The 144,179-nt window shown below is 44.5% G+C and overlaps 4 long non-coding RNA genes across 7 annotated transcripts; 2 read left to right on the top strand and 2 right to left on the bottom strand.

Annotated features, from left to right (window-relative positions):
- Positions 1 to 35,284: 35,284 nt before the first annotated feature.
- On the bottom strand, positions 35,285 to 40,757 carry LOC309533649. Its single transcript, XR_014220381.1, has 3 exons — positions 40,639 to 40,757; positions 38,685 to 38,945; positions 35,285 to 35,443 (listed from the first exon to the last, which is right to left on the bottom strand). It is a non-coding gene; the product is annotated as an uncharacterized lncRNA (long non-coding RNA).
- Positions 40,758 to 62,704: 21,947 nt separating this feature from the next.
- Positions 62,705 to 74,302, bottom strand: LOC309533629. Its single transcript, XR_014220349.1, has 2 exons — positions 73,987 to 74,302; positions 62,705 to 63,192 (listed from the first exon to the last, which is right to left on the bottom strand). It is a non-coding gene; the product is annotated as an uncharacterized lncRNA (long non-coding RNA).
- A 9-nt stretch (positions 74,303 to 74,311) lies between these two features.
- On the top strand, positions 74,312 to 89,396 carry LOC309533628. Of its 4 annotated transcripts, none has more exons than XR_014220346.1 (4): positions 74,312 to 74,609; positions 75,773 to 75,879; positions 85,589 to 85,941; positions 87,284 to 87,985. It is a non-coding gene; the product is annotated as an uncharacterized lncRNA (long non-coding RNA). The 4 variants fall into 4 exon arrangements; XR_014220345.1 differs by lacking the exons at positions 74,312 to 74,609; positions 75,773 to 75,879 and adding exons at positions 81,192 to 81,261; positions 89,185 to 89,396 and having other exon boundaries at positions 87,284 to 87,597; XR_014220347.1 differs by lacking the exons at positions 74,312 to 74,609; positions 75,773 to 75,879 and adding an exon at positions 81,191 to 81,261 and having other exon boundaries at positions 85,589 to 86,652.
- Positions 89,397 to 92,390: 2,994 nt separating this feature from the next.
- Positions 92,391 to 134,161, top strand: LOC309533660. The gene is made up of 4 exons (XR_014220391.1): positions 92,391 to 92,470; positions 95,245 to 95,368; positions 125,335 to 125,439; positions 133,852 to 134,161. It is a non-coding gene; the product is annotated as an uncharacterized lncRNA (long non-coding RNA).
- The last annotated feature ends 10,018 nt before the right edge of the window (positions 134,162 to 144,179 follow it).

Genomic DNA, 144,179 nt, shown 5'->3' with positions numbered 1-144,179 from the left:
TTGCTAGTTGGGAAATGCTTGAAAATGTGTGGTCAATTCTAAGTGCATAAAGTTTCCTATTGTTGCTGGTGGGGAATTTCCTCAGGGTTGTGACTACGGTAGTCTATTTGTAGAGAACAGTCCTCTATTTGAGATGCTGGCCAGTCCAAGTCCCGCTTAAAGATTAAGAACCACAAGTTAGCATATGTAAATATTATATTAGTCTGTGTCCTGCATTGTCTCTTTTTTGGAGATGCATAGAAGTGGCTACCGTAATTGCAGCAGGGAAACAAAGTCTTATATCCCTGCTTCTCCATGCCTGGTGCAATGCCAATAATCAGCAGCTACCTGCCTCTTTCCTCTGCACATATCTGCATTTTTAAAAACATGCATGTTAAATGCAAAGACACATGTCATGTCATGTCTAGTTTGGTCCTTAGTCAGAATATTCCCTGGATTGGCAACTGGGGCTGTGTATTTAATAAAAGGCCAACAAACTTCAGAGAGCTAGGGGATTAAAAACCATGACCATCAAACTTGTTTTCCATGTAAAGACTTAGCTTTCAAGGTTATCCCCCCCTCTTGCTTTTTACCCATCTGCTTTGAGGTGAACCTTGAATGGGAAGCCTCATGGCGTGTGCTGCCTTATTACACAAAGAAACTACTCCGGCATCTCACAGATCTTGAATTATTGAAAATACAGATGACAAAAAAGGGAAGGATTAAGAAGATCTGATACACTCTCCAGACTGAAATATCAATTATACACACTTACACTTTTAAAAACTTGTTTGTGAGATTAAGAATTTACTATTGAGCTAAAACATTAATTACAAGATTCCTCCTGCTTCCCTCCACAAAACTTGCAAGTCCTGATTATATAATCTACCCATCCTAGTCCATGTTGCTGAAAGGTTGACAATAGGTGTGCTTCAGAAAGGCGAGGGCAGAAAGGCAATATTTAACTGGCAAACTAAATTTCCTCTGTGTTGAGGAACTGTTTTAGTACAACGGCAACAATTCCTTTCAGTAATTTTTACAGAAAATGTTGTTATGGGTTGGGGTTGGTTGATCAAGATGCTGGAAGGAGGTTTGCCAGGCACCGGATCTAGGCCTCTCCATTGATAGGTCCACAGATAGTCTGATGGGCCTTCATGACAGGCAGAAATTAGAAGGGGAAGCCCTCTTCCCCACCTCTCCCAAATATCTATCTATCTATCTATCTATCTATCTATCTATCTATCTATCTATCTATCTATCTATCATCTATCTATATCTATCATCTATCTATCTATCTATCTATCTATCTATCTATCTATCTATCTATCTATCTATCTATATCTACCTACCTATCTATCTATCTATCTATCTATCTATCTACCTACTGTTGCTGTTGTTTTTTTAAAATGAAATACAGAATTTTGATGCCCTTTGCCCACAAATTAGTTTTGAACTGAATTGAGAGAAAAAAACAACATAGTTGCATTTTAAGCTGGAAATGCCCACACAGCTGGTCACTCCAGTTTGTCTTTCTGTATGGAATGTAGGATGGCAGCACAATCTTGCCCCTTGCCTCAGGTAGCAAAAAGTTTTGGGCTAACTCTGCCCAAGTCTGAAGAAGATTATATCTACAACAGAAGAAGATTACACTCTTGATCTGCTGAACCCTGACTTCTAATTACTTGAAAGTTGTCTTTGCCTGTCAAAGAGGCTTCCATTTTTGCACCTCATCTTCAAAGCACTTTTTGAAGTTCAGATGTGGAACTCTACTGTTTTGCTGCATCAACAGCTACCCATGGTCTGAAAAAGGCCCATGGGTGTAGCTGCCTCATGACAGGTTCACTGGGGTTTTAACTGATGTGTGAGAAGCTAAGCACCAGAGATTAATGTGCCTGCTTATTTTGTTTTTAAGGGAAGCCTTTTGCAGACCACCATCTGATAGAGATGATTTGTAGAGTGAAAGAAAAGGACACTCACAAATAGCCTTTGGCCTCCCTGAAATTAAGCTAAGCACAACTAAAACCCTATACCTCTCTCATAAAAAGTTCACTGATTTTTTTCTCCTGCTTGATCATTTTTGGATGTAGTCCCCCCCCCCAATGGTTGATGAAGAATGGTTTAAAAATGAGAAATTTTAGCACACCTCTGTATTATGTAGGCATCATTCACCATGAGTGGTACAAGGAGAAGAAATGAGGCTTGCAGGGAAAGTGTTTAGGAGCCAACATGCTTTTGTATCTACTTCCTTTCAAGGGGGGTACAAAATGTAAGGCTTCAATGTAGACTTGCTGTTTCTTTCTTAATATTGCTTTTCTTATTGGCTTTGTTTCTCCCCTCAGACCAGGGAGATGCTATTGCCTCATTTAACAGCAACTGGACACAAAAACTAGCAGTTTGTATGGGGTGTTAGAAGAGAGGTAGTACCTTTGGTGGGGGACATGTCATGTTGCTTCTGGGATAGATTGTCCAACTTTGGTTCCCACCCTGCACTCAGCTCTCACCTGTGGCTCCTAGAAGCTGTCAATGTGTGACAGCAGCCACACCCCAGGAAATGGCTTCAACCAGCTGGCTAAACCTGGTGGAGGTAGCCTGATGGACAAGAAGGTGGTTCCTGCATGTGCTTTAGAGGGAAATGATGGGTAACTGGGGCTCGTCAACCTGGGAAGGTAGCCCATCTAGGAGAAGGAGAACCCTGTTCCAAAACTTCTGTTGCCTTGTGGGATATCTTTGGGAGAAGAAAAGTCTAAGAACTGAATCTTACACAAATCTGGAGTGGAGTCCCTAAGAGAGCACCTTCCAGCAACTCCTGGAACCAAACTTATTGCTCTGCTTTCCTTTGGACTACATTAGTGAGGCCGGGGTGGTGGTCTTGTTATCTGGGCAGCCCAGGATCCCCATACACATTGTCCAGGTCTGCACCCCAAAGATATCACTTCAGGTGTTGTGATTCTCCAGTGTTTTGACTTCACCCCTGAAAGTGCATTCCATTGTCTCCTGAGACAAACAGATGTCAGCATTCCATGAAAAGCTGCTCCACCACAACTTCTACCAAGTACAGTGGTACCTCGGGTTACAGACACTTCAGGTTACATACGCTTCAGGTTACAGACTCTGCTAACCCAGAAATAGTACCTCGGGTTAAGAACTTTGCTTCAGGATGAGAACAGAAATCATGTGGCAGCGGCGTGGCAGCAGCAGGAGGCCCCATTAGCTAAAGTGGTGCCTCAGGTTAAGAACAGTTTCAGGTTAAGAACGGACCTCCGGAACGAATTAAGTACATAACCAGAGGTACCACTGTATAAGAGCAAAGTCAGAAAATGATGCAATTGTATGCACAATGCTATCACTTTCCATATGTGTTTCGAGAAATAATTTTGACTTTGCTGGGATGTGGCATTCAATATGAACAGTTTTGCTTATGGACTAAAAATAAGGAGGAGGAACTGAACTCAAAGGCTGTGGAGCTGCCGCTGAGCAAATAAGGCCCCTGCTCCCTAATGTTGATCTCTCTCTTCCTCTTTTGAAGACTATAGTGGCCTTTTCATAATTTTATTCCACAGCAGTGTTTTGTTCATTGGGTAGAAACTGTTGACCTATTAAGTTTCCAATTATTCTCTCTGGGACCGGGAAAAAGAACCCAAGCATGAAAGGAGTATAAATAGAGACTCAGTGTTTAGAATTTTAAATTGAACATCAGGACGCCAGCTAGAAAAAAGGCTAAGTAAAACTTTCCCCAAACAACGCTGGTGTGGAGACAAATTTCAAGCATTCTTTTAAAGCAGGGTTTGGGAACCTGCGGCCCTCCAGCTCTTGCTGGACTGCAGTTCCCATCATCCCTGGTCATTGGCTCTGCTGGCTGGGGCTGATGGGTGTTGGAGTTCAATGACATCTGGCAGGCCACAGGTTCCCGGCCTCCGCTTTAAAGATTGGCTGACAGGACAGTCCTGGGAGTAAACCTCTTGAACTCAATATGATTTACATATGAATGGACACATATAGATTGCTATCCCACATTTCTGGAGGGTATAGCCTCTCATCAACACACTGAAGAGTGGGAGATTCAGCGGGGATAGAAGGAGATCTTCAAATAGCAGGTAAAGGTAAAGGACCCCTGAATGGTTAAGTCCAGTCAAAGGCGACTATGGGGTTGCGGCGCTCGTTTCGCTTTCAAGATGAGGGAGCCGGTGTTTGTCCACAGACAGCTTTTCAGGCCATGTGGTCAGTGTGACTAAACCACTTTTGGTGCAACAGGACACTGCGACAGAAGCCAGAGCGCACAGAAATGCCATTTACCTTCCCGCCACTGCGGTACCTATTTATCTACTTGCACTGGCGTGCTTTCGAACTGCGAGGTTGGCAGGAGCTGGGAAAGAGCAACGGGGACTCACCCTGTCGCAGGGATTCGAACCACCGACCTTCTGATTGGCAAGCCCAAGAGGCTCAGTGGTTTAGACCACAGTGCCACCTGCGTCCCTTACCTTACCTTCAGATAGCAGCACATCGTTAAACAGTGGAGTTCACTTCTAAAAGTGGCAATAATGATCACCAGCTTGTACAGCTTTCAAAGGAGATGAGACAAGTTAATGGAAGAAATGGCTACCACTGGCTACCAGGATCATAGGCAACGTGCCTCTGAGTACCCATTTGTCGTGGCAGTCCCTCAGATACTTCTGGGTGTGCACCCAATGAAACAGCTCCTGCAACAAAGAGGCCCTTTCCCTGACCTTGGCTCATCTAGCTCCCCTATCTGAGCTGCATGCAAAGACTCCACCTGTGTGTCACTTGCTTTTGATCCAGCTGCCAGCTCATCCTCCTCCCCGAGGGAAGAGAAAATGGGCCATTCTGGGATCCAGCCAGAAGCACCGATGGCCTCTGTAATTCTGGGATGTCCCAGGAAAATCGGGATGGTTGCAGGGTATGCCTACGGCATGTTGGACATGCCTGTGGGGCTGCAAGATAAGGTAGTCACCTCTTCATGTAGGACGTCAACTCTCATGCGGCAAAATATGTTCATTTAAATGTGAGAGGGTGCATGTAGAATGCTTATATGGGGTAAGGGTCCATGCGCATCCTGTATAAATTGGTTACATTTAGTGAAATCTAATCTCTTCCCCCTCCCTCTGCTCACTGGCTGCCATGTAGGTAAGGAGGTTGACTTTGACAACGTCTGAGAGGGAGAGGCCCTCTAAATGCGGATACATTTTGCAAGCATTATTTTCAGAAAGAAAACACAATCATCTTTCAATAATGACTGCGCTTTAATTGTATTCATACGGCTCCACCTCTACCCCTCACATCACCAGGAATGCTGCAAAACATAATGAAAGCAAATTACGGTACAAGAAACAATTATGCTTTTGCTTCTTTAAAAACACAGTCAAAAGTTGTTACCCTGTTTATTCCTTTGTTGGCTAATCACAGTGGCCAGAGCAGCCATGCTAATATGGCACTTAGTGTGTCTGCAAATGAGTTATAGCATCATAAATAATGTGAGGTTATCCAAGGCGTGTAAAGCAGAAACAAGATTATCATAATCAGTAATTTGCATCATCGTAAGGAGAAAGTTTTCAGGGGACAGATAGATACTGGTATTTAATTACTTAAAGGCCATGAGAGTAAAGGTGTCCCAGACATTTGCATAGTCCCATGTGTTTTGAGAGACTGTGCTCCTTCTTGATGGGTCTAATCCTACTCTTGTCTGATTGAGGCCAATGAATGGAAGCTCTGTGTGTGGAAGGCAGAAGTAGGCTAGACTAAATTAGGATTTTCTTTTTACTGTATTTTCCCGTTCTTCTCTATGGGGATAACCCCAAACCCCTCTCTCTGATGCTTTCTCTCCCCTCCTCCCAATGGTGGCAAGTAGCAGTCAAGGAGGGACTCCACTGCTAGCAGAAGTTGGTTCTTTTGCTGCAACTTTTAAATGCCTGCTGAAAACTTCTCTAGTCTGCCAGGCCTATGTAGGCAATTAAGATTGCATCCTCTACAGTAGTTCACTGATCTTTGTTTTAACTTTTTATGCTCTTATTCTATGGTTGTTGTTTTTTTTAAAAAAAAAATTACTGTTGCAAACCACTTTGATATGTCTTTTTGATATAGTGGTATATAAATATGTTTAATAATAAAAAACTGAGAAACCAGTTTCTTTCAAATTAAATGTAGCTTTAAAAAAAGTGTGATTGGTATGACATGCATCTTGGCTCTCTCATGCATTGGAGGACAGCAAGGCCTGCATTTGAGAGGATGGAAAAGTAAAGAAATATGGTTATGAAAAAACCTGCCTAGAACAGGGTGCAAAATGCATCCTACCTCAAGAGAATGGTCAGCAATGTGTAGACTAATCGGTGTGTCCTCTTTCCTTTGTTGGTCTTTCCTATAGTGTATAGGAAATATTTTCTTCGCCCAGCACACTGTATGTGGATTGAGTTTGCTGCCCCATTTGCAAAAGATGACCTACATTTGTATATGCTTTGTGTCATTTGCATCCCCTTTTGCTGGTGGGTGGAGGACTGAAAAATAAATCAGGGGTCACAAGCAAGTAATAAGACATCTGACAGACTTAATGGCAGTAGGTACAGCTTTCCCCATAATTATATTGCGTGGACAGGCGGAGTCCCCCAGATCCCGAGCGGCCCCTCCGTCATGTGGAATAACGACTCAAGACAATGTGCTATGGGATTAAATTGGCCACAATTTTATTAAATTTCAAATGTGGGTAGACCTTGGCTCAGGCATTGGGCGTTCTCCCTCCCCAGTCCCCAGCCGGGGACCTAGGGAGCATCAGGGTTATCCAGTGTGTGTGGGGGGGGATGGGCCGGCTCTGGAGAACATATGTTCAAGCAGAGATAGCTGCCCCCGTTATGCCGCCGCCGCAGGGGAGAGCAATGATGACCTTTCGGTGTACGGTCAAAGCCTCCCTTCAGAAACCCCTTTAACGGGGAACCCTGGTATCGCCACTGCAAAGAGGAAGATAGACTAAAGGATTCCGCCCAAGGCCTGATACCGCCAAAGTTGTGACGTTTTGCTACGGGAAAGGCGAAACCTGCCAATGCAGGGAAATTCCTTTCCAGCCCTTTAACAGTGACCTTGACGTAGCAGCGCCCACATACCTGTGAAGAAAAGTTAACCTGCAAAACCTGTGAAGAAAAGTTAACCTGCAAAACAAGATATTAACTGAGGGTGGGTAGGGTGGGAGAAGCTCTGGAGCCAAGTGAGGATTCCCAGGTAAGATCCTCCCTCTATTGTGTGGGCAGGTAATCCCTCCCATCCCTGGCCTGGTCTCCTTGGCAACGCTTCCCCCAGGTGGGATTGGACAGCTGACTGAGGTAGGCGGAGACCTCCAGGTATCCCACCTGAGGAAAGGCGGAGCCAAGCCTATGCTGATGGAGCCGCTCCAGATCCAGGGGCTGCGCGCATCCACGCTAAGGTCGCCCCCCATTTTTATGTGGGGAGCGGTCATTAGCATATTAGAAAAGGCTTGACCTGTTGAATTTCTGCTTGCCCCACAGCTTCATGAGCTGGAAGCTTGTTATTCTACTGTATGTCTTTCATCAGTTGATCTGAAGCTGGCAAATACAAGTATGGTAGATCATATGGCGTGGTATGCTTAAGGTTGAAAGAGATTCAACTTATACCCAAGGTTCAGGTCTCCATGCTTTGAAAAATTCAAGATTAAATAGTCAACATGCAAGTATTCTAAGAGTACTTGTTGTTATTTATTATTTAGACCCTATTAAAACTACAGCAATGTTACCAGCACAGGCCAATGAACCACCCTTTTCATCCTTTTTCTTTTGAGCAAAGGATTGAACCTTTGACATAAATATACCCACTTAAGTGTTCGTACCAGCAGAAACAACCCACTTTCCAAATTTTTTTTATTTTCCCTGTGTTTGTGGGAAAGCAATTAACCCCCCCCACTGTTGCTAATGATGGATTTTATTTGCATTAGCAGGTTTTTTATTATAATGTTTACATATTCAACAAAACCCACTTGTTTTTGCATAAAATTCAACCTTGAGTTAGAAAGAGCACGAACTCTTGTCTTTGCACCCACCTTTTCCTTTTCGTGGGCCTGCTAATGCCCAGACACCGCTATGCTAAAAAAAACCTGGATTCCTCCATTATTTTCTCTAGGCAACAAACAGGGGAGACCCAAACCTGACTTCAAATTGAACCAGGCAGCCCTCCATTGCCTTGAATCTAGAGAGAAAGTGTTAAAAGTGATGCACGCACCAAGGAAGACCCAAACCCAACTTCACAACGAAGCAGCAAATGGAGAAAGACTTTATGAGTAATTCTGAGACCACCTTTTGACACTTCTTTAATTAGTGAGTTGCCCTACATTTCTCTATAGCACCCGTCAGTTTCAGCCGTTAATGTACTCATTGGCTTAAACACAGAAATGTGGGAGCAGACACATATCTAGCAAAGCAATTTCTTTGAAGGAAGGCTGCCTGCTGGTTTTGCTTTGGAACCTTAGTTTTACAGATGCTAGAAACTTACTTTTTTTAAAAAAAATGAAAGCCCAGAGTCTGGCCCCCTGCTAGTTCAGGGCCTGTTACAGCAGTGACCCCCCTATTCCCTGTGGGTCAGCTCATCAGTCTTCTAGCAGGCGACACCAGCACAAGGTCACAAGGACTGGTCTCTCTCCTTCAGGCATGTTGAATCAGCATGAAGTCACAACAGCAGGTCCCTTACCTGGAGGCAGTCTGGATCTGCATGAGATCACAATGGCCAGCAGGCCACACCAGCGTGGGGACAAAATGGCAAGCCTTTCTCCTTTAAGCATGTTGAATCAGCATGAAGTCACAATGGCCAGTAACTCTCCTTTAGGTGGGCCACATCAGTGTGAAGTCACAATGGCACGTCCCTTACCTTCAGGCAGGTTGTGTATGGTAACAATGACCAGTTTTTCATATTGAAGCAGCATAGGGGTGGGCGTGGGGATTTCTCTCTCTCATATTGATGGTGGGCACATGTATGAGCAGGTAGGGATTGCCTGACATTGAGATGAGTGGGCCCAGTGGCTGCCAGCATATATCTTGCTGACATGGACCAGAGGTTGTGAGCAGAGGAGCATCGGGCATGCAGAGGTGGAGAGTTGGCAGGCAGCCACTTCAGCTATTACAGGCCTTCTGCTCACACTGAGTATTTCCGTAGTGGCCCGGCACCAAAAGAGGCAGAAATAATGGAAGCGGATGCAGAAACTTTGGAAGTTCCCCAGAAATAACAAGGTAGCAGCCTGTAGAATCTGCCAGGTTGGCAGGTGCGGTTTAAAGACTAGAAGGCTTGGAGTTCTGGCATCAATTCACTGGCTCAGGCGTACAGATGTGGTGCACAGAATTCATTTCCTCCTGTTTGAGGGGGAACTGCAATATTCAGAGCATTGAATGGATGTCCGTCTGCATGTTCACGTTGGATCATGGAGGAAGGGGGACTGGCTGGCTGGTTGCTTACTGGCCAGCTGCCATTTCTTGAAACTATTACCGAATTGTGCATTTCAGAACTACAGTGCCTCTTTCTGAGAGTCTCTCACCTAGAAATAGGCTCCAACCCCCTCACATGCCTCCATGTGGATGGGAACAGAGGTGGGCTGGTTTGGGCTGTATTATTAACATGGGCAAGATAAGGAAAAAGGGATTTTTTCTTCCTTTCAGGGATGGAGTGGGAAGGAGAGAAGCAGAGCGAGGAATTCACCGGGGTGTGTGTGTGGAGAGCTCTGGATTGTAGAATAATTTTGTGGAGGAATCAACAGAAGGAGTGTGGATTTGAGACATAATTTTTGTAACTTGATCTGAGGGAGATTGGTTGAAGGGGAATTGATCTGTGTCAGAATCTGAAAGCAACATTAATGGGTATGTTCTTTCTTTGCAGCAATTTTTTTTTAATGGTTTGGTGATTTGGGGCTGAGATCCCACTTCTGTTTGTGGCTTTGGGCCACTTCATCTAGTCCAACAGTGGTCAACCAAATACCTCTGAGGAGCCCATAAGCAGAATATGAAGGCAACTGTCTTCCCTTGTGTGTTGTCCCACATGAGCTGTGCCATATTTTTAAGCAAGATAAATATTTTATAAAAAGTGCTCCACACATTTAATTCCTTCATCTATAATGTACAGCATATGTGGTATGGTTCACTTTCTTGAGGCGTTGTCTCTACATGCTTTCTGACTATAGTGCAGTTGTAGCTTGGATTACGTTGATCTGTAATAACCCAATGCCATACCCTGCAAGTGTCCTGGAAAAAACGGGGCATTCCGTTTTCTTGTGCGAGAGCATGGCAGCCATTTTGGGTGCTGTGATCTCATGAGCTTTCGTGCTGAGATCTCGCCCTGAAAAAAAGGCGCACTTTCAGGGCTGTGATTTTGCGTGGTGCCCCAAAACATGAGAAAAGGGCATCTTGGGGGCTCTGTGATCTTGCATGGGTGGGAAGATACATTTCCCAGTTTTAGGACCCAGGTTGTTGGGGGGTATACAATGCTATGTGTGGATGGCGTCCACTGAGCCTCTTGGGCTTGCCGATCAGAGGTTCAGCGGTTCAATCCCCACAATGGAGTGAGCTCCTGCCGCTCTGTCGCGGCTTCTGCCAACCTAGCAGTTCGAAAGCACACCAGGTCAAGTAGATTAATAGGTACTGCTGTGGCGGGAAGGTAAATGGCGTTTCCATGCTCTTTGGTGTCCATCATGGTGTTCCGTGGCACCAGAAGCGGTTTAGTCATGCTGGCCACATACGATACGATACAATACAATACAATACAATACAATACGATAATCTTTATTGCCATTGTCCCATACAGAACAACAAAATTGAAAAAATCTACATCAGACATTCAAAACCAACAAGCCTGCTATCCCAGCTATCCTAGCCTGTTTAGCCCCCTAAAAACTCTGATACCCCATAATTAAATACAATATGCTCCCATAGAGACTACCTTACACTGCATTTAAAAAAATCGCATTTGGATAGAAACTTTCTCAGGCGGCTCATGACTCGGAAAGCTGTCTGTGGACAAACGCCGGCTCCCTTGGCCTGAAAGCGAGATGAGTGCCACAACCCTATAGTCGCCTTTGACTGGACTAAACGGTCCAGGGGTCCTTTACCTTTTTACTTTACATTGCAGGGGATTTGTGAGCATATGCAATACCTGTACACCTTGTGACCGGAGTGGTTTTTAAAAAATGCTCTTTGACATGTGCGGTGTTCTTCACCTGCCAGGCTTAGTTTACTCCCCCTCCCCCCTTGCCAGGCATCATTCCTTCTTGAGTAGTCAGGTTCTGTGAGGCTCTACCCCCTTGAACTTTAACCTTTCATACCAGGTTCTACTGGTTGGAGTAGCTTGGCAGGCTGGGAAGGTTTTGTAGCACCCCAACTTTTTTGGGGGGGATGGGATGGAACCAGCTATTACTTCCACATACATTGTGATGTGCAGTTCTGCCTAAACCACGATGTTTTTGGGTGGTTTTCTCCTTATAATCATGTATTTTGCAAGCTGTAGCAGAGGGAAAAAATGTATTTTGTCCAATATTTGGTATTCTAATTGGGTTGAGAAAAGCATTTCCACAGTTTGGTTGCCAAGGCAACCATGTCCTTCATCTCTATGTGTTCCACATATGTGTATCACTTTATCTTGCATCTCTCAGAGGCAATATCATGGCATTGCATTTTAGATTTTTTTTTAAAAAAAAAGAAGGGGAAAAGGCTCATAAAACCTTTTAACATCTAGAAGACTCATTAAACGATTTTGCTCAAGAGCAGCTTAACTTATTCTTTTCCCCCCAGCTGTATTATGAAGGGGCTGTAAATGCAACTGGGCTCTTCTCAATATCTCTTTGTACCAAAGAGAGCTTGTTGTTGTTTAGAAACGAACAAATCAGTGGTGATACCGTTGTGTGCTTAAGCGGAAAGTTATGTAGAATATGTTGATCCATCAATATCTGTACGTGTGTGTCTCAGATTGCCATATATAATGGGAATGGTATATATGTGTGTGTATGTAAATTAAATTTTGCTTCTAAATATGTACTTGTAGGTGGTGAGTGAGAATCAAAAAAGAGGGATAGAAACTTCTTAAAAGTTACTCCCTTAAAAAACCAAACCAAAACAAAAGCTCCCACAGTCAGGACTAGAATAGAGCTTGATGAAAAATGCTTTCCCAAAAACTTTAAAATGATTCAACTTATTTGATACTCCACTCCCCGAGTTATGTCTTTGGGAGTGTGTCAGGGTCCAGTTCTCCCCCAACCCTCCTGGTTAGCCTTCATAACCTGTGTCCTTTCTACTTAATTACCTTTTCTGCTGGTCTGGTGGTGGTGAAATGAAGGGTGGTGGTTGTCTCTGATGCCTACCACAGCTGTGTGCCTGGAGCGCTTGGGAAATACTGTTGCTAGGGAAATAGCTGTTTTTCCTTGTAAAATTTGTCATTTGAGGCCCCTAGTGTGTTACACAGATCACACCAAACTGGGATGAGTAGCCAGTGCTTCAAAAAGACAGAATTGGGATTCAAGGTGACCCAGGAGAACTGAGCCCAAACTAACAAAATGAATGTCAGTAAGGACAAATGTAAGGTTCTACACTTGAAATGGAAGACCCTATATCGGGGGCCCCAAACTTTTTTCAAAGAGGGCCAGATTTGATGAAGTTGTTGAGCTTTCCTTAGGATTTTATGGGGGGTGGATTAAATCGACCAGCGGGCCAGGCTAGGCCCCCAAAGTGGACTTTGGACATGTCTGCCCTATGTAAAGAAGGGGGGCACCTGGCTTGCCAGTAGTACAGATGAAAAAGATCTAGAGGCCTTACTAGACCACAAGCTTAACATGAATAAAAAAAAAGAAAAAGAAAAGAAAAGCTAATGCTATTCTAGCCTCTATCTGTTACGGAAAATGAGCAATGCGGCAGCGAGCTGCAGCTGGCTGGAAAGCAAAACATGATGGGAATGTTTGAGACTGTACCGTGGGAACAAAGGGACAGTCTATTCACTGTGCTGAGCACCGGAATTAGCTCAGAGCGTAATTTGACCTGTACAGGAAGTACAGGAGGTGGAGTTTGTCTCTCTGCTGTTGGAGTTTGGAGAGAGCAGACACGTTTCTCTGTAATGCTGCAAAGACAGAAATAAAGGCATGTAAATACATTTCTGTCTATCTCTTTCCCCTCCCTGGGGGGGGGAGCAGGGAGCAGGGAAGAATGGTGTGTTCTTCTCACGCTTGAGGAGGATCGCCGATTGTGACCTAGCCTGTATCTTGCCAGGAAACGCAGACAGGGAGGTCAACAAGGAGATCAAGCCGGGTGCCTGGAGAGTGGCCAGTTTCTCCTGATAAGGCTTAATTTCCTGACACTATCAACAAAAGTATACTGTCCAGATCAAAGGAAATAATAGTCCCACTCTAGTCTGCCTTGGTCAGAACACATCTGGAGTAAGATGTCCAATTCTGGGCACCACAATTTAAGAAGGATATCGAACCTACACGGAGGAGGGCAACCAAGATGATCAAGAGTCTGGAAACCAAGCCTTAGGAGTGAGTTGAGTATGTTTAGCCTGGTAAAGAGGAGACTGGGAAGAGGAATGATAGCCATCTTCAAATATCTCAAGGGCTGCCACATAGAGGATGGAGCAAGCTTATTTTCTCCTGCTCTGGAGGCTAGGACCTGAACCAATGGATTCGACTTACAAGAATAGAGATTCCAACTAACCTTCAGGAAGAACTTTCTAATGGTAAGAGGTGTTTGACAGTGGAATGGTCTCCCTTGGGAGCTTGTGGAGTCTCCTTCATTGGAGCTTTTTTTTTTTTTTAATAGCAGCAGTTGTATGGCCATCTATCCTGGATGCTTTAGCTGAGATTCCTGGATTGGTGGGGGTTGGACTTAGATGACTCCTTGGGCCCCTCCCAACTCTACAATTCTATTATCTCTTTCTATTTTCTTCCCTATCATTTTTGTTGTCCTAGTGCACTTATTCAGTTAATGGCAGCGGTACGTTCTGAGACGCATTGCTCATTTAATCCATAATTCAGAATGTTTCTTCCACTTGAACTTCTGACATGTGTTAATATCTAAAGTTATACGGTGCAGAGGCAGCTGAGGTTGGTAAATCTTGAGCGTGTTGTTCTTGTTCCTATTTCTCATTCCTTCAAGTGACCTCGTTAATTTGCAATGTGGTTTAATGTGATTTTCTCTCCCCATCCTGTACTGCCTTGTTAAAGGGGTGCATGGCCAAGGCAGGGGAATAAACCTAGCATTTGCCCCTTGAAATATTTAACTGCTTTTGAAATTTCCTCTAATCAACCACGACTCAAACTGCCGACCGTTATTATATTTAGTTGCTTATGGGATGACAGAAACCCATCAATGAGCATCACCTTTAAATGTGCAGTGTCAGCCTCTTCTCTGACTTTGAAAATCCTCCCCCCCTCCCACTGTACTAATTTGGTTACTATGCCCCAGCATTAATTAGCAATGAGTGGGATCTGGCTTAGAGTCGAAGGGCCAAGCAATTTCAGAAGCATCAGTTTCCTGCAGTGAAGCAATTAGTTTCTGGAGTTTTGTTCGGTCCTTTTTTTTCCTGCCATGAATTCAGTTTCAGTCATATTGTTGCTCAGACATCAATGGCTTAGATGCAGAACTGTGAACGAGAATATTTTCTCTCTCCATCAGAAGAATTTATTATTGTAGCAGCAATCTTGTACCACTGAGTTTATTATTTACTCTGTAAATTATGCCCGTAACTCTCACTGAGGCCATCTCCGGTCCTTGGACTCTGGTAACCAGACCCAAGAACTTTCCTCACTACTTTTCCATTTCTGTGCTCCACTATCTCAGTCTTGTCCCAAAGTTTCAAATTCTTCCAAAGAGAAGCAGAAAGCTTATGCGAATTAGGGCAAACCATGTGAAATATACTAGGAGTCGTGAGTGGATTTCATGCTCTTTATTCATAGTGGTGAGGAGGAATGAAAGTTCCCCCAAAGTATTTGCTTTATATACATTATTTACACAATGGGCTGCAAGTGATTGGCTAATTCCGGAATTCTCCTGTAGGCCAATCAGGTTGTGGATTCACTTCCATCTGGAGTTGGGTTGGGTGGCTCTTGCAAACCAATCATACTGCTGCATTGTTCTAGGACCAATCAGACTGCTGCATTCTGAATCATATTGTTTTAGGACCAATCAGACTGCTGCATTTTGGATCCTATTCAACTCAGTACATAACACCATGATTTTTCTTTGGGGAGAGGAATGTGGTTTCGTTTAAAGCAAAACGTCATTTCCTCCAGGGTGTGCATGCGGTAGGATTATAGCAGGGGTTGGCAAATTTTTTAAGCCAGTCCACTGTCCCTCAGACCTTGTGGTGAGCCAGAGAAGCGACACCGGGGGGGGGGGGGGAGCTGGAGAAGAGGTGAGGGGGGCAAGTAGTCCTCCTCCTCACCCCCACCCCCCTTCTCGTGGGTAGGTGGAGCGAGCTCATCCGCTCTGCCCTCTGGCCCACAGGAGCACCAGGGTGGCGGTGGCAGCAGAGGGAAGATGAGCAGTGCGAAAGGGCTGGCTCCGGAGGGGGCTACTTAAAATAGCGCTCAGGCAGCTTAGCCCAGCCCCCTTCCTCCTCTAGGCAGGGCAGGGAGAAGCCAGGAGGAGGGAGGGAGGAAGTGCCACCGCGGTGTGTATGCGTGTGTGGGGAAATGGAAAGGCGCAGGAAAAAAATGGCACAGCCCAAATGAACAGAATCCCCATTCCGATCCATGGACAGTCCATGGGCAGGATCCTGAAGGCAATTGGGCCTGATCCAGCCCACAGACCTTAGTTTGCTGACCCCTGGATTATAGGGACCTAATAATAGATGTGGTACAACTGCTAGCCAAGGGCTCTTGGGCACATTAAGAGTTTCTCTGCTATTACCAGCCTACTTCATAAACAGCTGTGACTAATTAATGTAGTAGCGCTATTAAGGGACATAATGTGGGTTGAGTAGAATAACTTTGCATTTCTGGTCCTTAAGCACACTCTACGTTTGCACATTAAAGCATTTATGCTGTAGTTGGGTACCATGAATTCCCACTGTGGACGTCTCATAGGGCATAAAGCAGCCAGCCGTATGTTTTGGGCTACAACCTTCGCCATCCCTGACTGTTGGCTATGCTAGCTGGAGGTGATGAGAGTGGTAGTGCCTCCCAGAGAAGAATGGCAGATCAAGTTGATGGATTATGCTGAAATGGCTAAAACGATGGGAAGAATCAGAAATCAGGAAAATCAAAATTTTTAATAAGGAATAGGGAAAATTTATAACTTATCTTAAAAACCATTTGTCAGGGGTTCAGGAGCAGAGGCGAGGGCAAGGGAGGAAACAGAGAGTGAGGGGGAGGAGGCAGAAGAAAGGATGAGTGATGACGACGACCCGAGATCTCCGAGTCTTTCCAGTGAATCAGAAGATTCACAAAAAGGAGCACCAGTGGCCAGGGCAAGGGGGGAGACTAGGGGGACACCCCAGGAAGAAAGAGCCAGAGGGGACTCAGAGGGGAGCAGTTGGAGATCGGGACCAACGTCACCGCCAGAGAGTAGGAAAGAGGAAGAGCGCCAGGGAGCAAGCGCTGGCAGCTCGCAACAGGAGGGAGGGCACGAGTCAGGAGTGGCCACACCTTCATCGGGGAGCGAAGTGACGGTTAGACGGAAAGTGGAAGGTTGGGCGCGCACGCCAAGTTCAAATGCACAGGAAGGTGGCGCAGTAGGCAGCCCGGAAAGGGAGCCAGGTCCTAAAGCCCGGCGCAAGGAGACAGGAGAGTCAGGGGGGTCAGCGTCAGAAGAATCCCGGAAGGAAGAGACCCAGGGGGGCAGAGGGACCCAGAGGAGAACTGTCAGGCGGAAAAGGTGGAGCAGGGCTAGGATATTAAGTTGGTGCGCAAGGGGCGGAGACTCAGACGGAGCTTCGCCGATCTAAGCATAAGACGTAGGGTTGCACGCAGCAGCTCGAGAATGGAGACTGTAACTCAATAAAGACTTTTATTTAACGATCGCTGGCTAGCGTGATCCTCTGTGAGCTAGGATCTGGAAGTAACCCTGACACCATTGTAAGCAGTTAAAATCGTTAGTAGGATTGGAATAACACTTGTAGTTGAATGGTGAATTTTGGATACAATGTTGTGGTAAAAAATTTGGATTATTATAAGAGATGAAGGAGGGAATGATTAATAATAGGACCCACAAAAGGGAGGAGGGAAGTCCAGGAGAATCTCTGGAATCTTGTTTCTATGTTGTATGTTGGATATGTGACTGTAACATTTTAACCTGAAAACCAAATAAATAAATATATATGGATATATATATAAGAGTGGTAGTCCCCAAAATTTGGAAGGCACTAAGTCGGGGGAGGCTGGTGTAGAGCATCAGTTTCACCACTGATAGAAGCTGCAGAGGATGATGACGTTGCTAAGGTTTTCCTCAGAATTACATGCTAAATGGAGGGGCGGGATCCTGGAATGTACCACTTCAGCTGCTGCTTTAATTTAAAGAGATGCTGACTGGAGTAGGTGTATTACCAACTGCAATTCCTCCACTCCCACAACACCACACCTGCGTCCAGCTAGTAACAATCTGATGGATAGATCTGTTTGCAGTTCAGTTCAGTTACTGATCCCTCTATACCATTCTTCTCACGATAGATTTTAGCCCAGCCCAGTGAGGCAACCAGGAGCTCTGGCAGTGTGTTTATTTACAGCCGCTGCAGCTGATCTTATTTATTTATTTATTGCATTTATATCTTGCCTTTCTTGGAAGGACCTCAGGGTGGCATGCATCTTTTTCTCTCGCTTCATTTATCCTCACAGCAACCCTGTGAAGGTGGGTTAGGCTGAGAAATAGTGGTTGACGCAAGGTCACCCAGTGAACTTCATGGCGAGGGGAAACTGAACTTGGGTCTTTCCAAGTCCACTCCACAGTGGCTCTCTTATTCTTTGGATCACTGTTAGAGTAATATAGGGCACGGGTCATCATCTAGGTACCCATGAAGGCTTCCAGTGGCATCCCTGGGCAGATGCCTCAGCATTTCAGCTTCCTTCCTTCCTTCCTTCCTTCCTTCCTTCCTTCCTTCCTTCCTTTTTAAAGGTAGTCTCTAGCCCTTCTAGAAAGAAAGTTATATACAAATATACAAATATCTTAAGAACTACAGAGCCTATTTTAAAATGAAATAAAACATAGTGAAGCAGGAAATAGAGAACTATTCAATCTTTATAAATTTAACATCCATGCTGAAGTAAACCACAATACATGCATGATAAACTAAGGAAGAGGAAGAAGACACAAGGGTTGTAACTTCTGGCTAAGGTTACAAGAATTTAAGAGAAGGAAAACAATGGCTGAAAAAAATCACTTGAGTCAGTAATTGAACTTAAGCAAACTCCTCAGACCAGAACTGCTCTAATAAGAACAAGCAAGTAGCACAAGACTCCAAAACAACAAGAAGATTAAATCAAAAGAGATAAATGAAAAGGAACTGTGGCGTTTGAAAGAAAGGGACTGGGTTAGACTTCAGTAAAAGAAAAACCTTGTGTAACTTTTTAAAGAATATTCTTACTCCACAGAGACAGAATATGCAAAAGAGCACAAGGCATGCAAGCTTTGAATAACCCTTTCCTAAAGCACTGGGGTTGGAAAGCCCTAATGCAATAATTCTCTCTGATTACAAACTTGGCCTATTAAGTTACAACACAGCTAACCCTCCTTCCTCTCCCCAATCCAGCATTAGGTGTCAGGGTCCCTGTACCTTTACCTTTAACCCCACCCTGGCATGTTCTGAGTACAGCTCACTTAGAAAGATTAGTTTCACCTATAACAGTCAAGTTGTCTGCAGCTCTCTTTTGACATCTAAGTAGTCAAAGCAACACAAGGCACTCTAGATTGGGGCACCTCATACAGATAATGCTTTTCCTTGGACAAGCCCAGAATCTCTCTGAAGCACCCCGCTTTGGATTGAGATTCAGCTGAATCCACTGCACACCACTAACAGAGCTGTCATAACTTTTTCTGTCATCATACTTCAGCCTAAGTAGTCTGAGGCTATTTTATCAGTGGAAATGACTGGTCTCTTTTATCTGTTTTTAATATTGTATTTTAAATTGCTGTAAATTGCCCTAAGTTGGCATCTTTCAGGGAGGGTAAGAAATCTAATAAACAATAACACTAATACTGCTACTAATGATGATGAAAATTATAGTATAATTTTATTGTATACTAATGTTTTAGTATCTGTGAAGTGCCTGGCAATTTTGAAATGTTAAGGAGTATATAAATGATAATAAATAACAGCTGCTCAGATGTTACTAGCCCGGAGATGGAAAGAAGATTAAGTCCTACCAGAGAAGAATGGCAAACTAAGCTGTTGGAGTATGCTGAAATGGCAAAACTGACCAGAAAGCTCAGGAACCAAGAAGACTAAAACTTTAATAAAGAATGGAGAAAATTTAGAATTTACTTGGGAGACCACTGCAAGCAGATGAAAACATTAGCAGGATTGCAATAACACTTGTAATGTACCAAATCTTATGGACAAAATGGAGAGATATAAAATATGGATTACTGAATAATATGAAGTTGAAAAGGTTGACAATAAAACCCATGGAGAGGAAGGTGGAAAGTCCAGAGATTTGAAGAAATCTTTAAATATGGATATGTATTTTGTATTGTTATAATTCTATACATTTAAATCAAATAAAAAACATTTCTAAATAAATAAATAAATAAATAAATGTATGCATTCAATTACAGAAATACCCACAGTTCATAGAAATTCACCAAAAATATTGGTTAATAATAATAATTTTATTATTTATACCGCACCCATCTGGCTTGGTTTCCCCAGCCACTCTGGATGGCTTACATATGTACAGTATATAGTTCCATATATTCTGTGTATTTGGGAAATATGTTCAGTTAGCATCCAGGCAATGCTATTCAAAGTCTTGGGAACATCACCTGCCTCTTAAGGAACATGACTCTCTCCCTCTTTCTTTCTCAATCTCTATATTAAACCTATGGCACTGGCTAAATTAATAAATTTGATCTGCTTCTCTTTTGACTCTTGCTGTTTTGTACTTTACAGGACTTCTGGTGTTCTGCTGTCATTGCTATTATTAGAGGGTTTTATTCATTAACAACACAGTGACTTTACTTCAGGGGAAGTACCTAGAATTAAATGGTGTTTTGTTTTTTGTTTTTGAAAAGTGGCTAATAAATTGGAGAACAGACAAAATAAATAAAAATGACAGACTACCAGACAAGCAGTTCTTTTCTCTTTTTGCATGCTCCTCTCTTTGGCAGGGAGTGTCATGCGGAGATAACAGCAGCTCAAATGTGCTTGTGAGAGTCATTCTAAGGCAGGGATGGGGAATCTCTTCATCCCAGCAGGCCAGAATTTTATCTCCCCAACCCTGGTGGGCCACATTTGACACCCACAAATCACCTGGCATCACTGTGACACCAGGTGATTGACAGGTAGGGAAGATAAAGATCTGCTGCATGTCAGGAATTCAAAGCACTGTGCTGGGCTTACAGGTAGCCCTGCTTGGTGCTTTGAAGTACCACTGAGGCTGAGTATAACTCCAAGGCTAATTTCTGCAGGGATTGGGGAGCTCACTGGATTGGCATAGTGCCAATCCAGTGGGTTTTGAGTTACTGCCTATCAGGTGAGAGGCAGCAGCTCAAAACCTGCTGTTCCAAGGAAAGAAAAAATGCTCCTTTTTAAAACTGGGCATTTTTTTTTTCTTTACAAAGAAACCCCCTTGGGAAGTGCTGTGCAAGGAGACTTCCAAACTCTTGTGCTTTGCACCAACTGATTGGTGTTTAGGAAGCACTGCAGAAGCAGCTTTGCAGGCACTGCCAGCTGAGAGTGCAAAGCCCCATTCAGCTCAGTCCCACCTTTTCCTGCCCCTCATTTGGTGTCATCTATGGCATCAGGTGTAGGGCAGGTGGGTTTGGCTTGCCCCAAATGACCTTGTGGGCTAAAGAAGGCTGGAGGTTCCCCACACCACTGTTCAAAGGCATAGCATTGCTGCCTCTTTGTATAACAAAAAAGAAGAATCTAAAATCAATTAAAACAATATACTTAATTTCCTCACTGGCTTGGTGCCTTAATACAATATCACCATAAAGCATTAAATGGACAATGTATTTTTATTGGTTTTCAGCAATGATTTACATAAGCCACAGGTTTCCCCTTACCTGTGCTCCAACTTTTCTGGTACTGAATAATGCTGCTTGTTGTTATTAGACAGCAATGGTGTGTGAGAGTGAGTGAGAGAAAGAAAGAGGAAGCAAGGAAAGAAGGAAAGAAGGAAAGAAGGAAGGAAGGAAGGAAGGAAGGAAGGAAGGAAGGAAGGGAGAGAGATCTTCATAATCAGGATCAACAAGAGCTACCTTACTTGCCATGGTAAATATAAGGCTCTCTCTCTAATTTTGTGTTATGCCATGCCTCCTCCATGGCAGCCATTTTGCGACTGGTGCCCTCAAAACACTCTCAAAATTCAAAATGGTGTCCAATAGTCCCCAAAGGCTGATGTCCTCTGATATAGGGAGAGATGTTTAAGGTAGAGGCAGACAACTGCTGGAAATGGTTTGAGAGAGGCTTCGCTTTCATTTGTCACCTTGGCTCAAACAGGTTTTGCCATTTTTGAAGTAATGCAAAAATCTTTCAAATCTGTTTACTCGGAGTAGGGTGTGTGTACATCATAAGCAGCAATCCCTCTTTCAAAGTCCCCTTCCCATTGCTCTCACAGATAAGGAGACCCCATCAGATGTTTGTGCTGTGTGGCGTCTGCCTTGTGTGGTCCTGCTTCCCACTCACACATTTCCCTTAACAGAGAGCAGAACACTCAAACAGGTTCTCTGAATAAACTCTTCTGTTTCCAAAACTTAATTTTCTCTTGTAAATATAATGCAGCTCCTCTTTGAGTGGAAGGGTCAAAAAGGACCAGCTGGTGTAAACAACTGCAAGTACTGAAAATAATGTGTTACAATAAAGAATTTCATATCCTTTTTTATATCTGGTCGAGATCATCAGAAAGTTCAGTCTGTGGAGATTTGATCTAGCTAAATCAATCTACCAGCTTCTGGAGGCAACCATTTTATTTCGGGTCCGTGATGGGTTTTCTTTGATCTTTTTTCTCATTCATTTGATTAGACACTTGACACCTTTTATCATGAACATATTCCCTATTTTCTATCTGTATTTCAGATGTTGCAGATCAAAGACTGGCAAAATGACAAGAGTGTTTTGATATTCTGAAAACAATTCTGATCTGAAAGAAGGGCTGTATAAGACATTGTAGACAAAGACAGAACGTCTCTTGCAAAACATTTTTACAATGATACTAGAAATAATGGACGTGGAAGGGTTTGAAATTTGAGGTGAAACTGAATATGAAGAGATACACGACATCAGAAAATAACAGAGCAGTTTGAATTCCTAAGTATGTTTACTTGGAAACCAATCCAATTGAACTTATTTCCAGATAACTGCACTTAGGACTGAAGAACAATGGATGCTCATCCAGCTTCTGCCAACTGTTGTAAACAAAATTGTCCTTTTCCCTTATGGGGTATCCAGGAGCCCATATAGAGTCCTTACATAGGTTCCCTATTGGTAGGAGAAAATAAGAGAGGCCAACCAGAGAATATTGAGAAGCAAAGCAGCTGGTAAGCTTGATCCTTATTGATCTGTTGCAACAGGGTGCTCCCCTCACCCGCAGGAGAGAGGAGAGACCCAGAAAAATGGCGTGCAAGGCCTTGTAAAGGCTCTTGAAATTCCAATCCTGTAGATCAAGACCACCCCCAGAAACATCATACATACATCACAGATGGGGTGTAACCTAAGACCACCCCTCAGATACATCACACCTACATCACAGAAAAGGCGGTCTAAAACAGAAATCTGAATATTGTTTTTCTCCTGTTGTTGTTTATCTCCTTTCTGGCAGGTTACTTGATTGGATTGCCTGGGGAGCCTGGCCATTCTTTAGTAGTGATAAATACTTATTTCCTGGGCCAGGTCACAGGCTCACACCCTATTCAAACACAGACATACCCTTAAGACAGGATTTGTGAAGGAAAAGACAACGGGGAGGCTTTCCCACTTTGACCTTGCAGAGAAAACATTTGCTCAGGTTAGGAATCAAAATGGTTCCAGGTTGGCCTTCCTGTGCTGATCTATGTATGTGTTTGGTTGGTACACTTACGAACATTACCATATATCTAAGACCATAAAATTCCTATCACACACCCAAGCAGTTCGAAAGCACACCAGCGCAAGCAAATAAAGAAGTACCGCTGCAGTGGGAAAGTAAACGATGTTTCCGTGTGCTCTGGTTTCTGTCACAGTGTCCCATTGCACCAGAAATGGTTTAGTCATGCTGGCCACATGACCCAGAAAGCTATCTGTGGACAAACACCGGCTCCCTCAGCCTGAAAGCGTAGATGAGTGTCGCACCCCATAGTTGCCTTTGATTGGACTTAACAGTCTAGGGGTACTTTCCTTTTCCCTTTTCTCCCTTTTCCGTTTACTTAGGACTGCAGCCCTACGTTATGTGGTGTGTTTTTATGTGGGCCAAATTTGGTCCAACAATGAGTCACTTGATATAGATCAGATTTTATTCTTTTTTAAAGCACGGGTAGTCTGTGATGGTACTTGCTGGCCAAGCCATGCTTCCAACTTACATGTATTGGTAGGCACACCTGCTGTGTCCTACTTGCTTACAGCATGATCCTAACCATGTCTTCTCAGAAGTAAGTCCTAGTTAATTCCTAGTTAAACGGAGTTAGGACTGCTGCCTTGGGCTCCAACTGCACAATCCATACATTCAATTCTGGTGCACAGATTGTGCAGCTGGAAAGAGATCTTCCAGGTCGATGTGTCGTCAAACTGACATGGCCTTCAGAACATGGAGGTGAGGTGTGATGATAGGCTGGGGAATGCCATTGCAATCACAATCCCCGCCACCAACACAGATGTGCGCACGCTTCTTGTGCTTCAAAAAAGAACGAATTAACTCGGATTACTCTTTTTTATATATAAAGTTGATTAAATTTAAAATAGTGTATCATGAAACAGCACTATGAAAAAGCTGTCTTCGACCCTCAATGAAACACAACGGCTGGTGACAAATGAAGATGAGTTATTTCAGAGCTACACCTTTCATTCTACATACCATTTTGTGTTTCACTTTTTTTGGTGATAGCGACCAGCACAGACTTTCCTTATCTCCTTCCTGAAGGAGATGCAAGGTGTAATGTTTCTATACATACACATACACATACACAGACAGCCTTCACTAAAATGTCCCATCTCCCCCCTCACCCCCCTGCACTGCCAATATCTTCCCTCTCACAAAAAGAAGGTCCTGGAGCTTTTCTGAACTGGAGCAGAGTCTAATTAACTTGGTAGATAAGAGTGAGGTAATCCTCCACATTAGGTCACTTTTCCTATTAGGCATTGAAAGCAGACTATGCCTTCCTTCGTCTTAACTGGGGGGAGGGAACAGGGGCAGTGAGAGATAAGGAGATGGAATACTGTTTCTCATCCTGCCAGCTATGGTTTTGTCTGTATTGAGTACACCAATCTTCAGTCAATCCGAAGCAAGAAGTCAGCAGCAGTTTGAGATGGTGAGATTTTGGGTTTATCTTCTGTTTCTGCATCTGAGGTATTTTCCTACCAGTGATAGTTAGAGGTGGCCCAAGACATTTTGGTTCCAGAGGCAGGAAATGAAATTCTGTAGTGCTAGTATTATCCTATAGAAACAAACAGAATAATTGAACATTTCCTGCATAGAAACAATACCCTACAATCTACCTAACTGTGTTCTTCCTTCTGCTCCTCGCCTTGACTTTTCTACTGCTTTCCCAGCCCAAATAATCTGGTCTCAGACATCATTGTTAGGAGGCTGAACTTCCTCGCTTCCAGGAAACTCGCAAATGCACATGTTCATTATGACTGCCTTCTGCTCTCAGGCCCATTCTTACTGAGGCAATGCTTCCATGGCTGAGTTGTACCACTTCAGACTTTAGGTAGGGGCTTGTATGAGAAAATGCTCCTCAAACATGAACACCCCTTTACATATCTGATCCTGCATTGTGGCCAAAAGTACCGCATCCACGCAGTGGGTTCGAATTGGCTGAGTGAAATCGAGGATGTGGCTATCCCAAAGTTTCTTGAAAACTTCGGCTGAAAGGGTTTTAGACAATGGTGAGAAGCTGAAAAGGTTTGGCTGTTCTAAGAGTTCCAACAAGGCTTTTTGCGTTGGCTGCAAAATGCATCTAAGTGGAGGCCCTCTGTCGGTGTCAGTTCTTTCCTTGGGAATCCAGGACCTACAACTAGAAATACCTGAGTAACATTCTGAAACGGCATGAGAAGTGGATAGAAGCAGAACCTGAGTTTCATCTGTTTGTAACAGAACCCAAAACAGAACTCGAGTTTCATCTGTTTGTAACAGAACCCAAAACAGAACCCGAGTTTCATCTGTTTGTACCCTGTGTTTGTCATTCTCTCAGCCCATGTTCTGGACCAATACACTTGTCTGGAAGAGCATTCGGACCTTTAAATTATACATAGCAGGGATTGAGCTTGGCACCTTCTGAATGCAAAATATTTGCTCTTCCACTGAGCTACACCCCTCAACACAGAGAGTGTACTAGAGGCATGCATGGAGAGGGAATGGGATCCATGCTGGATGAAGAAATGACAGACGCGACATCAATTCCTTAGATTCCTGAGCAGTTGCTGAGGACCGCTTCCCCCAGCAAGGTACATTGGCACCAGCATGAAGAGCTCCCATACCTGCTCCCTGCACCACTACAGCCATTCAGATCTCTTAGCACTGCTGATTGATTGTGGTGGCATTGCCACTGATGGGGTGTCCCCGCCTAGCTTTTCCTGGGGTTGACACTGGCTGTTTACTGCACTGCATGTTAAGAAACTGACAATTGTGTGAACCTGTTGTTGATCATAGGAAGCCTATCACGCCACCAATTCAGACAGGAGTGGGGAGTCAGTGCTGGCAGGGACTGATTGGCAGTGGTGCCATGGCAGCAGCTGCAGGGGCACCGAGAGCTCATTTTATGGCCTACTGTGAAACATGGCATTTGCCAGAAAGTACAGAAAGAATGGAAAATCTTTAAGGAATATCTGGAAAACTATTGTAACAATAAACATCTCCTGGCAGAACTAGAATTATTCTTGCAAAATAAGAAATATAATGTTTTTGGTGTCTGATGAAAACAAAGAAAGTAATACAGTACAGTAATCTGGAACTGTGTGAGACAAATAATAGAAATAATAATACAATGAGTCTACTTGGAAGTCAAATGTCTTTATTTATTTTCCTTTCTTCTAATTCTGTATTTAAATCTCTCCCCCCCTTCTTCTTTTTCTTTCTACCTTTTTTGTCCTTTTCTTTTTGATCTTCTAAGAAAGAGATAAAAGTTAAATATGAAAATTTGAGCAAGTTAAAGTGATGTTCTGTAATTTTTCAACTACGGTTAAAGATGGTCAATAGTAAGGAACTGATGTAGCAGTTATTGTGGATTTTTTGTTATTGTTGAATCTTAAATAAAGTACTAAAAAAGAAAAGAAAAGAAACATGGCATTTGCACAACCAAACATTGCAGGGGGCCATTTGCAGGTGTTTGGCACCACTTTCGAGTGAATCAGACAATGTTGGGTTTTTGGCGAAATTGTGATCCCACGGGTTAGGGCGCTAAGGGATCATTTTATGGCCTATCATGAAACATTGCACTTTCATCGCCAAACGTTGCAGGAGCAAATTTGCAAGGGTTTGGCACCACTTTCAAGTGAATCGGACGACGTCAGGTTTTGGGGTGAACCTGTGACCGCTCAGTGATCATTTGTGATGGAGGAGCACAGAGAGAAGAAATGCTGTGGGGCATATGCAGCAGTACAACTGGACACCTTCAATTGCCCCACCTGCAGCAAAACATGTCTCTCCTGTTGCATTGCCAAAAAAAACTTGAAATGACCTTGAAGCACATCCCTGAGGCACATCTAAAACATCTGCTTAGCAATGAGAATTCTCCCCAGCACCATGTGTCTTTATCAGGGCATGTGGTGGAGCGTTTGGTAGTCAGAGTTGATTGGTGTGGCTGCCAGAATATCTGAAAATCTGTGAGCCTGTCTCTCTGGCTGGATGGCTGAAGGGAACAGAGACCTGTATATAGTTCTGTTTCTTATTTTATACGTAGACCAGGAGTGTTATGAAGCTTGTAGGGTAAACAATGAAGACTATAAGGGAAGAACTGGATGGGTGAGGTGGTGATTCCTGTCACGGGAATGCTACAAAAAGGTGCTGGGCTGCTGCTGCTTGTAGGAAGATGTAGGAAGACTTTCTGAGTACCAACTCTGCTGAAGTCAAGAAAAGGAACCCTGAGAGTTGGTTGCTCATGCACTAACATCTCCTGTATTGGTCTCTACAGCCAAAGCTGGCGCTGTAACTGTTGAGATTTCCATTCCAACTTAAGGAACAGGTGTGTGGAATTGTTGCATGTCACATGTCTGTTTACATTCCAGCACAGTATGCTGGGAACTTCCGTTGTGTGTATAGCTTTTGCTTTTAGCTGTTCTCTCTGAGACGACATGAGAGAGAGATGACATGTTTTTTTGTCCTGATTTATGATTAATAAATCTGTAGTTGTAGTATGCTTCCACAAGCCTCATGCCTATTTTGTGTGAGCAGTTCAATCTGCTGATAGTGTGCCCTGGCTGAGGAAGCCCGGGTCGCTGATTTACGTCGGAGCAGAGGTGATGGTCTTCGCATGGGCCGGTGGATGGAAATGGCCCAGCCGGGGCTTGCCAACTGGCCTCCCGGCCCTCTGAATGCTGACAGTAACTCTCCAGTGGTTTGACTTCACCCGCAAAGGTGCACTCCTCCATTGTCTCCCGAGACAGACAGATGCCAGTCATTCTCTACTCAAGTCTAGTGCCAGCTCTGGGCAGCTCCCTTAAGGGCCGCAAATGCAGCTTCAGGGAAGATTCAAACCATGGACTCAACACAACTCTGCCAAAACTGCAGCCCAACAGTAAAGCATAGCTTATCTTGCCCTCTGTCTCCACTGCCCTGGGTACTATTTTCTATTACTTCTGTCACCACTGTGCTGCCGCCCCTCGTTCAGAAGCTTGTATATTCATTTCTGAAGGCTGAAAACAACAAAACCTAAGCTGAAAGCAGCACCTGCTCCTACCAGATGGCAAGTTAGTAGGGGCTTTATCAGATGCGGATGGTGCGCTGGTGTTCTGTACAGGCAGGGTGAAGGGATTATTGTCTCCGCTCCCAACCTCCTCCTTTCAGCTCAAGTGTCACACAGAGGTTCAGCTGCTTGCTAAGTGGACACAAAGCTCATCAAAGTGTCAGGTGTTTTTCCCTTGCGGAGCGAAAACCAGCGCAAAGGCCACCTCCTCTGTCTGGTTTTTTCAAGCTGCATGCAGATGAAATGTTAATGGTACAGACACTGTGCTCAACAGTATACAAACCAGTGCAGGAAATCTGTGCTGGGACATTTTCTCCTTTAGCCTGAGATTTTTATTCCTTTGTGTTCCCATATGGTTTGGAATGGCTTGAACCTTTTTAGGAGCTTAGCAGAGGCCACCGTTTTCAGAAAACTTTGCATGAACAGAAATATTTCCGCATTTTCCTGTGTATGAGTTTTTTTATTTTTTAAAAAAATTCTTAAAAAATGGGGGTCGTCTTATACACGGATATTTCAGGGGGGGGGCATTGGTGGCAGCTGTGAGTTTGATTGTCACCGGTGATTGGGCTGGTGATTGATGACTGCGGCAAGGCTTGCTGTTGATTGGCTGCTGCGGCAATTGGGTGGGCAATTGGCGGCTGCGGCAAGGCTTGCTGTTGATTGGCTGCTGCGGCAATTGGGCGGGCAATTGGCGGCGACTGGCAGTGGAGATTGCAGAAGTTGCTTTGTTGTATACAGTGGTACCTCGGGTTACATACGCTTCAGGTTACATACGCTTCAGGTTACAGATTCCGCTAACCCAGAAATATTACCTCGGGTTAAGAACTTTGCTTCAGGATGAGAACAGAAATCGTACAGTGGCAGTGGCAGAAGGCCCCATTAGCTAAAGTGGTGCTTCAGGTTAAGAATAGTTTCAGGTTAAGAACAGACCTCCAGAACAAATTAAGTATGTAACCAGAGGTACCACTGTACACGAAAAATACCCTGCTCTTTCCTTCTTATGCCACGATGCACACAAACTCTTACACAGTAGTACATACCTTTGACTTGTAGTCTTCAGCCTTTTCAAACCTTTTAACCCCAATCTGCAACATCTAATATGCTTTATTTGTTTGTTTTGCTGCACACACATCTTTTATTTCTCTTTTTTTCCTTTCCAGTGTAATCTGGGAGAAAAACTTCAGAGCTGGTGGGTTCTGGTAGTCCTTTGTAATATATAGTGCCTTGTGCAAGGCCAATATTTGGTGCCCCTAAATGGCATACCCTTCAATATTTCTCCAATGAAATTAGGGATGTCCTACTCCATTTTTATTTTTATTCCCCATCTGACTGGGTTGCCCCCCCATCACTCCAGGTGGGATTCAACATATATAAAAACATAATAAAACATCAGACATTAAAAAAACTTCCCTATACCCTCCAACATTTCTCTGATGAAAACAGGGATGTCCTAAGGAAAAGTGGGACATTCCAGGATCAAATCAGAAACCAGAATGGCTTCTGTAAATCCTGGACTGTCCCAGGAAAATAGGGACGCCTGGAAGGTCTGAAATGGACCTTCTCAATTATGGTTCTTCTCAATTTTGCACCCCCTTAGCTTGGTACCCTTTGTGGGATAGCCACCCATTCAACCCTATATCTGGTGCTGCTCAGCATCTCCTTCAGGGTATTCCATACCTGGAAGTTGCAGGGGGAAACATTGCAGTGGCTTGGAGTGAACCACGATGGCTTCCCACCATTCGAAGCTCTTTTTTTAAAAGAACTTTTCACCAGCAACTTCATTTAAAGGTAAGCTAATCTTTCTCTTTAGAGTGTCTAATTCCATTTGCAGCAAGGAGCAATGGCAAATCATGGCTCAGGTAAGGATATGTTTATATTTACAAACATCTAAAATCTGTAAGGTGTGAGGTGTCCCATACTTAGAATGGGGGGGGCACATACTTATGAGGTACAGTGTATGAAAAAGCAAATAATTGGAGAAAGGGGTAGAGAGAGGGTAAACACATTTGAAGGTCACTGCTATGAAGAGGAATAACATAATTCCTCTTCAGACACACTTCAGAATGAAAAGAGTACTGTAACTTTTAAAATGAAATAAAATAAAGATTATGTTGCTGGTTTCATAGCAGTTAAAATACATATATTCTATTCATTCCCTTGCCACCCTCGGGGAATTCTATAAACTTACAAAACTCAGAGTGAAATGACCTCATGGTGATCTCATTTTTCTCCCTCTCTGCATGAGGTTATGAAGTTTCTAATCCAGCCTTTTATCTCGTATCCACAATTAGAATGTCAAGACTGAGCACCCTTTATCTCCAGGGTGACAGAGACGGAGAAACTTCAAAAGGGGACAGTTTTGCCAGCATCTAAAGACTCTTCTTAATTATTATATCCTTCCGGAAGAAAAGTGAAATAAAAGGGGAAGGAAAATGATATTTCCTTTTGACAACCCTGTAAAAATATCAATGACCAACTTGCACATTCTAAACTACTTGAGGAATGCATTTAACAGAGATCAAGACCCTTTCCCTCCTAGTATCAGTTAACATAATAGTAATGTTTAAGTAAAAAGTATCTTATTGCGATATTGGTCTCCTGGGCTGGTTAAATTGCTGAAAGGAATTAAAACCAGAAAACAAAGTGTTTTGCAAGATCTATGTTCTTGTAACTCAAATTTTGCTTACCTAAATGATAGTTTATTTGTACCAGTCAAACAGTCAACCAGGCTAATCAATAAGAATAAAGGTCTGGTATAGAGATGCAGCAAAACTGTGAGGTAGAATCCTGAGTTGGTAAGAATGGACTGGAGAGCTTCACGCTGCAAATGGGTGACCACGTTTATGAATGCTCCCCCATGTAAAAAGAAGAAGAAGCTCATTGCAAGTTAACAAGATTAGTCAAATGGAGAAAAATATTGTAGTCCAACATGATCTCTATTGTTCTACATAAGAGGACTTGCAAAAGGTAAAAGGTAAAGGCAAAGGACCCCTGGATGGTTAAGTCCAGTCAAAGGCGCTTATGGGGTTGTGGTGCTCATCTCGCTTTCTGGCCGAGGGAGCTGGCATTTGTCCACAGACAGCTTTCCGGGTTATGTGGTCAGCCTGACTCAACCACTTCCAGCGCAACGGAGCACCGTGACAGAAACCAGAGCGCACGGAAACGCAATTTACCTTCCCGCCGCAGTGGTACCTATTTATCTGTTTGCACTGGTATGCTTTTGAACTGCTAGGTAGGCAGGAGCTGGGACAGAGGAACAGGAGCTTGCTCCATTTCGGGGATTCGAACCGCTGACCTTCTGATCGGCAAGCCCAAGAGGCTCAGTATTTAGACCACAAGGATTTGTACACATAGGTGAACATATAAAAATGTGACACACCCTTGTACTTTGAAGTGATACAAGCCATACTTGCACCCAGTTTCTTGCTCATTCTCCTACATCTGCATAGGCTGGGCTGAAGTTTCTACCCTGGAGGGTAAGGAATAGAATAGCATCCAGTGTTCTCTTAGGCTAGATGGATATATTTGGTTAATTGGATATATTGGGTTAACTATGTTTTTACATAAAGGTAAAGGGACCCCTGACCATTAGGTCCAGTCGTGACCGACTCTGGGGTCGCGGAGCTCATCTCGCTTTATTGGCCGAGGGAGCCAACGTACAGCTTCTGGGTCATGTGGCCAGCATGACTAAGCCGTTTCTGGCAAACCAGAGCAGCGCACAGACACGCCGTTTACCTTCCTGCCGGAGCAGTACCTATTTATCTACTTGCACTTTGATGTGCTTTCGAACTGTTAGGTTGGCAGGAGCAGGGACCGAGTAACGGGAGCTCACCCTGTTGCGGGGATTTGAACCACCGACCTTCTGATTGGCAAGTCCTAGACTCTGTGGTTTAACCCACAGCGCCACCCACATCCCTTATGTTTTTATATAAACAGGCGCAAATTATGCCAGCCTGCATGTGCAGTTCTGCACACACCATGGGAAGAGATTTTCTTTGTGAATTTTAGTTGGAGGCTCCCTTGTACACACTGCTGGAGGCACTGCATTGCCTCACGGAAGATGGAATCCATCCCATCCATCCTACAGTTCCTATAATGTATAAAGTATGGCAGCCTTGTTGTCTCTAAAGCCTTGGCAAGCAAGCTCCTCTTACCAATAGATCAAGCAGGCTGTGTGGTGGCCGCCTAGGGAGGAATGGGCTACACATGCCTCTCTAGAACTGCATGTGTAGTTGAGAATTGCAGATTCACTCCTCTCTCTTTCTTGTCAACCCTCAAGAGTCTCAGACTAAGCCCTTACGGTAGGGTGTGCCTGGTGGTCTCCGGTTCCCCTGTAAGTCATCACAGAGCTCTGTAGAGCATGTGAGATTAGCTGGAAGGTGGTGAAACACAGCAAGGTAGCCTTCAAGCATCACTTAGTCTTAAGTATTCTTTACCTAAGTGGTGCTTGAAGACTAACCTGCTCGATTCCACCACCTTCCAGCTTCTCTCGCACGCTCTCTCGCCATGCTCTGATCTCAGGGCCCCCCCTCCAGCCTCCTTTCCCTTGTGCTCTGAGCCACTCTAATCCCAAGGACTCGATGGCTGCCTCTTATACAGCCCCCACAGGCTGCATTTCCTGCCCCATCATGTTGAACTTTGGGCCCATCCATTTTTGCAGCAGTACACAGTTGCCGTTCAGATCTCTTGCGTTCTGCACTTTTGAATGGAAAATGTGTGATGTGCAGTTGTGCGTGTTACGCATGCAGTGTATACAAATAATTCAGACTGGCCTTGTTACGATCCTGTCTGCTTTTGTTGATAAATGCCTGAAACGTGATGCCAGCGGAAAAGAAAAGGTTTTGTGCATCAGTAGCAGACCACATTCTGCAAGAGTGGGCCATGCGTGGTATTGAACTGTGGTTGAGAGTTAACGCTGGACCCACAGTGCACAAGCCACTCCACCACTTATTACATAGTTGCCTGTGTTGTTAGAAGTTGGGTGCTGGCCTTTAGAAAGTTCAGACAAAGCCTTGTGTTGTTTCTACATTAATCATGAAAAGAACAGTTCCAAGAGCAATGTTAGTTTGGCATTGCACATTCCGGCGATAGTCTCTTCCTCCTTTTTCTGGATTGAATTATTTGTCATAAACTGGAAACAATAAAACCTGCAGACTCTTCCACTTGGCTCCAGCAACATTGTTCTTGGCTTCTTGAACTTTCCCTTCCTTTGTCTCTGTCTTTTCTTTGATAGGAGAAATTTGTAGTGCACCTTTTGCATCTACACCAGTTTGAAATATATGGCAAAGTATGATTGACGTTTGTAAGGAGGCCCGTTTAATGCATGCATGAATTATTTTCATTTAAAAAATAATGTCCTACATTTAGGGACCATGGAGCAAAGTGAAGTCAAGTGTAGCTTTCCCATATTCTCAACACAGATGACTCCTCTCCCAAAACTCCCACATCCCTGAAGATCCCACTTTCTCTAACATACCAGTCCCAGAGGCAGCAGAAGACATTGCAGTCCTGGCAGAGCATCCACAGGGCCTTGAACAAACACCTCCCTGCTGGACTGATTCAGAACTCAGTAGGATCTGGAGTGGGCTATTGCTGGAGTAATGTTTGAGGTTACTGGCTTGGTGACAATCACTCCTCCTTTTGGTAGCAAATTCCATAATTAAACTTAGAGGAAAATTGTAGATCATATGTAGCGTCAGGATAAAATCTCGTAGGCCAGAGACAGAACCACAGTGGGCTACAGAGTGTCAGAGTGACGCCTGGGCAGTGTCTACTAGATTATGAGTGAAAACTGATGGACTATGGTTTATAAACTGGTTGGGCCATGGAGTCTTGGGATAACTTTTTCCAGGAGTCATTTTGAAACTGAAAAGGGCACTCAGAGAACCAAAGCACACAATCCAATATTGTCACAATCAGTATCACTGGTATAAAAATACAGATAGAAGCAGGAGTGCCAAGATAAGATGTACTCTAGATGAATCAGTTCTCAAAATGTGTTTGATTATGCAGCATGGTTGCAGGGAAGAACACAGCAGAACAGTGGTCAACTCACCTGCTACATATGCAAACTTATTCTTGTTTAAGTAATTAAAAGGATTTCTACCCCAACTTCCTTTGAAAGTTCAGGGTGACCTGTTCAAATACCACACCACACAATGTTACATGTTACCATAATGTCTCCTTACATTTGTGATGAATCCAATCCATTGTTTGATGGATGACATTTGCTGGAGGCAAATGGTTAGACATAGATAATGGTTGATAGAAAATGTTTGATGACGGTGAACTCCTCCTTGGCTTTCCATTCATTTTTTTGTGTTTACACAATATCAGATATGAAAATATGCGAGCATTCTGAATGAACCTCGCGTCTTTCTGAGTGTTTGCAAGGGATTAAAAAAAAAGAATTAAAAAAACAAGTAATACCTCATTTACTTGTGATCCCTGATTAGGTGAGAATGGGAACACCCATGCAACTAAAGGAGAAACAAAATGGGGGGGGGAATGCACAAAATCAGCAGCATCCAAATGAAAAACGGCACTGAACATGATGTATATGTGAACATTTTGCTTGAAGTTTTTGCACCACTGAATCCCAGATCCAAACTGGAGAACATTTGACACATCTCTAGGGAGAAAAAACCCCCATCCATCTCCAGCCTTTCTTGTCTTTCCCCACAGTGCTCTAGGTCATGATCAGTGCTGCAAATATGGTTTCCTCAGCCACTCTGGGCAGCTCCTAACAGAATATTAAAAACAAGATAAAATATCAAACATGAAAAACTTCCCTAAACAGGACTGCCTTCAGAATGGCCCTTACCCCATTAAGTTAACTGTACAGTGGTACCTCTGGATGTGAACAGGATCCGTTCCGGAGCCCCGTTCGCATCCTGAAGCGAACGCAACCCGCATCTGCACGTGTGTGGGTCGTGATTCGCCGCTTCCACGCATGTGCGTGATGTCATTTTGAGCTTCTGCACATGCGCAAGCGGCGAAACCCGGAAGTAATGTGCTCTGTTACTTCCAGGTCACCGCGAAGCGCAACCCGAAAATATTCATCCCGAAGCATATTTAACCCGAGGTATGACTGTACAAGAGGAGAGGTTCCTCACCAGAAATCTTGTTCTTGCTGACTTTGAGAAGACTGTTTCTTGCTGTATAATTTGAGCCCAGAATCTTGCAAAAAAACAACAACTTGCCTTCTTCTGTGTTCTTTGGCTGAAGATTGTAACACTTTCTGGCTTTATCAACAAAACTGATAATGGTAGCCATTTTTAAAAGAAAAGAAAAAGAAAAGAAGCACGTTAGAATATTAAACTCATCTGCTTCATCTCCTTGGCACAGAAAAGTGAGGGCTGCAACCTCGCATTCTATTACAATAACCTTGTACTGTAAGATAGAAAATCTCTGGCCCAACCTTGGCACCACAAAAGCACTTGCCTTGGAATGGAATAGAATGGCAAATGTTTAAGCACACTCCCCAACAGTAATTACTCTTACCTAGCAGAAGAGATTGACAACATCATTCTTTAAATGTGTCACCCTAGAAGCCTTTTATTCTATGAACCATTGGGGAAGGGAGGGAAGGAGGCCATGGTTTAATTGCAGGCATTTTCACTGTTGCACACAAAATCCTTGGATGTGGATGGATATGAATAATGCCATGGATGACAACCGAACGTTGTGGTTCGAGGACCCGACCCCCGTGTAGTGAAATAAAAACACCAAGAGACTCGATATATGGTTAATGGGCAAGAAAAGGCCACAACTTTTATTGGTTACAGCAATGTAAAAGGTATTGGCTTAGGCATTGGATCGAAGCAAGTGGGTTATTCACCAGTAGATGGAGCCTGTCGATGCTAATCCGACTATAGGCTCACCCCTGTTGTCACCGAGGGTCGTGCCAAGGCCTCCCGCCAAGCAGGCATCGGACGGAATACACGACCCCCAGATTCCTTTAACGGAATACCCCTAAAGAATTGAAGGCATAGGCGATGGCCAGACCTAGCACTTCGACACACCACAACACATTATTCCAATGCCTAACCTACCCACCAATACCACAAAAGTTGTGACGATTGCTACGAGGTAGGCGAAAAAACCAATTAGCCTAGTGCCAAATGGAAAAACTCCTACCAGGCCCCCCAGTCAACCGGGGCGACCAACCTAAAGTCCATAGCAAGGCCAAGAACCTAAGCCCTAACTAAAGGGAGTGGAGGGTGGGTGACTTCACGAAGAGGCGACGACGGGGAAATGAGGCCGGGGAAAGGCTGGCGCTGCAGCAAAAGGCTGCTGAACACGCCCCCTAAGCGGCACCTGGTTGGGTGCCCACCGAGGGGGCGTGAGCGACAGCCAGGTGAGCTGGAGGCAGGGGGCTACGCCCCCTGCTAGGCGGAGCTCGGGCTCCTGACCACAACCCCTCCCCTCTCTTTCAGGGAGGAGAGTCTCTATAGGAAGGGGAATGAAACTCTAATCAGAATCTTTATTAAGGCATATTCACACATGGGTGTGCACCTTTAAACTTGAATAACTTCCTCAGGCCAGTGGTCTGTCTAGCTGAGTATTATCTACCCTGCCTGGTAGCAGTTCTATTGGGCTTTAGGATCCTATCCTGCCACCTGAGATCCTCTTACAGGGTGACACCATAATAAAAAATTCCTTCCAGGAGCACCTTAAAGACCAACTAAGTTAGTTCTTGGTATGAGCTTTCGTGTGCATGCACACTTCTTCAGACACGAAAGCTCATACCAAGAACTAACTTAGTTGGTCTTTAAGGTGCTACTGGAAGGAATTTTTTATTTTGACTATGGCAGACCAACACGGCTACCTATCTGTAACAGGGTGACACCATGTTGGTGCAAGGAAAAGTGGGTACATGAAAATGATAATTCCCTGGATGCCAAGATCCAAGTTTTGGGCAAGTACAGTGGTACCTCGGGTTACAGACGCTTCAGGTTACAGACGCTTCAGGTTACAGATGCTTCAGGTTACAGACGCCGTTAACCCAGAAATAGTACCTCAGGTTAAGAAATTTGCTTCAGGATGAGAACAGAAATCGCACGTGGCGGCACGGCAGCAGCAGGAGGCCCCATTAGCTAAAGTGGTACCTCAGGTTAAGAACAGTTTCAGGTTAAGAACGGACCTCCAGAACGAATTAAGTTCTTAACCTGAGGTACCAGTGTACTCATTGGTGAGAGAACCCCAGCAGCAGTTTGAAATCGCAGAGTAAAGCATGGAAATATAGGTTGTTTGTTTGCAACTATTTTTTAAATAAAATATTTCTCAGAATATTATGACCAACATTATGAAATACGATCTCCATCAAAGCATGACCTAGAAAACCTAGAAAACCTAGAAAACCTAGAAAACAAGAAGAGTTTAGATTTGATATCCTGCTTTATCACTACCCTAAGGAGTCTCAAAGCGGCTAACAATATCCTTTCCCTTCCTCTCCCACAACAAACACTCTGTGAGGTGAATAAGGCTGAGACTTCAGAGAAGTGTGACTGGCCCAAGGTCACCCAGCAGCTGCATGTGGAGGAGCAGAGATGCGAACCCGGTTCCCCAGATTACGAAACTACCGCTCTGAACCACTACACCACACTGGCTCACAAAGAAACAATGGAAGCAAACAATGTCACAAATGTGTTTTCTGCAGTCATAATGACTGCAAGTTGTTCGTGTCCGAAAGTTCTCAGAGAAGAACCTTCAAAGCATCAAAATAGATAAATGAGCATAAATCCAAAGAATATTGCCAAATTTGCTGTGCTTCAGCTGTCTGGAGAATGAAGCGTGTGCTGTAAAAGTAATAACAGGATTGGCGGCTCCCATTTTGAGCCCTCCTAGTTAAATACTTGTAGTAAATACATCTGTAGTCAAAATTGTTCAAGAAGAGATAAAAATTTCACCTCAGCCAAACACACAGGTAATATTTAACCACCTTATTTTCTACTCCTGAACAAATATGATGGAATCTAAGCTTCAGCAGAATTAGGCAATGCAAGTATTGTTGACCTAACAATCTGTAGATATGGCGTAAGAGCTAACTGCCATGTTGCAAGCTTGGATGTTGCATTAAGGTGTCTGAATTAAGGGTACAATAGTGAGATTTTCACCATGTACTTATTAAGCCACCTTTCAGGTGTCACGAGCCAAAGCCACTTCCACTATGGGTGGCCCTGTCAGGATGCTTACAGGAAAGAGGATTTTGGTAAAACACAAAATGTGAAACATCCTTTGTCCACCTGTAGCAGTGAGCTGAAATTCTTCTCTGCAAAGAAATAAAAAATAAAAGCCTTGGAGCAATTTTGTCATTTAGTTCTGACCTTTTCAGATACACAGCTAAGCAGTAAGGAAATTGGGTTTCCTGTCAGCTCCCACTATCTACTGTTTCTCTCTGTTTCTTGTGGTCAATACTTGGCTCTTCTTTACAGCTTTTTTCTGGGGATATTGTTGTTTCAGTTAGACCATAAAGACCCTCACCTGTCACTGCCAACGTGTTTCCTAGCAGAAATAGATTAGCTCCAAATGACAGGAAGTTCAGCTTTAATGTCTGGATCCTTACAGAAAAGTAGCACTGTGTGATCTGTGGTTTAGCTTCCCTGTGCTGTCGATATGCCCTTCTTTCGGGCTCTGTTCTTCTCAAGCCACTTTAAATGTGGAGACAGGGCAGAAAGTCTCCATTTTGGAGGGACCTCGTTTCTGCTTTCCTGTAAAATAACTGTGGATAGGCGAGGGCAGGCGCTGTGCAAAAGAGAACGACAGAGAAAATATTAGAAGTGAAAAAGATCAATTAAGCACATCAGCCCAATTTGCAAAATTGATTAAATTAGAAAGAGGGTGGGGAGAAATCTTGAGGCCCAGAGGGGATACCATTTATCAGGGTTGTTTTACAGGATGTCGAACAACGGTGGGACTGGTCCCTTTTGTTAATTGGCAAAGTTCTAAGGTGGAGGGATGCTGCCCTGCGATTTTCTGCACATTCGCTGGAGGGGATATGCTTCAAAGCGAGTTATTTGTCTTATTCCAAGGAAGACTGACACTGCTGTAAGGTTTAAACAGGATCCTTTGCTTAGCATGACCAGCCATTCCATGTTACAACAGAACAAGCAAGGCAGGGGAAATTGATACTTAAACACACAACCAGGATGGCCTCAGGTGGAGCCCTGTACCCTGCCGTGGTGGATTCTGGTGAGATCTCATGAGATCTTATCGGAGCTTGGACACTGACTCTGCCACTTCTCCTTGCTTCTCTGGTGGCAGTGGTGCCTACAGTATTGCCCCTTGGATTCTGCTGCCTGAGGCGGCTGCTTCAGTTTGCCTCATGGATCAGCCGGCCCTGCTCACATCCCAGGAAGGCCACTTCCTGAGTGTGGTCTCCCCCTACCACACTCCCAGATACATCAACCCTTTAGTAGACTTTTCTTCTCAATGCAGTGGGCATTAATTAAATACTGTTGCCTATTCCAGCGTCCCTTCTCAACAGACATATGAATTAACCCTCTAGGCTAATTTTACTTAATAGTTTATTATTATTTTTTGTATATATATATATATTTAACATTTTCTGTTTTACAGTTGGTATTGATTGGAATAAAAACAGTAACCTGGGCAGTAGGTTCATTTTGATAACTGAGATTCTGCCAAGTAGGGAGAGCTTGTAACTTTTTACTTAATAGTTTATGATGATGATGTTCGTCTGCCGGACCCAACAAGAATCCCTTCTACTGCTTTGTTCTGTAGTTTGCTGTATTCTCTTCCGGAACATATACATATGCTTTTCAGCCAAATACTGGGTTTTTTCCATGCTGTAATTCTTATGGAGTTTAGTTGACTGTTCTGGAATGCAGCAGCTGTGGCTATTGCCTCTCCCCAACATTTTTTCTGATAAATTGGAGTTTGTTAACATCACAATCCCATTAAGGTTCTGGGGTCCACCACCCCCCCAGCAACACCACTTTGCTCAAGTCCCTGACATTCTTATTTATGAACTCTCTTCCATTTCCATTTCCAGTTCAAAGTGTGTGTGACTTACATTGAAATCGGTTGCCACATAGTGCTGTAATTTTTTAAACATTTCACCCTTACTTTTCATGGCATATTTGACTATGTACCTTGAGTAGTCATCAGTAAAAGTTACCATTTATTTATTTCACACACACTCCCAGTGTACATAGTGGTTTTGTGGCTGAACTTTATGCTTGGCAAAGAAAATAATGCCAAGGGCTGACCTGAAAAGGATAATTTTCTTGAGCGCTGGCCTTTTTGGTGCTGGCTCAAATAACAGTCCACAAAAAGCTACAGGTTAATTGCCTTCCTCTGCTCATATTGCTTACTGTAGTTTTGATTACAGTGCAGGATGTGGCATTGTGGGTAATTAATAATATGCATACACTATATAGCCATGTTTCTAATCTGTTTTGCTGAAGTCACACACCTCCTTTGGCTACAGGACCTTTCCTCAGTGGCAAATGACATGCAGAACATCTTCTCATTTCTTCCTTGCTTTCAGAAGTTGCCTGTCATAGCAGGCAAAAAACCCATTACCTCCTGCGAAAGAGAGGAAAGAATGAATCTTCTAAACTGGTGCCTCCACCAATGATATTTATAAGTTCGTGTATTTAAAAACAATTATTAAAATATTTTAAATTAGTTGTTATTAAGAATCTTTTTGGTGATACAAACAAATAAAGAAGAGTACATATAACACTATATAGCTCAGTCGGTACAGCACGAAACTCTTAATCTCAGGATTGTGGGTTCGAGACCCATGTTGGGCATAAGATTCCTGCACTGCAGGGGGTTGGACTAGATGACCCTCGTGGTCCCTTCCAACTCTATGATTTCTATGTACTACTGCTAGCTTAATTTGTTGGTTAATTTTCTAGTAAAGTGTTTTCCCATCCATTTTGGTACCAGTGGTCTATGTTCACTCCTGATAGGTCTTTCTAGTGTCTAGTTACAATATTTTTAGCTCTTGAGATTAAGTGACTTGTGAGTTCCTTGCCATGTGCACCTGTGTTGTTACCCTGGGAGATATTAAAAGACTGTCGTCCGACTAGTTATAGCAAGAATCTGGAAATCAGATAAACCAACTGACATCTTGCAATGGTATTAAAATGTATGGATTTATAGCACTGTTGACAAACCTTACATGTTTTAAAACATAGGGTCTGATGTGCATCAATAAATTTACTGAAAAATTGAGTCCGTTAATTATTGGAAAGTAAAATGCCAAGACTATGTTCAACCTTATATATTATTTACACACATGTAATCTGATGTTCTGTTTAAAATATAATAGTAACCAAGAACACCTAATAGGTGTATACAACACTCTTTAAACCATATTTAACCTCTTGTATCTGGATATACAATATTAATAAATTATATTTATATTTCATATTCACATACATAGATGAAGTATTTCATTTCTTTTCAAATGACCTTATTTTTGCATTATTTTTTTTTTTAAAGACTGCTGCTGAATTTAATGAGTGTTGCCCTTCTAACAGACGAAAAGGTTTTGGGTTGATTAACCAATTCATTGGCTAAATATTGCAAATGTGTTGCTCGAATCTGGAAGAGCTTCAAGGCAGATGATGAGCAAAAGGAAAAAGAAAGGAACAGGACCTGTTGTTTGTGTGGAAAATCCTATTGTTAGATAATATTATTTAATGCAGGTTTAAAAACAAATATAATGTTTCCAAAGCCCTAATTAAAACTCGTCTACGGACAACAATAAAAAATATGAATAAGTGTGCGCATCCAAGTATAGGGACCAGCTCGTTCGAAATGCTAATTGTTACTGTGCCTTTTGTGATCTGCAACAGTTCCTCCTCTCCTTCAGTGATGCTGTAATTAATTGAAGGGAATTAATTATCATGTTGTGATGTTATTGCAGTAAATGCCAGTAATGGGAGCTATGCGGATAATGAATCACACCTAAATAGGATCTTCTGCTTTATCTGCCGCTCGCCCTCCCGTTCCTCAGCAGCCCGCTGGAAGAAAGCTGTATGAGAAAAGAGATTGCAAGGGATGCTGCCAGTTAAATAAAGTCCCACAAAGCCCCCCACGCCCGCATTTTCCTGCTAGCATTACCTTGCTTCTGATGCCGTTTTAGCCATAGCATTCTAAAAGACAAACATAATAGCTCCACCTGCTGGCATTTAAAGAAGTAACCACATTGTGTACTTCAGTGTACTTTAGTGCATTCATGTGCATTCATGTGCTTTTCAATGTACTTTAGTACATCTTGAACAGTGCCATAGCATGAGTTGCCAGCACCCGGGGCAAGGCGCTAAAGGGTGTGTGTGGCGTCTCCCAGGGGAGGGGGCTAGCACATTGCCATGCATCTCCCCCCCCCCATTTTAAGCGCAACCCCGGAGGTGTCTTATTTACATTATAAGGTTAGAAGCCATAATGAAAAGTGGTGGCCTCAACTTTATGGAAGAAAGCCTTTCAACACCCATCTGTTTTGTGTGACATTTGTTACGTGGAGGGAGTGCGCTGCTTTTATATTGGTAGTGCGGCTGCTGTTTTTGCTTTTAACGCTAACAACAGAGATAGTTGTTTTCAGTTTAATGATTGGATGAAATTGTTTTAAATTGAGGCTGTGAACCTACATAAGCAGCTGTAGAAAGGATTATTGGCAAAACCTGTTGGCGTTTCGCAACTTTCTGACTTGTTGCAGGACCTTAGCCAGACCTAGCAGAGTATATGCAGAGTCCACAGAAGCAATTGGCAACTTGGCTGCAGACAGGATGGACGAAGCAGGAACCAGGAACTTGTAGTTATAGGTGTTTATTATATACAGTGGACTATTTACAGGAACAGAACACGGATCTTTAACTTGCTGTCTCATACACGACTCACAACTCCTGAACTCAACCTCGTACACTTACACATTCCAGTTAGTAGGCCATTAATCATTACTCCCGTGAGAGAGCTTGACCAATCATGGAGCTGTCTCCATGCCTCTGTATCACCAGGCAGACTTACTCCTTCACACTGCCTTGGCTGTCTGCCAAACCCTAATTGACTCTGTGTGAGAAGCTGCACCTATACAGATTCCCAACGAGGATGCAGGGGTGCCAGGTATAGGGGGCAGAGGGGCTTCAGCTCCCTCAATATTTTGGGGCAGGGGCAAAGACACCCTCAAAATTAAGGGGGCTGCCACCACCACACCCCGCTGCTGGGACCCTCCGCATGCCCCAGCCTCCACCCAGCAGCCTGGGAGCTGGGCGGTGGCTGTACCAGCGAAGGCGATTTTTGCCTTTGCTCATCCCAGCCTCCACCCAGCAGCCCAGGAACCCTGGAGCTGGGCAGCTGAGATGACTAATCATGAAGATCACCCTCTGCATGTCCTGCCCCTGCTTGGCACATGGTGGGTGGCGTCAATGACGTGTCACATGGCTGTGCCTCCTCAATGCGGGGTGGGGGGGGGAGCAAGTCATCACCCTTGAAAGGATGTGATATAAACCTTTTAAATAAATGGGAAGGGTTATTGAGCCATCTTAAGGACGGACACATTTATTATGGCATAAACTCTGAAGGACCCAAGTTCAATTCATAAAGGACTTTGAGTCCATCAAAACGTATGCCACAATGGAGTTAAGGCGCCACAAGTCTTAAAGAAGTCACTGTTTTTCCTGCAAGAAACTGACAAGGTTAACTCTCTGGGAAATTTTAAATGATTAGTTGGAGGTGACAGTATGGAACTGGATGGAGCAAAGGTCTAGTCCAGGCATAGGCAAACTTGGCTCTCCAGATGTTTGGGGACTACAACTCCCATCACCCCTAGCTAACAGGACCAGTGGTCAGGGATGATGGGAGTTGTAGTCCCAAAACATCTGGAGGGCTGAGTTTGCCTATGCCTGGTCTAGTCTGTTAAAAGGTAGCTTCATGTGGTCACCTCTCCAGATGTTGGGGGATCTTGCCAGAATCAGCCTTGGTTGGTTGAAAGAGTCAAGTCAATGTTTCAAGCCCAAATCTTTAAAATTATGACATTCCATGAATGAAAGCAGTCCAGCCCACAACCCTGTTGAAACTGTAGATGTTTTAACCCCTTCTGCAAGGAGGTAACAATGGAATGAGAGTAAGGAAAGCTGACCTTATATGTCCTCAGAGGCAGGTGGCATCGGCAAGTTCAGCATGGATATATTGATGAAGCAAGCTGAGGAAATGTTGACTACTGCCTATGGTTGTGTGCACACCTAGGGTAGAGACAAGGGTACTGCCTATGGTTGCGTGCACACCTAGGGTAGAGACAAGGGTACATGCACAGCCTTTGTGCTCACGCACAAGCCATTAACTCTCAACTCACAGGAGAAAACGCAAAAACTGGAAAGACAGATGGTATGGCCTGCAGCAAAGGAGAACTGTAGCTTCAGAGGTGGGGGAAAATAACCTAGAGAGATCTGCAGTGCTATCTTTTGTTGATTTTGTAGAGGACTTTGGTAAAGAGGAACAGAGGGCGCTGTGACATCTCTTATGCTGTTTTTCTTTGTTAGGTGTGGGTTGACTGTCATATTCCGGCGCAGCAGCCCCTTCGCCTTTCCCCTCCCCTTTGTGTTTTTCATTACATCGCCTTACTCATTAGTCACTGACAACATCCAGCGAGATTCAGGGGATCTGCAAGAGACCAGGTCAAGATGTGAAGAGCTAGACAGTTCTCTGCAGAAAAAAGATGGGGCAAAGCAGTTGAAAGACCCAAAGCGTCAGAGCATGCAACGATGCTACAAAATAAGACGGTGGCAGCAGCTGTCGGGTACCACAGCTGTCGGGTACCACATCCAGCCCAAATATGTCTTCACACATGTGAATTTTCTAGAATACATTACTTGGTTGAATTTCTGTTTTTAGCAAATTCCAAAAGGGTAGCTGTTTAAGAAAGGAAAAACCAATATGGAGTCTTAAGGCATAGACGGATGGAAAGTCATAGCAAGCATTTCAGAGGTAAAGGTAAAGGTAAAGGACCCCTGACAGTTAAGTCCAGTCGCGAATGACTCTGGGGTTGTGGCGCTCATCTCACTTTACTGGCTAAGGGAGCTGGCATACAGCTTCCGGGTCAGGTGGCCAGCATGACTAAGCTACTTCTGGCGAAACCAGAGCAGTGCACAGAAACGCAATTTACCTTCCCGCCGGAGTTGTGCCTATTTATTTACTTGCACTTTGACGTGCTTTTGAACTGCTAGGTTGGCAGGAGCTGGGACTGAACCGCCGACCTTCTGATTGGCAAGCCCTAGGCTCAGTGGTTTAGACCACAGCACCACTTGCGTCGCTTTTCAGAGGTAGACTGCCTCTAGTTAGAGAAGTTTGATTAAGCAGGGCTACACAATTTGTAATTTACCAAGCTGAACAGAATGCACCAGTCACATATGATAGTTCAGTAGAAGCTGAAACTTTCTGTTTCACTTTTTGCTACATTGGAACTGATTGCAGAAACCAGGAGGCTATTATGGATTTGGGAGGATGCGAAATTTGGTTGAGCTGTGCTTTGCATGGTGGTTCACAAGTTAGCTATCATGTCTAACAGCCACTGGCTGATTCTATGAGCTTGCTTAATCCTTTTTTTTTTTTAAAAGAAAAAGCTAGAGGACATCACCAAGTTTCAGTAAATCCACACGTTAACAAACAGAGATATTGTGGGGAACCTCTATTGGTGATCCCCCAAGGCTCAGAGGCATGGTTTGTAACTACTAAAAGCTATGCAAGTCCAGAAAACTCCCTCCCACCTGAGTTTAGATACAGGCGAAACTCGGAAAATTAGAATATTGTGGAAAAGTTCATTTATTTCAGTAATTCAACTTAAAAGGTGAAACTAATATATGAGATAGACTCATGACATGCAAACCGAGATATGTCAAGCCTTTATATGTTATAATTGTGATGTTTATGGCGTACAGCTGATGAAAACCCCAAATTAACAATCTCAGAAAATTAGAATATTAAATGAAATCAGCAAAACAAGGACTGCAAATAGAGCAATATTGGACCTCTGAGAAGTAGAAGCATGCACATGTACTCATTACTTGGTTTGGGCCCCTTTTGCATCAATTACTGCCTCGATGCGGCGTGGCATGGATGCTTTCAGCCTGTGGCACTGCTGAGGTGTTATGGAAGACCAGGAAGCTTCAATAGCAGCCTTCAGCTCTTCTGCATTGCTCGGTCTCATGTCTCTTATCTTTCTCTTGGCAATGCCAAGAACTTCAAATGCTTGACTTGAGACTTTCCTGTTCCAGAGGGCATTTTAAGGTAGCATTTGGTTTTATGATAATTTTAGCTGTTTTATTGCCTCATTTTCTGTGAGCTGCTTTTATGGGACACCTCTTAGAAGTGCACAAGATTAAGTTGTATATAAATGTCTTTAAAAAACCCCAAATAAGAATAATCCCATACAATGGGACAACTCAGTTAATGTAGCCTAACCAAAGGCATGCAGACAGCATGGGGAGGGAATATAATTTGCAAGTTAAGAGGAGCATAATTAATTTCCAGAATTCGCTACCACAAAATGTAGTGAGAGCCAGTAGCTTAAATGTCTTTTTAAAAATGATCCAAGAATTCATATGTCTATTTGTCACTTTTAGCCAAGAAAACTTGAATCAAAGGACCAGGAAAACAACCTGTGAACAAATACATTTTGATTGATGACAACCTTCCTCAGGGACACAAGACTAAACTTCCCTTGTAAAGACAACATCTCTCTCTTTTCTTTTCTTTTTTGTACTGGATCCTTTTCTTCTTTCTGTGTTGTATGGAAGTCCCACAATGATGACCATATAAGACTCTTTCTCCAGGCCACAGAAGGCACTCAAGCTGAAATATCTCATCTATTCAGAGATCATATTTACTGTACAAATGTTTGGGTTCTTGTTTGAAGGCAACTTGTTCGCTCCTAGTTTGTTTATTGGCCTTAGGACTCAATGTTCCAGCATGTCTGTGAAATATTAACATTTCCCCTGAATTACATCACTGTGAGCTAAAAATGTATGTTTGTGGTACCTGTACCACCAGCCTGACAAAGCCCAACATCCTTGGGCCCAGACACTGCCAGCACTCCACACATCAGCATTGGTGACCACATGCTTGAGGTGGTAGACAATTTTGTCTACCTGGACTCCACTTCTCCATCGACAATGAGCTAGACAAGCGCCTTGGCAAGGCAGCTATGGCAATGGCTCACTTCTCCAAAACAGGGTGGAAGAATGTGATGCTAATGACCGTTATAAAAATGAAGGTCTACCAGGCTTGTGTGTTGAGCATGCTTCTTTACGGAAGCGAGCTGTGGGCAACTTACAACTGCCAGGAGCAATGCCTCAACGCCTTCTACATGAGCTGTGTCTGGAAGATTTGTGAAATCACATGGCAAGACAGAGCCTCAAACAAAGATGTCCTCTCCGATGTCAGAAAATAACTGTCAAAGATCAAGGCCTTTTGCTGCTACTATGATGCAGACTTGATTGGCAATAACTATTTGGTGACAAGGGGTGCGTGTGCGTGTGTTGCTTTTAGTATTTATAGACAGGGCTTGGATTGGGTAAATTCATTTTGATTGGTCTGGGAAACTACAGAGTGATTGACTGGAGGTTCCAGCCTGTGAAGAAAGGGCAGTTAGCTGTCAGAAGAAACGTAGGTTGAGGAAGTCAGTTGACCAGATAAAGCTGAGGTGAAAGAACAGCTGAGATCTGAATATTAAGCTATTATTCCCCAGTGTGATAACTATACTTTGCTGGTGGAGATCAAAGAAGGGCCAAGAGAGGATGACCCGTGCAAAGGCCTTACCAGAAGAAGGTGACACAAGTGAGTTTTTTAAATCGGCTAAACTGTCCAAACAGCCAGATGTACAGCTGAAGAAGCTCTGGGGTCAGAAGTACATTGTCCCCAGTTGTTGGGCAACGATATGATGAGTGAATTTGGCCTGAGGTAAAAGCCTTTTACTCTGACACCAGTGTGCTCCCACCACTGGATTTCGAATCTGTGTACGCATACTGTTAGCTACTATCCTGTAGTTTCTTGTTAGCTGCTTGAGATCAGCCCAACTTGAGATCAGTAGCCATATCCAATTTGTACCTAAGCCCAGGTGTGTGCATTTGAAATGGCTGGTGGAGCATCCTCATTTGCCTTCCTACCATCCTTGCTTGCACCCCTGCTGCGGTGAGGGGAGGGAGCCAATCAGGCTGGCTTTGCCTGCTGGTGATGTGACCCCATTGGCCGCTGCTGGGAGTCAGTCTCAGCTCCTGCTGTCTTTTGGGTTGTTACTGGCACGGCACAGTTGCACTTGGCAGTCTAAACCCATCTAACTCTCCTTCCTCTGGTGAATCCTCTTTCCTTGAACTAAGGTTACCAGATTTTTTTCAATGAATCCGGCGACACTTATTGTTCGCTACATACATGTGAATGCTGAGAAAGCTGTAAATCTGGGGACTGTCCCCAGGTAATGGGGACATCTGGTAACCTTCCCTTGAACCTCCTCCTCATTTTTATTTTTTGAGCTTTTATACTCTCACCCCCTTCCTTCCTTCCTTCCTTCCTTCCTTCCTTTCTTTCTTTCTTTCTTTCTTTCTTTCTTTCTTTCTTTCTTTCTTTCTTTCCCTGTCAGTAAAACATACTTTTCAATTAAATACAGACCATCCAGGTGATCAGCATTCTCAGACTACCTTGTGGTATAGACAACAATCAGTTCTTCAAAAACTAACAGCACATTCCTAACCATATCTAATCAGATGTAAGCCCCAGGGCCAACCCACCTATGAGGCAAGGTGAGGCAAACGCCTCAGGCATCAGGGTCCACCGGGGCAGTAGATCTCAATGTCAATCTTTCTTCCTTCCCTGTTCCTGATGTACGGTACATCTTCCCTGACCCCTTATTCCCTGGCAGGGAGGGGGGTACCTCAGGTGCTAAAATGTATTGGGCGGCCCTGGTAATTCAATTGGCTTGGCACATGTGCCAAGTGGGGTTAGGATCACTGCCTTAAGCTGTGGTCCTACTAACCCCCTTACTTGAGAGTAAGACCTATTGACGGCTCCTTTTAAGTGGTCATGTTCATGGCTCCCCTGTCAGGTTCATATCTTGTGCTTTCTCACTTGGAAGGGAGATGACTACCTCATAAAAATTATCTCAGGGAGGAAAGTGTTATGAATACAGGTTGGGGTGGGTGAAAGGGTGGGGCAACCAGGTAAGTCACATCAGACAATGACATCCTCACCTGCTCTTGAGGAGACACAGCGGAGGAGGTGGAAACACATCAAAGAGTAGTGATGCTTACAATGATGAGGAAATTCGAAATGAAAGCAGCTAGAAAAGCCCAACATTGCCTCATTTTAAGCTGGCAATGTGTACACAGCCAGCGTCTCTGGAGTCCTTAGAAACTGTCACTAAGCATATGTAAGACCTCAGTGTAAACACCAGTACTCCCTTATGTACATAATAACCCTTTGATAAACAGTTAATAGCTGGCTCTGTCTCTAGTGTTGGTGGCAATCTCACACCAAAGCCAACCATACCAGGCTCTCAGGAGTTTTAAAATGCATTCTAAGGGAATAGGTGACGGCAGAAAAAGGTCAGATCGAGTAAATCCAAATTTTGGAGGCAGGAGAATTCCATGGGCCCTGGAACATAAAAATTAAAGAAGCAGAAATATTTAAATTTGTGTAGGAACTAGAGAACTGTTTCCCTGCAGAGGCTATGCTGGAGAAAGGCAGTTCTTTGCTGCCAACATGGCTGCATAGGTATTCATAGCATGCCCTTTGATACAGGAGAACTCCCAAGCTATGAACCTGAAGCCCTAGTCGCAGGTTTCATTATATGTATGGCACTCATGTGTGGCTTTAGGAGTGAGGATGGGCTTCTAGCCCCATGACTGATGTTTGCACCCCCCCTTGCTGCGCTGCCCCAACCTTTGCATGTTGAGATGTTGCAGGCCAGGCATAGGGAATCTGTGGCCCTCCAGATGTGCCTGGACTACAACTCCCATCATCTAGGATGGCAGTTTGTGCCCAATAATATCTGAATGGTTACAGGTTGGCATGGTGGGCTACAAATTTGACAAAGCCTCTCAATCATCTGAGGCCTACCATTTTCCTGTATAGTAATTTTTTGGGCAGAAGCAGATTCCCAGAATTTGAAACCCATTCTGCAATGTGCTGCCTGAAGTCATTCATTCATTCATTCATTCATTCATTCATTCATTCTTTTCAAGTTTATACATTTCCACTAATTTTACAATCATTTTGACATTTCAAAACTTGACTTCCTTCCCCCTCTTTCTGCGGTTCCTTAAATTTGTTTTTCATATTGTCAGAGTTGCTCCCCGATCCTAGCTCACAGAGGATAACGCTAGCCAGCGATCATTAAGTAAAAGTCTTTATTGAGTTACAGTTCCCATTCTCAAGCTGCTGCGTGCAACTCTACGTCTTATGGTTAGATCGGCGAAGCTCTGTCTGGGTCCCCGCCTCCTGTACACCAACTTAATATCCTAGCCCTGCTCCACCTTTTCCGCCTGACTGTTCTCCTCTGGGTCCCTCTGCCCCCCGGGGTCTCCTCCCTCCGGGACTCCTCCGACGCCGACCCCCCGGACCCTTCTGTCTCCTTGCGCCGGGCTTTAGGACCTGGCTCCCTCTCCGGGCTGCCTACTGCGTCACTTCCCTGTGCATTTGAACTTGGCGCGCGCGCCCAACCTTCCACTTTCCGTCTGACCGTTTCTTCGCTCCCTGATGGAGGTGTGGCCACTCCTGACTCGTGCCCTCCCTCCTGTTGTGAGCTGCCAGTGCTTGATCCCTGGCCCCCTTCCTCTTCCCTGCTCTCTGGCGGTGACGTTGGTCCCGATCTCCAACTGCTCCCCTCTGAGTCCCCTCTGGCTCTATCTTCCTGGGGTGTCCCCCTAGGCTCCCCCCTTGCCCTGGCCACTGGTGCTCCTTTCTGTGAATCTTCTGATTCACTGGAAAGACTCGGAGATCTCGGGTCGTCGTCATCACTCATCTTTTCTTCTGCCTCCTCCTCCTCGCTCTCTGTTTCCTCCCTTGCCCTTGCCTCTGCTCCTGAACCCCTGACATCCATCCCCCCCTCGAAGCCCCCTCTTCCCCCCTCCCCTCCTTCCGGTGCGGGAGCTGGGTGCTGCTGTGTCAGGGGGACGAATGTCGGGTACAGGTCGCTTCCCGTGGCAGGCCTCCATCTGAAGTCTTCCGGTTCTTCCTCCCTGCTCTTGTCGACGACGGTCACCTCCGCTTCCATCTCTGTGCCGCCGTGCTCGAAACCTGGGTCGTCCCCGAAAACGTCCATGTCCGTCTCTCCCTCGCTTCCTCCTGGGGGCGTCGCTCGTCCTGGACCCTCCAGCCACTTTCTGCGCCACTGCTCCTCTGGTCTATCGTCCCACCAATACGAGGGTTCTGAGGCAGATCCCGAGGGTGACCCCTCCGGGGAACGTGCGTCGCGTGTCGGTTCCTCGTCCGAGTCGAACCCCCGGAACGTGCTGGCTGAAAGCGTGGGTGTGAAAAGCCAGTCGTCGAAAAAATCAGCTGGCATGGGCCTGTGTGGGAAGAGGGCATGAAACTCTTCTTTGAGCAGAGGTTCGTCTAGAGCGTAGCCTGGCACCCAGCTGTTGGCACTGGCCGGGGTGCCCTCCTTGGCGAGAAAGTATTCTACCCCCTCTTCCCCCCATCTAGAGTCCAAAATCTCTGTGACTTCGTTGATGCGCTCCTCCTGTGCCACTCCCCCTTGCTCGGTTCTCTCTCGGAGTGGACTTGGTGCCGTGCCTGGTTCCTGAAATCTGTGAGGTGCCTTGTAGGGAGTGAGCACCGATCTGTGGAACACCGGATGCATCCTGGAACCCTCCGGAAGCGCCAGCCTGAAAGCCACCGGGTTGACCTGCTCTTCGACTTGGTAGGGCCCCAGTTGCTTATGCCCTAGTTTCTTCTTCGCCAACGACCTGGCCGGCACTGCGTGGGCTGCTAACCAGACCCAGTCTCCCACATGGATCTCTTCGCCAACCCTTCTGTGTTTGTCCGCTTGTACCTTGTATGCGTGTTTGGCCAGCTCCAGGTGCCGCCGCAGCTGATCGTGGACCTCCTGCAACTCTGACGCGAACACATCTGCTGTCTGCGGCTCCCCCTCCCCCATTCTTTCCAGTCCCGGGAAGGTTCTGGGGTGCCTCCCGTTGTTGGCGAAGAACGGCGTGACCCCCGTGGACACGTGCTTCGTGTTGTTGTAGGCGAACTCGGCGAGAGGCAGGTAATCCACCCACGTCGCAGGCTGTTGATTCGCATAACATCTCAGGTACTGCTGCATGATGGCATTGACCCGCTCCGCTTGCCCGTTGGTCTGCGGGTGTCTAGCCGACGCCAGGTTGATCTTGACGTTCAGGAAGCCCATCAGCTTCTGCCAGAAATTCGAGATGAACTGTCGCCCTCGGTCGGACAGAATAGACCGCGGCAGACCGTGAACCTTGAACACGTGGTCTATGAACAGTTTGGCGGTTTGTTCCGCCGTGGCCACCTTCGCACACGGAATGAAATGCGCCATCTTGGAGAACAAGTCCACCACCACCAGCACGGCCGTCTTGCCCCTCGAGCTGGGCAGATCCGTGACAAAGTCCAGGGCCACTCTCTCCCATGGTTCGAACGGAGTTTGCAGCGGTTCCAACAGTCCGGCCGGCGGTCTGTGCACTGGTTTGGCCCTCTGGCAGGTGTCACACCTCGCCACGTAGTCCGCGACTTCCCCTCTCATTCCGGGCCACCAGAAGTCTCTGGCGACTAATTCCACCGTCTTCTCCTTGCCAAAGTGCCCGGCAGTGGGCGCGTCGTGCAGCTGCTGCAGTACCTTGGCGCGAAGTTCGTCTCCTGGCACGTAGACGGCCCCTTTACGGAGGAGCAATCCATCTCGCAGCTGGAACTCGTCGGTCGCTGCCGTGCCCCTGTGCACCTCTGCCATCTTTGCTTGCGTGAAGGAGTCATCCTGCAACGCTCATCGCACCGCCTCCAGGTCAACTGTTGCCGCAGCGCACGCCCACACTGTTGGTGCGAAGATGTGCATGGCGGCCGCTGGCGTTGCCTCCTCCAGATACTGCGGCTTACGGGAGAGAGCATCCGCCATGATGTTGGTGTCCCCCGGGACATACTCTATTCGGAAGTCGAAGTTCGCAAAGAACTCAGCCCAACGTATCTGCCTCTGGTTCAGGAACTGCGCCGTGCGCCAGTGCTCCAGATTTTTGTGGTCCGTGCAGACCTGCACCGTGTGCTTGGCGCCGATCAGGAAGTGCCGCCACGCTTTGAACGCTGCATGAATGGCCAGCAACTCCCTGTCCCAGATGGTGTAATTCTGTTCGGACTTGCTGAGCTTCCTGGAGTAAAACGCTCCCGGCCTCCAAACCCCCTGCGGGTCTTTCTGCAGCAGGACTGCTCCCACGGCTCTGTCCGAGGCGTCTGTCTCCACCCTCATCGGCCTGCTGGGGTTGACATGTAGCAGCTGCTCTTCCGACGCGAAGAGCCGCTTGAGTGCCTGAAAGGACTGCTCCGCCTGCTCCGTCCAGATGAACCTCTTTTTCTTGGAGCTGAGCGTGTCCGTGATGGCCGCCGTCTGCATAGCAAAGCCTTTGATAAATTTGCGATAGAAGTTCGCGAAGCCGACAAACCGTTGGACCTCCTTCTGGTTGCATGGGCTTTTCCAATCCAACACTGCTCGAACCTTGGTGCTGTCCATGGCGAGCCCCTTGTCAGACAACTTGTAGCCCAGGAAATCCACCTCTGTCACGTCGAACTGGCACTTCTCCAGCTTGGCGTAAAGTCTATGCTGCTGTAGCCTGCTCAGCACTTCCTTGACGTTTCTGTCGTGCTCCTGCTGTGATTCCGAAAAGATCAGGATGTCATCCAAGAAACAGACGCACGTTTTGTAGAGGAGCCCCGCCAACACGTGATGCATGAACGCTTGAAACACGTGGGAGCCATTTTGCAATCCAAAAGGCATAACTCTATATTCGTAGGTGCCCAGGGGCGTGAACATGGCTGTCTTCCACTCATCTCCTTCCCGCATGCGAATGAGGTTGTATGCCCCTCGCAGGTCCAACTTGGTGAACACGCTGCCCTTCCGTACCTTTGCGAGGAGGTCGTCGATTCGGGGCATGGGGAAGTCCGATGGCTTGGTCACACTGTTTAAGATGCGATAGTCCACCACAAGCCTCTTTTGGGGCGTGTCCCACTTCTTAACAAAGAAAACAGGACTGCCCCCCGCTGCCTTGGACTCTCGGATGAAACCGCGCTCCAAATTATGATCTATGAACTCTTTGAGTTCCTGCAGTTCGTCCTCAGACATGGAATACAGCTTCCCTTTGGGCAGCGCCGCCCCCGGCAGCAGGTCAATTTTGCAGTCATATGGTCTGTGGGGGGGTAGCCTGTCTGCCTCCTTCTCGCAGAAAACCTCCAAAAATTCTGCGTACTTGTGGGGAACCGCTTGCAGCGTGCCTAGCTGCAGCTGTGACTCCTCTTCCTCTCCTTCCTGCCAGGGCACAATGCAGTGTTCAGCACAAAAGGAAGAGCCGAAGGTCAGCTGCCTCTGGTACCAAGCCAGCGTCGGGCTGTGCTTGTCCAGCCAACTCATGCCCAATACAATGGGCGTGTCCGATAGTTGAGTGACGTTGAAGCTGATGATTTCCCTGTGATTTCCAAGCCGCAGCACCATAGGTGGTGTCTGCTTCACCACTTGCCCCCCTAGCAGCTCCCTGCCATCCACCGTGACAACCTGCAGGGGCAGCGTGGCAGGCAGCAACTGTATGGCGTGCCGGTCGACAAAGTCCTGCCCTATAAAGTCCGCATTGCTGCCGGAGTCGATGGTAATTGGCACGTCCATGGTGATTCCATTGGGCAGCTGGAGCGATGCGGTGAGCCTCACTACTGGCTTGGGAGGGAGGGGGTCCATGGGCTGTAAAATCTGTGGGGACTGCTTCACTGACACGTCTGGCTGGGCCCCAGTGCCTCTTCCTCCAGCCAGACAGCGTCATTTCCCTGCTGTGGTTCTCCTTGCTGCGTTGCTGCAGTTACCATTGCTGAGGCTGCAGTGTGCTTGTGGAGCCTCCGGGGACACTCTTTCGCCATATGCTGTGGATCATCGCAGATATAACACTTCCTGTTCCCTCTAGGAGGCTTCGCTTTCACTGTTGCCGGTGCTAGGGCTCTGGCTGCTGACTGAGCCCTTGCACTTCCAACCTCCATAGGTTCCGCCCCTCCTCCTGGCGGAGGCGTGGATTGCGCACGCGCTGCTTCTCTGGGAAGGAAGGAGCAGCCCCTGGCTGGTTCGCGCCCTCCACGCCCTTCGTCCCTGCTCCACGGACGTTCTTCCAGCCGCACCCCCACCGCCAGCGCCCTCTGAACGATCTCCTGCGTGGTCCGGGGTCTCTCCCCCCTCGCAATTTCATCTTTAACCGAGCCGTGCAAGCCCTCCCAAAACAGGTCTCTTACAGGGGCCGAATCTCTGTCCCATTCCAGGGCACTGACCAAAGCGAAAAAGCGGGCATGGTACTGCCTTACGCTGGCCCTCCCTTGCTTCAGTCCATGTATCTGCTGCCGAGCAAGATCCACGTCAATGCTTGATAAAAAGCACCCATCCATCGCTTTAATAAAGGCATCCGCATTTTGGAGCGCCGGATCCTTATCCCTCCACAAATTGCGCAGCCATGCTTTAGCATCTCCATGCAAATGGGACATGATGAATCCCACTTTCTCTTGCTCATCTCTAAAGTCTTTGTTCAGCAGTTGCAGTGCACACATTACATCTGCTCTAAAGTTGGGGTACTGTTGCAGATTCCCATCGAAGTGAGAGACCAGACCGCCTGTTCGTCTCCCCAACCCAATCCCCTCCGGTTTGGGTGTCAGTTGCCCTTGCTTAGTAAGCACTTCCAACCTGACCTGGAGATCCCTGTAGGCGGCAGCTGCGTCCTCCTCTCTCTTCCTGGATGCAAGTGCCTCGGCATTCAGTCGTGTCACTGCTTCTCTGAGTTCCGCTATCTGCTGTTCAGCCGTCATGTTGTCTGCCGTTCGTGAGCTCGCTAGTAGGCACCCGCTTTCTCTCCTCTCCGTGAGGCCATAGATGCCCACAATTTATGGAGACAGAGCTTACTGTCAGAGTTGCTCCCCGATCCTAGCTCACAGAGGATCACGCTAGCCAGCGATCATTAAGTAAAAGTCTTTATTGAGTTACAGTTCCCATTCTCAAGCTGCTGCGTGCAACTCTACGTCTTATGGTTAGATCGGCGAAGCTCTGTCTGGGTCCCCGTCTCCTGTACACCAACTTAATATCCTAGCCCTGCTCCACCTTTTCCGCCTGACTGTTCTCCTCTGGGTCCCTCTGCCCCCCGGGGTCTCCTCCGTCCGGGACTCCTCCGACGCGACCCCCCGGACCCTTCTGTCTCCTTGCGCCGGGCTTTAGGACCTGGCTCCCTCTCCGGGCTGCCTACTGTGTCACTTCCCTGTGCATTTGAACTTGGCGCGCGCGCCCAACCTTCCACTTTCCGTCTGACCGTTTCTTCGCTCCCTGATGGAGGTGTGGCCACTCCTGACTCGTGCCCTCCCTCCTGTTGTGAGCTGCCAGCGCTTGATCCCTGGCGCCCTTCCTCTTCCCTGCTCTCTGGCGGTGACGCTGGTCCCGATCTCCAACTGCTCCCCTCTGAGTCCCCTCTGGCTCTATCTTCCTGGGGTGTCCCCCTAGGCTCCCCCCTTGCCCTGGCCACTGGTGCTCCTTTCTGTGAATCTTCTGATTCACTGGAAAGACTCGGAGATCTCGGGTCGTCGTCATCACTCATCTTTTCTTCTGCCTCCTCCTCCTCGCTCTCTGTTTCCTCCCTTGCCCTTGCCTCTGCTCCTGAACCCCTGACACATATCTTCTGCACATCCAAATTAACTTAATTTGCTCCTTTATTCATCTTCTTTCAATATATACTCTTATAAAACTGCAGGTTGTTACAATAATCCTGCCAATGTTTTTACCTGTTTAAATTTATCTGTAAATATTCAATAAACCATTTCCATTCTCATGCATATATATATATACAGAGAGAGAGAGAAAGAGAGAGAGAGAGTTATCTTGATTTCTTATTCTTCTGGTAGGTTTCACCATTTCTGCATGTTCCATAAGTTTTCATATCCATTCTTCCTTTGCTGGGACTTCTGCTTCTTTCCATTTCGGGGCAAGTAACATTCTTGCCACTGTAGTATCATACATGGATAAATTTCTACACATTTTAGGTAGTTCTGTCCCTATAATTCCCAAAATCCTAATGAAAAGCTCATTCTGCCAAACTGCCTCCAGTGCAGAAGTCGGTAGCTTTGCTTTTTCTTGTCTGGTGGCTTCTGAGGCAGCGTGCAGTCTCTCCTCTCACCTGTGGCTGGGGGGTGGGGATGCAAAGCTTCTTCACCACCCCACTCGTCCCCTGCAGTGGCTTTGGCCCACAGTATGAAGACCCAGAGACTGAAAGACAGGGGCATGAAGAGCTACTCCATTGTGGAAGGGAGAAAAAGCTTCCCTCACCTGTCCTGCCCCTCATAACCACAGAGATATGAGCAACTCATATGAAGGAATTCTGCAAACATAGATTTGCTAACTTACTCGACCAAAGGAATTCTTCAGTGGTTATTTAGTCTAGGCAGAATTAATTAAACCCATATAATCCCTGCCAGATGTTTATCCACTGCCCACTATATGACTCCTGACAGGTTTTAATTTAATACATTTCCAGTTATGGGTTTTCTCCACCTCCCTAATACATCTGCAGATACAAACCTGTGTGTGTGTGTGTGTGTGTGTGTGTGTGTGTGTGTGTTGGCGGCAGGAGGACCTTTTCATTCTGGTTAACCTAAATCTTCCTTTCTGTAAATTCAGCAACTTGCTTCTGGCCTTACTTCCGTTGCCATGGTGAACAATTGATCACTAACCCCCTTTTATAACAACCTTTTACATAGCAGAATATGGCTATGTCTCCCCTTTCATACCCCCCACCAAGAAATAGCATGGCAAGTTCTTTCGACTCTCCCCCTAAAAAGACTCCTTCCTAAACAATGCATTTCATTGCATTCTTCTGAAACTAGGCTAGGCTACTTAAAAAGAGTTAAGTGTATGCCAAAACCAAAAATTATACTTGGGATGGGGCCCAATATTTACTAAGTAAGGGTTGGTTCTCAAATTTCACATTAAGGTGATTGTACAGATGGAAGAATATTATTTTGCAGGACTTATTTAACAGCCTTCCTAAATACCATTATTATTCCAATTTATTAGTCACTTGACACATAAGGAGCCTCCAAGTGAATTACAAAATTACAGAATTAAACAGTACCGTATATATGATATACTTCCAGGGAACCCTAACTGCTATCTGGTGCCTCAGCTTTTGCAAATCAGAGAGCACAATTCGAATACCCGTAATCCTTTGTGGTCATAGTGAGCAAAATAAATCCTGCATATTACATGCTTAAGCAACTGTGGTTTGATTGTGTAATGAATTAATCAAGTTTGATTTATTAGTCACAGTTTCCATTCAACATCATAAAATGTGGTAAAAGGTTATTCAAAGCAATGCCAACCAATACTTATTAGGTACTCTGCACTGTTTGCAGCATCGTGCAGTGATATAGCAGAAAGGGGAAGACACGGGCTGAATCTAGACCAGGGCTTTCCAAACTGTGTGTCACGACACGTTAGTGTGTCGGCTGCAGTGTGTACGTGTGTTGCGTGAATGCTCCCCGTGCTCCCTCTAGGGCTGAAAAGGGGTTAGTTTAACCTCCGGTTTGCTAGTAAAACTGAATTATTGTGGAATGATGTATGTCTAAAAAGTGTGTTACCAACATGAAAATTCTGGAAAGCTCTGATCTAGGCACATAAAAACAAACAAACCATGTTTCAGGAAAACATTACCTCATAATAGGAAATCATGTTGTCGAAAGATAGAACTCTACAGCGCCATCTGGTGTCACAGTGTTATAACACAACTAAAACACTTTTAAAAACAACTAATGTTCCTGAGAGGGACGCGGGTGGCGCTGTGGGTAAAACCTCAGCGCCTAGGACTTGTCGATCGCATGGTCGGTGGTTTGAATCCCCGCGGCGGGGTGAGCTCCCGTCGTTCGGTCCCAGCTCCTGCCCACCTAGCAGTTCAAAAGCACCCCTAAGTGCAAGTAGATAAATAGGTACCGCTTTATAGCGGGAAGGTAAACGGCGTTTTCATGTGCTGCACTGGTGCAGGATCACCAGAGCAGCTCCGTCACGCTGTCCGCGTGACCCGGAAGTGTCTCCGGACAGCTCTGGCCCCCGGCCTCTTAAGCAAGATGGGCGCGCAACCCCAGAGTCGGACACAACTGGCCCGTACGGACAGGGGTACCTTTACCATTAATGTTCCTGAGTCCTAGGACTAGAAGTGGGGGTCAGGGGAGGCAAAAGTAGACATGGATCTTGGCATGCATTGGCTGGGGTAAGTGTTTGTTGGGTTTTGGAGGGTGAATATCTCATCCCATCTAATAAGAAACTTAGGTAGTGACAGACACCAACTTGAGTCACTTGACACATAAACTTAGGTAGTGACAGACGCCAACTTGAATAAAACATTGGTGGGGCCTAGGTAAGCCCTGCCCCACATAATCGATCACAAGACATGGCACAAACGTACCCTTTGAACGGCAATGTCCATCAACTTGGGGGGGGGCGTCCCCTCAAATATTTAATGGGGTGGTAAAGGGATCTCGGGACGCAGGTGGCGCTGTGGGTTAAACCACGGAGCCTAGGACTTGCCGATCAGAAGGTTGCGGTTCGAATCCCTGTGACGGGGTGAGCTCCCGTTGCTCGGTCCCTGCTTCTGCCAACCTAGCAGTTCGAAAGCACAAAGTGCAAGTAGATAAATAGGTACCACTCCGGCGGGAAGGTAAACGGCGTTTCCGTGCGCTGCTCTGGTTCGCCAGAAGTGGCTTAGTCATGCTGGCCACATGACCCGGAAGCTGTACGCCGGCTCCCTCGGCCAATAAAGTGAGATGAGCACCGCAACCCCAGAGTCGGTCACGACTGGACCTAATGGTCAGGGGTCCCTTTACCTTTACCTTAAAGGGATCTCAACCCCTAAGTGTTGACTCCTGTGCCAGGGATGTAGTCAAAACAGGGTCACCAATCACAAAGAGGAATATACGTTTGAAGGAATCAAACCCAAGATTTGCAGAAGTACAAATAAATTTCTAAAAATAAAAATAAAAATGGGGCAAAGTAGCTCAGTGAGAACGGAGCATGCTCAGTAGCTACAGAATGTAGAGTCACAGCTGATAAAGAAAAAGGGGAGGAGGCGGATGTTTTGCTTGGAGGGAGTGGCTGCTTGGGACTCTGAGTAAGAGCTCCCCTATAAGGGACTAAGATACAGTGCAACATTTTGTTGTTGGTCGTTCTGGTGTCGCTTTATTTGCTGTAAGATTCAAGAAGATTAATTCTAGCTGGCGGAATTTCCCTGTCTTCAAGTACAAACACCAGGGGTGAGCAACCTACCAGCAGAGAAGACAAAGAAGAAGGAATTAAGGCCATTAAAGGTGGGGCGGGGGGAGAAAGAGAAGATATAAATCAGAGGAGCAAAGAAACAGAGGGAGGGAGACAAAGACAGCCCCCTATAACCGCAGAACCTGCTCCCCACACATTACAGTAGCAACAACAAAACTATAACTACACCCCATCTTGTCCTTACAAAGCGAACTGTATTCTTTTTAAAAAGTAAGGAAGAAGACAAAACTGTCTTCCTTGGTAGGTTACAGGGGGCGTGTTGGGAGGGGGAATCCAGCTATAGCTGCAGTGCAGCTCCCTTCTCCCCTCCTATAATCTCTGCCTTGTAAAGAGGACTGTGCAGGCATGAAAGAATTGGAAATCTTTTCCCTCGCTGGGATACCTGCTGCTTCCCATGTCCTTCTGGTCTTTGGAGTCTGCAGAACTCTCCTCTTTTGCTGCTGAGTAGTTCTCTTGCACAATAGCACACTACACTCCAGCCTGAGGAGACTGAGTCAGAAGCAGCTGGCAGGAGTGCACCACACAGCCACTGGGGGGAAGCTGGAACTTTACGGGAGGTGGGTGCTGGTTAGGAACACCCTATTTCATGCTGTTCAACTGTTCTGAGTGCTCCTGATGGACCAGGTATTGCCAGCCACAAGGAAACATGGCTTAATGTAGGATTCTTGAGCCTCATCACCTACCAGGCTACTTTCAATGGGAATTGCTAAATGCTGTCTCTACAAGGGAAGGGATTGTTTTAAAAAAGATCCCCAAGACAGGAGTGGGATGTAGCAACATGCAGAATGTGTACAGACTTGCAGCTTGTGGCTGACAGAGACTGGAAATAGACTGCAGAGAGATTGAGCAAATGATCGGATTGTGATGACTGATTATTATGTTTGTATGTGTGGATAGAAAACAGGCTCTGGTTCTGAGGGAAGGCACAGTTCCAGAGGCTGAAGCTGAAAATCCCTGTAAGGGTGCTGGCTCTACCATTTGGACAGGCCTGGATAAATGGTATGAGGGAAAGAAGACAAATATGAGAGTAGGACCTAAGTAGTATGTCTTACTATATAATAAAATTGTAAGGCTATCACCACATGGCAGTTTGTGCGGCTACCAACAGGTGGCCTTAGCAACTCTACCATGACCACACACCAGTAAGCAGGTGAGCAAGCAGGCAGGCAGCCCAGGCGAACTTTAAAAGGGGGTTTGGGTAGAGTATGAGGGGAAGTTTGGGGGAAGGTGGTGGGATGAGCTGGGAGCATAGGCTTTGGGTGACCTGTGAGAGGATAAGTGAGGGTTGAGCTCCTGTAAGAAAGATTACAAGTAACATAAGACTATGAGAAACTGCCTGCCCCTTACAGGAATTTTCAGCTTCCACAGCTAGGAAATTGGCTTAAAATATGAGTGTCTAAGGTTGTACCCTTATTAGCCTAACAGTTAATCTGGCTCTCTCTGGGAAGGCAATCTGGAGAAAAGAATAACAGAGAAGTAAGTAAATCAGAAACAGCATCCCTCACAATAACTCTCTCTGTGGGGCAGTGGCTGGGACCCAGAGGTCAACAGAGGGCTCACGGAGAAGAACTGGACCAAACTTTCAGAAAAAGTTACCAACATGGCCTTTGCTTTCCCCTTAGTTTTAACTGGGACTGCTATTGCCTTCCATTGAAAGAAACCATTACTGGGGGTCCCCCCCCTCCGTAACTGCTGGGAAGGGGTATATTCAATTCTTTGACATGTGATTTGGTTTCCTTGCACAATTCATGTCAGCAGAGGTCTCTGGGATCATCCATCAGTTTGCCTACTTCAGCCCCCTGCCTTCCTTAAGGTAAATGGGAACCCTGATGGTTTATTTTTGAGGCATCCCCTATTCCTGAAGCTGACTTTATGCTTACAGTTGTTTTAGTATCTGAATCGGGGGTGTGTACACACACACATACATGCAGAGTGAGGCAGTGTGTTGTTGTTTCAAATGAAATAATGTATTCTAGCATCCAAACAAGTCATGTTTTGTTTGGCTCTAAGTCACCTTTTTAATAACCCTGTTTGATGCTTCTGCACAGCAGAAGCGAATGAAATGCAATGAATGCAAAAAGTCAATCAAAAGTCTATTTCCTCTAGCAAATCCACTCAATTAATCTTTCCGGATTTCTCTCCCCCACCTTCTTTCTTCTTTAAATAAACGTGAAAGCAACAGCTCACAAAGCTGGTCTTGAAAATCCTCCGCTGCTGCCTGTGTTTCCTCTCAGAGCTGTAGGTGTCAGTATAAACATGGCTTTGAGGTCAGGTGCTTCTGGGATGTCATTCGAACCCATTGAGCTGTCCACATTATTGAAGGAGTCGGCATTCAGATGTTCAGCATGCATGGGACATTGTCTGCTCGGCTGTTTGAAGCCCTGGCAGCAGCAGATGACATCTGGTGACTAATGGGCTCAGATGTGAAAGCCGTTCCCACAATGCTTTGGGCTGCAGCTGCTCCAAAACCACAGCAAGAAGCTGGAAGCAGAGAGGAGAGGATCAGTCGAGGGAAAAAAACAAATCAATACCTCCTGATTTCAGAGGAAGTCAAACATGGCCCTGACTACAAATACATTTTCCCAACCTGGCCTTTCTGGGCAAATGAAAAAGAACCACACAGCTTACTGCATTGTGGTTTAGTTTATGCCACTCGAAAGCACACCCCTTTATTAAAATGACACACATTATGCGCTGCATGATAGTGAAATGAAGCCAGATTGTGTTTTCCACAAGGAAAATATTTTCCACAAGAAGAAGATGCCTCTGAATTTCTCTTGGTGGAAAGAGGGGGGGAAAAGGGGGGTCGGGCAGGACCTGCTGCCGGTTTAGAATAATGTTTGAAGTGGACACATTTTGCTAAATGTTTAGAGGCCAGTTGATTACTGTTGAGGGGAATAGCAGAAGAGAATCTCCCCCTTGATCCGGCTGGCAAACTGGATGCTCATTTTATAGTGTCTCTTAATTAATAGCAAATAACTGGGACAAATTACTAGCAAATTACTAACTGGGACAGGTTTTTCAGAACATCCCTTGGCAGTTTTGAAATGAACTATATGGGCTTCTGGTCTGCTTCCAGGATGAACGGAAAATACTGGTTCTGAACTTTAAAACAGGGGCGAAACTAGGCTTTATTTCACCTGGGTCAAAGACCCAGTTTGGCACACACACCCATTTGAATTTGTGTATACACACACACACACACACACACACACACACACACACACACAGGCTAGGAGCCCTCATCATGGAGCACCTCTGCAGGCTTCACCTGGGGCAAAAAAACCCTGGCTAGTCCCCTCCCCTCCCCATAGCTACGGCTCTGTTTCAAAGCCCAGATTGGCCTTCTTGCACATAAACCTTCCCAGACCCTCCCCCCACTCACACAAATATTTTATTAATTTTTTTCACGGTGCAATAAAATAATATTAACACCAATAGTAATCATAATAAAACACAAAATTATATGCACGATACAATAATTTTTATTGTCATTGTCCCATACAGAACAACAAAATTGAAAATCTACATAAGACATTCAAAACCCAACAAGCCTGCTATCCCAGCTATCCCAACCTGGTTAGCCCCCTAAAAACTCTGATACCCCATTTTTAAATACAATGTACTCCCATACAGACTCCTTACAATGCATTTAAAACCAAAATCGCATTTGGGTAGAAACTGTTTCTTAGGCGTGTATATAGCTCACTACCATAATTATACCTTAATCTTCACATCTAAAGAAGTGAGTCTTCCTAGCTCTCGCCTGAAAAAAGTTTTCCCTTTCCTCAGCCTTACACCTTGAAGGAAACTCACTCTGACCTGTCTCTACACAGGTCCCTTTCTTCTATCCATCAACCCCTCTATATGTATCTTCATTTAACCTGACCCTGAGATTGTATTCTTTGAGATTCACCATCATCTGAGGTAGCGATCCTAGATAGGGCCTTTGAAGTGTTGGCACCCCAGAGGGTCTGAAACTTTTACTTCCAGAGAACTTGATTGATGAGCATTCATTCGGATCACACTGCAGGGTGGTTGCATCGAGCAATTATTACCCCGTGCTTTCCAGGGTTCCCTGTCACTTTCCTTAGCACAAAACGTCATTTTTAAAAATTGGTTTTGTTCTACTTGAGCACCAAATCGGCTTTCTCTGTGCAACATGAATTTGCCAGTGTGTAATTGAACTGCATCCTCAAAGAGTGACAGTCTGGAAGTGTCTGGTGTTCCTTTATTTTTTATTACTGACACATCTTGCCATTACTAATGCTCAGTAATATTCTGCTCTTTTATGGTTATAGTGAGATGATTGTTGTTTTAAATAGTTATTTTACTTGTTAGCAGCTCTGGAGGCTTCAATGTTGGAAGAGTGGGGTGGAATTGTTGTTAAATACATATGAATTAGATTCAGCCAGTTAAAGCAGAACTAACATAAGCCCCTTCCTAAAATATTTTGCAGGCTGGGGCAAAATTTCTACAACCCAGCTCAAACTATATTGTTGCATCAATTTGCAAATATATTTTAAGAAGTCATCATAAATAAATTCAGCATTTTAAGGCAGGTTTTCTCACAACATACACAATTCTGCCTAATATGTGCAGTCCTGCAAGCACTTTAATATATGCTCTTTAATGCATGCTTTCCTCTAATATATGCACTTTCTATAAATCTTTAGGTTGGGGAACTGCATCATAAAATGCAGAGATGTGTGGATTTCAAAGGGCAGCATTTAGGTTCAGATATATATATATATATATATATGCAGGTTTTGGTGTCTTCGGGTGTCTTCCCGTGTAAGAGTCGGGGTGTCTGTGCGACGTTTCGACGAGGTCTCACTCGTCATCTTCAGGCTGGTGCTTTCGGCTTCTTGTTACTGGAACAGAGCAGAGTCTGGTGTTTGAGTTCCTATAAATACTGTTGAGGGGTGTGGTGTATAGCCTCCAACGTTCTGGGCAGAGAGGAAGTTCCTAGATTAGTGTGCCTTTTCTTCTTTTGTTCCTTAATTACTTGAGGGATATCTTGGGTGATTTCATGAGTGATATTCTGAATACCACTGGGTGGGTCATTAAGTGTAGATAAGTTGCTAAAGCTTTCGTGTCTTGACCTCTTGAGCTTGTGAAGAGTTTTTCTGAGAAGATGGCTGTGCTGCATTTAGTTGTGCTCTGGCTTGGCTTCGTGTATAGGGGCGAGCTGTGGTTTTGTGCCTTGTGCCAGCCAGATCTGTGTAGGGATTGCAGGGGGGTGCAGCATCCGGAGGTGCCACTATAGTTTGGCTACTGGATGGAGTCTGTAATATGTCTGTGGAGAGGGTCTGGGTTTGGGTCTGGTGTGGTTGATTGGTGACGGCGTTCTGTGTGCCTCTGGTTCTGGTGTCGGTTTTTGTGGGGAGGGCTAATTTCCAGATGTCTGGCAGGCGGGACGTGTCGTCACGCTTGTTCATGTTGTGAGGGTGTTTCTCTATCTCGATGGCTTCCATGATTATTCTCTTGTGGTGATGTTCCATGTTAAAGAGCAATTTGGAATCTGCAAAATTAATTTCGTGTCCTGTTTCTTTCATGTGTTGGAAAAGAGAGGAAGTTTTTTCTTCTTTTTTGACGGCATTCTTGTGTTCTGCGATACGTGCATTTATTCGTCTGTTTGTTTGTCCAATGTACGTGGCTGGGCAGACTTTGCAGGGTATTTCATAGACCCCTTGGTTTTCCAGCTGGATTTTGTCTTTTGGGTTTCTGAGGATATTGGCTATTTTTTGGTTGGTGCAGAAGGCTGTTTTGATATTGTGTTTATGGAGGATTTTGCTGATTTTGTCTGTAGTGCCCTTGATATAAGGAAGGAGGGCCATGCCATTGTTTTCTTCTGTGTCTTGGTTTTTGGGGGGTGTTTCTTTTTGGATTAGCTTCGTAACCCTGTTTTTCTGGTATCCATTGGCGATTAACACATTTGAGAGATTCTGTAACTCAGTTGTCAAGTGGTCTTTGTCAGCCAGGCGTTTGGTTCTGGAGATGAGAGTCTTGGCTACGGAGTTTATTTGTGCAGGGTGGTGGTGTGATTGTGCATGTAAGTAGCGGTTGGTGTGTGTTTTTTTCCGGTAGATAGTGTGTCCTAGGGAGCCATCAGGTTTTTTGTAGATTAGGACGTCAAGAAAGGGGAGTTGGTTGTTGTCTTCTATTTCCATAGTGAATTGTATTTTGGGGTGTAGGCTGTTGAGATGTGTGAGGAAGCTATCTAGTTTTTCTTTCCCGTGTGGCCAAATTACAAAGGTGTCGTCAACATATCTGAGCCAAAGTTTGGGTTTGTGTTCTGACTTGTCTAAAGCATTGGTTTCAAAGTGTTCCATGTACAAATTTGCGATGACCGGTGAGAGGGGTGATCCCATAGGTGCTCCTTCTATCTGTTTGTATCTTTGTCCATTGTGGATGAAGTACGTGTTGGTTAGGCAGTGGTTGGTCAGGTCCAGGATGTATTTGGGGGGGTTGTATTTGTTTTGAATGGCTGTCAAGGCTTCATTAATGGGCACTTGAGTGAAGAGAGATACAACATCGAAGCTCACAAGTAGGTCATCGGGATGTAGGTATTGTTTCTTTATTGTTTCTATGAACTGGAAGGAGTTAGTAACGTGTGAAGCGATGGATTCTGCATAGGGCTGAAGTGACCTACTTGTGAGCTTCGATGTTGTATCTCTCTTCACTCAAGTGCCCATTAATGAAGCCTTGACAGCCATTCAAAACAAATACAACCCCCCCAAATACATCCTGGACCTGACCAACCACTGCCTAACCAACACGTACTTCATCCACAATGGACAAAGATACAAACAGATAGAAGGAGCACCTATGGGATCACCCCTCTCACCGGTCATCGCAAATTTGTACATGGAACACTTTGAAACCAATGCTTTAGACAAGTCAGAACACAAACCCAAACTTTGGCTCAGATATGTTGACGACACCTTTGTAATTTGGCCACACGGGAAAGAAAAACTAGATAGCTTCCTCACACATCTCAACAGCCTACACCCCAAAATACAATTCACTATGGAAATAGAAGACAACAACCAACTCCCCTTTCTTGACGTCCTAATCTACAAAAAACCTGATGGCTCCCTAGGACACACTATCTACCGGAAAAAAACACACACCAACCGCTACTTACATGCACAATCACACCACCACCCTGCACAAATAAACTCCGTAGCCAAGACTCTCATCTCCAGAACCAAACGCCTGGCTGACAAAGACCACTTGACAACTGAGTTACAGAATCTCTCAAATGTGTTAATCGCCAATGGATACCAGAAAAACAGGGTTACGAAGCTAATCCAAAAAGAAACACCCCCCAAAAACCAAGACACAGAAGAAAACAATGGCATGGCCCTCCTTCCTTATATCAAGGGCACTACAGACAAAATCAGCAAAATCCTCCATAAACACAATATCAAAACAGCCTTCTGCACCAACCAAAAAATAGCCAATATCCTCAGAAACCCAAAAGACAAAATCCAGCTGGAAAACCAAGGGGTCTATGAAATACCCTGCAAAGTCTGCCCAGCCACGTACATTGGACAAACAAACAGACGAATAAATGCACGTATCGCAGAACACAAGAATGCCGTCAAAAAAGAAGAAAAAACTTCCTCTCTTTTCCAACACATGAAAGAAACAGGACACGAAATTAATTTTGCAGATTCCAAATTGCTCTTTAACATGGAACATCACCACAAGAGAATAATCATGGAAGCCATCGAGATAGAGAAACACCCTCACAACATGAACAAGCGTGACGACACGTCCCGCCTGCCAGACATCTGGAAATTAGCCCTCCCCACAAAAACCGACACCAGAACCAGAGGCACACAGAACGCCATCACCAATCAACCACACCAGACCCAAACCCAGACCCTCTCCACAGACATATTACAGACTCCATCCAGTAGCCAAACTATAGTGGCACCTCCGGATGCTGCACCCCCCTGCAATCCCTACACAGATCTGGCTGGCACAAGGCACAAAACCACAGCTCGCCCCTATACACGAAGCCAAGCCAGAGCACAACTAAATGCAGCACAGCCATCTTCTCAGAAAAACTCTTCACAAGCTCAAGAGGTCAAGACACGAAAGCTTTAGCAACTTATCTACACTTAATGACCCACCCAGTGGTATTCAGAATATCACTCATGAAATCACCCAAGATATCCCTCAAGTAATTAAGGAACAAAAGAAGAAAAGGCACACTAATCTAGGAACTTCCTCTCTGCCCAGAACGTTGGAGGCTATACACCACACCCCTCAACAGTATTTATAGGAACTCAAACACCAGACTCTGCTCTGTTCCAGTAACAAGAAGCCGAAAGCACCAGCCTGAAGATGACGAGTGAGACCTCGTCGAAACGTCGCACAGACACCCCGACTCTTACACGGGAAGACACCCGAAGACACCAAAACCTGCATTCCTGTACCCGTGAAAATCTACGAAAGCACATATATATATATATATATATATATATATATATATATATATATATATTTGCTTTCGTATATATATATATTAGGAAGGGTGAATTAGGCAGGTTCACATTAAAATTCAAACTGAATTGAATTTCTCTGCCATCCCTAATCAGCCTTTGTTTCTCATACAGAACAGGGAAACTCATCCTTCACAATTGTTGCAGAATCAAAGGCAGAGACATGGACTGGACTCAAATATTTTACATGTGACTGGCAATTTGTTTCTGATGCCAAGGAGAAACTATAGGAAGGCCTTCGTGCTATATGTGGAGGTAATTTGCGTGTCATGAGAAAAATGATGTCGCAAGCCACCTAGACATATGAGATGGGGAAAATAATGCATTCCTTTGGTAGGACATTAGGAAATGTTTAGAGCTAGTGTTGAAAGGCAGGTAATTTCCTTAGCTCCCGGCCACTCCACCTCCAAAAATAAATCAGTATTTTCGATTCGAGAGCAATGCCAAAACAAGTAAAACCAGAAATGGAATGGCAGGAAGGAGATCCCACACAGACGTTTGCACCATTAAGTGCTGAGACAAAGGGGAGAGAGCTCGTGTCAGATAGTGGACAGTGTCAGACAATGAATGGGAGATTGGGTTTCAGCTCGCCACTCAGCCATGGACCTCACTTGGTCAGTCCCATTCTCTCTGTCTCTCCGCCTAGCTGCTTCACAAGGTTTATTTGTTTAGGATGAAATGCGAAGAAGGAGAGAGAGACTGTGTAGGCTTCCCTGAGCTCATTGAGGAGAAGAGCAGAATAAAAACATAATAGTCAAGACAGGGGGCTGTAATTGTCCCCCCCTCCCATTCTCCTTATGAAACAAGCCTTCCCTTGTTTTGGAGAGTATTTGGCACCCAATGGTGAAAGTGTGTGAAACTGTTTGCAGTGGACGGGTATCAGGGAAAGAGTGAACATGCCGTTTTGCTGAAGCGAATGGGTCAATCTCCTGCACTGAGCTTGGCGCAGAAGTGGAGGTCCCTATTGCTTTAGTCAGCTCTTCCCCATCCTCCCAAACATAAGTGGATCAGAGGAGAAAATGGCCACAAACAGCCACAAAGATGTGTTCAAGACTGGAAGGAAGAAGGTTGGGGGGGGTTGTGTGTGTGTTTTTGCAAACGTTTTTATGCTCTCCACACCTTTTGCAGCGAAAACCAATCCTTGTGAAAATAAAGCAAAGGGCGCTGAAAAACAATACATCTGAGGGACGCATACTGCTGTCTCTCGCCGCTGCTGTCTCATAGAAAAGTGCAAAGGCATTTCTTATAGTAGTTACTGGCAGTTCCCAGCTCTCATGCAGAGAAATCGCAGCAAAATTGTCTTTGTAGGCAGACATCCCTAACACTACCATGCCCTTAACTGTCATCGTGTATAAAGTGTACTGTGTGGACAGCCACTTAGAACAAGTGTGAAATAAATGTTTGAGAGACAGATAGAGGTATCTTGAAATAAAGATTTCTACTTGCACCTGCATCACACACAGCTTAACAAAAGAAAACAATTAGTTCCACCTGTATTTTCAGGCCATTTTTTTGGTTGTTAGTTTTGGCTGCTGAGACATTGAAAAACAATCTCTGCCCTTTGCATATCAGTCGTCACAGATCCCCTCTTCTCCAGGCTTCTACTGAGACCACACCATCAACAAAGGATTCTGCTTCTCCCAGAAGGTAAAGGTCATACTCAGAGTAGATCCACTGAAATGATTGAACACAGCTTACTTTCAGTTGGTCTACTCTAACTTAGCCAAGTGACACCTTTCACCAGGTAGCGTGGGGCTACCTTTGAAGGTGGCCCGGAAACTACAACTAATCCAGAATGCGGCAGCTAGACTGGTGACTGGGAATGGCCACTGGGACCATATAACATCAGTCCTGAAAGACCTAGACTGGCTCCCAGTATGTTTCTGAGCACAATTCAAAGTGTTGGTGCTGATCATTAAAGCCCTGAACAGCCTCGGCCCAGTATACCTGAAGGAGCATCTCCACCCCCATCATTCAGCCCGGACACTGAAGGGCCTTCTGCAAGAAGTGAGTTTACAGGGAACCAAGCAGAGGGCCTTCTCGGTAGTGGCGCCCACCTTGTGTAACGCCCTACCAGCAGATGTCAAGGAAATAAACAACTACCTGACTTTTTAGAAGACATCTGAAGGCCACCCTGTTTAGGGAAGTTTTTAATGTTTGATGTTTTATTGTGTTTTTAACATTCTGTTGGGAGCCACCCAGAGTGGCTGGGGAAACCCAGCCAGATGGGCAGGGTATAAATAATAAATTGCTGTTGTTGTTGTTGTTGTTATTTATTGAATTTATATCCTTCCCTTCCTGCCAAGGGAGCCCACAATGGCAATCATCGCCCTTGAGTTACCTCTAGGAACTGGGCTCTGTTCTAGAAAGATAGCCTTTTTTTGTTGAAAGGTATTTGTTGATATGGAATTCCAATACGTTTTCCTGATGATTAGCTAAGGAATTTAAGGGACACTCGTCCTCCTCATGGGAGCTGGCTGGACAGGAGAAGCGAGGACTGAATGCAGCCTTCTGCCCTAGCATTCCACATATAGAAGTTAACTGGACTAGCAGTTGCGTGTTCAATACTGGCAACAGATAGTGTCCTCCACGGCACCTGAGGGCAACAACGTCATTTGGGGAGCACAAAGTGGGCTGTGTGGCTTGCATAGTTCTGTGCTCCAACAGAAGGTGGGTATGGCAGGGGCACTTAGGAGGAACTGTTGGGTTGGGGGCTGCTCCTGGTGCCCTCCCCCTACCATTTGTCACTTGAGGTGGTTGCCTCACTCTGCGCAATGCTAGGGCTGGTCCTGTCAACCAGCTGTTGCATGATCTCATGTAACCTGGCCCCAGATACTTGGCAATCTCAAAGCAGACTGCCTGTGGGAGTGTGGTGTACCAATGAGCTCATAAACCTGTCTTCAATAGATGGAAAGGCTGGCTATATGAAGTGCTGCTTCCAAGTGGCCTCCTTTGCTTCTGCAGGCAACAAGAAGGGAGTTGTTCGGTGTCTCAATGGGCCTGAAACCCCTGTGTTCCTGCTTCTCTCCTGCAATATAGCATGGAGCGGATTTCATGATTGGCTGCATGGTGCTGTAGAAATTCACACAAACAGATGAAGAAGGAGACTTATCATCCAGCATTCACTGGGTGAGGATGAGTATATGTTTGTTACATTATTTGCCACTGACTCACTGAATGTAATAATGAGTGATGGAGGGAAACAACCAAGATATTTCCAGGAGGTCTGGCAGTACATCTTATTCCTGCTATTTTACTGCCTGAAACCACATTCTTAAACGATAGCTTCTTTTTAGTTCTTTCACACAAAATCTCATTCTTCAGCTGTGCTCCTTTGCTCACTTACCTGGGAGTAAGTACCACTGAATTCAACAAGGCTTACTTATGAGTAGACATATACAAGATTGCACTGCTAACCATTTTGTTGTTTCATGAAAGATGCTCAGATATAGACACATCTTTCCCCCTTGATTAGGGTTGCCATATTTCAAGAGCTAAAAATCTGGACACAAAAAGTTTTAGAGCTGTTTTAGGGCAATTTTTCCATTGCTCCTCAGTCAGCACCGAGCCTGAGCTACCCACACCAGAGCCCAAGCCCGAGCCACCACCAGAGGCAAAGCCTGAATAAGAGCCTGGGTCGTCCACGCCAGAGCCAGAGCCACCCACACACCCAAAAGTTTGTTTTTTAAAAAACCCAAATCCAAGACATTTGCTTTCAAATCTATAATTCCCCCCGGATGGGCATGTAGGACCCCCAAAAGCAGATGTGTCCAGGAATTTGCTGGCATATGGCAACCTCATACTCTCCAACATTTCTCCGATGAAAATAGGGACATCCTATTCCATAACGATAATTTTACTATTTATCCTCCACACAACTTACTGGGTTGCCCCAGCACTCTGGGCAGATTCCAACATATATGAAAACATAATAGGACATTTAAAAAACTTCCCTATACAAGATTGCCTTCAGACAGCTCAGGGGTTGGATAACTCCATACCCTCCAACATTTCTCCAATGAAAATACGGACATCCTAAGGAAAAGTGGGACATCCAAGAATCAAATCAGAAACCAGGACAGCTTCTCTAAATCAGGGACGTCCCTGGAAAATAGGGACATTTGGAGGGTCAGCAACCCTACCCTTGATTTGTATGGCATGTTCATTATTTGGACATGTATATTTGTGTACATTAAGACAGATGATGTCCCCTGCCAAAAGCCAGAAATGAGCACTCAACTTCCAGTTCTGCAGATCTTCAACCTTGTAGTTTTCATGTTGTAAACTCCTGAGCACCCCTAGGGACTAGCTGGGTTTTGCTTTTGCTTATGCAATTTCATAAAGTGTCACCTGTGAAGACGGTACTGTATAACACTAATACACAACTGTTATAAGTCATCATGCAACTTTCTGAGGTCCATCCAGGAAACATCATTTACAAGACAGGGACAAGGTTCATGAAAAACTTTAGTTTGGGGACCCAGGTCTCCAGAACATCTGAAAGTCAGTAGAGATAGGGCAGGTGAGATTTAGAAGAGAGAAATGGTGAGCAGTGGGATAAACAGTGGGCAGGAGAAGAATTAAGCATCCTTTTACAACCTGCCACTTCTCCATTCCTATCCTGCAAATAACCCCATTCTTTTTAGTAGAAGCTGGTTTCCATACCCAATTCTGCTTTCTGAAGGTCCAGTGAATGCCTCAACAAAAATGGGGCAGGGGAGACACATAGCAATCGAAATGAAGACCACAGACTGACCTCTCTCAGCTGCTTGGAGCAGACCCGGAACTTAAAAGAAATCAGCAACTGCCACAAGGATTGCCTCATAAGGCTACAGGTGGTCTCTTTGGTATCTTCCTCACTTCGCCATATCTTCATTCTTCCCTTGTGTCTCTCTCAGGCCAGCAGATTATGTCCTCATGGTGAGGAGCCGTTATGAAGCCAGTCACAAGGTAAGTTTTATTTGTCTTTCGGAGACCATTGTGACCTCATGTTGACCTCACACTGCTTGTGACCTCACACTGGGATGTCTCTGATGTAACAGAACCTGGCATGAATCAGAATTGAGCCAACTCCCAGAGGCCTGTCCAGTTTGAATTGAGAAGTGTTTTGTTTTTAAATCTTCTGATTCATTTATAAGGGGAAATATATGTTTCCAAAAGTTGCAAGGAACTAAGATGTTTCGCAGTTTCTTACTTTGGCTTGGATCCGGAGTTCGCATGAGCAGACCCTGCCTGCGCAGTGGGCCTTTCCCCTCCTCTCCTACCCACTACAGCCCCTGCACGCCCCTCCCTGCAAGATGGTCAGAGGATGTGGCTTGGCAGGGGGTCTGCATTGCAAAAGAGATGGAAATCAGGTGGAGGCAGCTTTCATGAGTAGAGGTGAATGATCTGTCAGTATTGGGCTATTGCAGCAAATGCTTAGAAAGATTACTTAGAAAGATCCTCAGAATGTTACCGTTCCCAATACACTTCCGAGCACAATAAGTTACATTGGCTCCTAGTATGTTTCAGAGCACAATTCAAAGTGTTGGTGCTGACTTTTAAAGCCCTAAATGTCCTTAGTCTGGTATACCTGAAGGAGCATCTCCACCCCCATTGTTCAGCACAGACACTGAGGTCCAGCTCTGAGGGCCTTCTGTAGTTCCCTCACTACAAGAAGTGAAGCTACAGGGAACCAGGAACACCCTCCCAGCAGACGTCAAGGAGATGAGTAACTATATAACTTTTAGAAGAGATCAGAAGGCAGCCCTGTATATGGAAGCCTTCTAATGTATAATGTTTTATTATGTTTTTATATCTGTTGGAAGCTGCCCAGAGTGGTTGGGGCAACCCAGTCAGATGGGCAGGGTATAAATAATAATCATTAGCCTTTGGTGATAACTCATAGCCGAGTAAGATTGTCTTTCATGAATATGGTCTTAATAGTGTGTCTGTAGCTGACTGTGGAAGCCAATTCTGGATCCGCACATCCTTCCACAGTGGGGACATTGGTTTCCAGATGGGAGTTGATCACAGTGAGGATTTGCCAAACGTGCCTTCCTCTTAGCTCATTTCTCCCTTTCATCCTTAGTTTGTGCTTCCTCAAAGTCCATGACTCCTTTGGTAGAAGCTATTCTCCAATTGAAGCACTCACAGGCCAGTGTTCCCCAGTTGCCAATGTTTATATTACATTTTTTTTTAGATTTGCCTTGAGAGCGTCTTTAAACCTCTTTTGCCAACCACCAGCCTTACACTTTCCATTCTTAAATTGGGAATAGAGTCGTTTCTTTGGAAGACGATAATCAGGCATCCAAACAAGATGACCAGTCCAGTGAAGTTGATGTTGAAGAATCATTGCTTCAACACTGGTGATCTTTGATTCTTCCAGTACACTGGCATTAGTTCATCTGTCTTCCCAAGTAATATATAAAAATGGTCAGACACATTGTTGATGGAGTCAGAGATGGTGTTTATAAGTGGTCCATGTTTCACAATCATACAGTAAAGTTGGTAGTACAATAGCTTTGTAAACAAGCATTTTGGTTTCCCAGCAAATGTCCCAGTCCTCAAACACTCTACGCTTCAATTGGGAGAAAGCCCTGCTTGCAGAGCTCAGGCAACATTGGATTTTGGCATCAATGCTGGCCTTTGTGAAAATATAACTGCCTAGGTAAGAAAAGGATAAACATTTTCTAACTTTGTACCGTTAAGTTAGATTTGTGGCGCTGCGGGACGAGGGGTTGTTTTGTGCTTGTTGGTGCATTAGTTTGGTTTTTTGGATATTGAGCGATAGGCCAAGCTTTCCACAAGCTTCTGCAAAGATATTTAGGATGGCTTGAAGGTCATCACCTGAGTGTGCACACATAAATAATAAAATGATGATGATTATGATGGTGGATGTTGGAGGGCATGTGAGTAGTGGTGTGCTGGACCACTCAGAGGCTCTCTGTGATAGATTTGTAAAGCCTTTTTTAGGACAAAGTTGCCCACATCAGCTTAGATTGACACCATAGTACAAATCTACATGTATGGCAATTGTGGCACTGTGTGACAGTAGCTCCCTTCTTATCTGTTGGGCCACTACCAGAGAATATCATTGGGAGACAATTGCTTGGCCCTATGCAAGTTGACCCAGGGGATACTGCAGGGTTCCATCTTGTCCCCTATGCTAGTCAATGTGTCTATGAAAACATTTGAGTGACAATGGATGGATATGTCAGTTTTGGTTCCCCCAGCTTCTCATTTGTCCAATTTTAAATTCAGACCTTCACATTTCTGCAGCAATCTGTGGTTATTCTTTTTTTAAAAATTGTCTGCATTTTAGTGTGAATTTCTTGTAATAAGCAGATTTTTGAATGCTCTTTTCCTTAACGTAACTCAGAAGCTGTGCTTTTGGCCTGGGGAGCACTGTTTCCTGTGCAAAGTAGCGGCAGCACACAAGGAGCCACTTCTGAGGTAAAACAGTGCAGTGGATCAGGTTGAGCCAGCTGGTAGGCCCAATATACCCCATGAATCAGCCCTAGACCTAGACCTAGACCATAGAGTTCAACTCAGAGTTTTAACTCACATTACATTGGCCCAAGGACAAGAATGGTCTGAAGCATAACTGAGGCATTACTTCCCCATAACAGTATGATAATATTTTAGATGGTATGAAAGATTTACCTTTGGAGATCTCTGTTAAGAATATCTGAAAAGCCATTGCAGATTTGTATTAAATTACAATAGAAATACGACAGGCTTGTACACTGTTCTCTTTCTCTCTCTCTCTCTCTGCTGTGCCAAATGGATTAATGTTATGATAATGAATACCCGAGGAATTAAGTGTGATTTGTCACTTGTAAAACGTTGCCCACCACTGTAATCCATCACTGCTTTGTGGCAACGAAGGTTGATCTGTCAATGAGATTGCGGAACAAGATGGTAATATCTTCACAGTATCTTTCTCTCTCCTCCCATTTCTGTTCTTAACAAAGAATTTTAATTGTACTTATCCAGGTGAAATCCTGTAGTCATTCGACCAAACCAAGGCTTAATACACTTTATTTTAAGTCACGTAGATCTCCCAACCTGCAGTAATGTCCTCCCCCTCAGGTTTTTTTTTTTTTTGGCCATCTTATATCCTAGTAACCGTCATGCATGACGATCCCGATCTTCTCTGTGCAGTGAGCAGATGGAATGGTCAGTGATTCAAAATGTGAAATACTGAAAAGGTCAAAATCCAACAGGATGCTGCTGTCGGTTTCATCTGTGATCTCTTGTTCTCGTATCAAAAGTCATCATAAGGACAGTAATGAGAACATCATAAATCTAGTTCTCTCACCTAGAGGCCGATGGCGAAGGATGAGTGAGTTCGTAGCGATAAAGAAACTGAATCTGCTGCAGTTCTTTATGGGGAAGAGGGCTGCTTCCCACATAATCACATGAGCCTGACCGGATCAGAACAATGGTGCATGCAGTGCAATATCTTTCATCTGATAATCGCCAGGTCCAAACGCTTCAGGACAATTTAAGAATATGGAGTTACAGCATTCATTTCCCAGGCTGATCTTGTGGTGGCATTAGGAACACCTTGATTCCAGTCCAAGGAAAATTGCACTTATACTCTATTGAGATCTTGCCTAGCACATATTCATATAGATCTGCACAGTATATCAAACCCCATGCAATCTTCCAGGCATATATGGTGGCCCACCAGGAACTTAACAAACTTGTTTTTCTCCCGGCTTGTTGTCAGGCATCCAGCAGGTATGGGCAAAATTCTGCTGGCCTGATGGAGGGCATGATCCAGACCCACAGAGTGGTTCTGTCTACCATCCTGATTCAAAACGCTGTTTCCAAATATAGACAAAACCCCACTCAACCATCTCAAGAACTGTCATGAACTTGGTGACTTTGATTCAAAATGCAGGAGGAAAACTGTGGATTTTTATAGAACTGGCAGATCAGATGTTTGTAGCATGGCCCTTTCTTACTATCATCCCCCAAATAATTCGCAAGGCAGAAAACCCATTTTTACTCAGTACGTTAAGTGTTTGGTGAACAATACAGGGGTACCTCTGGTTACGTACTTAATTCGTTCTGGAGGTCTGTTCTTAACCTGAAACTGTTCTTAACCTGAAGCACCACTTTAGCTAATGGGGCCTCCTGCGGCCGCTGCACCACCGGAGCACGATTTCTGTTCTTATCCTGAAGCAAAGTTCTTAACCTGAAGCACTATTTCTGGGTTAGTGGAGTCTGTAACCTGAAACGTATGTAACCTGAAGCGTATGTAACCCGAGGTACCACAAAGCAACTTCCGCAATCTCCATGCTGATTGCACTTAGGACCCCTCCCCCCATGTTTTGTGGAGCTGGTGACATGATGGACTGGGAAGGTTGGGATCAAACAGGTCCATATAGCCTCAGGAATTTTTAGGTAAATAGCTCCCCACATACACATAACTAACAGATTTTGGCTAGGCCTTGTCATCTGTCAGGAATAGGGGCAACTGTTAAATTTTTTTCTAAGACTTTAATTTTTTGTTTGTTCAGTTTGAATCCGGCTACCTGGCCAAATTGTTGAATTATCTCCAACACCCTTTTCGTGCTAGTGTTTGGCTCTTGTAAGGTCAATACTAAGTCATCTGCAAAAGCCCTTAACTTGTAATGTTTTGCTCCGACCTGTACAGCTTTAACCTGCTGGTCATTTCTAATCATATTCAGCAACACCTCCAGAACAGAAATGAAAAGCAATGGGGAAATTGGGCACCCCTGTCGTGTTCCTTTTTCTATCTTAAGTACCTCAGTTATCACATTATTTACAATCAGCTTAGCTTTTTGTTCAGAATATATCGCACCCATACCATTCTCAAATCCTTGGCCTACCCCCATCCCATGAAGATTCTTTTTCATAAAACTCCAAGAAATATTGTCAAAGGCTTTCTCCGCGTCCACAAAAATCAGCACTGCTTTGGTGTTTATGTTCACCTCTAGCAATTCCAAAATGTCTATTATATTCCTTACATTGTCTGATAAATGCCTTTTGGGGGGGAAAGCCTGCTTGGTCCTTATGAATCTTCTCCATCAACACTCAGTCATGGAGAAGGAGAAATTTCAAGAAGAGACAGGTTTGACAGTGGTTAAGAAGGTGAAATACCTAGGGGTTCATCTGACATCTAAAAATTTGAACTTGTATAAAGACAACTATGAAAAATGTTGGTCAGAAATTAAAAAAGATCTAGAAATATGGTCAAATTTGAAACTGTCAATGTTAGGCCGAATTGCAGTTATTAAGATGAATGTATTGCCTAGAATGCTATTTTTGTTTCAAACTTTGCAGATTCTCGACAAGATGGACTGTTTCAAGAGGTGGCAGAAAGATATTGCGAAATTTGTCTGGCAGGGCAAAAAGCCCAGAATAAAATTTAAAGTACTTACAGATGCAAAAGAAAGAGGGGGATTTGCCCTGCCGGACTTAAAACTGTACTATGAAGCAGCAGCGTTTTGCTGGCTGAAAGAGTGGATGCTCCTCGAGAACACAGATATTTTGGATTTAGAAGGTTTCAATAACACATTTGGTTGGCATGCATATCTATGGTATGATAAAATCAAAGTGCATAGGGCCTTTAAAAATCACATTATCAGAAAAGCATTGTTTAATGTTTGGATAAGATATAAAGACTTGTTGGAAAACAAAACCCCTAGATGGTTGTCACCCTTGGAGGCTAAGGCACTGAAGAAACTCAATATGGAGGCCAGATGGCCAAAGTATTGGGAAATTCTGGAACAAGATGGAGATAAATTGAAATTACAGAGTCATGAGAAATTGAAACCTAAAGTACGAGATTGGCTCCATTATTATCAAATAATGGAGGTTTACAAACAAGACAGGAAAATTGGCTTCCAGGTGGAGAAATCAAAATTAGAAACTGAATTGTTAGAACCCAATACCAAGAACTTGTCAAGAATGTATAATTTGCTGCTGAAATGGAATACACAAGATGAAACAGTTAAATCGGCTATGATTAAGTGGGCACAGGACATTGGTCATAACATTATGTTTGCTGACTGGGAATGGTTGTGGAACACCGGTATAAAATTTACGGCATGTAATGCCTTAAAGGAAAATATTATGAAAATGATCTACAGGTGGTACATGACCCCAGTCAAGCTAGCAAAAATTTATCATTTGCCTGACAATAAGTGTTGGAAGTGTAAAGAAACCGAGGGTACCTTTTATCACCTTTGGTGGACGTGCCCGAAGATTAAGGCTTTCTGGGAAATGATATATAATGAAATGAAAAAGGTACTTAAATGTACTTTCCCTAAGAAACCAGAGGCCTTTCTCTTGGGCATTGTCGGCCAATTGGTGTCAAAGAAAGATAGAATTTTCTTTATGTATGCTACGACAGCAGCAAGAATACTCATCGCAAAGTATTGGAAGACACAAGATCTACCCACTCTGGAAGAATGGCAGATGAAAGTGATGGACTATATGACACTGGCTGAGATGACTGGCAGAATCCGCGACCAGGGGAAGGAGACGGCAGAAGAAGAATGGAAGAAATTTAAAATCTATCTTAAGGACTATTATAAACTTGATGAATGTTAGAATGTCAAGGTTTTGAGAAAGAAAGGGTTACAGCGATATAAGATTAGACTGAAGGAAAGACTAAGAGGACATATGTTTGACAGAACTATTTAGAGGTTGCTGGGAAATTTTGGACATTGGGATGCAGAAAGGGGAGGTATGGGGGAGTCAGAGAAACAAGGTTTATGAAAAAAAAAGTTATGAAATTATATGTGTTTGTATGTCTTTTTATATGTTTGTATTGTTTTAATTTTTTTTTTTGTAAAACCAATAAAAATTTATTAAAAAAAAAAGGAATAGGGGCAACTGGCCAATGGGGCAGCTACCTTTTGTCCCCAAGGATGCCACAGAGAATGATGTGAACTAGGTCTTTCTGACACAGTGCATTGTGGTGCTGCCAGGTTGTTAAGGGCAACCAAGTGACCTCATTTTTTTATTGTGGGTGGGGGAGAGCAAAAGCTTACTCACCTAGTCTTCAAAGGTAAGTCTACCCCCAGTTATAGGTTAATAGATCCACCCCCAAATTGATAATAATAAAAATTGGGGTTCAGCATTCCGAAAAAGTCATGACCAAGTCTAGGCAGAATGCTTTGGCCCAGCAGTAATCTGAGGGCACACCTGGGGTGGGAAGTATAGCTCTCCTCCCTCCACTCCAGACGTTGAGAATAGCTCCTGCTCCTATATACGCACAGCCCTATACCTTTATCTGCATATCCCCCCTCCGGGGTTTTGTTTCTTGGTCATACCAGAGTGTGTGACAGAATGTTGAGAGCTCACTTTTATACATAAGAGATTGCATTATTGAACAGAATCCACACAGCAGGGCCTACTGTGTTCAATAGCATATAAGCAGAAGGAAAAGATAGATAATCTCTTTGCTTTTTTTTTTAAAGAACGGAGACAATCGATGAATACAACAGGCAGGGGAAGCACAAAGAGACAACAAGGCAGTGTTAGCCAGAGGTTTCTGCACAATGGTTGCCTAGCTGTTGTCAGGTTTTAGGGCAAAGTGTGGAAGAGGATCTCTTTTCTGCTCTCAAAGTAGCCCACAGGAGAGGCACCAGCACAGAGCCTGGGGCTCAATAGAGTTTCATCTGGGGGAAATCATGGCTGATATGCTACTAAAAGCAGAGCTGGTTTTAAGTTCGGGTTTTTGTTTTGCAAAACGAGTTCTTAGGAATGCTGTCCCGCACCCCCTTTTACAACACCCTCTCCCCATCCCTCCAGAAAGCATCTCATCCCACAATTCTCATTCCCTTTTAACAAATAACAAGGTTGCCGGAGTTGGAGTGTTCATAGCATGAATATAGTTACCATTTGCTCGATGTGCTATTTGCAGCTAGGAATAGCTGCATTTGAGAAAGCTAGTCTCTTGTTAGATGATGAAAAGAGGCACACGGAGATGTCAGCATGGCATCGCATGGGGTGCTGGAGCAAAATGGCGGGCTTTCCTTACTAACATTACATCACGAGAAGGTTTGCATGTGAGGCTATAGCTGCAATCCTATATGAGGAGTTACGCTGCAGTCCTAAACATACTGACTAGGGAGTAAGCCCCTAGTATTAAGGTAGGGGAAGGGACACAAGCAGATTTAGATGTACAGTGGTACCTTGGTTTGCAAACATTTTGGATTACAAACGCTTTGGATTACAACCACGTCAAACCCGGAAGTGTGTGTCCCTTTTTTTTGGATTACAACCCATTTTGGGGGGGATTACAACCAATTTTTTTTGGGGAGACCCCATAGGGGAGAGCGCGCCTTGGGTTTGGTTTACAACTGGGCCTCCGGAACGGATTATAGTTGTAAACCAGGGTACCACTGTATTTGATTTATGTGTTGCTTCACACATAGGGAGTCTTGAAGTGATTTATAGGGCCAACGTACAATATGCAATGGAAACCTATTAAAATAAAAGCGAATATACTAAAAGCCTTCATCCACAGAAATCACTGACAACATATAATAACCGTCCAAACCAAATATAAGCAACCCCAAAGCTAGGCCACTAGTGCTGATCAAGTGCTATCCTTAAGGTCCTGAGTGAAAATGGGCCTTATGTCAATACCAGCACTATGAATTGGTTCAGAAACAAATTGGTAGTCAGCGCAAGTGTCTAGTACTGGTCAGCAGCCTGTCTGCAGTGGTGGACTTGGGTACTGTGGCACCCTGTGTGAGGCCAAAATTGGGTGCCCCTTCCCCAGTCCTCACGCTGCCTTCCCAAAGGTGGATAAGGAGGTGCCCGGCTATGGGAAGGAGGCACAAGGGCTCTGGCAGGGTCCTGGAGCCCTCCCACCTCCTTCCCAAAGCTGGGAAAGTGCTAACTAGGCTTTGGGAAGGAGAAGGGAGGACTCTACGCCAGTGTGGTGTAGTGGTTAAGAGTGGTAGACTGGTAATCTGGTGAACCGGGTTCGCGTCTCCGCTCCTCCACATGCAGCTGCTGGGTGATCTTGGGCCAGTCACACTTCTGTGAAGTCTCTCAGCCCCACTCACCTCACAGAGTGTTTGTTGTGGGGGAGGAAGGGAAAGGAGAATGTTAGCCGCTTTGAGACTCCTGAAGGGGAGTGAAAGGCGGGATATCAAATCCAAACTCTTCCTCCTCCTCCTCTTCTTCTTCTTCCCAAAACCTCACACCTCATGCACAGGGCCTTGAGATGGTGCCCCCTTGGCTCAGCGCCCTACGTTTGCTCCCAAAAATCCACCCTGGTGTCTGCTACAGTTTCCAAGCTGCCTTCAAGGGCAGCCCAACAACACACCACTGTAATCTAACCTAGAAGTTACCACCGTATAGACCTCTGGATCTAGGCTATATCTATCCAGATAGGGTCACAGCTGGGCCACCTGCCAAAGCTAGTAGAAGACGTGCCATGCCAGAGGGACCTCTTGCACCTCAAATAACAATGATGGATCCAGGATGCCCCCAAGCTGCACACCTGCTCCTTCAGGGCGGTGCATGATCCTATCTAGCTACTGATCTTTCGTTATTTCGGAGATCAAGGGATCTGGGATTAACTGGGTCTGCCCTGTGACTATTGTTGGGGGATCATGGGATAGGAAGCAGTATTTACAGGTCTATTGTAATGATTTGGACTTACCATTCAGGCCCAAACACAGAGATTTGCCCGGAATTTTGTTGCTGCTGTAGCAGCACATTTTGGCTCTCCTTCAGAGCCTTGAGCTCTTAAAAGTTCACCTCAAAACACTGGTGGAAAATATTAAATGACAGCCTCTCTGCTTTCTCTCCAAGCCAGTGATGCATTCCGTACTGCTTCTCAAGGTAATAGTCCTTCTGCCGGTCACATTAGGAAAGATGGAAGTATTAGTGGATATTTCTCCCCACCCCCGCCCCCCGATAATGGAAGATGGCTTCATTAAGTTGTTAGGATGAAGCCATTAGTGTTTATGTTGCTTTGCAGAGTAACATAAGCAAAAGACTAGTCCACGTCCTCAGGAGCTTACAGGCTAAAAATACACCATGATAGGGAAGGAAGACAACAGAGGCAAGGCTAACAAGGGACAAGTGCCAGAAAGCACAATTACATGTAATGGGGCTTTGTTTTGGCTGGGGATAAAGACTAAGGCGTCACAGAAGATATGGGCTTTGAGCTGAAGACTGAAAGAAGAGAGGAAAGGTTGTCAGAACTCAGAATTCCTCCTGAAGTTTCAGCGTCTTACTCCCCTTCTCAGAAAGCCTGCTCATGTGTTTCTCCAGAGCAAATGCAAGGAAGATGGAGCAGAGCTATGTCTCCCCCTTCATCACATGCCATGCTGTGCTGACCTCACTTCCACCACCTACATATTGAGCATGGCATTTGCAAAGGGGGAACCTATACATGAATGTGTGACCCCTGATTATGTAGGAATTCCTGTTTTGTGAAATGCCCATATGCCACCCAGCAGCTCATGCTCTCCAAGACTTCCATGTTCAATGCACACACATTGGAGCAGCATAGTGTGGCATGCAATGGCTCAGGCCAGGCTGATTTACCATTCACGTGGAGAAACACATGAATAGGACTAGAATCATCAGGAAAAGGTGCAGAATCTCTGGGAAAGGAGCCAAGGCCAAAAGCTTTTGCTGTTAGCTCCATTCCTATGTTCATTAGGCTCCATCCTAAGCTACCAGGTGCTGCCCTCTGACTAGGGGTAGGGGACGAATTGCATTCAGTTCACGTTTAAAGGAGAACTTTCCCAATTTGCACTTTCTGAAGCTACAGTCATACCTCATGTTACATTTGCTTCAGGTTGAGCATTTTCAGGTTGTGTCCTGCGGTGACCCAGAAGTACCGGAAGGGGTTACTTCTGGGTTTTGCCACTCGCACATGCGCAGACGCGCAAAATGACGTCACGTGCATGTGCAGAAGCGGCGAATCGCAACCTGTAGATGTGCAGACGTGGGTTGTGTTCTGCTTATGTTGCGAACGAGCCTCCGGAACAGATCCCATTCGCAACTAGAAGTACCACTGTACATGCAAACTGAAACACAGCCGTTCCACTGAAATTTGCACTTCTCTGAATTTTGTAATGTGGTTCTCTAGCCAAGCAGAGTGCGCCAAAACTGCATATGCTGAGCTAAGGTGTTCATAAAAATGTGTGTATCATTGAAAACAAGACAAAATTTATTATATTGGGGAAATGGCTTTGTAAAATTGCATACAAGATGCACACAACAGCTAAAATTGCATACAAAAATGTATATGAGGATAAATTTGCACTAAAATACTGATACATTTTCATGAGGACTTCTTTCTTTCTTTCTTTCTTTCTTTCTTTCTTTCTTTCTTTCTTTCTTTCTTTCTTTTAAAAAAGGCAAACTGATGTGGAAATATGGAGAATGGAACTTAAATGAGAAACTTGAAAGAAAACGGAACTGACAGATTAGCCCAATCCCACCTCTGACCCACTCAGTGCCATCCCTTCCTTTCAGTATGCTCTACTAGGCTTCATCTTCTGATGTATCCACCTTCTACCCCTTGGGCTCTACTCTCTGAATCTCCAGGCCTAAGGTTCCTGAAAGGGGCAATGGTGGGAAGGGATGTACTCAGGGTGACAGTTCCGGGCATAAGGAGCGACAAGAGGAAATGAGTGCAGTTCCTAGTCAAGACCTTTGAATAGCTCTACTGTGATAGGACTTGGAAGCATGAAGATCATTATCAGGATATGTGAGTGGAAAAAGAAGGGGAGTGGCATAGGGGAGGCTTTTAAAGGATGCGCCAGGAGTTTGTCTGTATGAGCTCCTCTGCATTACTGCGAATGTTCCCTTCTACTCTCGAATGTTCCCTAATTAGTCATTTGAGGGGGGAAACTTGAAGAAGGAAAAGCACAAAGTGAGAGCTATGCATAATTTACAAAACTGAACGCTTCCTTTTAGGTTAATGGCACTGCAGCTCATTTCTCCCTCCCCCTAAGCCTCTGGCAAGAACCTCTGCCTTCCTCATTTTTATCACTTCATTTGGAGTTGTGTCCCTCCCATCACCTTCCAAAAAACTGGGGAGACTCTCTTTTCCTTCTGCCACCACAAAGTACCTTTTACTAATATACCATATTCTCTCTCTCTTTTGCTACTTTGCGCAGACCACGTTAAAAGTCTGGTTTTTGCAGATGCCCTGAAGAATGTTGTTGAAGTGCCTTCCTAGAAACCAACACGAATCAAGGATGTGAAGATATTGGGGGGGAGGGGAGGGGGAGAGACTTTGGGGAGGGAAGGAGAGCCTTCCTCAAAAGGTTTTTAAAATAACAATTTGCATCCTCAAGTAATTCCCAACTCTCCCTGGCAACCATTCATTTCTTCCAACCGGCAGAAATCTGCAATATGAGAGTGGATTGGCTTCTTTTTCCCATGGGGCCATGTATCTCTTCATCCGCCGCCTAGGGTAAAAAGCAATGCATACGTTTACAATATAAATGTGATTTAATCGACCTCCCTGTCAGCAAGAAATGGCAAGCATATCAAACAAGACCAAGATGTTAGGAGAGGGAAAATGGGAGGGGGGAATCATAAATTATTGCTGTGATGAGTTTCTGAGCTGGGTTTTTTTTTTGTGGGTGGGTGGGGGGGGGAGGGGGAGACTACTGGATGATTTTGTGTAAGGCTTTTCCCCGAAACAATAATTAAGATAATTCTGTATGACAAGGAGAAAAATGTTCAGCTTTGTATGAAATGTGCTTTATGTTTAGCAAGCTGAAAGCTCTCTGTATTGATTAGAATTCCCCACAGCCCAGCAATGCAAAGCTAAAATTAATTGAACTGCGGTCCATCTCTTTTCCCCGAATCCTTATTTACTGGATCTTGTGTGTGTATCTTGAGCTGAAAATTGATAGGTTCCTTTGTGGCGAGTGTGCGTGTCTGTGTTTGTGTACACCAAAGCTGTCAGAAGCATGTTCAAGGCCGGCCCTATCAATAAGCAGCACAAGGAAGCCCGCCTCAGGCGAGGGATTTGGGGGTACTATTAAAAGGCAGCAAATAGTCAATTATTTGGTTTGTTGTTATATTTTCACCACCAGGGGAAGACCATTCAGATTTCTTTCCGCCTTCTTCTTTTGCCTTGGGCACCAATATGTTTCAGGCCATCTCTAAGAATGCAGGATCCTAATATCCACCCTCTTACAGCTAAGAGAAGCACAACCCACTGGAAAATATTCCCGCCCGAGCCCCTTGAAGTGAATGGGAGCCATGCAAGGAGCACAATAGTTACGCAGGCTGATTTTCAAACAGTTTGGATGGAAGGCTGCCTCTTCCACCTCAGCAGTTTCAACACACGGGAGAAAGTCATTCTTGTGCCTGAAAGCAGAAAGGAAAATATAAAGCATTTAACCACGTTGGGGAAAGATACATAAACCACTTTTTTTAAAAAAAATTCTTGTATGCCACCCTTCCTCACGTGAGAACCCAGGGCAGCTTACAACCAAGATGCACTTGCACTTTTAAGCGACCCCCAGTTACAAATGGCCCCCCAAATGGTCCAATGACAATTTATGGAAGAGTGGGAACTTTTGGGGGGATTGAAATGAAATTGCTGGCAGGATTTGAAAGCTGAGCGATGGGAAGAAATGATAATATATGAAATAGAGGAATGCATATTAGATGAAATGTGCAATGTAACAGAGGGGTGTGTATTAGATTAAATGTGTGCCATTATGCAGTCTACAAAACGGATGGGCATATAAACAGCATGGAAGAAATTAAAAGAGAAATATATAACCAAATTTGAAGTTTGAAATCAGTTGGTTAAAGTTATGAAAATCTAATAAAAATCTTTATAAGCAAAAGCAAAGGTGCATTTGCGCAAAGGGGCTTTCCCCTTCGCAACCCCCATGTGTGGCCCCATGCCCCCCCCAAGCAGCTCTGGGGTGGTGGGTTGGGAACGAAAGAAGGGGTCTTTTCATCTAGCAAGCTGAAATACTTCCCAAGATGGATCATTTGTCACAGGGTAATGTTGGTCATTGTGGGCTAAACAGAACTCTTAAGGTCAGAGCCACAGTACTTCTGGATCCCAGATGCCAGGGCCCAAACAGTGTGCATGTGTGTGTCGGGTGTGTGTGTCCCTTAGCTCCCTGCTTCTGGGCACCCCCTTAACATCTGAACGGACTAAAGCATCTCTTAGTGCAGGCCCCTCACATTCTTCGTTTCCATTTCCCTCACATCTTCCAATTCAGGCATTTCGACTTTCCTCCTGCTCAGCCCCATCCTCTTTATCCGTAACCCAAGGCTTGCTTTATTTACTGCCTCGACAACCTCGTCAAAAGTCCACATTCCCCTGCCGTGACAACACTTTCTTCCAATATTCTGGTGAATTTTTATGTGTGTGTTTTTTGTTCTGACTTAGTGAAATATATTTCTTTCGAGCTGCCTTTGACAAAATGTGTCATTTTTGAACTTTACACTGGATTTCTTGGCTCTGGCTCCCTTTGAGTTACGGCCTCTCTTCCCCTCTCTTGAATAAATTACTCTTCCCACCTTTTAGAGGACTGCTACACTGTCTCCTTCAGTGACCTCTTGTTCTTCATTCTCTTTGAAATTTCTCATTATTTAGTTTAAGCCCTTCTGTGGCCTCCTTTTTCTTTTTCCTGCCATGATTTTTGTTTTGTTTTGTTCTGCAGTCCTCAGCCTTGCCAGTTTTCTTCTTTTCCTGCAGGGGCAAAATCCAAAGCACCCTGGCTGGAGTCCAGATTTGAGTAATTATTTTCTGTCTCCCTAAAACCCTTTTGCCCTGACTATTGTATATGATTCTTAGGGTTCATCTTGGCTTCTTGCCCTGCTAAGCACTGTTGCCTTTTGTTTCCAGACTCTCATGCCTGAGACTGTGCTTAACAAAGAAATGGAGAGTATTTAATTGATATATATTTTTGCAGTGCACCCAGAAAAAGACGGAGGGGTGCTCCTTACAGCTTACTTATCTATCTAGGTATTGAGATCAATTCCAAGGCTACGGATACCCTGCTACAGATGTCAGAGGAATCTGTTGAAAATGGACTATCAAGCTGATTTCCTTCATCAAGGCATGCATTTTTGCTATGGATGCTGTTTGCCTCCGTTTTCCACAATGAAATTTTCTCTCTCTTGTTTTGTACAAGCTGCATTTTTACATATTAATTGATGTATAAATGCTGCTGTCCCGACGGGGGCCTCATCACTGTTCTTTTTCCCGAAGTGTCGTTGTTTGATTTTGTGTGCCCATAAGATGAGGCAGCCTCTAGGCACTAAGGCTGCAAGTCTAACCACGTCTACTTAGAAGTAAGTCTGATTGAGTTCAATGGGTCTTACTCCCAGGTAAGTGGAATTATGACTGCAGCCTCAATCCTACTTCCTACTGTGAATTTTTAAAACCACATGGAAAGTCCTGACCTTCTGGACTATATCTGTGCTCATCAGTTAAAATCCTAAGAGTTTCAAGCTTTCTTTAGACTGGGTGTGGAACGAAGCAAGCTAAGCTAAGAGACATCAGGTAGGCTTCATAGTCTGGGGCAAGGAAGAGTGGGGTTCCCTATTTCCCCACTGGGCACGCACATAATGCAGGGTGCCGACTTGGGCCCCAGATTATGAGTGACCAGCAGCACAGGTGGGGTAATCACCCCACCCCCCATTCTCCAGTAGTGGGAAGAAGAGACAGAGACAGGGTTGAATTATGACAGCACACTGAACTACCAAGCTATGAAGTATTGGGAGAAGAAGGAGAGGGAGATGGAGAACAGATAGCAGACACATCTTTAGAGAGCCTGGGAACTCCCCCTTCTCCAAGGACAATTAGGATTCAAGAGCAAAGAACGCAGCGACGTTTTCCTCCTGAGACTTTCCGTAGGAACACAGGGTGTTGTTGGGGAAGGAAAAGGAGGGGCTCAGAGTGAGCAACGTCATGGTGGCGTCCAGGACTAGATTCCTTGTCGTGCTCCACAATTGCTGAATAAAACCACAAATGCGAACTTTCTTGTTTCTTCTTTGATCCTGGAGGCTGCCGGGGGAGGAGGGAATCTCTTGAGCCTGACAGGTGCTGATCCTGAGCACCCATAATAATTTTTTTGTGGGTGTCCAAGCCCCCGGGCCCCCTATAGCTGGTGCCAGTGACATAATGAGTTTGGGGATATGGACTGATGGGCCTTCCCAGCCGTACCCACAGGCTGACAGTGGGCTGACAGTATCATGGTTGCCCTAAGTCAGTCTTTCTCTCCTTTAGCCTGCTTGCTGGAGGGAAATGTTATCTCTTTCACCATATGGGATGTCAGAATCCCTGCCCTTGGTGTAATAATAATAATAATAATAATAATAATAATAATAATACTTGTACCCCGCCTCAGCTACTCTGGCCAGCTTCCAACAGAATATAAAGAACATACGATACACCAGACATTAAAAGCTTCCCAACAGAGGGCTGCTATAGCATACAAAGTTGAGCCAATGAAGTCTCTGTGTGGATCTTGCTCTCCTTGTCAGCTCTGCTGTGAGAACAATGGACAGCTTACAGAAAATTTGCCTCCTCTGTCTGTGTAGTAGCTCAGAATTTCCCAGTCCTGAAAGACCAGCATCACACCCTGTCAAAGCTGAGCATACATTCGGGTTTGCTGCGGCTTGCTGCCAGTGTGCAGCTCAGAGTTGTCAATAGATCCTGGTGGTTGGGTGGACAGAGGCTGGCAGTTTTGCATATAGGCCCCAGTTTAAAGCAGAAAGGGTGCACAAACCTGAGGACTGGTGAAACATCCATAGCAGCGGAAGTCTTAATTCTGGGGCTGCATTACAGAAAGCATCTTTCCAAGAGGAAAAAAAGGAGAAAATGTAATTAAGTAAAAGCAATATTCTGCCTGTCATAACCATAGAAACAGCCTGGCTAAGCTGGGGACATGTAAGAATTCTTGCAAATTTGACGCCAATCCGTGTGACAGTCAAGAGTGTACACTCTGAGGCTGAATCGGGGAGAATAATTGAAGCCTTGCAGAAAGGCAAGCCAGAGTGTGGGTGAACACTTAGCAATAACTGGAAATTTAATGCACTATGGAGAAATGTGTGTTTCTCTTCCTGAAAGAAAGGAATTCTCATGTCTTTTGGACCTGGACAGAGAGACCATTTGTGATCCTTATTCCAGGAACTGGGACTTGTTAATAAAAGGTGGGGGTACAAAACAGATAATTGCACGCCACAATAATTTACAAAGTTTTAAAGAATTACACAAGCAAAACTATAGGCCTCTGCTCTAAGGAGCTTGCAATCTAAATTTTGACTGGGAGTGTGGGCAGGCAGAATAAGGGGAGGAAAGAGAGAGGCAAGGAAAACTCATTTTCATTTTTGTGAGTGCCTCTTTTTTATGGGGCTTGGCAACCCTTGCTGTAAACATATTTGAGTTGTTTCAGTGCCATTCCCCTTAGTTTTTGTTTCCCTGCCTCATTGCAGCCCTTGGTCTCGTTTTCTCACATTGTCATTGACCCCACTGGCTGTCGTGACCTTCAAGAATGGACGGATGTAACGTGTAACATATCAATGAAATCACATTAGTCCCTGCTGCCAATTGGCTCAAATGGTAGCGCAGGCCGTGAGGGCATTGGAGAAGGAAGAAAATGGCGGCAGGAAGAAGCAATAGCCAAAGGAGCAAAAGGACACTGAATAATATCAAAACGAAGCAAACATTCAGCCAGGTGGGGTTGGATGATGTTTCGGCTGTGTCAAATGTGCTACTTTCAATGGCACATTACAAACGACCAACTTACCAAGCAGCAAGGGGTTAACTTTGTTAAGAACAAAGTTGTGGAGTCAGGCCAAAAGTCCAGAATCCAGTTCTCACAGTGGCCAATCAGATGCCCATGGGATGCCCACATTAATGATGGAGCCTTGCTAAAGCCCACAATAGCAAGAGGTAGTAAGTTCAATAGCATAATGATCAGATTTCTCCACTAGCCATATTCCGTCATTCCCCTGCATGAGGGGAAGAGGGCAGGGTCATAATTCTTTGGCTCCGCCTTTGGTCACTTCTCAGTGGTCTGGACACCTTTCGTCATAGTCAACCTGATGGTCTAGAACAGGAGAACAGAGACTACTCCTGCTGACCGTGATCTAGGACCCGGATTGGTTCAGGGTTCTAAAACAGGAGTTGCGGAGGCTCCCTAGTGCAGGCGTTTAGCTCAAATGCATGGCAAGCTGCTAAGATGCAACGGAGAGGGCAGGACACACAACAACAGCACTCTCCCATCTTGTGCAAGTGTAATTTAGTGAGTGGGAAGGCAACTGTATAGGTCTAGACTCTAGAGGATTTTATTATTGGGGGGGGATAAGTGAGAAACATATGACTATTGCTATGATTTTAGGCTGAGTTGCATGATGGAGCTGCTTAGTTGTGTGTATGTGATATATATAAAACTTGATTTTTAGGATCTGAGGTGGGACACATGGGCTTAAAAGCAATAAAAATCTGTTTTTTAAAAATCTAGATGTTTCCCCTGAACAGAGCAACTCCCACGAAAGAGTAACTTGTTTTAGAAACAAGACCATTATCAGTATGACGGATAAAATATGAATCACCTGCATCCTTAAACAACAAGAACTAAAACAGTGACAAACCATTGCAGCAATGTTGGAGGAGATAGGGCTTCACAAACAGGCCAAGTAGCAATAGCTACAGAGTGCTTCAAACTGAAGTGTAGTCTCCCATATCACTGCAGTTTAGCACACATTTGGGACCACTTTCCCTTGGCTACCACAAGTTGTACCACAAATAAATACTGAAATTAGAAAATATGTGGTGCAGCCAAACTCTGTGCTTTGGATTTTTAGTCGACACATTTATTAAGGCCTCATTTCCTTCTGTCAAAGCACTGAGTGATTGAAACTTGCCACAGCCACCTGACAGTTACACATTTGTTCACTGAAACAATTTCTTCTTGCAAAGGCCAAGGAACCATTGGACAGGGGATGGGGTCGTGTACAAATCCAACCCCCTTCGCTTTATTTCCAAAGTGTGCTTTATTTCCAGAGTGTGCTTTATTTCCAAAGTCGGAGTTGAATTACCGTATTTTTTGCACCATAACACTGACTTTTTTCCTCCTAGAAAGTAAGGGGAAATGTCTGTGCGTGTTATGGAGGGAATGCCTACGGGTGGCGGGGGGGATCTGCTGCAGTCGTGAGCAGAGGATCCATGGTTCCCCTTCCTTCCCTCCTCCGTGGCTCGCTTTGAAACAGCAAAGTGGGAGAAGAGCCGCTAAGTGGGGAGGAGAGAGGGACAGAGAGCCTGCTTGCTTTAAAGGAGCAAAGCGGGAGAGGAGAGGAGCCTTCTCCCCTTATACCCCTCTTCTGCATTATTAGCAGCATCCTTCTCCACCCACCCCACACATGCTCCTTGTCCCTTGAGTGCTTTTCCTTCCCTCCCCAATTAAAATGTGGTTACAAAGCATGGATCCACATGGATCCTCAGGATTTTTGCATTGGGCTACTCCAAACTCACTGTCAGATCACATGTCTGTGGCCACAGCATGAACCACAAAAATCATACATCCACTGTTTCGTTTAGAATATTTTTTCTTGTTTTCCTCTTCTAAAAACTACGTGCGTGTTATGGTCGGGTGCGTGTTATAGAGCGAAAAATACAATAGTCAGCACAGCTTCACACAGCGTTATGAACTAAGTGGGTTTATGGAGAGCTTTGATGGAAAGGCTTTATGGAGCAAGTGGGTTATGCGGAGATATTTGAAGGAACAGAGGGAAGTGGCACCATGTTGATTAGGAATGGGGAACCTGTGCCCCTTTAGATCTTGTTGGAATACAACTCCCATCAGCCCCAGTCAGCAAGGGATGATAGGAGTTGTAGTCCAACAACATCTGAAGGGGCTCAGGTTCTCCACCTCTGAAGCACTAGGGCAGTAGTTTTCAACCAGTGTGCTGTGGCACCCTGGGGTGCCTTGAATGATGGTCAGGGGTGCCGCAGGCAACAGTGGCCTCTGTCCTTCTTTCCTTCCCTCCCTCCTCTGATGCCCTCTTGCATCTCTGCCTCCCAAAGGCTTGCACAGCTGTTGTTGCAGCAGCCCCAACTACAAGCTCCCTAGGCCACTGTCTGGGGCTGGCCAGGGGGTGGTTCCCAGGCTCCTGTGGGGCAGTGTGAGGGGCAACCTCAGAGACCAGGGCCAGCAGCAGAAGCTGCCCAGAGGACCCCCCCCCCAGGAGAGGGGAGGTGAGAGGAGGCTGAGGGAACAATCCCCAAGGGAAGGTGTTTGGAAAAGGGTGAGAAGCTGCCAGCTCTGCAGGCAAGGGGTGTGACACAACTGGGCTCCTGAGTCCCACAGGGGTGCCACAGAAAGAATGTAGTTTGGTCAAGGGAGTCGTGGACTCAAAAAGGTTGAAAACCTCTGCACTAGGGGCAGCAAAAGAAAACAAGGGAGCAAGAGATCTTTGGTCATGTTGTCGTTTGGGTTGTTTGCTCCTAAAAGCAAGCAAGCACCAGAGAATGAATGAAAGAGGGAAAGAAAAGCAGAGAGGTTACAAATCAGCATTAAGTAGGAGGAAAACAATCCAGTTCCTGAACAGTAAGCACTGCAGCCTAGCTAAATCGTACACTTAGAAACCTGGTGTTTTGGGGCATATTGCTGCAAACAGATGGGAAATATGCCTTGTGATTGCCAAGGTTTCCCGAGCCCCACACACTTTGCCATGGCAGTGTATCTGGAAGTTTACAAGTGGGAGGCAATTTGGGAACTTCTCTCAAGTGCTTGTGTTCCCTCCCTTTCCCCCTCTTCTGGAAGAGGAGCAAGAGATGCCTTTGGCTTTTCTTTGGCAACACCAGCAATGGCGAGAACCTCGCATTCCTAGAGATCTTTCATCCAAATGGCTTCCTATATACAAAAGCAATTTGCAGGCATCATTGACTGATTGCACAAACCACGGCCCTCAATGCTCCTGATTGGCCTGTCGCAGCAGTGGGACCGTGGCTGCGTCTATTCTTGCTGCCAAGGCAGGTTTAGAAGCAGCAGGCTTGAGGCCCTTCTTGTCATTACAGCTACAGCCATATGCATGCCCACCATCTGGTTCTGAGGGCAACATATGTATCTGACAACAAATGCAGGACCTGACTGTAGGACTCGCTGACAAAAGCTCTACTGCTCTGGAGATGTGAATCAGAGGTGAGTTTGTGCTCTTCTACTTGAGATTAAAAGAATGCTGTCCGAAAGGTATCCTTCTCATTGGACTGGATGAAAATAGAGCATAAAGGAATGATGCATACTGACTAATGTCATATAGGTTACACACACACACACACACACACACACTCTTTATTTATTTGGTATTAAAATTTTACAATGATATATCAATCATAAATCATAAAAACAAGATTCCAAGGAATCTCCTGGACTTCCATCCTCCCCTTTGTGGGTCCTATTATTGATCATTTCGTCCTACATCTTTTGTTGTTGTTGTTTAGCCGTTTAGTCATGTCCGACTCTTCATTACCCTATGGACCAGAGCACGCCAGGCACTCCTGTCTTCCACTGCCTCCCGCAGTTTGGTCAAACTCATGTTGGTAGCTTCAAGAACACTGCCCAACCATCTCGTCCTCTGTCTTCCCCTTCTCCTTGTGCCCTCAATCTTTCCCAACATCAGGGTCTTTTCCAGGGAGTCTTCTCTTCTCATGAGGTGGCCAAAGTATTGGAGCCTCAGCTTCAGGATCTGTCCTTCCAGTGAGCACTCAGGGCTGATTTCCTTAAGAATGGATAGGTTTGATCTTATTGCAGTCCATGGGACTCTCAAGAGTCTCCTCCAGACCATAATTCAAAAACATCAATTCTTCGGCGATCAGCCTTCTTTATGGTCCAGCTCTCACTTCCATGCATCACTACTTGGGAAAACCATAGCTTTAACTATACAGGCCTTTGTTGGCAAGGTGATGTCTCTGCTTTTTTAAGATGCTGTCTAGGTTTGTCATTGCTTTTCTCCCAAGAAGCCGGCGTCTTTTAATTTTGTGACTGCTGTCACCATCTGCAGTGATCATGCAGCCCAAGAAAGTAAAATCTCTCACTGCCTCCATTTCTTCCCTTTCTATTTGCCAGGAGGTGATGAGACCAGTGGCCATGATCTTAGTTTTTTTGATGTTGAGCTTCAGATCATATTTTGCGCTCTCCTCTTTCACCCTCATTAAAAGGTTCTTTAATTCCTCCTCACTTTCTGCCATCAAGGTTGTGTCATCAGCATGTTGATATTTCTTCAGGCAATCTAATCTTAACTCTGGCTTGGGATTCATCCAATCCAGCCTTTCACATGATGAATTCTGTATATATGTTAAATAAGCAGGGAGACAATATACAGGTTGGAAGGTGGTTTGTTTGGTTGTTGCTGTTGTTTTGCTTTTGTTGTTTTTAAGGGATGGCATCCAATTTCGTTGCACTTGTGCAATGTTGCACTAGTGTAATGACAATAAAGAATCTATCTATCTATCTATCTATCTATCTATCTATCTATCTATCTATCTACAGCCTTGTTGTATTCCTTTCCCAATTTTGAACCAATCAGTTATTCCATATCCAGTTCTAACTGTAGTTTCTTGTCCCACATAAAAATTTCTCAGGAGAGAGATGAGGTGATCAGGCACTCTCATTTATGATGATCCAAATCTTTTACATCTCCATTGTGTCTAGAATTCACCCTTAAACTACAAGTGATATTCCAATCCTACTAATGATTTCAACTGTTTACAATGATCTTTAAGATAAGTTATAATTCCTCCCCATTCCTTATTAAAATTTTGGTCCTCCTGATAGCTGATTCTTCTGGTCATTTTAGCCATTTCAGCATAGTCCATCAACTTCACCTGCCATTCTTCTCTGGTAGGAACTTTTATCTTCTCTCCAGAGATGCACACACACATATCTTTTGTCCCTCACTCTCGCACTCTGCCGTTACACCTATGAAGTAGCATACAGCCCACACCTTTGATCCCAGATCTTTTCCTAATATGTGAACCCAGCCAGTCGTAGCTGTTCCCAGGGTGTGGCTGCTGTCGCATGCTGACAGCTTACCTTGGGGCCACAGGTGAGAGCTGAGTGAAGGGTGGGGACCAAAGGTAGACAAACTGCCCCAGAAAGAGCATGATGTGTCCCCCACCAAAGGTACTCCCCTCCACCTAACACCCCATACAACCCTGCAATGCTTCCCCCCTAAAAAATGTTTAGGGGTACAGTGGTACCTCGGGTTAAGAACTTAATTCGTCCGTTCTTAAGCTGAAACCGTTCTTAACCTGAGGTACCACTTTAGCTAATGGGGCCTCCTGCTGCCGCCGCGCCGCCGCGATTTTTGTTCTCATCCTGAGGTAAAGTTCTTAACCCGAGGTACTACTTCCGGGTTAGCGAAGTCTGTAACCCAAAGTGTTTGTAACCCGAGGTACCACACTACTCTCCTTTTGACCCAAGAAAATCACCATTTCATAGTTCAAATCGGGAAAAATAAATACAGTAAATGGACAAAAGTACAAAGAACATGCATTACACCGGGAAAGCAAATGAGGCCCCATCAGGGGTAGCAATGGAACTAATAATTCACCGTGCTAGAGAAGAAACTAACATTTTTTTAAAAAATTAGTTTCTTCTCCCATTAGATTTACAAAATGTTTAGGGGTATGCATATTCCTGCGTCCCCCTCCCCCCAAAAAATCACTGCACCCCTGCATGTATACTGCTCTAGGCTGGATCTACACCACTGACCTGTTTAACATTATTAGAACAATATTAGATATATTGTTCTAGAATGTCACAGGGCATACATGTAATTTAAATCGTTTTTCTTACTTTGTTGTTGGTTTATTTCCGTCAAAATTGGTTGCTCTGCAGAGCCCTCTGGTGTGACGTTTTAATAGCACATTAAGAACGTTAAAAACAATGCGCCATTTATCCCTCCACGTTACCACAGCCCTTCTTTGACCCTTTCTTAACGTTAAAAACATGCGTGTAGATCCACTCCTGGCTATGTCTGCTTGTCGCCAGCAGACTTTTCCCAGACCATCTGTGTACACACACACACACACACTGGTCTTGAATCCAGACTAATTCTATGAGAAGATAAGATTCAAATGTGGCTCCTATTTTAGTTCAGAAAAATAGTGCGTGTCACCTCAGCAACCAGAAGCATGGGAGGTGCTGTCCTCATAACGAATGGTGTGGATTTCATAAAGGGAGATTTGGATTTTTCAACATCAAGTACAAAAGTGTATTTAAAAAAGCACACCTCTGGCTAATCGCCTGATGTTATACTTGCCCTGGGTATTAAGGATTAGTACGTCAGGTCATGCCACATGTAAATTTACCACTTTTCATCAAATTCCGGCAAATAATTCTCTCGGCGTACGTCATTTTAAGCTGTCACAGCCCTCTGCTTTTCCCATGGACCTGAATCAATACTGACCTCAGTTTGAAAGCACTTATGACAGGGCTCATATTGGTAGACCCACAAGTAGAATGGATACGTGCTAAAGCTGGTCACCTTGGCATTTTTGCAGCCTCATTGATGTATTAAATATAGGTATTCACTGTGACTATTAACCTTACAATTATTAAGCAATAAACCCCCACATACATATTTATTAGATGAATCTTGTATAGTTGCATAGTGTCTTCCAAAACAGATGTCGATGTGGAAGAAGGTGCTATGAAGCCAGACTATAGACTTGGCAGAGAAAGGGGGAATCAAAAGTGGATATACCCTCTTGTTTCCCTTTGATGTCAGTGACTTGATATTGATCATGCGATAAGAAAAAGTAGTGAGTTTCCCTTACAATAGGAAGCGTCATTCACTCTAATATCAGGTATCACCTGACAATCTCTTGAATGCAGTGCTAAAAATACTGCCTAGAAGGGTACATTACACTTGCCCCCCAAAATGTCACCTAAAGGGATTTATTTCCAGCTTCTTCTTCAGGTAAAAGATCTGAGGAGTTACAACTGAAGGCTAGTGAACTTTCCTGGGGGTGCTCCATACAGCCTTAGGTTGTCATTTGATTTTGCCAATGATTAATAAACATATTATTATTATTATTATTATTATTATTATTATTATTATTATTAATATTAATTTTGAAAGGAGAGGGAGAAGGAAATGTCACACAGATATAAGGAAGAACTGAAGTTACTACAATGAGGTCACTGGAAGAATCAGTATTAATTCATTTTATTAATTAAATGATATTTGTTGCAATTATTTAATTGTCAAACATGTTATCATTTTTCATTAATTAAAGCAACCTTAGGGCACCTTTCAGGGCAAATACCCTTACGAGGTGGCTTCCGATACACAAAATGCAAACGGCTCTAAAAATGGATAAAATAAGATACGAGCAGCCGTTTAAAAACATGGCAAATGGATGGCACATAAAATCTCACCGTCATAGCTTTGAAGATTAAATACGACTTTTGACGGTAGCATTAGAAGACCAAACAGGTAAAAAAAAAAAGGAGTAGGTCAGATTTGAAAAAAAACACCTGTTTTAAAAATACCCGCTAGCCTGGATAGCTCAGTAGGATAGAGCGTGGTGCTGATAATGCCAAGGTGTTTATATTATTATTATTATTATTATTATTATTATTATTAATAATAATAATAATATATATAGAACCACAAAACACATAATAAAAATAAAAATGACAACCCAATAACCGCCCCCCAAGAGCCATATTTTAAAACGGATAGGACTCATTGTTAAAACAGTGTTTATGAAAGACTCCGCTACAAGTGATCGCCAAAGAAGTAGAAGATGTCAATCAGATCAACCGAAGGCCTGGTTAAAAAGGAACGTTTTTGCCCAGTGCTTAAAGGTGTATAATGAAGGAGCCAGACAAACTTCCCTGGGGAGACCATTCCACAGACAGGGAGCCACTGCAGAGAAGGCCCCGTTCTTGTGTTGCCGCCCTCCAATCCTCTCAAGGAGGAGGAATGCATAGGATGGCCTCAGAAGATGTTCTCAGGGTCTGGGTAGGTTCATATGGAATGGGGCGGTCCTTGAGGTTGTGAGTTTGATCCTTGTACGGGACTTCTGCGTATTCCTACATTGCAGGGGGCTGGACTAGATGACCCACAGGGTCCCTTCCAACTCTACAATTCTATGGTTGTGAATTCTATGAGCTGAAGGGGCCAAATGCACCTCAGTGGGTGAAGAGTTTCCTAGACTGAGCTGCCCTGGACCTAATGTGAAATAAGTCCGGGGGCTTCCCTGAATTTCAACTGGACTGTACTTATACGCCACCATATATGTTGACATAATGTGCACTGGGGTAGCAAAGGATTCCTCCTAAACACTGAGCCTCCCCTGTATATCTCCGCCCTGCTCACTTCCCGCCCTCCCATGCTGATGGTTTCTTTCAGGGACTAAGGCTTCTGCCAGCAATACCTTCCTCTGGTACAAGGCTGGAGCCACACCAGTGCAGATACGCTATGCTAGCACATTTCTGGACACTTCTAGCGCAGGGGGGGGGATTTAGGAATGAAACCACCCCGTACCTTGAGGAATGTTGTTGTTGTTTAGTCGTTTAGTTGTGTCCGACTCTTTGTGACCCCATGGACCACAGCACGCCAGGCACTCCTGTCTTCCACTGCCTCCCGCAGTTTGGTCAAACTCATGCTGATAGCTTCGAGAACACTGTCCAACCATCTCGTCCTCTGTCGTCCCCTTCTTCTTGTGCCCTCCATCTTTCCCAGCATCAGGGTCTTTGCCAGGGAGTCTTCTCTTCTCATGAGGTGACCAAGGTACTGGAATCTCAGCTTCAGGATCTGTCCTTCTAGTGAGCACTCAGGGCTGATTTCCTTCAGAATGGATAGGTTTGATCTTCTTGCAGTCCATGGGACTCTCAAGAGTCTCCTTCAGCACCATAATTCAAAAGCTTCAATTCTTTGGCGATCAGCCTTCTTTATGGTCCAGCTCTCACTTCCATGCATCACTACTGGGAAAACCATAGCTTTAACTATACGGACCTTTGTTGGCAAGGTGATGTCTCTGCTTTTTAAGATTCTGTCTAGGTTTGTCTGAGGAATAGGGATAGGCTATTATTAACCAAGCTGAGCAACCAGCTGATAAAAACTCCCATGAAGTGCATGCGTTGGTAAATCAGATCTGTGTCTTGTTTGAAAGAGAGAGAAAAGCCCACGGGAAATGGAGATATTGCTTGGTGTACGCTCAGCATATGCTGATGTTGAACATGGTACATTTAAGAAACGAACTGACAGACGCGAGGCTCCATGTTCACTGATACCCCTGGTTAAAGGGGGCCGTTTTAGCAGTCTCACCAACCCCTGTCACTAATTGGGCCTTTTACGTGAGTTACCCTATTGGTCCCCCCCCAATAAATGAGATGTTTCCATAGTAACTGCCACATTACATGGGCCCGTACTTGTGATCTGTCGGAGACACAGATCAACAGCTCAGATAAATAAACTTCTCAACATGACATAAACACCAAGCTTCCTTAATATGCTATTGAGATGAAATAGCGACAGGCAGAATATGCTCCCCTCCTTCCATCTCTCACCCTCCCCTCACTTTTGCATTCAGCTTGGCTTTTAAAAAAAACACAAAAAAACGGAGTCTTTGGATTCAGTCTAGCCGGCTAATGGAAGTGGGAAGAGCTGCAGCTTAAAACATAAAAGGAGCTTGTGTCATCATGGTTGCTCTGTTAGGGATGGCACCAGGTGCGAGCCTTGCCCCCGACAAAGTGTTGTCGGGTGGGCTTCTTCCTGCATTAGTGAGCTTTCTGACAGCAGGTGGCGGCGGCGAGCGGCAGTAGCGCTGCGAAATTGATTTGATTATTTACTTTCTATACGACTTCATCTCTTAAACATAACTCAGAGTGATGTACAAAGGATTGCAGCGACAGCAGACAGTACGATATGCGGCGTGAAGCTGAATACCGCCTGCCATTGGGCGTACGGCAAGCAATTTAAAATGGCGGGTTCCAGCTGCCAGCGGCGTAGTGTGGGTTATCAGCACCCGGGGCAAGGCAAGTAATTTGCGCCCCCTAACCCGGGGCAAGGCAAGTAATTTGCGCCCCCTAACACCTAACCATGGTCATTAATACGCCAAGACGCGCGTCTTTGGGCGTTGTGGCGCAGCCTTCTCGGTCTCCCTCCCCGGCCCTGCTAGTCTCGACGCGGCTTCTTTCTGGCACGGGGAGGGGGCGGCTCTGGGGCCAGTGCGTCAGCCGGCCTCCGGCGCGGGTGGGGGGGCCCGTCGGGGCGGGTGGGCGGTATTGGCGCGCAGGCACTAGAGCGCCGCCGATGGCGCGTTTGGCGGGCTGCGCGCGTCCAGACAGCGACCCGAGCCTGGGCGGCGTGGCGCTTGGTGCCGGAGCCTCCGCCCGCAGCGCCCCGTCGGGAGACCCGGCCGGAAGGAGCCTCGAGCCGGCTGTCGGACGCGGTTGAAGCAGCCAGGGGGCATGGCAGGCGGCGGCGGCTCCTCGGCGACTCCACGCGGCCAGCCCAGCGCGCTGGCCGAGCCCCGCAGGCGAACGCTGCCCGTTGGTGAGGAGGGGCTGCCTGGCGCGCCCTCTGTGGCCCTGACGCGCGGGGACCGCGGGGAGCGCTGAGAGCCGCTGCTAGCTACAGCCTGCGCCCGAGGCTCTTCGGCGACTCCGGAGGCAGCGAGCGCGCCCCCCCCAGAAGTTGCGCCCGGTGCGGCTGGCACCCCTGGCACCCCCCACGCTACGCCACTGCCAGCTGCCCACCACTGGCACTCAAGTGTGTGTGAGAACAGGAGGTCTTTGTATCTAGGGGTCTTAGTAGTCAACATGCCTAACATGAGTCAACAGTGTGATGGAGCAGGGTGGGGAAAGCTAATGCTATTCTAGACTGCATCTACAGAAGGGATGTAATAGTCCCATTCTATTCTGCCTTGCTTAGACCACACATGGAGAACTGTGTCCAGTTCTGGGCACTATAATTTATGAAGGATACTGACAAGCTGGAAATTGTGCAGAAGGGAGTGACCAGGGCTGGATTTAGATGAAGAGAGGCCCTAGGCTACTCCACTTGTGAGGCTCCTCCCCACCCCCCACCCTCACAACTAGAAGAAAATGGAAGAGTGTTATAAACAAAATTCAGTGAAGCCAAAGATGATGACGGGTATTTAAAATCCTGCAATGGAATTAAGCCTTGCAAAGTTGACCTGAATAGTAAAATAGCCCAGGTGGGGCTTGTTAGCTTGGGAAGTAGGTGTGTGATGCCTCAGCATCCAGGACAGATGGCCATCCAACCACTGCTTAAAAACCTCCAATGAAGGAGACGCCACAACCTTATGAGGGAGTCAGTTCCACTGTCAAGCAGCTCTTACTGTCAGAAAGTTCTTCCTGATGTTTATTTGGAATCTCCTTCCTTGTAACTTGAATCCATTGGTTTGGATCCTAGCCTCCAGAGCAGGAGAAAACAAGCTTGCTCCATCTTCCATGTGACTAGGTATTTAAACATGGCTATCCTATATCCTAATCGAAGAGCTGGTGTTGGTTATGGTGCCCTTATTGAGTGTATGAGCAAAATTGGGCTAACTGATATGACCCCATGACTCAGGTATCACACACTGCAAACAGGCTCAGAGGACAACGAGGCTCTGACACTATCCTTGTGAGAAAAGTCTTCCAGAACCGAATTCAGGACCATCCTGATTGAAGAACACAGTCTTGCCACTCTCATAGAGAGCCAGTGTGGTGTAGTGGTTAAGAGCGGTAGTCACGTAATCTGGGAAACCGGGTTTGCGTCTCCGCTCCTCCACATGCAGCTGCTGGGTGACCTTGGGCCAGTCACACTTCTTTGAAGTCTCTCAGCCCCACTCACCTCACAGAGTGTTTGTTGTGGGGGAGGAAGGGAAAGGAGAACGTTAGCCGCTTTGAGACTCCTTAAAGGGAGTGAAAGGCGGGATATCAAATCCAAACTCCTCCTCCTCATGTGATGCTTCACTTGGAGCCAGACAGAGATGATATCTTATTCATTTGGTAGAACCATAGGAACTCTCAAAGAGCTTTCAGGTGTTCTGGGTGCTTTGAACTCTTAACTGAGCACCACTAGGCTTCCCCTGAGAGCTTTGAGCTCATAGATCAGGGCACTAAAATTGCATTTATTGGAATAAGTCAGGAGATGAAGCGCATGATCCAGCCCTAATTAAATATCTCCTGAATCTCACCATTTTCAGCGGGAAAGTTAATCACATAATAACTTCAGAATGAATTAACAAATACTTATCTCTAGTATTTTTCAGACAATCCTCCCCACTCTCCCTGCTGGTTTTTGTAGGGGCACAGAAGAGAACTACTGCTGTCAAATTTGATTAATCTCCTTCCACTCAGTTTTGAGGGAAGATTTGTGGCAACGGAGTCCAAAGGAAAGTGGCTCGGAAGGTGTTAAGAAAGAAACCAGTGACCCTGAATTAGTTGGCCTCTAAAAGAAAGAAAGAAAAATACATTGAATATTCTAATTTGGCAGAAACATTAACCATCTACGTCTAACGTACTTGATAGAAGAACTGAAGGGTAAAAATGGTCAAATCTGGAGGACAGACCAAAGTCTAATTTCTGTCAAAAGAACATGCAAGGCACGTGATAAAATAGCACCCGAAACAGCAAAGTGCTGTTAATATTTGGCAGCATTGTTCAATAGAATTGCCCTTCAGCTAGGCAGGGCTTCTTAAATTTCTGATGGATGAGGTTAGCATTAGGCAACTGTTAGATCCCTGAAGGCTGGAGTGAAAGGGGAAGGGTGTGTGTGTAATGGCCTCTTCCAAAGGAACTACATCTGTGGAAAGCATTTTGGCCTTGTGACAGAAAATGATGGATATATGAATGTGAATGGCGTTAGGTTGTTTGTTTCTGTAGACAGCAGAAGATGCCCATCAAAAGGAATTTATTCATCGACTTTATTTGTTAAGTTAAGTTCCGCCATAACCCAGGTTCTCTGGACAATGTACAATTAAGGACTTTAAAACTACCCAAAAGTATTTAAAAAGTCCATATAATTCGGTCAAATGCAACACTAACATTCAGTAAAGCCAAATAACCCAAAACAGAGAATAAACATAGTGTTGGCTGCAAACATGTGACCTAGGAAGCAGTATTGATTGCAGACGTTCTCTGCATTTGTGTATTTCTTTATTAGATTTATGCCCCATTTCTCAACTGTCAGGTCCTCAAAGCAGTTTGTTTGCTATTTAGATTTATTAGTCACCTCATAAAATAGGCGACACACAGATATTTCAAATACAAAACAAGGGTAAAATGCAAGAAAAATGTAATCAAATCAATACACATTTTTTAAAAGTCGAAAGCCAGAGTCGAAAGTTTTGAGAGCAGAATCTCCTGTTCAGGGGTTGTACACAGAGAGCTGTTGCTGCCTTACTGAGTGCACTTTTGATTCTTCAAAAGTAAAACTCTTACTCGGAGTAGCTCCAATGAAATGAATTAACATGACTATGTTAATTCCATTCATTTCAGTGCATCTCCTCTGAGTAAAACTTAGCTGAATACCACCCAGTCTTGCTACCAGTGTCTGCTCTTGTGAATGTTTCACTGTGGCAGGCATCCCCAAACTCAGCCCTCCAGATGTTTTGGGACTACAACTCCCATAATCCCTAGCTAACAGGACCAGTGAGGGATGATGGGAATTGCAATCCTAAAACATCTGGAGGGCCGAGTTTGATGATGTCTGCACTTTGGTACTAAGTTCCATTAGTAAGAAATAAATAAAACAATGTTTTAAATGCATTATAACACTGTGATGCTAGATGGTGCTGCGGAGTTCTGTCTTTTGGAAATGTGATTTCCCATTATGAGGTTTACAATGCGTTTTCCTGAAACGTTTTTTTGATGTGTCTAGATCCAGCCTATGTCTCATAGGTGTTAGCACTCTGTATCAGCACACTTCCCCACTGAGAATAACACTTCATGCATCTGACCAAGAGAGCACCAAACATCAGTTAATGAAACTCCTCCTGAGCTCACCCTATTCTCAGAGATATTTATAAAAAGTTGGCCCAGTTATTTACTTCACAAAATTTATACACCGCTTGATTGTAAAAAAATTAAAAAACAAAACAAAACCCTTAAAGCCGGTTTGCAGAAATTATTTCTAAGAAAAATTAACAACAGTCATTTAAAACATCTGAAAAGTTTATCAATGTAAATGTTTTGAACATAACCACTCTTCTGTGGTAAGAAACAGATACTGGGTTGCCACAAATATTCATGAAGCTATCAAGGCATTTTCTACCAAGGGGCTTTGAATGTGAGATTTTAAATAACCGATGAAAATTGCCATTGAACTTAAAGGTATCTCTGATCCAACTGTATCTTGAAATTTGCTGACATTATTTCATCCACCTGTTCACATGAGAGCCCCCCTTTTTTTGAGGGGGGCGGGAGCAGCATGAACATTTGCAGTAGCCCCATCTGCAATGTTTTCTACATGCTAGGAGGTCTCTCCCCCGGGAAGAAGAAGAGTTTGGATTTGATATCCCGCTTTATCACTACCCTAAGGAGTCTCAAAGCGGCTAACAATCTCCTTTCCCTTCCTCCCCCACAACAAACACTCTGTGAGGTGAGTGGGGCTAAGAGACTTCAGAGAAGTGTGACTGGCCCAAGGCCACCCAGCAGCTGCATGTGGAGGAGCGGAGACGCGAACCCGGTTCACCAGATTACGAGTCTACCGCTCTTAACCACTACACCACACTGGCTCTCGCCTGGTGCCTTCATTACATGTAGGTATGTAGGTTTGTGTTTTTATATTGTCCTTTTATTTTGTACTGTCCTATGATCCTCGGCTGAAGGGAAGTATAGGTGCTGTGGGTTTAACCACAGAGCCTAGGACTTGCCAATCAGAAGGTTGGCAGTTCGAATACCCGCTATGGGGTGAGCTCCCGTTGCTCGGTCCCTGCTCCTGCCAACCTAGCAGTTCGAAAGCATGTCAAAGTGCAAGTAGATAAATAGGTACCACTCCGGCGGGAAGGTAAACGGCATTTCCGTGCGCTGCTCTGGTTCACCAGAAGCGGCTTAGCCATGCTGGCCACATGGCCCAGAAGCTGTACGTCGGCTCCCTCGGCCAATAAAACGAGATGAGCGCCGCAACCCCAGAGTCGACCACGACTGGACCTAATGGTCAGGGGTCCCTTTGCCTTTACCTATGATCCTCGGCTGAAGGGAAGTATAGAAATTTAATACTAAACAAACAAACAAAAAAACCCAATCAAACAAGGTTGGCTGCTATGAGAACAGAATGTTGAACGAGATGGGTCACTGGCCTGATGGGCCATGGGCTCATCTTATGTTCTTACCCCCCCCCCCCCGTTCACATAACTCTGCTCAGAATGGAAACCATGTGCCATTAAGCCCAGTGTACATGTGATGCTCAACAATTATGTTGGATATTGTTGTTATGCAGGGTGGAGTGGGTGTTCTGACTTCTGATGACTTTGGACAACCACTTTTTTGTTTTGCATTGTTTTATGGATATTTTATTACATAATTTTGTACTTCACTTCTATTGTAAATCGCTTTGGGACTCTTTTCCCTTGTGTGAAGCAATAAATGCATCTACTAAACCAACGGATCAAACAGCATTGAGCTATTTGCTTTTGTGGAAGGCAGAAATTATTTTCTAAAATCCATCGAAAGGCTTCAAACACTCCCAGTGAAAAGCCTTCTGTGGCTTTATCAGGACAGCTAGGTTTGATTTTTGCCTTCTCACAAGACGTTGTCCAGAAAAGCAGAAGTGCTTATTTGTGATAAGGTCAGGTTAATTGTAGAATGGGTATCTGCATCTGCTGAGCATGAATTTCTGGAATGCTGTCTTCATCTTGGAACAGCAGGGTGATGGGTATTGCCGAGTGGAGAGGCATAACACTACTTCAAAGTCAAGTCCGCCAGCCATAATAAAAGCAAGCTGCAGAAATTCAAATAAAACAGATCTGGGGAGGAGAATGATTTTGATACTAAGATCTTGTGTGATGAATTACAGATCTGCTTTAAGCAGATCGTTATGTTTTGAAATCACATGCATGGCATCCCCAGCCATAGCTGGTGCAAGGCCTATCTAATTATGGCTCCAGATGGATTGGAAAGCAAAGTTTTTTGTGCTCCTCAGGCCATGCCTGCTTCTCCCCTATAATAGCTTAGGGCATGCGCCAAGAGGTAGTCTGACAGTGCAGTTCTCACATTTTATTCAAAGCCCAGAGCCTGCAATTTTTCACAACAACCCAGACACCGAGATGCTTTGCAGCTAAGCTCTTTGTAACACTTACCCCCATGCCAAGATAAGCTTCACTTGCTAAATTTAATTTCTGTATATCCAGGCAGCTGTTTAAAGGCAGAGCTGTTTAAACGGGGATGGGGAAAAGCAAAACTGCAACTCTATTTGGCAACCTGGATGAATTGTTCAAATAGTGCGCACGTATCCTGCTCACCTGAGCATGGACGGCAGCTACGACTCCCTTGTGAAGGTCCTAATGGCTGGTGGGAGAAATATCCCAACCGCAGAAGTTTGAGTTTGCCCGTTTGTGGAATTGACCAATCATGGTCAGGCAGTAGACTGATGTCACAGGCGGGGTGAGGCTTGGGGGAAACGCAACTGGAGTCTTCACTTGGGTCCACTCCCTGGCCTTAAATTGGGCCAATCTCTTCACCTGGCACTGCAGTCATGCCTGTTTCTGAGTGTCAACTGCAGATGGGCAACTTCAAGGCCTCTGATCAACTTTTTTTTTTAAAATAGTTTTTATTGCATTTTTTCAGACACAGACAGAAGACATAAGAAGAAAAAAAAAGAAAGAAAAATGTAAAAGAAAATAGAAAAAAGATCATACCCCTTCAACAGCTTATTTCAACTTTCCATCGAACTTCCCCACATCTCCTGCACAATGCATTCTTAATAATAAATTTATCAGCAAATTGTAACCTTGTTTCATGTGTTTCTTTGGTACTTTCAATTACAATTTAAGTTTAAATCCCTTATTGTCCATTTACTCTAAAAACAGAATATATTATCCTTTTTAACATTTAAACTTTGATCCCTTCAATATTATTTTCCAATTTCATAAATATTGCGCTCTCATTGCTGGGGCTAGCGTTTCAAATTATACGTCATTTTATAGTTCATACAACTTATAAAATTTTTGCAAATAATTCTTGAATTTTTTCCAGTCCTCCTCCGTTGCTTCTTCTCCCAGGTCTCGGATTCTGGCAGTCATTTCGGCCAACTCCATGTAGTCAATCAGTTGCGTTTGCCACTCTTCCAGTGTGGGTAAATCTTGAGTCTTCCAATGTTTGGCAATCAGAATTCTTGCTGCAGTAGTTGCATACATAAATAACGTTCTATCCTTCTTTAACACCTTTTGGCCGACAATACCCAAGAGGAAGGCCTCCGGTTTCTTGGGAAAGGTGTACTTAAACACCTTTTTTAACTCATTATAGATCATTTCCCAGAAGGGAAGGCCTCTGATCAACTTTCTTACAGCTTCTTTCCTACCTTTGAACTGGACTTGTACTATGAACAGCGCTTCAAATAGTGGACACCTTGAAAAAGAGGACTGTCCTCTATAAAGGAGGACATGAGGTCACCCTTCTCTGTCCTGATTTCCTCCCCCATTTTTCTGGGCTGTCACAAGTCTAGTTCTCCTCCTCTGCTTAAATAAGGTTTGTTTCGAGCTTTGTTGAGAATGCTGTTCCGGTTAATGTGAGGTATGGGAAAAGGAACCACAGCAAATGCTTTTGGGTTGTGCCTATTTTATCGTTGGGTCAGTGTTATACCATACAAGGGAATTATTGTCTCTGATCATAGCAATGGCACAAAGCACCCAGTGCTGATGAGGCTGAACGGGCCAGGCACAAATGGTGCTGTTCTTGTACCAGTCAAGCTGCAATATGGACAATAAAGCAGGATGATCCTGCCAGTGCTTTGCTACAGAACAGTGCTTGCTCTTGGCATAAAGTATAGACAGTTAATGCTTAATCCATGTGATCAGGCTTCCAGCACAGTAGCATTGCCATGTCTCGTAATCCTGGCAGTGGAAGCTGTGCCACAAAGCCAGTTGCTTTCTGCTGCTGCTGCTTCTGTGACACACGGGCGTGTTTGTGTCTGTTTGTAGCACATATTTGCCAACTACAGCTGCACCCCGCTCCAAACCTGGTCAACGTGAGCATGGGCAGGGATGAAGCAGGAAGTGCCATGAATGATGAGCCATGAATGAGGGTTCGTCGGCTTTTTGAATGGGGATGTGGAAAATAGCCTAAAAGCACAACTTAGTAGGTTATGGGTGCAGTTATTAGAATCTGGTGGGTCACAGGAGAAGCCTAGAAGAATTTGGAGTCTATCCAATAAAACGTGGCTCTGATGACCGAACCGGTAAAATACTGGCTGGCTGGCAACTCTGGGCAGAAAGTCTGTTTTATCCCATTTTCACATGCAGGTGTGCATTTTTATTTCATTTTTGTTTTCCAGAAGTAGAGGACAACCAGGTATGGAGATGGATAAGAGAGCTGACTTGGGAATGGAAAGTGACTTAACATTTTCACCTCTGGTTGTAAAAAGGATAAAAGATAAACCAATATAAGCCACATCTGTCCAGCCCTGATTTCTTATTTTATCATGATAAAATGCCTAGAATACTGCTAGCATATTGTTTCTGCATAGCTGATACCCCTGGTTCCTGCAAAGTCCATGGGGACAAGATCCAGAGAGCAATGTAAATTACAGGAATTATAGGTGGTTTACAGAAATGATAAAACCCAAATAGCATGAACAAAATAATCTGAAGGAAGATAAGAACACAATGCAATTTTAAAATGCATTGTATTTTAAACGCCATCCTTTAAAACAACAAGTCAACAACTGAACAGGATTATCTTCTCAAGCATCCAATAGGCCTGGGGTAAACAGCTGGGTTTTAAAGAAGAATTTTGAAGCACCCAATGGATGGAGCTTCCTGAATAAAATTTGGATAGTTGGCACGTGTAGAGGACCACCTCTGAGCACAGCCCCGGCATCTGTGTAACTGAGGCCCCTTAGAACAGCCAAGAGTGGCGTACCTGGATGTCATATGATAGGCACGCACCTTTGGCTCTTGAAGCAGCCTGAGATCCGGCAAGAAGAACAGCTGGAGCTGATTAGGGAAGGCAGAGAGATGCTGGAGGATGTGGTGGCAGCTTCAAAGGGGGATGAGGGTGGACAGGAAAGGGAGGGAGATGTGAGACAGAGGAGGCAGAGAGAAGTGAAACAGAGACCGCTGGGGCACGGAAGGGAAAAAGGGTAACACTGAGGAAGATTGAGGTGGAGAAGAGAGACAGCGGGGGGCAGGGAATGAGGCCCCACCCTATGGAGGAGACACAGTGGCAAAGCTAGATACCTTCTCAGTCAGGTCATTCCATTGATTTATATAGTGAGTTTCGTGTAATATCAGTGGTAGGAAGAGACCTCTCGGCCTTTTCAGAAACTTAACTGCTGCACATAGATAAGATTTATATCTGTTGCTCTGGCCACTTTTACTCTGACCTTGCCCACCCCCCATAAGGTACCATCGGACTGGAAAAGGTCCCCTGCCCACTGTGATTCGTGGCCCTTTTAAAATTAGGGGTGGAAGGGATTGAAGCTGGGTGAATGCAGCCTGCCACCATATTAGAGTCTTCCATTATCAGTACAGTACACTGGAAGCTGGTTTGGGTTTTTTAAGAGGTCAGGCGCTGAAAAACCCTCCAGAGAGCTCCTGTTTGTTCCAAGAGGCACTGAGGGAGAAAGGAAAATATTTGGGAGCAGCAATTGCTTTTAAACACGCACTTACACCACCCTGCTTGTGGCCGAGATGTCTTGTGGCTGCGAAGCTGTTCTCTAGCACAAAAGGATTCTTTTGTCTAAAATGGTTATAAAAACAGCGAAAGGTCTGATTTTTGGAGCTTTTATGCTCCCCTCCTCCTCTTGTTTCCTAGAAAAGGTTTGTGCAGAACCAAAAAAGGGAATTAGTTCAGCATTTGGGTAACACAACACACACCAGCTAGCTGCTGAGAAAGCCAGCCTAGCAAGAGATCTTAGAACAGGGCTCCCTCTGTTTATTTATCCCTTCTCCCTCAGGCAACGTATGGATTTGTTTTTTATTTCTAATCTCCACCCCCCTTCCTCCTCCTGCAAGGAATCTTGTGCGGCTGGGAGGTCTCCAGTTTCAGCTGTAGCTTCTGCCAGCAGAGGAGGTTGGCTGAAATGTTCTGATACTCAAACATCTCATTCTCAAAGAGCACACATGCTCCTTAAAAAAATAATCGCTATGCAGAGTGGCAGCGGAGAGAGAAGGGACTGCTTTATAAATCTTAGCTTTTTTGGTAATAAGGATTCTGGGTAGAATCAAAGGGATGCACATTCAGTGGAAGGGCCACCAATTTAAGGACATTTTACACAATCAGTAGTCCCATCCCTCCCATGTTTATGACTGGACCTCTGAATTGTTCAGTGAATAACCTCTTTTCAGCCCATGTGGGCTACATTTCCTCATGGGCAATTTTCTGAGGGACCCTTGAAGACCCCCCCCCCAAGTGCCCCTATTTTCCAGGGACAGCCCCAGATTTATAGAAGCCATTCCGATATATGATTTGATCCCAGAATGCCCCATTTTTCCTTAGGGGGCCCCTATTTTCACTGGATAAATGTTGGAGGGTATAGTAGGATGTCCCTATTTTCATGGGAGAAATGTCAGAAGGCATGGAGTTATGTGACCCCCGAGCCAAGGAGATAAGTAAGTGTAGAACCTTTAGAAGACATCTGAAGGCATACTTCATAAACTTTGTCATTTTAGCAGTTTCCCAAGATCTACTAAATGATTCCTCAAATTATACTACAGGATGGTGCATGTGTTTGAGATCATTTCCAGCACACACACACATATTCTGGCTTTTGTTATTTACAGAGTCTTTATAGCGAAGTACTTGTTTCTTCGAGAAGAGCTACTGCAGGATACAATGGGAAACCATGATCCACTCTGGATCCAAATCCCAATCTGGCCACATGGGATTAAGCAATCTCCCCTGTGTCAGCCTTACTGCCACATAACATTTTTTAGGTTTTTGACCTAACAGCTGTGTGAATCAACTCTCAGGACCAAAGAAGATGTGATGTTACTGAATTGTTATCCAATAAATATCACAGGGACCCTTATCTGGATCAGAACCATCCTGTGGGAGAAAGGGAGGCACCAGCCCTTTGGACCCACTGTGGTCCCAATCTGAATTGTGTGTGTGTGTGTGTGTGTGTGTGTGTGTGTGTGCGCGCGCCTGCGCCTGCAATTTTTTGGGAGGCGGATTCCACCCATGCAAGGTCTAAATATGTGAGGTTTCAGGGTATCAGTGAAGGGGTGGAATCTAGAGATCTGTCCTCTCTCTTACTTTGATCTCCACTGGCAACCTCATCAGAAGACCTTATCATACGTTATAGATTGCACTGACTAGAAGGGTATGCTAGATTCTTACTACTGGCTCATGGGTACTATGCATAATTTATGCAGATGCTCATCTATGTGAACAAGCTTTTTCTACTTCCTTGTTTAATCATTGTTCATGGGATTTTTAATGCAGATGGTTTTTTTTAATGGTTTTTAACAGTTGGATAATTACTTTTTTATTTGAGGAAGAAAGACTTCAGTACCATTAAACTCCCTGAGAATCTTCCCTCAAGATATTGCATAGCTGCCATCCAAAAATTGGAAGTTCTGCTGTATCCAAAAATCAAGGTCATGGCCAGTGTGCGCAGTCGATCATAGAATCATAGAACTGTAGGGTTGGAAGAGACCACAAGGTTCATCTAGTCCAACCCCCTGCAATTCAGGAATATGTTGCCCAGTGTGGCAGAAGAGTGGGCAGGTTGTTTGGGCAGATATCTGCTGTAAATATTGTTCTGCCTTTCCCCAATACAAAGTCCAAGAGAAAAGCAAAGAATTCAGTTTTAGAAGAAGCAGATTTCTGCTGAGTCTTGAATAGATCCAGAATAAGTTAGGTTGTCCTGCTGGTGCAAATAATTTCTTATAGCTCAGTGTGTGTGTGTGTGTGTGTGTGTGTGTGTAGATATACTGCAAAATGTTTTCCCCTAGTCTTTGTGGTTTAGGTGGTTGTAACGATTACCAGGATAATGTAATGTGAAGTACTTTGAATATTTATTTATTTCGTAACCCACTCTTCAGTGTTCACATACCCCCTATGTGAGGAACAATGTTAACATACAAAAAAAAGTCATTTAAATAAAACTTAATATAAAATCAAACAATATCCTAACAATGTAACTACATCAGCCAAGTATTGGTGCTGATCGCTTGGGAGAAAGAAAGACATTCCAGAGTCGGGGTGCTACTACTGAGAATGTCGTCTCATGAAGTTGCCACGTACCATATCTAAGTGAATTGTGGTGGTGTGAGAAAGGGGTTACTGGATGACCTCAGTCATGGCAGGTGGATAAGGGAGCCGGTGATCTTTCAGGTACCTGTGTCCTGAGTCATCTACAGTGGTGTCACCATCACAAGGAATTGGGACTATATGACATGCTTTCATTGAATGCAACATGGCAAGCAAATGGCAAAGGTGATGCATTGCTACATCCCTAGGGGGATGCGGGTGGCGCTGTGGTCTAAACCACTGAGCCTCTTGGGCTTGCCTATCAGAAGGTTGGCAGTTCAAATCCCCATGATGGGGTGATCTCCCATTGCTCTGACCCAGCTCCTTCCAACCTAGCAGGTTAAAAGCACACCACTGCAAGTAGATAAATAGGTACCGCTGCGGCGGGAAGGTAAACTGTGTTTCCATGTGCTCTGGTTTCCGTCACGGTTTCCCCTTGCACCAGAAGCGGTTTAGTTATGCTGGCCACATGACCCAGAAAGCTGTCTGTGGACAAATGTCAGTTCCCTCGGCCTGAAAGCAAGATGAGCGCCACAACCCCATAGTCGCCTTTGACTGGACTTAAGCATCCAGAGGTCCTTTGCCTTTACCTTATTTACCTATCTGGAAGACCTATTCCCTCATACGAACCTATCCAAGTTTTCCGATCACAGATTTTCAGGTATATCTTTTTAGTCATAAGGGCTAGAAAGTTATTTAAAACAAAAAACAAAAATGGAAGCTGAATTCTGCACTCAGCACCACCAACTTGTGTGTTTTTCCTCTCCACTCTGAGAACCACCATGACATACACGCAGCCCAGGCTATAACTAGCTGTCTCCCTCTGAACTAGTGTTGCAGCTATTAGTGCATCAGCGAGACATATTTTTCCTTTACAGTCATTCTTTCAAAGCCCTTTTATTTCCTTATTAGTAATTTGTGACTTGACTGGAATGTTTTTGGCCGCTCCTGTGTTTTGTTGCTGCTTCTGAAACAAAATCCAGATCCTGAAATACCAAATAGCGATAGGTTTGAAAATAACGGAAGGGACTTTTTCATAGTAAGCAAACTGTGCCTTTTCTGTTCACATAGCAAATATGTACTGGCTGTTCGGTGTTTGTGAAGTACAAATTGTCCCGCCTGAACATGTGTTTTGCTTTCTTCAGCACCATCTCCGAATTCCCAACAGATCCTTTGCTGATGTTAGCAAAGCATCTCCTCCCTGCTCCGGTACAAAGCTCCTAGCCAAAAACTTTATCCTGACTTTTAAAGATGAACTCACCCAAGCACATTACTTACAAAACAGGATGGGAGCAAAAGCTTTCCTGGGGAAAGGATGTTGTTTTCTGAAACCCTGAAAGTACAATTGCTTTCCAGGGGGTGTTGCTATTACGTTACTTGTTTTAGATCAATTGCCCATGTATGGCTTGTTCAAAAATGTTCTGCACGAAGGCTGAGCTGACGCAGCCTACTTAATTGTGTGTTTACTTCCCTGAGTGCCAAAATACATCTTGCATTTTTGACACTTTGGAACGTATTTGCAAAGTTGCTGTGTCCCCCCCCCCGTTTTGTCTTTGCCTTCATAGTTATTATTGCCTGTTGTTAGTACAGTGGTACCTCGGGTTACAGACGCTTCAGGTTACAGGCTCCGCTAACCCAGAAACAGTACCTCGGGTTAAGAACTTTGCTTCAGGATGAGAACAGAAATCGTGCTCCGGCGGCGCAGCGGCAGCGGGAGGCCCCATTAGCTAAAGTGGTACCTTAGGTTAAGAACAGTTTCAGGTTAAGAACGGACCTCTGGAACGAATTAAGTACCGTATTTTTCGCTCTATAACACGCACCCGACCATAACACGCACATAGTTTTTAGAGGAGGAAAATCCGTAGGCATGCCACCCGTAGGCATTCCCTCCATAACACGCACAGACATTTCCCCTTACTTTTTAGGAGGAAAAAGTGAGTGTTATGGTGCAAAAAATACGGTACTTAACCCGAGGTACCACTGTATTTACAAGCCATTTTTTTCTGAGCCACATCTTCACAAAGCAACATAAATAAAGGAAAGGATACAAAGATGCAGTATATATACAATATACATATTCAGTGCTCTTTTTCCCCCTTAAAAAATGTTTAGGGGTACTCTCATTTTGACTCAAGAAAATCACCATTTTATAGTTCAAATTGGGAAAAATAAATACAGTAAATGGACAAAAGTACAAAGATTCACAAACTCTTTAGGGGTATACGTCCCCCTGCATCCCCCCAGAAAAAAAGCACTGTACATATTTGCATGTGTGTGTGTGTGCGCATTACTGCAATAAAGTTGCTGTGAATCGTGAAAAGTTATTTGTGTGTTCAGACCTTTAAACCTCCCCCTTAAATAAATCCAGACAAGACCCAGATCTTGGTTTGGTTTTTGGCACAATTTAGGCCACAACTTTATTGATTACAGCAAGTGAGTGGTTGCATAGGCTCTGAATCGACTAGCTCCCTGCACCGTTGCAGATAGCACTGACGCAGGGCACCAGCATAGGTCAGCCAAGGGTGAACACCCGGTTAAGCGGAAAGCCGGGAATGGGCTATCTCTTTTTTTTTTAATAATAATTTTTATTGCATTTTTTCCAAATTACAGAAAGAACAAAAGAATGAGCAAAATAGAAAAAAGAAAGGAAGAAAAAAACAGAAAATCACGACCATTTCAGGAACTTACTTCAAATTTCCATCGGACTTCCCCACATCTCCCGCATAATGCATTCTTAATAATAAAGTTATCAGCAAATTATACCCTTATTTCGTGTGTTTCTTTATATTTTCAATTGCAATTTAAGTTTAAATCTCTTATTCTCCATTTACTCTAAAAATGTAACATAATGTCGTTTTTACTCATTTAAACTTTGATTCTTTCATAAATATTGTCCAATTTCATAGATAATTAAATTTCGTTGCTGGGGCTATCGTTCCAAATCATACGGCATCTTATGATTCATACAACTTATAATACTTTTGCAGATAGTCTTTAAATTTTTTCCAGTCCTCCTCCATTGCCTCTTCTCCCAGGTCTCGGATCCTTGCAGTCATCTCGGCCAGTTCCATGTAGTTCATCAATTGCGTCTGCCAATCCTCCAGTGTAGGCAAATCTTGGGTCTTCCAATGCTTGGCGATAAGAATTCTTGCTGCTGTTGTAGCATACATAAAAAAAGTTCTATCCTTTTTTAACACCTTCTGGCCGACTATGCCCAGAAGGAAGGCCTCTGGTTTCTTGGGAAAGGTGTACTTAAACACCTTTTTTAACTCGTTATAGATCATTTCCCAGAAGGCCTTCAATCTTGGACAAGTCCACCAGAGGTGAAAGAATGTCCCCTCAGCTTCCTTACATTTCCAACATTTATTATCGGACAAATGGTATATCTTAGCCAGTTTGACCGGGGTCATGTATACCATTTTCATAATATTTTCTTTCAGAGCATTACATGCAGTAAATTTCATACCGGTGGTCCATAACCTCTCCCAATCTTCAGACATGATATTATAACCAATGTCCTGAGCCCATTTTATCATTGCTGATTTAACTATCTCATCCTGGGTGTTCCATTTAAGCAGCAAGTTGTACATTCTCGATAATAACTTGGTCTTTGGTTCTAACAACTCTGTCTCAAGTTTCGATTTTTCCACCTGGAATCCTGTTTTTTTATCTAGCTTAAAAACCTCATTAATTTGGGCATAGTGTAGCCAATTTTGCACCTTGTCCTTTAATTTTTCAAAGCTCTGCAACCTCCAATTACCTCCAATGTTTTCTATTATTTCCCAATATTTCGGCCAATATGCCTCCATATTGGGTGTTTTCCGAGCTTTGGCCTCTATTGGTGAAATCCACCTCGGAGTTTTGCTTTCCAATAAGTCTTTATATTTTTTCCAGACCCTATATATTGCTTTTCTGACAATATGGTTTTTAAACATTCCATGTGTTTTCCCCTTGTCATACCACAAATACGCATGCCAACCTAACGAATTGTTGAAGCCTTCCAGATCTAGGACATCAGTGTTTTCTAGTAAAATCCAATCTTTCATCCAGCAGAAGGCCGCAGCTTCATAATATAACCTTAAGTCTGGCAGGGCAAACCCCCCTCTCTCCTTTGCATCAGTTAGTATTTTAAACTTTATTCGGGGCTTTTTGCCCTGCCAGACAAACCTAGAAATGTCCTTCTGCCACTTTCCAAAACATTCCACTCTGTCCACAACCTGCAAGGCTTGAAACAAAAACAACATCTTTGGCAAAACGTTCATTTTTATAGCTGCAATTCGGCCTAACAAGGATAGTTTCAATCTTGACCAAATTTCTAGATCTTTTTTAACTTCTGACCAACATTTCTCATAATTATCTTTAAATAGATTCAAATTCTTAGAAGACAGATTGACCCCCAGATATTTCACTTTTTTAACAATATTTAGTTCTGTTTCCTTCTGAAACCCCTCTGTTTCAGTAACTGTCAAGTTTTTCCCTAACACCTTAGTTTTTTGTTTGTTCAACTTAAAACCCGCCACCCGACCAAATTTCTGAATCAATTCCAAAACTCTTTTTGTACTAGGTTCTGGCTCCTGTAGTGTTAAAACCAAGTCATCTGCAAATGCTTTCAGTTTATATTGTTTCGCTCCGACCCGTATTCCTTGTACCTGCCGATCCTCCCTTATCATATTCAGCAAAACCTCCAGAACTGAAATAAACAATAAAGGGGATAGGGGGCACCCCTGGCGTGTTCCTTTTTCAATATGAAGTTCTTCTGTCACCACATTGTTCACTATCAACTTAGCTTTTTGTTCTGAATAGATTGCTTCTATTCCATTCTCAAACCCCCTTCCCACTCCCATCCCTTCCAAGTTTTTCTTCATAAATTTCCAAGAAATGTTGTCAAAGGCCTTCTCCGCATCAATAAAAATTAACACTGCTTTAGTGTTAATATTTGTTTGTAAAAGTTCCAGAATATCGATAATGTTCCTGGTGTTATCAAACAAATGTCTGCCTGGGAGAAAGCCTGCTTGGTCCTTATGGATTACTTCATTTAATACTTTTTTAAATCTGTTAGCCAAAATATCCGCAAATATTTTGTAATCCACATTTAGGAGTGAGATGGGACGGTAGTTCTTAAGTTGAGTCTTTTCAGTTTCCACTTTGGGTATCAGTGTGATGAATGCTTCTTTCCACGTGTCTGGTGCCCTCCCTCCCCCCATAATCTGGTTGCAAACCTCCATTAATGGTTGTATCAAATAGTCTTTTAACATCCTGTAGTACTTGGAGGTGAGTCCATCAGGGCCTGGAGATTTGCCTAGTTGCATATTCTGGATGGCATCCTCGATTTCCTGTTGTGTTATTTTGCAGTTCAAGATTGATCTTTTCTCTTGAGATAGTTTTGGTAGGCCATTGTCTTTCAAAAATTGTTCTATCTCAGTTGCTTCCTCGGATCCTTGTGTATACAGTTTTTTAAAATATTTCTGGAAACACTTTCTAATTTCTCCCGGTTTCTGAATGTTTTTCCCTTCAACTTCTAAGTTGGTAACATAATTTAATTTTTGTCTCTTTTTCAACTGCCAAGCTAGCAGTTTCCCACATTTATTCGCAGATTCAAAAGATCTTTGTTTCATTTGTTTGATTTTCCATTCCACTTCTTGGTTAATCAATTTCGCATATTGTGACTGGTGAAATTTGATTTCTCTTAAAGTCTCTTTTGATTTTGGATTCAATCTTAATTTTTTCTCTCCATCTCTTATCTTCTCCAATATCTTGTCTTTTTTACCATTCCAAAATTTTTTCTTGATCGTATTCTGTTGTATCAGAAACCCTCTCATAACAGCTTTGCTTGCGTCCCAGATTATTCTTTTTTCCACCGAGGTATTCAAGTTAATTTCAAAATAGTCCTTTAAAGCTTTTTGGGCCTTCTTTACAATCTCTTGATCTCTTAACAGGTTGTCATTCATTTTCCATCTGAAGGAGTCGGCAGTAGTAAATCTCATTTCCATTTTCAAAGCGTTATGGTCGGAGCAAGTCTTTGGGCAGATTTCTATTTTTGTAGTCTTAGGTGCCAGCCCTCTAGTTGCCCAGATTTGGTCGATTCTTGTCCATGACAGGTGGGCCTCAGAAAAGAAAGTTCCTTCTTTACCTAGGGGGTTTCTCGTCCTCCATAAATCAATTAGGTCCATATTGTCAGTTAGTTCAAAGAAAGTTTTTGGTAGTCTTCCATCTTTGGTCAGATTCTGATTCTGTGACTTATCCATAAAAGTAGAGATGACCCCATTCATATCTCCCATCATAATGATGTTGGAATAGTCCAGATAGTCCAGTAGTGTCTCATGCAGCTTCTTATAAAATTCTGATTTCCCCTCATTTGGTGCATAAATTCCTAATATCAAAACTTTCTCCCCTTGAGTCGAAATTTCAATAGCCAGGATTCTTCCTTGTTCATCTTTAAACAAAAATTTTGGTGATAAATTCTCCTTGGCGTAGATCACCACGCCTCTCTTCTTAACTCTATCTGATGAGATGAATTCTTGGCCTAATCTTTTATTTATTAACACCTTCCTATGTAACCTGGTCACATGGGTTTCTTGCAAGCAAATTATGTCCAAGTTCTCTTTCTTTAAAATATGGAAGATCCTTTTGCGTTTTTCTGGGGAATTCGCGCCATTAATGTTCCAACTATACAGCTGCAGAGACATCCTGTATCAATCTGTTGTTACTCTTATTGGGCGTCTTCTTTTTTGTCCAAATCCGAGGGTGGTAACTCTTTTCCAGACTCTGGTGGTGGCCAAATAGCTGCCACTCCTTTCTACAAGTCTTCTCCGTGGTCGTGTAGGAACTTCTGGCTGTCCTCTTTCGTTTTGATTTTTATCTTCTTTCCTTTGTATTTGAATGAGAGGCCTTGTGGAAACTCCCACCTGTTACCTCTCAAAAGTCCAGCTAGGTCAGTGTAGTTAGATCTGAGATCCAGTAATTGTTTAGGAATATCCTTGTAAATTTGTGCTCTTCTGTCCTGGATCTCAAGTGCTTTGTTAAAATGTAGGTCAAGTAGCTTGTCTCTCTCCTGCTTAGTCCTTAAGATAATCAAACAGTCTCTAGGTCTGTCCTTCCCAGCAGCCCTTCCCAATCTAAATGCAGTTGTTATTTTAAAGTCTGTATCTTCGTTTATACCCCAGAATTTAGAAAATTCTGCTGTTAAGAAGCCAATCAAATCCTCTTTCTCAATCTCTGGGATAGAGCGTAATCTCAAATTATTTTCCCTGTTTCGCAGTTCCACCAAAGACAGATAGGCCTGCTGGTCAGTAATATGTTTATGGAGCGGCCTTACCTCTCCTTTCAGTTCCTCCACTTCTTTAGTTGCTGCTTCTGCTTTTTCATTCGCAGCCTCGGCCAATTTTCGATTTTCAGATGCAGCGTCCTTTAGATTTCCAATATCTTGTGAATGCTTAGCCACCTGTTCAGAGAGTTTGGTAATTGAAGATGTGGCTAAGTCAATTTTTGCAGTTTGATCATCCACTTTTTTGTTCAAAATTGCAAATTGTTGTAACATTTCCTCTAGGAGAGTGTTAGATCCCCCAGCTGCCATATCTTCACTTGTTAACTGTTCAGGTTCTTCAGCTGGGGTTGTTGGTGATGGTACAGCCTGTAGAACCGCAGGGACTGAAGATCTGCGAGCCTGGGAAACCAGAGTTGTTTGTACCAATTTGCCTTTCCCTGCTTTCGACGCAGCTCTTGTTTTTACTCGGTCGCTCATTCCACACCTGTCTTTGGATTCAAGGTCAAACTGTCAAAAGTTCCATGGGAAAGACAGGCCTCAGAGTGAATAACCAGACCACAGAGAGACAAAACAAAGTTGGTTCTCAGGAAATTGTAAATCCCAAACTCCACTAGAGGGAGTATTGTTCAGTTCATGAAAGAAGAAACAAAGTTTCAGTCGCCATTAAAGTTCCTGCAGTTAAATAAATTAACCATAGTCTTTAGAGAAGACCTTTTCCCTCTGGCAGAGCCCTCTCAATATTGCCACAATAGTTTCTTAAAAGGTGCAAAATACAGTTGCTTAATTGTATCCACCAGTAATGCCTCTAAGTATCCGTTTCAGCTTTGTAAGTGTATCCGCAAAACAACCTTTTGCCCGCTGCAAGTCCGGGACTAGGGGTTTTCAAGTCTTTAAAGTTTTTAAAAGTCTGGCAGAGGAGAAAATCCCCAAGCAGAGTAAACACAATAGCAAGAAAATAAAGATAACTTGCCTTTCCCTTCAGTTTCCAACTTCTCCAGACGTATGCTGTCTCTCATTTAAAAACCCTTTTATACTGCTTCCAGCTTGTCAGTTCCTTTGCCTTTGATCACTAAGCACCACCGGGAGACGGACTTCCTTTTTCTCGTCTCCTGCTTTCAGCCGAATTCACGAATTTGTAATCCAATCTCAAATAAATCTTACTCACGAGTAGTTAATTTGTAATCCAATGTAAAGGAAGAAAGGTCGGCGCTCATCCGTAACAGCCGCGCGGCTTCACTCCCGCAGAAAGAGCGATGAATCCACAGCACCGCTTCCCCTCCGCGCTTCCGGAGCCCCTTACGGGGTCCCTTCTTCGTTTTGGGGGTCGCTCTGGGTGCCCGCCGGATCCCACGGCCACGAGCTCACTCTGCTCGTGGTTTAACTTAATGGGTCGTCGCTTTGCCGTAGCGAACGACCCTTTTCTGCGGAGCCCCTCTTCGCTGCGCAAAGAGGACCGCCATTACTCGTTTCGCGCCGCCTCCGGAAGTCCGGGAATGGGCTATCTCCGCCACCCAAATGCCCCCCTGGACTTAGGCACGGGCACAACCCCCTCACAGGTTTGATCACAACATTGAGTCCCTGGATTCCTTTAACAGAATACCCTTCACATAGGGATGGCAAGAGTGTTCTCCCATCCCTATCACCTGAACCAGAGCCTATCCGCAACCTTACCAGTTGTGACAATTTGCTACATGGCAGGAGAAACCGAAATGGCACCAGCCAATCAGCCAAGTGGGGAAATTCATGCCATGCCCCTGTCCCAATGACAGAAGACACACAACGGCATAGCAAGGTCAAGCACACAGCCCTAAAAGTAGGGAGAGGTGGGTGGGTGTTCCGAATGCATGGGCTGAAAGAGGAAGCTCTGGGTCATGTGCATAGGTATATATAGGTCCCTTGATCCGTTTAGGCTGCGTCCCATTGGTCTGATCAAACCCTACATCAAGGGACCTACCAATCGGGTGTTGTGGCTATCCAATCGTACCCACCCACAACACAGGGTTTGGTTGCCAGGTCTCACCGCAACACGTGCCCTCTTTAAGGGAGGACCTGATTTACACTATTGGGAAAAAGCAACACTGAAGAGGTAGGTTTTACAGGTTCACTTGAAAGCTGGTCCTGTAAGGGCTAACTGAAAACCAGTCAGAAGGCAAATGGCAGAACTGGGTACTCTGGTGAATTTCAAGTGCTGCAAATATTTATTTCCGCTCTAAACAGGAGGCAGCTTAGTAGGAGAGGTGTTTGCTGATATTGCTTGTGTCTGTCGCCTCAGACAGGATGGCTATGCTAAGATGAAGAGAAAAGCTCAGATCCTATGAAAAATTCTACATATGAGCAATTTCAGCCAAGCGACAATGAGCATTCACACTTTACATTGTGGGCGCCCTTTGTGGGATCGCGCGTGGTGCTACAGTTCCCAGGGAGCTTACTGGCAAACAGGGTCTGACTTGCCTCTCAGTGTTAATTTTTGGAGGTTCACACTCAGCCTGAGCAATCAAGTTTCTTGCTGGGAGGTGGGGCCAGCGCCATTTATAAATAGGGGATGGAGCCAACAATAGCCAGGCAGTCGGCTCTGGAGATTCACCCTCCCCACCCTCCCTTTGTTTAATGTTTCTTGTTTTCAGGTTAACTTTTTTCCCTGCTTAGTGTGTACTGCTACAGTCTTTGACTGGTTGATGTTGAAGGACTGGGAAGAAATTTCCCTGCATTAGCAGGTTTTGTCTTCCCCATAGCAATTTGCCACAACTTTGGCGGTTATGGCCTTGGGTGGAATCCTTTAGTCCTTTCTTCCCTATATGGGGGGAGGGGGCGTGAAGTGGTGACTCACCCCCCTGCAGCAGTGATTCCAGGGTTCCCCTCTTAAAGGGGTTATATATATGGATGTCATTGGCCATATACTGAAAGGTTGTCAGTGAACTACCCTGCATGCCGGGATATGGGCTGGGCTGCCTGCTACACTTACATCTCGCAGAGCACCCTCATATCCTATTCACCCTGATGAGCCCAGTTCCCCCCAGCTGGGGGGCTGGGAGGGGTACACGCCCAAGGCCTAAGTCAAGGTCTTCCTGCATTCAGAAGTTTAATAAAGTTGTGGCCTAATTTTAATTCCATAACACGTTGTCAGAGTCTTTATACCTTCCTTATGATCCCTGGGGGCTGGGGCTGTCACCGCCCGGTCACGCAATATTGAATCACCAGTGAAGAGAAGACATAATAAACACAAAATAAAGGGGCGGAAAACTTCAGCCTTGAAGGCCAAATGTGGCTGGTCGGGTCTCTCTGTAGGCCATGCTTCTACCAGGCTGTGCTTTGCTTTCTCTTTGAATGATAAGTGCCTCTTGCTTGCCCAGATAGAGGACAGAGAGGTGTGTCAGTGTATGTAGAAACAAGACAGGTAGAATTTACTTATGTTGCTTGAATCCTGAAGCATTCAATATCCTTTGCACCGCCCCTCATTTTCCAGCAATAAAGAGATGCCTGTTTAGAGGCTGGAGAACATCTGCTCAGTGACAGCGGCTGCACATCTTGGGCTGCTCTTACCTGCAGAGCTAAGAGAAGGTCAAGCAAGGTAAGTCACACGTTTTCTAGTCGTGTTAAAACCTCAGCAATCTTCATCACACGTTCAGTGAAAAGAGCAGGCCTGTCTTCCAACTAGCTGCAGGGCAAAGGCAGGAAAGGAAGCATTGAGACACTTCTGAAATGAAAAGCAGTTAACTGGAGCAGTCGTGTTGTTGATGGTTTGGCTAGTGGTCCACATGTCTGTAACAATCTGTACTTCCTGCTTTGAGCTTCCTTGCAGGCTGACTTAACCTTTCCCAGCCGTGCGTCACACATTTTCAGAGACTTGGGCAGGAGGAGAAAAACAGCTCACTCAAGATTTGGTCATGGAGAACTGCTTAGGTATGTGTTGTGTAATAAATGCGTCTTGAAACACACATATAGCAGTAGTTCTCCATTGCAGAATTCCTACTTTGTTTTTCTTGGTTCTTTGCACAGGGAATATATATATATATTGTTCTATTTTTACCAAATGACTCAGACCAAAAGGACTTTAGGCTACAGTAGCTTATGCCAGATGTTTGGTTCAAGTACTTGTAGGGTACAAAGCCCTAGGAATCAGGCAGCAATTCTTTCTTCACTTCAACTCCTCATCTCAGGGATACCTGAGGGAAACAAGGATTTTCCCAAACCAGGCCCTGTCCAAGGTGTGGTGGACCAGCAAATGCCCCCCCCTCATTTCTCACCAGATGTTAAGAGCGGGTGGGTTTGGGGGTGGGTGGGATCACAGCAAGAGGAGGGAGCAAGTTTTGTTTTGGAAATGTTCTACGTGATTTTAAAAACTTTCTGATGAGATCATTGTAAGCTACACTGGGACCTTATGGTAATGGGCAAGTCAGAAATCTTCCAACTAAATGCATAACTAGGCAGGTGAATAAATTGGTGGAGGAAGCGAGCAGGAGAGGGGGACAGAGTGGGCCAATTGGTAGGAAGGGCTGAGCAGGGTGGGGAGACGAGTGAGTGATTAGGGACAGAGGGAGAGCGAAGAAGATGGAGAGAAGAGTAGGGCAGTTGTGGGGCAAGTGAGAAGGATGACCAAACAAGGTGCAGAGAGAGTGGGCAAACTGATAGATACATCTGGAGGAGAGTAAGTGAGAAAGTCAGATGGGCAGAGGCTGCCACTGATTCTGTGTTCCCCTCCAATCTGCCTTCTGATCCATGAGGCTCACTTTGCCTCGTGACAGGGCTGGCCCTGCAAGAGAACAAATGGCTCGGCAGCTTGTGACGGCCAAATGGACAGAGTGCATGCAGCTGAAAGTGTGTTTAAAAATAGCTAACAACCTTCTTAGGTATTCTGTTGGAGTGAAATAGCAAGCTTCTCTATTTATTAAGTGTTTTCCAGTGGGTAGGAATGGATGAATCTGTCAATTTTGGTTGTCCCCCCCCCAATCTTATCTTCAGTTCACAACATTTCTCCCAGTTTACACTCTGCTGCTGTTCTCCTTCCAAATCTAATCCAGCTTCCTTTTAAAGGGAACCATCTCGTCCTTCTCCCAATTCCATTCTTTGTTTATTGTAGGCTATTATATATCATGGTTCTGTATTGGAGAGTTGGCAGTACTATTAAAAAAAACCCATGCGCTCTAATTCATGTAATGCTGCCGCCCATTTGCTTTTATGCCATAATGGAAGAAAAAGATTCTTGTTCCTCGTCTCATCTTTGAAGGTGGAAATCCCGTGTGCGGTTACCTAGAAACAAATCCCATTTGACATAGTAGGAATTACTTCCAAGTAAGTGTATACAAGGCATTGCACCATACATTGCTTTCTTTTCAGCAGTTGAAGAGCATAAGTCCATTGCCTCCAGTCTTCTCCAGAGTGAACCCCCTTTGGGTGCAGACTAGAATCATAGGCTGGAGAAGAGAAGAGAAGAGAAGAGAAGAGGTCATGCACGCCAGGTGAAAATGCAAGAACGAAAAAGTTCTCCCTCCCCTCCCTGTCGTGAGTTGAGTCTTCTTGAAACCTTCCTCAGAAGATATTGATGCAGAGTTCTACAGTATTAGTGTTGTGTCCATATTTTGCCTAAAGGGAAATTTTGTTTTCTATTACTTTTTGAAGATGGCCCATGAATCCAACAAATGAAGACAAAAACTGCATTTGACACAAGAGGGGTTATCAGCTTGTTAAAAAGAAAGGAAATGGGTTACCATTCACGTATTTTTGAATAATTCTAGTAAAGTTTGACATTTGCTACTCTCTATAGCATCTACATAGCTCCCGTGAGTCAACCCAGAGCTTGATTCTACACCTTGACATGACACATTCCCACATTCTAGGAATCTGAGGGGAGTTTCCAGTATTTAGGGAAAGCAGCTCTAGTTGCCACTATCAAATTAGAAAGTAAGACTTTTTTTGCCATTAGAAACTTGATTTTTTAAGTCAATTCCTAGGTTCCCAAAATGCTTTGTTCTCATAAAACAATAGCATGAGATATATATTTTTCCAACTTCCCAAGTCTACCAGCTACAGAGGACATCACTGTTAATTTTTGCAAATTTCACCAGAGATTGGAGATCTCATGGTTTATTCTTGGCACTTGGGCTGCTGTTTGATTCCTTTGCACTATCGCAGGCATAAGCAACCTTGGCCCTCCAGATGTTTTGGGACTACAACTCCCATGATCCCTAGCTAATAGGACCAGTGGTCAGGGATGATGGGAATTGTAGTCCCAAAACATCTGGAGGGCTGAGGTTGCCTATGCCTGCACTATTGTCTTAAATAACTTTTAAAGTAGTGAAAAAGCTGCAGTATACTGTATGTGTTTATCTTTTTCTCAAAGTGAAAACATTCTTCCATCAGTCTGGTGACTGGGTTGCCCACCTGTTCACATAACCTGGATTTTCTTACTCTAGATATAGTAGGACCTGATATATTAGTGCTAACATCCTCTTAGGGACTGAGATCAGGAGGTGTTCAAAGCAGGCCTCTGTCGTCATTGAAACTGCATTGCAAAACTGAGAAGAGTGCATTATCTGATTGATAGCTGCATCCCAATCTGCACATATATATTTAGCACTGGGGGAGTTAGGTTGGTTTGCTTTACAATGTAGACCAAACACATTTCTCCTCCAACTCTCTGTTTGTCCAGTTGGGAGTTTGATGCTGTGGAAAAAATGTCTCTCACCATGCGCTGAGTGAAACTGACAATTGGATCTGGGACTAGAGTTGCCGCTGCATTTTGCCTGCAGTGAAATTTTAAGGTGAAGCTGTGGAATTAAAAGGGAAAGAGCTGTGGAATTGCACAGGGAAGGGGAAGAAAGGGATTAATGAAATGGCTCAGAGGACTCCCCCTCATCCTTAGCTCTTGTAATGTTATCAGGAAGTGCTACCACTATAATGCCTCTTGTTTACTTATGTTGCAACTTGTTCCTGCATGATGTACGGATGTTAACTTCTCAACCTCCGTTCTTGCCAAGAAACTGTCACTGGAAGCAGTTAGCATTAGCACAGCTAGCCATTCAACAAGCGTTCTTGTCTACTATAAATATAACAAATGCAGGTTGAAGGCCTCAAGCTTAATGCCTCACCATAGGTTATGGGGCTGCCTGGCCAGATAATGATGATGATGATGATGATGATGATGATGATAATAATAATAATAATAATAATAATAATAATAATAATAATAATAATAATAATTTATTATTTGTACCCCGCCCATCTGGCTGGGTTTCCCCAGCCACTCTGGGCAGCTTCCACAAAGACCAAAAATACACTAAGATGTCACACATTAAAAACTTCCCTGAACAGGGCTGCCTTAATATGTCTTCTGAATGTCAGGTAGTTGTTTATCTCTTTGACATCTGATGGGAGGGTGTTCCACAGGGTGGGCACCACTACCGAGAAGGCCCTCTGCCTGGTTCCCTGTAGCTTTGCTTCTCGCAGTGAGGGAACCGCCAGAAGGCCCTCGGCGCTGGATCTCAGCGTCCGGGCAGAACGATGGGGGTGAAGACGCTCCTTCAGGTATACTGGGCTGAGGCCGTTTAGGGCTTTAAAGGTCAACACCAACACTTTGAATTGTGCTCGGAAATGTACTGGGAGCCAATGTAGGTCTTTCAAGACTGGTGTTATGTGGTCCCATCAGCCGCCCCCAGTCGCCAGTCTAGCTGCCGCATTCTGGATTAGTTGTAGTTTCCGGGTCACCTTCAAAGGTAGCCCCACCTTCAAAGGTAGAGCGCATTGCAGTAGTCCAAGCGGGAGATAACTAGAACATGCACCACTCTGGTGAGACAGTCCGCAGGCAGATAGGGTCTCAGCCTGCATACCAGATGGAGCTGGTAAACAGCTGCCCTGGACACAGAATTAACCTGCGCCTCCATGGACAGCTGTGAGTCCAAAATGACTCCCAGGCTTCGCACCTGGTCCTTCAGGGGCACAGTTACCCCATTCAGGACCAGGGAGTCCTTCACACCAACCCACCCCCTGTTTCCCAAAAACAGTACTTCTGTCTTGTCAGGATTCAACCTCAATCCATTAGCCACCATCCATCCTCCAACCGCCTCCAGACACTCACGCAGGACCTTCACCGCCTTCACTGGTTCTGATTTGGAAGAGAGGTAGAGCTGGGTATCCTCTGCATATTGATGGACACCCAGATAGATGCAATATGGCAATCCCGTGGGAACTGCTTTGTACTATGGGCCCGAAACAGATGAGGGGCACCACTGACTCTCCTGCCTAGAGTAATCTAATCCTGGAATAAAATGTCTAACATTTTGCAACAGCTGAATTACATATTCTTTCCACTCAATTAGAGGTGATGAGGACAGATCCATGTGTTTAATCATGGAAGCGACCCACGGCGGAATGGCCATGGCTTAGGGGCAGAGTATGTGCTATGGATGCAAAAGGTCACAGGTCCAACCCCTGGCTGGAAAAGACCCCTCTCTGAAAGCCCAGAGATCTGCTACCGGTCAATAGTCAGGGACTGGCTGGACGCAGAGGAATGGTGGAAGGAACCAGCTGGGGAACCCCCAAGGGAAAAAAGCTCAGAGCCTGGGGATTGGTGGTGGGACAATGATGAGTGGTCAGCAGGAGAAGACTGCGAGGAGAATGGGAGAAAGGAGGCCAAGAGGCAGAGATAAGTTAAGCTGATGGAGAGTCGTGGGTGTGTCTCCCCCTCCTGCTGCGACAAGTTCCCATCCCCTCTTGTCTCCCAGAACCAGAAGAGGCATGAAAAGGGCAGAGGAGAGATTGGCTTCAGGCAGGCGCAGTCTCCAATTGCTTGGGAAAAGCCCTAGAGAGGAGGGGGACTTAGACAGCTGTGGGGACTCAGTCTCAGCAACTGATGCATGGGGCAAAACCTTGCTCATGCTAATAAAGAGTTAACTCGAACTTGAAAGGTGTGATTTACGGTCAGCTTGCTCCTGTCCTCAGTATAGCCAACATCGAATCAGATGAACCAATGGACTAACACTTCAAAACTGCATTTCCTGCACTCCATTTAGAAAGCGGTGGTGGTGGGGATTTGATTTCAAGAACAAATGAGGTGAGCAGAGCAGGGAACGGAAAGGAATGCTAAACCTTCCCAGCATTGTGCCCCTTGACACCACTTTTCCCTCAGCCAAACTCCGATGCAAGAAGCAAGCCTTGCTTGCAGAAAAACATTTAGGGAGATGGGATGAATGGTTTAGCACTATTTGTTATCACACCCACTTTGCCCTTAAAATTGGAACAATCCTTCACTTTGCATTTGATTGGGGCAAAATATCTGCTACAATCATGTCTAGCTTGGCCCTCAGTCAAAGCAGTCAGGTTTCTTGGTTTCCTTTAGGGGCCAAACTAGATTGTACATAAAAGGCATGGTTGCCTTTCATATTTCTGTTTGGTGGTTGTTTTAGAAAATACAACTGTAGTGTTTGTGTGTGTGTGTGTGTGTGTGTGTGTGTGTGAGAGAGAGAGAGAGAGAGAGAGAGAGAGAGAGAGATTAGGACTGAAATCATGGTGCTCAGTGAGTGTTTTTTCCTAACCTTTCCCCCTTATGCTGATGAAAATCACCAAACAAAACTATTTCCCGTCTTGATTTTTTATATTGAATGGGAGCAGACAGAGAAATAAGCAACCGAAACATGGCTCTGACATTGCATAATGAGTTGTTTGCTTTGTTCATCCACACACCATGTGTGTGACAGGAATAATTTTCTGTTTTCTAACAAAGTTCTATCCCATCCAAATTCTCTTGGCTTCTACCCCCCGCCATCTGGCAGAGGTTTATAGAAAACTCCATCAGGTCCTGAATGCTTGTGCTCTAAGTGACACTGAGCAGATCAAGGACGGATAGATATCCTGCTGCTGAATTTCTTTATAGCATCCTTCATCGACCTGGTGCCCTCCAGGATGTTTAGAACTACAACTCCCATCAGCCCACACTTTTGTTTTCTGAATGTGTAAAAACAGAAACAAGGAGGGTTGTTTCACACGTTGCATTCCATGCTGTGAACAAGGCTATCTGAAGCAAATTTCTTCATAACCAAAAGTGGAACCTCCTTCCAAGACATTCCACGTTAGGGTGTAGCCCAGGTGAGCCTGAATCCAGCAAACATAGCTGTCTGTTCCAGGATATTCCAGGCAATACCAAATCCTTGTAGCAAATTTGCATAGGTACAGGACTGCCATGAAAATGTGGGAAGACCCATGTCTTATTCATGGGTCTTCCCACAGTGCTGTAGTGATATTTAAAGACTTTCAAGCACAGCCCTTTGGAAATCTTAACTGCATCCACATAAAGGGTGATTGGGATTATGCCGGTTGCCCACCCCTGTATATCAACTGTACATTCAGTTGATGAGGTACCAGTTGATCAGGCGAAATAGCAGAGATGGGTCCAACACAGAAGCTAACACCAAAAGGTAACACAACAGAACTTTTCCCAACTCCCCTCTTGCTTTATTGAAACCACTTTTCCCATCAACGTGCTGCCCTCACTTGCTCTACTCAAACTTCGGCCATAATTTAAAACCACTCTTTTCTTCCCATTGTCTCTCTCTGCTTGCTCTTCTCAAACCCACCATTTTCCTGCCAGCATTTCTGCATTTTGGTTTGATCAATTCAAACTTCTACCATTAAAATTTTAGCATTAGCTGTTTTTGCAGCTGCATCACACTGTCGACTCATGCTAAGCTTGTGGTCTGCTTAGACCCTAGACCCTTTTCACATATACTACTGGCAATCCAGGTGCCCGCCATCTTATATTTGTGCAAAAAGCTGTCGAAAGCAGTGGATGGGTGATGTTTTATGTATGGCAGAGGGATGAGCATTCAACAGTGCAGGGGTAATGGCAGAAAATGTGCATTTTCAAATCAACCTCCCCTTTTTGTGATATTCTGTAGGCTTCGGTGCTGCGAGTAAAATTTCCCCGCGGGTGCTATATGCTCCAGCTAGGAAAGATAAATAACCAGGTGTGCCACCCCCCAAAAAAAGAACCCAAATGCAAAATGGGATAGTGGTTCCTTTGGCCTGTAGCTATCTTCTCTGGGAAGAGAGAGATGGAAGCTGTATCTGCAGCCCTTGTCTCAGGGTTCGGTGTGGCCAGGTTTGGGCTAATGGGGAGCCACAGACCAAAAGAGGTTGAAGATCACTGGTCAAGGTTGAGGGTCGTTTTAGCTTCTGCCATAAGCTCTCCGAAATCAGCAAGCACAGAGGCTCCTGAAGATGAGTGTAGCTGGTTTCACATGCTGGCAGACTGAGTGTTTATTTTACCCTGCCTGTAATGAACTCCATTCGCCTGCACTTCCTGCATTTTTAAAATCACATCAATATGGTTGCTGTTTCCTTTTGAAAACTGAGTGTTACAGAGTCACAAGGTCAAATTTGATCAGTCTTGTTCTCGTAGAAACTGCACAAGTAGATGTCAAAGGAACAACTCCAAGTTTATAAAGAAGTCTCCCCAGGGTTTCCCCCCACTCTGCAGATTGCTGGCATCCTGAACTCATTTGTTCCTTTACTACTTAACCATAAAGGGTTTAGTCTTTCAAGGTGCTGTTTGCATCCAGTGAATGACATAAGTATGTATGAATTTTAAGCACGAGGAGGTCCGTGGAAGTTCATTTTCTCAAAGCTTAAGCATTTGCCTTATCCTTTACTTAGATGAGGAATCGAGTTTAATATGTACCAGAATGAGTTCCAAAAACATTGCATCAGTTTTTCAGTAATTCTGAGATCTCAGGAAAGAATTTGCTAAAAATTATTCCAGCCCCTCCATCACTTTCCTTGGATTCCTTTTTCTTGAAGAACTGAAACAGGAACAATGTAGAGGAATTCCTGTATATATATGTGCAGTCATATAAGGAAGCAGTTCTTTGAGAACTCCCAGGGTCCTACTATGGTAACTGAACGAGATGTGGTCTCTGCAAGTGTCTGGCTGTAGCTGAAGCCTTAATGCAGTACAGTGAGACCCACCTTATTTTGGAATCTTTTTCTGCAGAGGGCTGAGGAGACAAGAGTACCATGAACCAGAGGAGAGTGGCAAGACTGTTCTTCAGTCGGGATGGTCCTCAAGTCAGTTCTGGAAGACTTTTCTCACAAGAATAGTGTTGGAGCCTCATTGTCATTTGAGCGTGTCTGTGGTCTCAGAGTAATGGGTCCCCACAGCTGGACATTTCATGGCAATGAGCCCAGTTTTGCTCATACACTCAGTAAACACACCATAGCCAACATCAAATCTTTGATCAGGAGATAGGAGAGCCATCTTCAAATACCTAAAAGGATGTCACATGAAAGATGGAGCAAGCTTGCTTTTTCATGCTCCGGAGAGTAGGGCCCTTAAATGAGTGACAGTCCTTTAAATGTTTGAAGACAGTTGTCATATCTCCTCTCAGTGTCCTCTTTACCAGGCTAAACATACCCAGCTCTCTCAACTGTTCCTCATAAGGCTTGGTTTACAGATCCTTGATCATCCTGGTCACCCTCCTCTGCACACATTCTGGCTTGTCAATATCCTTCATAAATTGTGGTGCCCAGAACTGGACATAGTATTCCAGGTGTGGTGTGACCAAGACAGAACAGAGCAGTACCATTACTTCCCTTGATCTGGACACTAGACCTCTGTTGATGCAGCCTAGAATAGATACTGAATGTGTGCTACCAGATTTTGTGTAGTATATGTCTAAACATCAGTGCACCTGAAGACAACAAAAAGGCTTGAGTCCTCGTGGGTTTGCGTTTGTGTCCTGATTAGTAACTGCCATGCAGTTAACTATCCACAATTTTATTTGGAAACAGAGGCCTGTAGCTTCTGTCCTTTAAATGCTGCAGTTTCTCTCCAAACTATTCTGAGCTGAAAGCATCTCGCTGATCTCCCCAACTAATGAGATGAATTGATTTGCTGTATAATTCTATGCCAATGAGTTCATTTACACCTAGCACCGTGTGTGGAAACATCATTATGAGGGGGAAGCAAGCTTTTTGTAGCCAGTCTCTTCCCTACGAAAGCATTCAATTGTATCATTTTTGCCTGTTGGCAACGACTACTGTGTGTGTGAAAGGTAATGCCCAGTGATTTTAATCACTTATTATTCTTACATAAATTACTGGCCTGGGTGACATATATTTTTATTGTGCTTAATTGATTTCAGCATTGAGCAAAGCAATCATTTGGAGCAGAATGCCATGGTTTCAAAAAGAAATAGCCACTGTTTAGGTGCCAAGGAATGGCCAGGCTGTTGCTGTGCAGTTGCTTTGACCAGCTGGTAAAGTAGCTCGCAGAATGTTTATTTTCCTCACTTTATTTCTGCATTTCCAGGAATTTTGGATTTGTGTTCTTAGGTGAAATGGGAGTTCTTTCCCTATTCAGCAGAGAAGATGCAAAACCTGGGAAATTCAGCACCATTTGCAGATGTAAGTTGTTTCATCGTACACCAGATATGATTTTGAGGGGCCAGTACTGGGTTTGGGGCAGGAAACGTGATGTAAGAGGGAAGAACATGGACCGTTTCTGACCTGGTTGGTACCCCTTTTTCCTGAGCAAAGTTTTGGATTTCAAAACTTTTACCTTTAAAGAAATTCATACACAAAACATACATAAAACAAAGTTAGTGGGCATATTGATCTCAGATGCTCGGTAGAGAGACTGCTTGGCTTCCCAAGCTTCATTTAAAACCTAGGGAAGACATAATGAGGTAATTCCTGCAATGGGTCTTTTTCAGATCAGGCAGCTGGGAAGGCTGCAAAATGCTCCACAGATGCTTCATGGGGGGAAAACACCCCTCATCCACCTCACAATTATACGGTAAACTGAGTCCTACACCCACTGAAATTTTAAAACATCCAAAGAATGAGGAAGACAAATGAAAGCTTCTTTCTAAGGAACAAACACTTTTGAGAAATTGCAGGATACGTTTCAACATATCACTTTACTTACATAGAACCATTCATCAGAATTAAGAATTCTGCATAGCTCAAAAAACACATGGTGCATTGTCTATAAAAGTGTTCAGATAATATATAAGTGACATAATCCAAAGCAAAAAAACAACAAAACAAAACCCTATGCCATTGAAATCCATGGAATTAAAGTGCTTAATATTAGATGCGTTGCTCTGAGTTGATATAATTAGCTGTTGTTCTCTGCTCTTTACATGTGAGTGTTTAACCTAAAATGACTGAGGGTATTCAATTGTAAAACTTCATCTTGAAGGGAGTTGCCTCTTTAGTCTTTCTCTGGACGATACAGAGACAACAACAGATGTGATAATGGCTCTTCAGGATGCAGGCTGGAATGACAGAGAGATAGCAGTTTTGATTTCTGGAAGAAGTAAACTTATTTCTTGTAAAATGCTGAGCCTGTGCCGGACATGCACAAGATATGGTATGGAATTTTTTGGAGGAATCCTTGAATGTTTTTGCCCTGTTTTGAAGTAAGTTATGCAAGTAAAGTTTTGAACAATACTTATTGGTCTGGACAATGTTTTGTTCCAAAAGGAGTCAGTTTTTATGCATCCAGTTGCTTCAGGCTGCACAATATTAATATCTGCAATATTCTTGCCTGGGAGTCAGCTCTATTTACTTACTGGGGCAGCCACCATGTTGTTTTTCCTTGAGTACCGCATTATAAGGGGCATTTTAGGTAAAAGTGGCATTCTTCACTGAGAAGGACTCCCATTTTTGTTTCCCTCCAAATGCCCTTCAATATGGAATGTTCTGAGCAATCTAAAATGGCAGCCACCAACCAGATAGATCTTTGAACAGCTCTCGTGTTGAATGAGGACACAAGATGGAGGGTGAGCTTTCACTCAGCCTTAGAAGCAAATAAGAAGAGCTTTTACTGGAAGGGCTGCCAATTATGCTAGCCCTATGGCCACAATCTAAAGAAACCATGTTGCATATAGGGCCTTCTTTTATGAGAAGGGAGGTTTGCCTCATTTTATATGTTTTGTATGTTTTGTGGCATTTTATGCATTGTGACTAGCTGTTATTTTTATTCATTATATTTTAGTAATAATTTCTTGTAACTGATAAGTGTAAGCTGTTTAATTATTTAATATTTAATTTTACTGTTTACTATTTTATTCTAATGGGTTTTTGAATATTGCTTTATTTGATATAAGTGTTTATTTTAAAGCTTTTGTGACTTTTTCGTATAGGATCAGATTGTTATTATGCATGTGATCTCTGCTGTCTATTCTGTTGCTCTTTCAGCTTGTAAGCCGCCTTGTGCGTAGTAATATAGAAAGGCACTATACAAATTAAAAGTGAAATGAAATAAAATTTTCTCTGTGTATGCTGAAAATTCCTTTCTCAAAGGGGAACGAGGGATCCCCTGAATGCCATGAGCTCTGGACTGGGGTCCACCAGAATGCCTTTTGAGATTGTTGGGGTACTAAAACACTTCATATTATGGGGTGTAAAATAATGAAGATAATTACTAATAAGGAACACTTTCTCCCTCTTCCTGCCTCATCCACTCAAGACTTAGTTCTTCTGTCCTTAAGAGTGCTGAAAGAGTAATTTGGAAAGCGGGGGGTGGGGGGGATAGAGGCTATTGGAGTGAAACGTAGGCTGCAAATGATTGGAAGCTGTAATAGCATTCCTGGTATCTACCTGGCAATTTTATATAATCAGATGCCTCCTTTATTTAGCGGTTTGTTAAATCGCCGGTTATAGATTTTTAAATGTGTTGCTGTATTTCCGAGGACTTCCAAAGCTCGCCCTTCTGGCCCCGTGATTGCAATAGATGGCTGGGAAGGGCATTCCATCCTTTATTGCCTGTTTTTAACCCTTGCCATTTAAAACATTTAGGTGAGGGGAAGAGAAGGTGTGGGAATGAGAATCCTATTTTAGTGAGATTAAGCCATTAAAGAAGAGGCTTTCGTGATGATTCTGTTGCAGTTAAAAGGCTTAATGGAGATGCTGCGACTGCAGCAGGAGCAGGAGCCTTGGAGAGAGACTTGTGGACTTTTGTCTGTTATGGAAATAGGAGCTTTTGCAGGGTCTAATCCTGTGGTGTTATTGTGCCATTTCAGATTTGCGCTGTATAGGGTGAATTTTCAAAACAGAGTTGAGCTGAATGTTCAGGAACAGGCATTTTGAGCTCAAAAGGTAGGACTAACCCAGGGGTTGGCAACCTAAGGCCCTGGGGGCCGGATGCAGTCCATTCGCCTTCTCAATCCGGCCCCCAGATGGTCCGGGAATCAGCATGTTTTTACATGAGTAGAATGTGTGCTTTTATTTAAAATGCACCTCTGGGTTATTTGTGGGGCATAGGAATTCGTTCACCCCCCCCAATATAGTCCAGCCCACCTCATGGTCTGAGGGACAGTGCACCGGCCCACGGCTAAAAAAGGTTGCTGACGCCTGGACTAACCCCGTCAGGGGAAAAAATCCCTCAACTTGTTTAATCTCAGGATTGTGGGCTTGAGCAAAAGCATAGGAGCCAACTGCTAGGGGCTAGGGCCCCTCCGGCCCCCGTATAGTTTTTTTTGAGAGGGCTGCTACCCCAGTTGATGGGCATTGCCATTCAAATGGTGAGCATGCACTGCATCATGTGATTGATTACTTGAGCACCCCTTCACACGCAATATTTTATTCAATTCGGCACCCCTGAGTGAAATATTTTTGCATTACAAGCGGCTGGACTAGATGACCCTCGTTGTCCCTTCCAACTCTGCAGTTCTATGATTCCTTCATCCTGTTTTTGTGTGTTGGTGGAAGCAGTGACTTGCACTCCCAGGTGCCTTTTTTTTCTTTCCTCATCTGCACCAAAATGAAGGGAGGCAGCATTGCTGTCACTCAGGTTTAGCAGCAGGACCCCCACACAAATGTCACCTCCTCAGACGTCTGCATACTCAGCAAAGGATTGAAGGGACAACTCTCAGTTGGACGCTCTCAGTTGCTATTTGAGAACTCTCTTTGTGTAGCAGGACCATTCTGACACTCAAAATGTGCATCAGAGTTTGCTCTAAGTAAAGTCTGCCGATTTGACACGTGTGACACACACACACACACACATACAAATGATAGAGAAATTTTGCTGCACTTCTATAAGTTCCTTTTATTTGAACTTCCTTTGACATTCCTTCAGGTAATTCATCTAAATAGCACCCCTCCACATTCTCTTCAATTTTTTTGCCTTAGTTAAATTCCATTTATCTCTCTCACTTGCTCACGGGTACGCTCTCTCTTTAGTGGAAGCTGGTTAGATTAATTTAGGCTTCATATGCACTTGGTCGCTTGCAGCACAAAAAGGTAGCTTTTCCCATCTGTGCTTGTCCTCAATATGCGGCTTTCAGTCTAGATTGATTCTAGATCCTGCTCATTGGCAAAGGTAGGTGCGGGGGCTTGATATGCATTTGAAACCCTCCCCTTGGTTGTGTTATCCATGCCTTTTCCTCCCTGCACATGCCCTGAGTGAATGAAAAAGGAAGCGATGATTGCGACCTTAATATACACCCACCCACAACATCATTGGGCACATGTGGATACATTGCACATCTCCGGCACTGCTTGCATCTGTTTTCAAATAGACACACTGTGGGGTAATGTAGAATTAATCTGCAACCAGCTTTTATTTTTAGAATGGAGCCGGTTTCTCAAGAACTGCTTTTCAGGGGCAAAAACTATGCAAGGGATCTAGATTGTGTGTGGACAAGATAGAAAAAACAAGTATGAAGTCTCCGCTGGAAGAATTCTAGAATACAAAGGTTGTATGTACACAGCCTTGGGGTCATGCCTTGTATGTCAGTAGTATGACACAGAATCTCTTTATCACAATGGTAGTCTACCCTTCCTATAAAGAGCTAACAGAACCGCAATGCCTTATTTCCAGTTCATCCTCACAGTGACCCTGGGAGTCAGGTTAGACTGTGACATGGTGGTTGGCTCAAGGTCATCCACTGAGTTACAAAGCGATTTGAAGCCTGTTGTTTCTGCTCTAACAGAGCAGAAATCAATATTCACAGATATCCAAATCTTTCTACCATGTGCAACTGAATGTGAAATTTTGAATTCATTGTTCAGATTCACATTTAGAATGTGAAATTTTAACAAAACTTTGAGTGTTTTGATATTTGTTTTTGCAGCATCCAGCTTGAAGTCCCAGAAGCTGTCAAATACTAAATACCATTGTGTGTTATCAACTCCTGCCTGATACTAATACCATTCCATGTTCGTTCCTGCCAGTCATCAAATGCTGTCAACCACTAAATGTCATTAAATACCAGTTCCCATATATAGTTGGGTACTGTCAGGGAACTGACATCGGAGCTAGAGGCGGAGGGAAGGCTCTCAAATGATGCTGGAGAAGGGCCCAGCAGGGAGAGAGGCAGCTCCGCAGATGGGGAAGCAAATCAGCGCAACACCAGGGATATACAGTGGTGCCTCGCAAGACGAAAAGAATCCGTTCTGTGATTCTCTTCGTCTAGCGGTTTTTTTGTCTTGCGAAGCAAGCCCATTGACGGATTAGAGGATTAGCGCTATTAGCGCTATTAGCGACTATTAGCGGCTTTTAGCGGCTTATCAGCTTATTGGATCAGCTGATAAGTGGCTTAGCGGCTTAGAAAAAGGGGGGGGAGGAAAAAAACCCCCGCAGGAACTCACAAGACATTTTCGTCTTGTGAAGCAAGCCCATAGGAGATTCGTTTTGCGAAGCACCTCCAAAACGGAAAACTCTTTCGTCTAGCGAGTTTTCCGTCTTGCGAGGCATTCGTCTTGCGGGGCACCACTGTAGAGGGGCTGATGGGGGAATCGGCGAGAGGGCTCCAGGACTCTTCACTGGACACCAGCGGGGAGAGCACAGATCCTCCGCTACCCACACCCACCCTGCGCAGAAGACTTCCGCGCAGAGAGAGTAGGAGGAGACTGGGTGTCAATCAACTTTTATGTTGGAAAAGATTTAAGAAACGCCCACTGATGGATTCTGCTAGCGACTGAGGCAGCCACGAAGTGAAGAGCTGCCCAGACTGAAAGGTTTAGCAAGGCAACAAAGCCTGGAGAGGCGGCAACTTACGCACGAGCAACCCATACACATTACAGGTACCAAGCAAATATCATCTATCAAATGCTGTCAGATACTAGTACCATTTCTTGCCAACTGTAAAATACTATCAGATATCAGGTACTCAAATATAATGGGGTATTTTAAAGAATAATATTAAATAATAATGACAAAGAGATAAAATTATAGGATGAATAAAGAAAACAAAATACCTTTTTCGAACGTATCCATTGATGAAAATTTTGGTTTTCGAACGGCGTAAACCCAGAAGTATATGCTTCAGTTTTCAAAAACGTATCGGAAGTCGAACATGCCACACAGCTTCCATATTGAGTTTTTCATTTTGAGGCTTCCGTACTGAGTTTGCGGTTTTCAAACATTTCAGAACTCGAACAGTCTTCCAGAACAGATTACCTTCAAAAACCGAGGGACTACAGTAAAGATAAAGGAAAAAAATACAAATACAAACATGTTCAGAGTCCGTGATAAGGATACCAGATGTTGACGCACAGTCGTTAGGACTATTTCAAATCGTAGATTCCTGCAATGCAGGAATCTGAACAAAAACATTTGGTATCCAAATTTTCAAAGGAAATCTCTGAAGTGAAATTGTTTCAGGTGTAGCTCAATAACCTTTTTACTACATATCATGTCAGTGTTATATGAATGGCACTGCTACATTTTGGAATAGGTTCTAGCTCAGTTGGTAGAGCATGAGATTCTTAATTTCAGGGTCCTGGGTTTGAGTCCTACATTGGGCAAAAGATCCCTGCATTGCAGGGGGTTGGACTAGATGACCCTCAGGGTTCCTTCCAACTCTACGATTCTATGATTCTATGCAATATAAGGGACAGAAAGGGGGGGAGATCACATTGTTTCTAGCCTAGCAGCTAGATGTAATCATGTTTAGGTAACCAACATTGTTCAATTACCACAGTTTGCGTGGGGAAGTTTGCTTTGGGTGTTTGTCTTTGGCAGTGTAGAGGCTCCAAAAGGAAGCCATTGGTGCAACAAGCCCACAGGTCTGCTTCTCCTTTTGCATAGCTACAAGCATCCTTTTAGACTCTGCTGAAAGACGAAGCACCCGGAGATGTTTTTAAGTAGCTGGCTCTTTAATGTCTCCCAAACATTTCCTCCTTACTACTGAGAATTACCTTCTGGTGCCTGATAACAATTTCAACAGCAGGCGACCCATCCATATTTTTGTAGATAATTAGCAGAACGGCTATACAGCAGAAGTGGGTCATCCTGTACTTGTTATTCACAGATGGTTCAATATAATGGATTTTGGAAGCGGCATAACAAAAAAAATTGATACCAGTTTCAGAGAGGCAGAAGAGAGCAAAGAAAATCAAGGGGAAATGTTTATGGAGGGTTGTAGCAGGTGCATCTCTAATCGCTTACCAGAGTAAAGGCATGATGTGGTCCAGGTATTGTTGCAGCCCCACACAATGTAGTGTTAAAATGGACAAGCATCTGCATTGACATCTCTCTCTCTCCCTCTCTCTCTCTTTCTCCTTCCCTCTCTCTGCCAGTTTGAAACATTGCCTCTTGCTGTAGCACTACCAGGGGAAAACATAAACACAATGATGAGACCATGTAGATAGCCTTCATCTTCAAGAGGCTACCCAGGAAGCTGTTAAGAGGCCAGAAGTAGCTTAGCTCTCATCCCAGAGGTGTACCCAACTGCACTCGTTATTTTCTCCCATGTAAGACCACTGAAATATATATATTCTTTGGATTTCTTATTACCTTGCACCATAAGATCCAGGGCAGCTTACAATCTGAAAATAAAAATAAAAATTAAATAAAATGATTCATGATCAGGATAATAGGTTGTGTGTGTGTGTGTGTGTGTGTGTGTGTGTATGAGAGAGAGAGAGAGAGAGAGAGAAGATGCCACACACATCTCTGTGGGAGAGTCAGTGTGGTGTAGTGGTTAAGAGCGGTAGACTCGTAATCTGGTGAACCGGGTTCGCATCTCCACTCCTTCACATGCAGCTGCTGGGTGACCTTGGGCTAGTCACACTTCTTCAAAGTCTCTCAGCCCCACTCACCTCACAGAGTGTTTGTTGTGGGGGAGGAAGGGAAAGGACTCCTTTGAGACTCCTTAAGGTAGTGATAAAGTGGGATATAAAATCCAAACTCTTCCTCTTCTTCTTCTTCTGTGGGAAGGAAATTCCACAGCTTAGGGGCTTCCACTCTTGAGGGTGATGGAACTGGCAAAAGGGACCCAATGAGGATCTAAATGTATGAGATGGTCTAGTTGTAGGGGCAATCTATCTGGAAGACAATTGTATTTCGAAGAGACAAGTGACCTGACATGGTCATCTCTTCCTGCTTCTGTTTATTTCCCCTCTATCTCTTGTTCTACTCTTCGATGGCTGAGAGCAGCCTTTAATGTATAATCTGGTAGAAGAAAGAAGTGATAATGCAGGGCACCTTCTGACCTTTGATGTTAGACATTGTTTGGCAGAACGTGCAGTATTGGAAGAGGGGGCTAGCTAATTAATAATCTGCACTAGCTAGTTGGGCAAGGCACGTAGGCTAACAATTTAGCTCTCTATAAATCGAATGGTTTTGGAGCATAGCTCTCAGAAGCTTGTGCAACCTGAGACTACCTCGGGGTCACTTCGCCAATTCTTGAGGGCTTCCCAGTGGCAGATCGAGGTGCTTCCTTGGTAATTTATATAATGCTTGCTGCTTAGAATAAAATCTTTAATCTTCTCATTCACTTGTGTTTGTACTGCTTCTGAATTAAAAGAAGCACCCTGCAGTTGGCAAGACGCTAGCGAAGGAGATAGTCTTTCATAAGTGAATGGCATAATGCTTGGCTTCTCTTTCTTCTGGGTCTCAACCACCACCACCCACCACCTAATAGCCTAGCCCTTAGCAACAGGAATCCCACAGGGGATTGTGATGCAACACACCCATCGGGTATACAGTATACAAACCTTCTCTTCAAGCACAGACACACAAATGCACACAACCCTAACCTGGCTTGCTTCTGAGTTCTGAGCTGGATTTATACCCCGCAAGCGTGCTTTAAATAGGCCTGAGATGAGAATGGGGATAGGGGTAACAGCATGCTGAGGTCACAAAGGCACTAACGGCAGCCTTAAAGGGGATACGGACAAGGCTGGTTACAATGGCGGACACTGGGGTCTCAAATTTCAGTGGCACCCTGTGTGATGCCAATATTTGGTGCCCCCCGCCTCTCGCCTTCTACATCATAGTTGTGGCACCTTCTACAGCACCCCCGAGGCTCTGTACCCAGTGCGAACAAACCAGTCCTTCTCCCCTAAATCCGTCTCTCGCTTAGG

This window comes from Podarcis vaucheri, assembly GCF_965113315.1.
Source record: "Podarcis vaucheri genome assembly, chromosome: 5".
Lineage (NCBI taxonomy): Eukaryota > Metazoa > Chordata > Lepidosauria > Squamata > Lacertidae > Podarcis > Podarcis vaucheri.
Note: the sequence above shows the minus strand (reverse complement) of the source record. Positions and strands in the feature narration are given on the sequence as shown.